The 113,751-nt window shown below is 40.1% G+C and overlaps 11 protein-coding genes across 19 annotated transcripts; 8 read left to right on the top strand and 3 right to left on the bottom strand.

Annotated features, from left to right (window-relative positions):
* Positions 1–7,403: 7,403 nt before the first annotated feature.
* On the bottom strand, positions 7,404–11,341 carry LOC105389853 (cytochrome P450 302a1, mitochondrial). The gene is made up of 8 exons (XM_048629247.1): positions 11,097–11,341; positions 10,447–10,684; positions 10,044–10,228; positions 9,507–9,708; positions 9,063–9,225; positions 8,474–8,722; positions 7,957–8,163; positions 7,404–7,731 (listed from the first exon to the last, which is right to left on the bottom strand). The coding sequence occupies exons 1-8, from the start codon at positions 11,290–11,292 to the stop codon at positions 7,621–7,623; spliced, it is 1,551 nt and encodes a 516-aa protein (XP_048485204.1). The 5' UTR covers positions 11,293–11,341; the 3' UTR covers positions 7,404–7,620.
* Positions 11,342–12,958: 1,617 nt separating this feature from the next.
* On the top strand, positions 12,959–14,317 carry LOC105398800 (tRNA N6-adenosine threonylcarbamoyltransferase, mitochondrial). The gene has a single exon (XM_038105696.2). It carries the CDS (start codon positions 13,068–13,070, stop codon positions 14,304–14,306), a length of 1,239 nt encoding a protein of 412 aa, XP_037961624.2. The 5' UTR covers positions 12,959–13,067; the 3' UTR covers positions 14,307–14,317.
* A 6,165-nt stretch (positions 14,318–20,482) lies between these two features.
* LOC105398761 lies at positions 20,483–21,739 on the top strand. The gene is made up of 2 exons (XM_011570983.3): positions 20,483–20,898; positions 20,988–21,739. Exons 1-2 carry the CDS (start codon positions 20,675–20,677, stop codon positions 21,349–21,351), a joined length of 588 nt encoding a protein of 195 aa, XP_011569285.3. The 5' UTR covers positions 20,483–20,674; the 3' UTR covers positions 21,352–21,739.
* Positions 21,740–22,506: 767 nt separating this feature from the next.
* LOC105398760 lies at positions 22,507–24,014 on the top strand. The gene is made up of 2 exons (XM_011570982.3): positions 22,507–22,748; positions 23,505–24,014. Exons 1-2 carry the CDS (start codon positions 22,574–22,576, stop codon positions 24,005–24,007), a joined length of 678 nt encoding a protein of 225 aa, XP_011569284.3. The 5' UTR covers positions 22,507–22,573; the 3' UTR covers positions 24,008–24,014.
* Positions 24,015–25,365: 1,351 nt separating this feature from the next.
* Positions 25,366–29,951, top strand: LOC125490279. Its single transcript, XM_048629075.1, has 3 exons — positions 25,366–27,325; positions 27,429–29,829; positions 29,942–29,951. The coding sequence occupies exons 1-3, from the start codon at positions 25,366–25,368 to the stop codon at positions 29,949–29,951; spliced, it is 4,371 nt and encodes a 1,456-aa protein (XP_048485032.1).
* Positions 29,952–31,213: 1,262 nt separating this feature from the next.
* On the bottom strand, positions 31,214–34,031 carry LOC105398758 (eukaryotic translation initiation factor 3 subunit G). 2 transcript variants are annotated; one of them, XM_011570981.3, is made up of 6 exons: positions 33,871–34,031; positions 33,430–33,618; positions 32,942–33,106; positions 32,233–32,356; positions 31,662–31,882; positions 31,214–31,421 (listed from the first exon to the last, which is right to left on the bottom strand). In XM_011570981.3, the coding sequence occupies exons 2-6, from the start codon at positions 33,616–33,618 to the stop codon at positions 31,281–31,283; spliced, it is 840 nt and encodes a 279-aa protein (XP_011569283.1). In that variant the 5' UTR covers positions 33,871–34,031; the 3' UTR covers positions 31,214–31,280. The 2 variants fall into 2 exon arrangements, with proteins under 2 accessions (XP_011569283.1, XP_037961601.1); XM_038105673.2 differs by having other exon boundaries at positions 33,430–33,638; positions 33,871–33,973.
* A 258-nt stretch (positions 34,032–34,289) lies between these two features.
* LOC105389850 (band 4.1-like protein 5) lies at positions 34,290–38,973 on the top strand. The gene is made up of 2 exons (XM_011561046.3): positions 34,290–34,437; positions 34,731–38,973. Exon 2 carries the CDS (start codon positions 34,751–34,753, stop codon positions 36,737–36,739), a length of 1,989 nt encoding a protein of 662 aa, XP_011559348.3. The 5' UTR covers positions 34,290–34,437; positions 34,731–34,750; the 3' UTR covers positions 36,740–38,973.
* A 555-nt stretch (positions 38,974–39,528) lies between these two features.
* On the top strand, positions 39,529–49,973 carry LOC105389849 (adenylate kinase 7). Its single transcript, XM_048629074.1, has 16 exons — positions 39,529–39,786; positions 40,785–40,940; positions 41,368–41,516; positions 41,777–41,904; positions 42,099–42,251; positions 44,000–44,081; positions 44,236–44,322; positions 44,608–44,760; positions 45,469–45,664; positions 47,633–47,828; positions 48,124–48,215; positions 48,394–48,504; positions 48,590–48,871; positions 49,001–49,128; positions 49,394–49,552; positions 49,756–49,973. The coding sequence occupies exons 1-16, from the start codon at positions 39,564–39,566 to the stop codon at positions 49,942–49,944; spliced, it is 2,484 nt and encodes an 827-aa protein (XP_048485031.1). The 5' UTR covers positions 39,529–39,563; the 3' UTR covers positions 49,945–49,973.
* A 2,130-nt stretch (positions 49,974–52,103) lies between these two features.
* On the top strand, positions 52,104–61,872 carry LOC105389864 (sodium channel protein Nach). Its single transcript, XM_038105523.2, has 11 exons — positions 52,104–52,615; positions 52,697–52,794; positions 52,881–52,983; positions 54,360–54,522; positions 55,902–56,047; positions 56,683–56,788; positions 57,917–58,193; positions 58,666–58,804; positions 60,039–60,142; positions 61,146–61,329; positions 61,634–61,872. The coding sequence occupies exons 1-11, from the start codon at positions 52,431–52,433 to the stop codon at positions 61,767–61,769; spliced, it is 1,641 nt and encodes a 546-aa protein (XP_037961451.2). The 5' UTR covers positions 52,104–52,430; the 3' UTR covers positions 61,770–61,872.
* A 186-nt stretch (positions 61,873–62,058) lies between these two features.
* On the bottom strand, positions 62,059–90,908 carry LOC105389847 (polyamine-transporting ATPase 13A3). Of its 8 annotated transcripts, none has more exons than XM_048628847.1 (21): positions 90,692–90,908; positions 88,790–89,059; positions 88,402–88,630; positions 87,996–88,200; positions 87,546–87,759; positions 86,924–87,054; positions 85,040–85,222; positions 84,246–84,434; positions 83,097–83,315; positions 78,349–78,480; positions 75,729–75,842; positions 75,138–75,411; positions 74,656–74,783; positions 73,537–73,660; positions 73,011–73,172; positions 72,614–72,768; positions 72,014–72,237; positions 71,318–71,463; positions 70,824–70,942; positions 68,851–68,919; positions 62,059–65,300 (listed from the first exon to the last, which is right to left on the bottom strand). In XM_048628847.1, the coding sequence occupies exons 1-21, from the start codon at positions 90,723–90,725 to the stop codon at positions 65,163–65,165; spliced, it is 3,459 nt and encodes a 1,152-aa protein (XP_048484804.1). In that variant the 5' UTR covers positions 90,726–90,908; the 3' UTR covers positions 62,059–65,162. The 8 variants fall into 8 exon arrangements, with proteins under 8 accessions (XP_048484804.1, XP_048484805.1, XP_048484801.1 ...); XM_048628848.1 differs by having other exon boundaries at positions 68,851–68,949; positions 70,854–70,942; XM_048628844.1 differs by lacking the exon at positions 68,851–68,919 and adding an exon at positions 80,829–80,987 and having other exon boundaries at positions 70,755–70,942; positions 83,256–83,315.
* A 448-nt stretch (positions 90,909–91,356) lies between these two features.
* On the top strand, positions 91,357–102,928 carry LOC105389848 (popeye domain-containing protein 3). The gene is made up of 9 exons (XM_038105681.2): positions 91,357–91,749; positions 91,844–91,902; positions 92,114–92,198; positions 92,800–92,981; positions 94,627–94,758; positions 95,668–95,775; positions 99,587–99,774; positions 100,906–101,018; positions 102,619–102,928. The coding sequence occupies exons 1-9, from the start codon at positions 91,620–91,622 to the stop codon at positions 102,834–102,836; spliced, it is 1,215 nt and encodes a 404-aa protein (XP_037961609.1). The 5' UTR covers positions 91,357–91,619; the 3' UTR covers positions 102,837–102,928.
* The last annotated feature ends 10,823 nt before the right edge of the window (positions 102,929–113,751 follow it).

Below are 113,751 nucleotides of genomic sequence, written 5' to 3'. Positions count from 1 at the left end.
AGTGATACGAAGCACGTAGATACCTACAATAATGACCAAATAGTGCAGTGCCTAACCACTGCACTATTTGGTTTACGTTCCACTTGGTACGTGGTTCGATTCCAGGCCGGTGTGACCGATTCCGACTTAACTGCGTCGGTCTTAGGCCCAGTTTTTTGATCCGTGGTCATCTTATAACCATTAGTCAAGTCACGTGTCAAGCATGACATCTGCATACGAATTTCGTTGGTTTTTAACTAATGGTCGCCATTTTTGACCAATGGTTGAGTTAACTAGGGATCAAAAAACTGGCCCTTAGACGCATCATTGGCGGTGATGACGTTAAAACTGTGAATTTGTTTAACACCTCTCGTTTGTGATTTAAAAGGGGGCCCTTATGCCTGTCCGTAAGTATTGTATTTGTATTTTATTTATTAATCATAAAAAATAAACTTAAAATTTAAACATTCAGGCACCAATAAACCCAAAGTGGGTTTGTCTAGGAGCCTTTGTTGCAACTTTTATGTTAAATACCTTTAGGTACATAAATTTTACAGACAGTATAACATAAATAATTATACATGTATAAACTTACATTTTGATAAATTACAGCAAAGGTAGTTAACTAGATAACACTATTTAGAGAAAACAACAGAATATTTTAGGTATCTATAAAAAAAGTAACAATGATTATCAGACTTGAACGTAAAAGTTATTAAAACTATACAGAATGCATCTTAATCGGTTATTGTAAGTAGGTAACTTACAAAATATGTTGAATGAATGAGATGTTGTACTTAACTTATGTAGCATAGGTAAATACCTATCCGAGAAAATGTACTAGTTTAGCGTATAATACAATGTTTTATTCGCAAATACATATAACGCATGTACAAAATATATACATGATATATACTTACGCATTTTTTTATACCTATTGGTGTTGTTAGGTCCTCTGAGAAAAGTTTATTCTAAAATTCCCATTCCTGAAAACATTGTGCAATTGGGCTATATGGACTGTTGTGAGTTGTGATACGACTAAGTTTTTCATTACAATTAACTTTTTCATTACAAGTAACAAAAAGCTGATTGAAAAGCTTCAGAGTTCATACTTATTTTAGCGTATCGGTGATAAACACTACATCTAGACGTGCCTTTTTTCTGTGATGAAAGGATTTGCCAGTAATATTTTCATTTTATTATGTGAGCTTAGTACATACGTTTCCATTGATATTGTCTCTAGAAATGGCTGCTTTCATGCAGTTAGCGAGCTGCTGTGGTTATGACAAACTTGGTCTCAATTAGCTTAAGAAAAAATGCAACAATTACCTAATTAGGCAATTAAACCTCATTATGTATAAACAAATACTTTTTAATGTTTGATTAAAACATGAACTAGTTCAAAACAACAATTGATTAACCGGATCATCGTTAATCGCAAATGATTTTGGGTAACTCTTTAGTATAAATTGAAAACCAAAAATTGGTAAGGCATCATTCGGCTCCCAAGTGTCTACAAATCAAAACATTATGGTAAGTAAATACAATTCATCAAAATATTAAAGTTTCAACTGCTAAACTTTGTAAAAATACGATATCAACAATGTCCATCTGAGCAATCTCAGAATTTGAACCTATTGAACTTTTAAATGTATTTTCGTTATATCTTCGTGAAATTAACTAAATAAACAATGTTTTATAAATTTTTTATCAACAGATTTCCACCGGAGTACTGCTGTTTCTGTTCAGCACAGCCATCGTATCGGGAAGTGTCATCAGGTCCTTCCCCCACGCCTCATATGGGATCTCCAACATCCGCGCAGACATTCCTGAACATGGTCCCTTTGTGCCCTTCGGAGCCAACTACGCGCCGCCAGCCATCGTACAATACATCATCAATGGAAACAGAGCCGACTGTGACGACAAGAATGGAATAATTATTCCTGAGGTACCATTGTACGACGTAGCACACCAGCCCGCTGCCATAGTGCTGCAAGACAAGCCCTACTTGTCACCAGCAATCGTGCCAGTTGCAGTCCCGGAGCCACCGAGGTTCGTCGAAGAAATCAAACCCGTGGTCATCCCTGAGGCCCCCGTCCTGCCACCGTTCTCTCAGCCCGAGCTCCCCGCGCTCACTGTAGTGGAGCCTGCGCCGGAGCCGTGCGTCCACGACGTGGTGCTCACTCCAGAAGTAGCGCCGGTCTACGTGCCCGAAGCCCCTGTCCTCCCCGCATTCGTCCAGCCGGAACTGCCCGTGTTCATACCGGTCGAGCAGCCCGCACCCGTCCCTGCCCCAGCTCCAGTCATCATTCCTGAGGCACCTGTCTTACCTCCTTTTGTTCAGCCTGAATTACCCACAGTATTCTATGAGGAGCCCGCCCCCGCAGCTGTCATCATTCCTGAGGCACCCCAGCTGCCCGCTGAACCTTGCTATGACACTGTAGTTATTCCTGAAGCCCCTGTGCTGCCTCCTTTCGTGCAACCGGAGTTGCCAGTTATTGTCCCGGTTGAGCAGCCCACCCCTGTTTACGTCCCGGCCCCGGTTCCCTCTCCAGTCATCATTCCTGAAGCACCCGTTTTACCTCCTTTCGTTCAACCTGAACTGCCTACGGTATTCTTCGAAGAAGTCGCTCCCGCTCCAGTCCTGATTCCTGAAGCCCCCGTGCTGGCGGCTGAGCCTTGCCTAGATTCTGTGATTATCCCGGAAGCGCCCGTGCTACCTCCTTTCGTCCAGCGGGAGTTGCCAGTGATCGTGGAGCAGCCCGCTCCCGCGTTCGTCCCGGCGCCGGCGCCCGCTCCCGTCATCATCCCCGAGGCCCCGGTGCTGCCTCCCTTCGTCCAGCCCGAGCTGCCGACCGTGTTCTACGAGGAGCCCGCCCCCGCTGCGGTGATCGTCCCGGAAGCCCCCGTGCTGGCCGCTGAGCCGTGTCTGGATGCTGTGGTAATCCCCGCAGCACCACAGCTTGTTGTAGAAGAGCGTCTTCCGGAGCCAGTCAAACCGGTGCCTGCACCTGTGTTCACCGCTCCAGCTTACGATATTGGATACTTCCAAGGAGCATCTCCAATTGTAATTGGGGCACCTCTTCAAATTGTGTTGAAGAATTCGCCTGTTCCAGAGCGAGCTGCCTTCGCTAAGGATTGTCTTGATGAGATAGTGGAGAAGCGAGTGATCTCTGACGTCCTCCCCACAGTCTACAACTACGTGCCAAGTGGACCGCCTGCATTCATATCCACATATCCAGTACATAAGTGAAAGAGATACATTAAGTGGATAATACCTATATTAAATAAACCAAAGTGATAGACCTATTTTAAAGTTATTTTCTTTATTTCGTCCCTCTTTAAATATTTTAGATTTGAGATCAACCAACCACTACATTACAAATGTTCCTTATAAAAAATAATAGCAGTAAGCATACGAACTATAAGTAGACTGGCACAATTTTTATGTTTAAAAGTTATCTGGGGAATAATTCTAATGCCGTCGCGTCTGTATTTGGCAGTAGACAATGATAGCAACAATTATATTCATCCGATATTTGTATGACTATTTCAAAAACCTTCCTACTTTGGTTTAGTTCGAAAACAGAGAGGCTTATCTTGAATAAGTCTACATTTCGTAGCAGGCAGCATGAACATTTCTGCTGAAATTAATTCTGCACAAAACCTCTATTCGAGTAAATTAAGGTGCAGACACCTATTACTGAAGCACCCAGCCCATAGAGAATATAACAAAACTATAAAAGGGAAATGTTTGCTTTCGTCCAATTTCTGGTCTCAAATTAAAGGTATAATAATAGGTATAAGTACATACTTTGTAAAATGGGCCTCTTCGAGTTACGTAAGTATCACCTCTATTCCTTATATACGTCTGGATTATACTTATATGGAATATCTTTATATAGACAGACGCTAATCTAACTTTTCAATCTTTTCACCATAGTAACAACCCCCAATTTATAGCTCAATCGTTTATCAACTCGCTAAAAAGTACTGTAGACTAGTTATTATGTATTAGACATTGCCGAATTGCTCGTTCAAAAGCTTCAGTAATAGGCACTATGCCATAAGCCAATCAAAAGGGCATAAGTATAAGATCAGCTTGAAGGCTTCTATTACATTTATTTTTAAATACTTAATGAAAAAATAACTTAAAAACGAGTAGTAACTTTAGTTCCATATAAAAGAGTTCAACGCGCAAATATCTGAACTTTAAAAATATTAAAAGACCTCATTTTTTTATTTTGTAACTTGGGCTGTTTCTGGTTGCATAAGGATTTGTTTACATAGTTTTTTTTCAAAAATACACATCTTACTCAATACTTACACAGAAATATTAGGCATTTTTTGCAAATTAGTTACATATTATACGTATGATATAATTCCTTAGTATTATTTATTTAGCAAAAACTAAAAAGCTGCTGGTTTACAATCACACTGCCAACCTATTAGGTACAGGTACGGTGGTCTGCAAATAAACCTGACCATTCTCAATAGTAGTAGTCAGTAGGGGTCAGGTTTTTGTGCAAGCTACTGTACACCATATACATCCATCTTAGACATTCGGGTTAAAAATACACATGCATGTAAAATGTAAGTCAGAGAACTAAGGCTATTAACAGAGCTCGAATAATCTGCAAGCTAAACCGATAACCGAGACTACGTAATCATCATCATCATCATCATCAGCCTATAGCAGTCCACTGCTGGACGTAGGCCTTACCCAAAGCGCGCCACTGGATGCGATCTTTAGCTTTCCGTATCCAATCATATCCAGCCACCTTTCACAAGTCGTCACCCCATCTTCTGCTGGATCAACCACAACGAGGCGATGACAACGTGTTGTAACGACATTCCTCATGAGGCTAAGGCCTATGTCCACAAGAGGATGATGATTAGCTGCATGATCATTATGTCATACCAATACGTTATTTTATGTAAGTACGCATGGTACATTTACATGAAATAAATAAATAGATAAAGAAACATCAGGATTCACCTATCTCCCGAATAAAAGATATATCTCTTAGCCTATATCTACCAAGGCATTGCACAAATACCACATGCTACCAGATAAAATATTCGTTTTAAATTATTAGGTCTGTACGTCTGACTAACACATAGATACGTAGGGCAACAACAGCAATAAGCAATAATCCTGTCAAACTAACTAGCGCCAAAATTCTTACTTACTAATTGCGTGAATACTTATCTAGTTCCGGCTAAGAAAAATCAACAGGTTTTATACTAATTATCTAGATTAATCAGTGACCACAAGATCAATTGACAAGATGTTGAAGTAAGTATATAAAATCAATCCATTATTATCTTAGATCATTCAGTGGTATCCTATCAAACACAAGACAATACAATGGTAAGTAACAACTTTAATTCAATAAAATAATAATTAGAATCTAAATTCATTTTTCAAATTAAAGATCATCTCATTATAATATGTAAGTACATAAACCATCCAATAATCTCCCATAAATAATAAGTATTTGTTATTTTCAGGGTGTCCAAAGAACGTTTTTGTTCCTTTTCGGAACAGTTATCGCATCATGCAGCGCGGGAGTCATATCTGGGCCACAGTCAAGATCGTCGATCTTCCCAACTGGGTTCCCTTTCTTCCCGCAGCCCTACCCGATATATGTGCAAAGCAGCGATTGCAATCATGGGACACAAGGAACATCCTATACATCTACAATTACGTCAGGAAACAACCCCATGATATTTTCAGGGCCTTTACCTTCTTTTCCTATGCCTGAATTGGGTAGTTATACAAAGCCACAGAAACTACCAATTTCAATTACAATCGTTGGAGCACCTATGGTGCCTCCTATGCCTGTATCTGAGCCAGAAAACGTTGAGCCACTGATCGCACCGGTTGAGGAGCAGTACCTCGCAGCACCCGCTGAGCCCACCACCTTACCTGAAGAACTGAAAGCACCTGTCATTATCCCTGAAGCGCCTATCCTACCTTCATTCACCATGCCTGAACTACCGTCATTCCCTGAGCTCTCACAACCATTAGTGGTTCCTGATGTACCAGAAACCATTCCTGCCGAACCGACACCGCAAGCACCGGAAATGCCAAAACCCGCTCCTATCATACCCGAAGCACCTATGTTACCAGCGTTTACCATGCCTGAACTTCCAACATTCCCTGAACGGTCACTATTCTCAGAGCCGATTTATGTGCCTGAGGTTCTTGCAGCACCAGAACCACTGCCGGAAAAGAAGTCGGATGTAATAATTCCTGAAGCACCCATGCTGCCTCCATTCACCATGCCCGCATTGCCTACATTCGCTGAACCCATAGCGGATAACCTTGTAATTCCTGAGGCTCCAGAATATATTCCTACTAAGCCAGCCCCACTTCCGGAAATGCCACAGCCTGCTGTCATCATTCCTGAAGCACCGATGCTGCCACCATTCACCATGCCTGAGCTGCCTACTTTCTCTGAGCCTATTGTTCAGAATTATGTGATTCCTGAGGCACCAGAATCGATACCTGACAAACCAGCCCCTATTCCCGAGCAGCCAAAACCCGCCACCATTATCCCTGAAGCCCCCATGCTGCCTCCATTCACTATGCCAGAATTACCAACTTTCCCCGCTGTGCCAGTAGTTCCCGAGTATGCACCTGAAACTGAAGCTCGTTTTGTAGAAATAGCGCCTGCACCCTGTGCCCAAAACATACCCACAATACCCGAGAAGGCTAAAATGGTAGAAAACCTAATAATCCCCGAGGCTCCTATTTTACCGCCATTCCAAATGCCGACAATGCCTGAGGTTTTCGTTTCTGAATATTCACCAGCTCCCATTGTCCCAAGCGCTGACGAGGAAGTTCAACCGCAGCCGAAAATAGAAGAGAAACCGGCAATGGTCATCCCTGAAGCGCCAATGTTACCGCCGTTTCAAATGCCTGAGATGCCTGTCATGGCCGCCGCGCCACCAGCACCGGAATACGAGGAGCCTAAAATTGCCGCAAGAACTGACTTCGTGATCCCTGAAGCTCCAGTGCTGCCTCCTCTTTCTTTACCGGAAAAGCCAGAGGCCATCCCTGAGTACCGTGATGAGTATAAGCCTATGTCTCCGCTGTTTACGTCATCACCGGCGGCTCCAACATTGTTGGCCCCCGGTGCTCCTGCGCCTATTTATGTGCAGGCCCCCATGCAGATCATCATACCTCAATCTGAAATCGGCAGGATATCCGGAGATGGTGATTGTTTGTACAAATATTTAACTGACCGCATTGTGTCTAGTATTGTAAATTAAATTAAGGATATAGACATAGAGGTATTTACTAACCTACGAATAATATTTAAATCTTAGAAAAAATATGACCAACGGCAAGCCAACGGCTAATACTTGTAAGACTTTCCAGTTTCAGGATGATTTTTTGAAATAAACATCTCTGATTTGTATACAATGTTTTTTATTTATACATAGGTAGGTAACATTATTAAATGATAAGCATTAGATACATATTAAATTATTACGATAATAATTAAAAATATACTTTGTCCCATTTTACAACTAAAATAGGGAAAGTAATGGACAATACGCGATTGATTTCGAAATAAATAAAAATCTATGGATTTACAAGTAACATAATTATGTATGATACATAATGCACTAAAGTCTTGGCTCGAGTGATAACCGCACTGGTTGATCAGGTTTATTGATGAGGTGAGTCTTGATCCCCATTTCTCCACCGCTCCAGCTTAATTTGAACTCGCGAACAATCTAAATAGAAAAAACAAACTTATTTATATTGTTTTAGGAAAACTTACAGCACACAAACAAGCTTATTATCCATCTATCATGAAAAAAAACTGCTTGACTATAAACCATTGGTTTATAAAACACCACGGAAACGAGAATAGATAACTATAACTTAAATTTATTGTCTTCGTATTTTGGCAGGATTAATTAAATTCAGTTAGATAAGGTAGTTATTTCAAAACTCACACGAATCAGTGCTATCGCCATAGTCTGTTCAGCCAGTCTCCTAGCAATGCAGGAGCGAGGTCCGAAGCCAAATGGCAGACTGAGAAAAGGATGCAGAGCCTCATGATGCTCTGAGTTCTTCATCCATCGCTCCGGCTTGAAGCGCAGGGGATCCTTCACGAATTGCGGGAGGCGACATGCCAGCATGTTTTGAGTTACTATGACGGTCTGGAATATATAATAATATATCAACATTAAATTACCTAGTTATTAAGACTGCAGACATAATATTTACATAGGTACCTGATTAGTTGACTTAGGTACAGTTGCCTGCACAGAAACCTGAAGCCTTTTAGAGTGATATGGCTACTAATAGGGCGTCAGGTTTCTTTGCAGCCCACTGTAAATTGGGGTATAATAATATCCTGTCTGGAGTTAGATGAGATTCCATACCTACTTAGAATTGGCTCAGATAACTAAAATCCTTATTATTATGTTGTTAAAACTACACAGCTTACCAAGTAAACTTCTAACTTACCCCTTTAGGCACCAAATATCCTCTCAACGCGATATCCTTTTGCAGCACCCTTCCGACTCCGATAGACACTGGGTTGAGCCTCAAAGCCTCTTTGATACAGCTCCTAGCATACACCGCCTGCGTCAGAACCTCGTTTGTGATTACAGACTCTTTGCTGGGAAGGAGGTTGCTGACCTCCTTGTATAGTGTTTCTTGACAGCCAGGATTGCGTGCCATGTGGTAGAGGATGAAGCTGGTTGAATAGGCGGTCTGAGAAAAAATATTACGATTCCTATATGTATATTTTATGTATACCTACTTATCTCGAAGCAGTGAAATAATTCCACATTAGGTTAACCTGGTTTTGAGTGAATTTATCAATTGTGTTATGTAGAAATCTGGAAATATTCAATAACTAACTAGGAGTGAAGTTGTTTCCAATAATTCCAACTAAGTACCTAGGTGCGTGATTACAATTTAATTAGGTAGGTCATTAAAATTTGGTCACTGCTATTTCTTACTTATATAATACTATTATGGAATAATTAGGTACTTACAAAATATTATATGAAAATATACATGTTACTAATCAACTATATAAATAACAAACCGTATCAATGGAAGCCATGAGGATGTCCACCATCATCCCGGTGATGTCTTTCAGGTCCACACTCGGCAGTCGCAGGAACGATTGCAGCAGTGACACGTTGGATGCATCGGTAGACTCCTTTTCGAAGAACGTTACATTTTTCAACAATATTTTTTCTGCTATTCTGAAACAGTGTAATGTAAGGCATGTAAGGTAATGTTAGGTAGGTAGGTACAAAGAATTACATACGATTAAGATACTTACCTACCTATTTCGATATCGATTTTATGTTTTACTATAGTGACTTGTTATTATTCTGTGACTAGGCTAGCAGAGCGCGCCGGACATACATAGTTAAGAAGCTGATGATACGTCACGCGAGGTAGCCCATTATTAGGGCTCCACTACCCACGTAGCTCAACATAAATAAGGTAAAAGTAATAAGTATTGTACATTATAACGTACTTTTCCAAACACTCCTGAGAGGACATAAGTCGAGCGTACAGCGGTGTTTTGACCAGCTTCCACAGAAAGCCCTTGTCAAGTTTGACGATGCCACTGTTGGAGCCGAAGGCCGCAGCTATGATCCTGCTGCTGCAGGAAGCCTCCAACTGCTCCTCAGCAGAGAAACAGTTGAACCGCTCGTTGAACGCTACTACTCCGATCACTGTGAAATTAAATATTTCCTATGTTATTGTTATTAGTTACCTACTGTTGTATACAAAAATGGACTGGACACCCATGCTTAACGTATTTACCATTCAACAGGGACTATGCTATGGTACTCTCGATACATTGTTCATAAAATTTATCGATGTTAAAATGGTTAAGATTTAATGGAAGCGTAGATATATAGGTACCTACTTACATAGAATTAGGTAGGTAGGTAAGTGTTAGAGTTAATTAAAACGGATCAATACAAATACGCTGCTTAATTTTAAAATGACGTTCTGATTTTAACAGTATCGTAATGACAAGCTATATAAGTTACTACTAACATACCTTCTAAGTTGAACCTGTTCAAAAATGGCAAGAAATCTGGTGATGGGTTTGTATTGTGGCATCTTATCCATTTGACGAATTGTCGTGCGATCTCGTCTGTGGTGCTGATGTGAGATTTAACACTCTTGGGGCTCGTGAAGTTCTTTTGAAACGTGCTTCGTAGTCTCCACCACTCGGTGCCATTGCTGCAATATAACATTTAAATATTGTGTTAAAAAAATAAATGGATGTAGATAGAGGTACACTCTAGGGCATAGGACAACAAAGACTGACAGTGCCACCTGGCAGGGGTATCCTGAAAAGGCATAGAGCATCAGCATTATATTACTGCCCCCACTTTTCACAGTTCCGAGGGTCTTACGAGTATTTAGCCATCAACACGTCAAAGCAAAAACCAACTCACGTAGAAAGCAACCCGCCAGTATTATAGACCGCTGGCTTGCTGAGCCTGTAATGCTTCATGGCCACATGACTGCGTCTCTCAGGCAGCTTGTCTTCGAGCCGGAACACAGTCTCGATGTCCTGGGGGTCCACCACATGCAGCAGATGCAGGTCTGGTTGGAGACTCTCCCGGGTGAGGGGGCCGTAGCGCCGCCAGTTCAACCACGCATTCTTGTCGAGCGCTTCTGCACTGTAGTCCCCTGAAATAATGTTAATCATGGGTTCTCACTTATAATTTAAATTATGGTTTAAACCGCTGATTTTGCTTGCATGACAAATTAATGGTTTCTGAGTGGTTTAACTATCCTATAAATTATATGGAAATGTATGTATATTATATTAACTCCCTTATTCATAGAAAAGTTACAGAACGTTTTAGCTATTGAACTGTTTTGTCCCTCTCTGTCAAAGAACAAATTGTTTATTCACAAAAGTAACTTTTCTATGAATAAGGGGGGTATTTTATTATGAATGGAACTTACTTACATAACAATAACACTTAGAGGAGGATTTAAATACCTATGTTTTGTATCTAGGGAAAGGTAAACATTAACCGAAGGTAGGTACAAGATAATTAGCTAATTACAACACCGCAGACATAATGACACTTACCGATGACAGGTAAATATTTGTGTAAACTACCCACAAAACGATAGCTTTTGGGTCCGGGTATTTCATTGAAACTCATACACGTCGTATTTAGCTTCGGGTCCAACCCACCACCAACACGGGAAGAATTCTCATTACGTTTTTGAAGATTTATAGAAACTAACTGTCGTTTTCTTATTTTAAACACTGACTTATGCATTTTGTTAGAATAGCGCTCAACTGTGGTGATAGTGTGAGCCCGACTGAGGGCACATTATTACCTGTATAAACATATATACAGCTGCTTTGGTATGTATGAGGCTGGCCAGTGACTTGAAACGAGATGCGCATAATGGAGCAAAAAAAAACACCTTGGTGAATTTTTATCTACAATAACTATAACATGCATATAATATCCCCATGGTAGACGACGACGACCAGTTGCTATGTCTGTGTGCCATTATAGGTAAGTACCTACTTATTTAGAGGAAGCAGGATTGGAATTCCCGATTGTTTTTTTCTCTTCGCTCCCGACTAGTTTACCCAATCACCTATCCACTGTGCTATTATAGGTGTGTAGAGTAACATATCCCACTTTAGGTAGGCATAGGCATACCTATTAATAATTAACTAGGTAAGGTAACTGTTTAGTATAAGTACTTAAGTATTTTAAAATACCTAGTAGGTACCTACCTAGAATCTAGAAGTTAGGGCCTAACTATTCAGCCAGTTATTATGTAAGTAGGTAGGTACAGTTACCTATAACTTCAGAAAGTGGTTTGCGCGCCGTCAGTGGATTAATAACTTCCGTTTGAATGTGTTTTTTCAGAAACTGTCAAGGCCATCCCCCTCGTCATCCTAATTCCAATTTTTAGAACCTATAACCTACCTACTAATCCCTTTTGCTTGGAATCTAGAAGTAAATTTAAAAATCGCTAACGACGGCCATTCCTGGCGGTATCTTCGGCCAGTCTGGCGAAAGACAGTCTGGAAAAAATGAAGTATGGAACGCGTACGAAAAATAATGGCGAGCACCGCTCACAGAGTACTATGTACGCTATCATAGACATCTTTGGCTTTTGTCATCTGTCAGTGTCAGTCAGTCAATCGTTTAGATTGAAAATGTTGTTTGCAGATGTAAACAATGGGTTAGGATGACCGGTAAGGAGGATCTGGTTTATGTGCCTATTGAAAAGCTACATCAACTTAAACGAATTTGTGGCAATCATTTTCTACCACAACATTTTAAAAACACAATTGAAAAAAAAAACAATTCTATGTGTGGGACTTACTGCACACACTTTATTTTATAATAAATTAATATAATGATATTTTTTCACTTTTATTTTATTTCAACATTATATCATTATGTCAACGGAAAATCTCGAGTTTATTTTATGGATTACTAGCTGTTCCCGCGCGCTTCGCTTCGCCTTAAAAAGTTTTCTCGTGAGAATTCCGGGATAAAAAGTAGCCTATGTTCTTTCCCAGGGTCTAGACCGTATGCATACCAAATTTCATTCAAATCCGTTCAGTCGTTTTGGCGTGAAAGAGTAACAGACAGACAGACAGACAGACAGACACAGTTACTTTCGCATTTATAATATTAGTTAGGATATATTTGTGTTCAAATAGGAACATAAAATAACGATGAACCGAGACTTAACGTTGGTGTAAGACTAAAATTAAAGTAATACATACACTCGCACTTTTTTTTACTAGGTATCGATAAAAAAATCCATAAGAATCACATCACTATTTCAGCGGGGCTATGTTGGCAGTTTTGTACAGGTAATAAGTTATTATTCTGAGATCTAATGTTAGCACATTATTTTATGCCAACATGAACTTAGCAGCTCCTGCGATTCAGCTGTCAGTGTCAATCTGTCACTGTCAAAATCAGATGTTTTCGATCGCGCGTGTGATGGTGATGTGATTATTTTCTAATTTAATATTTTTCAATAATACCAGAGTTTATCAATACAACCTAACACAATGAACCTAAATAAGTTTCCCCGTTTTTGTTACCGACGACTTTTAAGCAACAGAAGTTCAAACTTCTTTAGATTTAATACATACAGTCAAAGTTCTAATTGCGCTATTCTAGGCATAGAAACATCTTGTGATGATACGGGTTGTGCCATTATAAACCAAGATGGTAAAGTTTTAAGTGATGTTGTCCATTCGCAGAATCTTATACACCTGAGGAATGGTGGTATAATCCCAGACATTGCCCAAGATTTACACAGAGCAAACATAGAACCAGCTATATCAGGAATACTGCAAGAAGCTAACATGACAATGGCAGATATTTCTGCTATTGCTGTCACACTAGAACCAGGACTACCATTGAGTTTAGTTGTGGGAATGAAGTATGCAAAACACTTGGCACGGCGGCACAACAAACCTATCATACCCATCCACCACATGGAAGCACACGCATTGATTACCAGAAAAGACCAAGAAATTCCATTCCCGTTTCTAGTTCTCCTAATATCGGGAGGGCATTGCTTGCTAGCAGTTGCACAAGATGTTGATAAGTTCCTATTACTTGGAGAAAGTATTGATTGTGCTCCTGGCGAAATATTTGACAAAGTGGCAAGGAGAATGAAACTGAAGAATATTCCAGAGTACTCTAAAATGTGTGGAGGACAAGCCATTGAGATGGCTGCACTGAAAGCAACTAATCCTCAGATGTTTAAGTTTCCATTACCCCTTGCAGACTATAAAGATTGTAATTTTAGCTTCAATGGTTTGAAAACATCAGTTTTACTTCAGGTTCATAGAAAAGAAAGAGATCATGAGATTAAAGCTAACAATGTTATACCCGAATTGAATGACCTGTGTGCCGCAATGTTGGCAGCAACATCCAGGCATCTAGTGCATCGGTTGCAGAGAGCTATAGAATTCTGTCACGATAACAATCTTATTCCAGAAACCAATAAAAAGTTAGTTGTCTCTGGTGGAGTAGCTTGTAATAACTATATATTTAATGCTTTAACCATGCTGTGCAGTGAAGCCAATTATAAAATATATAGACCAGAAGCTAAGCTTTGTACAGATAATGGGGTTATGATTGCATGGAACGGCTTAGAAAAGTGGCAAAGGGGTATAGACATAGTGAATGACTTTAAAACATTAGATATAAAGGCTAACAGTAAATTAGGAGTTAGCCTAATAGATAAGGTTAAGGAATCAAAAATACAAACTAAATTGATGAAATTAAATTTATAAATCAAAATCAACTTTTGTTTGTTTTTTTAAGCTCATACCTTTTTAATTAAGTGGACCTTTATAGTATTTTTACAAGTCTTAAATCATAAGTTGTTTTCTTTGAATAAATATTTATTCTATTCTATTCTATTTAGTCCATTGAAATAGGACCTAATTACTTACTTTTTGCCTTGCACCAAAATGAGGAAAGAAGGAAGGAAAACTTGTCTCCGATTTTAAAAAAAGTTAAGGTCAACCGGGGCCAAGTCGCCTACGGGGCTAATGCCTCGAATCCATTTATCTTCCGAACCTCATACTTGAGAACTACTAGAGTCATCTGCTATCTATCTTTGGAACTCAAACTTTTACCACTGACCAATAGATGTCGTATCCGAAGCAATTTTCTTAAGTAATTTGCCATTTTAATTTTTTCACCTCTTTTGGCCACCTCCGGTTTCCTGACACGTTTTTTTGAATCGTTCCAAATGTGTGTTTGTTTAAAAGAATCTATGTTTCCTAACTGTAAATACTGTTAATGTTTTGTTGCTTTACATATTGTTTTGATTATTTTATTGAAATAACGTAAGATTCGGACACAATATGCAATTAAAAATGTATAGGTTTAGCTTATTTTTTGGGGTAAATGCCTCTGGGCTGATGGGGTTATTGCCTCTATTGCGGCGCAATAGCCCCATTTCCAGAGGTTCTAAACATTTTATGTTATGATAAATGTATTTTATACACTCACGAGCAATGAAAAAGTTCCAGAGACATTAGCACCAAATTACTCCTAAACGAAAAATACTAGGATAATGACGCCTTCTGCAATATTGAAGAACATTTAACAGCGTATCAGAATTAACATTCTTAGATTGGTAATCCAACTAAAACGTAAATAATTTGAATATGAATTAAACTAAATGTTTTAAAAAAATTGCGTCATTTGGTGTCGACATTATAAGGTTGTTAACATGGTATATGGAAAATAATCATATAATAGATAATAAATAAAAAATAGTCATATTAACTGAATGATCCCACTTGTTTTTAAAACTTTAAATAGTTTTGTAATGATTTAAATTCAGTCTCTAGAAATGGTATACTCTAAAAATGGTATACTTACTAATTTAAAGTTGTGGTTTGATTGCAAATTATAAAAAATATGCCCTTGTATGCTTTTATACTTTATTTGTATTTGTCATGTAAGTATTTATACTTTTTGAAGTCCAATAAAGTATTCATAAATAAAATGTTGAGCACCCCTGGAATCTTGGATGGGGTAAATGCCACTACAAGAAATTAGGGTGTGTAGGCGCCATAGCCCCGAAAATTTTTGATCAACTAATTCTCCTTAACTAAGCGCAGTATTTAGTTTAAAAGCTAATAATTAGCTACGTTAATAGTAAATCTATACATATATCTACTTAAACTTGTAAAACGCTCTTCCAAGCACACAAAACTAGTGAAAGAGGCATTAGCCCCACTAGGGGTTATTGCGCCTAAAAATCCCATTTTTTGTAGAAACGTCGTTTAAACATAGAAGATATTTAAAATTCTACAAAATTGCATCAACATAATGAAACTAGATCAAAATTTCCTAATATGTATCACAAGTTATAGCTTAATAGGGCGTATAGTAGCGATGTGCCGAGTACAGCTAGACTCGAGTCAGACTCGATGCCTGCCTTGGACTCGTCTACTCGAATACCAAATTATTTTGATTCGAGTACATTAGAATCGAGTCAGGGAGAATCGAGTCCAACTGACTCGAGTCTAGTATTCGAGTTAGATTGACTCGCTCATACTCGATCTCTGTTTACTTAAGCCATGAAGTGACGGTTAATAAGACAAGTTTGAACTTGCAAATTTTTGTTTTGATTACTTTGTTTTTTGTCAGTTAGCTGTTACAGTGAGAAAATTTAATTGTTTAATTATTATTAGTGGTAAAGTGATTAACTTTAGAACAATATGGCGCCGAAAAAAGCGTCAGGTGTATGGAAGTGTTTTGATAAAGTGGACGGCGATAAAATAAAGTGCAAAAACTGTGAGTCCGTATTTAAAGACTTTAAAAATACAACAAATTTGTTAAAGCACCTTAAAAAAACTCATCCTATCATTTACTCCACTCACATTGACAATTCATCCCCCGCTCAGAGTGGTTCCGATTTATTAAGTGAAGTTTCTGGTTCTGGAGGTGCAACGCCACTCAACGCAGACAAGAACCCCAATCTACCCCAGTCGATTGCAGATGGCGAAACACCACCACCTCGAAAACGGCAACTTCAGATGACCTTTCCGTCTAAGCAAGCTATGAAAATGAATAGTAAAAATGTGGATAAAGCGTTAATGAGAATGGTGTGCGTTGATTTTCAACCGCTTCAAGTCGTTGAAAATACAGGTTTCCAAGAGTATACTCGTGCACTTAACCCCAATTACGAGCTACCTTCGCGGAAGATTCTTTCGGAAAAAATTATTCCGGAGCAATATTGTATGGCAAGAAGGGCTACGCAAGAGATGCTTAAAGCAATAGATTACATTTCTTTGACAACAGATTTGTGGACCTCCGATAGCAGCAAAAGTTACATGACCCTAACGATACACTTTGTTCATGACAACAAATTTAAAACTTTAACTTTATCCACCAGAGAAGTTAAAGATGCACATACGTCGGAAAATTTAGCTCGAGAAATGAAAGATATATTGGAAACCGAATGGAATATTCTGGACAAAATAATATGTGTTACAACTGACAACGCGGCTAACATTAAAAAAGCAGTTATTGACATTCTTCAAAAACGTCACCACAGTTGTGCAGCTCATACATTGAACTTGGTGGTTCAAGATACTCTTAAGGACAATGAACTATTAATTCGTATGACGGAAAAGTGCCGAGAAATAGTAACCTATTTCAAAAGAAGCAATAATGCGGCATATAAATTAAAAGAGGTTCAAGAACAAATGCAGCTGGAACCCTTAAAACTAAAACAAGATGTCCAGACGAGATGGAATTCAGTATATTATATGCTCGAACGTCTCGATAAGGTCAAGATACCTCTTTCTGCTGCAATAACTTCATTACCTGGCTGTCCGGATAATCTTAATGCTGAGGAATGGATCGAGGTGCACGAGTGCCTTTCCATTTTAAAACCTGTGGAACAAATGACAAGCATTATATCTGGCGAGCAATATCCAACGTTATCCTGCATCATACCTCTGATTCGCGGCGTACAAGCAGCACTAAGAAATTGCTGTACTAATTCTGAAGTTGCTACCAGGTTGAAGATGAAACTAATGGAGACTTTTGATAGAAGATTTGGCGGCCATGAGATTAACAAAACTGCTGCTAAAGCAACATTCATTGATCCGAGATTTAAGAAAGCAGGTTTTGGCGTCGAGAGAAATGCAGATAATGCACAAAAATTTGTTGTTGACGAATTGATGATGTTGGAACAAACATTGGAATCTCAAGCTCAATTCCAAGTGCCAAGTAGATCTTCACAGCCATCTACTTCACGTCTTGAAGCAGCTTCAACTTCATCGTCAGAATCTCAGCAGAATACTTCAGAGGTGATTGGCCAGAATTTATGGGAGCATCTAGATAAAAGGGTATTGGAATTTTCTAGCATGGAAAACCCCTCAACATCAGCAATTATCAAAGTGAAACAGTATGTAGAGCTACCATATTTGGATAGAAAAGCCGATCCACTAAAATTTTGGGAACTTCGCAAAGTCACCAACAACGGCCTTTATAAAATAGCCTTAAAGTATTTATGCATCCCAGCCACTTCTGTACCATCGGAACGAGTTTTCTCTAAGGCTGGACTTTTATGCAACCAACGCCGTAATAGACTAGAATCTAAAAAGGTTGACCAAATACTTTTTTTGAACAGTTACTTCAAGTAACTTTTATTTTATTGTCTCTGTTTTATTTTGTCTGATAACTACTAATATCTTCCTTAATTAGAATTGTTTTAATATAAATTCATTTAGTAAGGTAGATTACTTAGCCAGATACCTATCTAGGTATAAAAGTGTATGTAGGTATAATTAATAAGTTGATTATTTTCTTAATAAGTAAAATTACTTGCAAACTACACATCTTATAAATTAAGTTTTTTAAAAATATGTTGATCTCAACTCAATTTCTAGTTCCTACTTCCTAATTCCTAAATACCTGCTTAGTAGGTATGTTATGTGTTTTTGTAATGTTTAAAATTTTAATTAAAATAAAAGTTTGATTTGTTATCTATTGTTGTTTCACTATGCTATACATACATGCGGTTTGAAATTTACACCATTTCTAATTTACCTTTTTGTTCTAAAATCTGACTCGAGTATGGGACTAGAGATATGGACTTGAATTTGTAGGCTCGAAGTCCTGGAATCGAGTCCTAGACTCGAGTCAACATTCGAATACCAAACATAGAACTCGAGTACTGGGATCGAATAGCAGAATCGAGTCATGATTCGAATACCGTACAAACCGACTCGAATCAACTCGATCCACCAAAACCGCGACTCGGCACATCACTAGCGTATAGTCTGTTTGTTATGTTCAAATGAATATGAAAGTCAAAGTATTGTGGCGCAATGGCCCCGGTTGACCTTATTAGTGATTTGCTAGTAAATCATAGATGACGTTGTTTACCAGTGTCGTGAGCATAGGATTCGATACTATTTTCGAATCTACACGAAGGGTCAGTTTTACCAAACGCTAAACGTATTTAAATCAAATTTTAAATACATTTTGTACTAACTGACAGATGTATGACAAGCTACTAAATACGTTTTGCGTTTGGAGAAATTCCACCTAACATATGGAAAAAATAAATGTCACTTTTGGAACTAACTTTGCCTTACATTTTGACAGTGACAGTTGACGATACGCAACGTTAACGGAGGATCGAAACTTGTGCTCACGACTCTGGTGTTACAGGCGCGAGCATAGGATTCGATACTATTTTCGAATCTACACGAAGGGTCGCTTTTACAAAACGCGAATCGTATTTAAATCAAATTTTAAATACATTTTGTACCAACTGATAGACGTATGACAGGCTACTAAATACGTTTAGCCAATGATTTCAAAAGGAAGGATACGCCCTTCAGAACATTTTGCTCAAACCTTCTTCATACAAGCAAAATAACTGCCATCTGTCATAATTTGTTGGAACTATGTCAGAGCCGAGCTACTTATCCTGACGACACAACCTTGTACGTGCGTTCATATTTTACCGTCACCGGACAGTAGGTACATAATAATATGAGTGAGTTGCATGCGGACGTCGATACAAGGTTACATCGTGCGGCCATTGTAGACTTTGGTAGTAAAATAATTATCGCTTTAAAATGTGTTTATTTATTAATTAAGGATGATACGATATTCCATATTCCCTTTTGACCTTCGTATCATAGTTTTTGTAGCCTTTCACAACAAAATAGGCATATTTATCACAAGAAACAAAGACTCTTCTCTCCGTCACAGACAACTGTCGACTGAGGACCGTTGGCCCTAAAATGTTTATTTTAGGGCCAACGCGCGGGTGCCATTTTCTTGAGTGGTTTGGCCTGTCCTTACGCAGTAATATATATGTCAATGCGTTTAGCGTTTGGTGAAATTCCACCTAACATGGAAAAAACAAATGCCACTTTTGGAACTGCAAATTTGCCTTACATTTTGACAGTGACATTTGACGATACGCAACGAAAACGGAGGTTTCGAATCCTGTGCTCGGGCAAAAGAGAGCGTTTCATAAAATTAACACGGCAACTTACAGCTGCGTACAAATAGGCCCAACGATGGATATTTATCATCCTAATCCTAACTAATATTATAAATGCGAAAGTAACTGTGTCTGTCTGTCTGTTACTCTTTCACGCCAAAACTACTGAACGGATTTGAATGAAATTTGGTATACATATAGTATAGACCCTGGGAAAGAACATAGGCTACTTTTTATCCCGGAATTCCCACGGGAATTTTTTTAAGGCGAAGCGAAGCTCGCGGGAACAGCTAGTACATAATACAGGGCAGATTGCAGCAACGAAGGTCAACGAAACCCGTTCGTTTGGCCGGTCTGTATGCAGCATGGAAGTAATAAGTACGATTGAATAGCCGAGTTCATGTAGACCATTTCTTTATTGCTCTGTACACAATAAACTGACATATGGGTGACAGATTACAGTCATCACAGACTATTTGTATCAAAAAAAAATGTTAATGCGTTCGTGATTCGTGATCAATTTCTATTAGAAAAACATAAAAATAACATCTCGCACCTATTGCACTTGCCAAATAATGTGCAAGGACGTAACATTATTGCAGTTTGAACTTGTGTGAAGCTGAACACTGAGGCTTGTCTCTATAAAATAATATCATAAACCTTAAAATGGAAATTTTGGAAAGAATCTACCTCAACTTGAAAAGGCAGGTCTCTCCGTACTTGCCGGCATCTGTACAACACTCAGTTGACTTGGTACACAAATCTGTTGGAAATATAAGACTGCCTCCACTGAACAAGGAAAATGTTCTATATTTTTATATGCCAGTGCAAGGTTTGGTCAGTTACACAACCCTGTCTATCACTGTTATGAACCCGCATTTGATGGTGAGGTATGTACCGAGTAACCTATGTGAATGATACTGTATGGAATATAAACCTATTTGCTTGTAGTTCATTTATAAATGTTTTAAATTTTCAGGTTATTTCCTAGAAGAGATATCACAGATGTGTTGTTCCTGTCGGCGGGCGGCGGCGCGGGGCTGTGGCTGTGGGCGCGGCCGCACATGGCCGCCGCGGCGCCCGCCAGACGCTTCTCCTGGGCCTTCCTCGGCGGCACCCTGTGGCCCCTCGGCTCCATCTTCCTATGGGCCATCCTTAGAAGCTCAGTCGGACAAAAACCACTAATCGGCACAGTTCTTGGCATCACCACTGGAGCTATGCTTACCAACATAGCTATGGACTATTTCCGTTATGTGGAACTCATGTTCTGTGGAGAGATTCACCTACCTGACGAGCCCTACAGCCCTAACAGTGATGATGAAAAATATGATATTGATGTTTAGATTTCAGTATACATGCATTGTATTACTCACAATAAGCTTTTGCTATATAAATGTAAATATTGGATGTCTGAGGATTATAAAAGACAAATAAATTGATTTGTTATGGTTAAGGATAAGGTACTTATGTATTGATAACTATTGTGTGAATTCTGAGCTCTGGGTTGTGCTTATCAGTTCATCTGTTCACCATAATTTTGATGAGTTAACATTGAAATATTTTTTGTGGTTGGTTGACCAAGACATTGCTTGGTAAATGAAGATGAACTGATAAATATTGCCCATAATGCAATTTATGATATTATAGGTGTATTAATAGACACTTCTTGTATAAATTTACATGTCTAGTCCTTTCACTGCAGTGCTTGAATAAATATACACTGGTGTTAAATCAATATCTTTTTACTTACAAGTCCAGTCATAGTTGTAGAACCTATGACTCTTAAGGGCTCCCGCACACGGGCCACGGGCCACAACCACAAAACGCCGCCACTGGCATATATCCTGTAATTTTCATACATTTTATATGGACTTTCCGCACACGGTTGGCGCCGGTGGCGGCCACACGCTACAAATAGTCGCAGCTTGCTTCTTTGTACCGGCCACTACAGTCGTCGAAATATAATAGGCCCGTTTGGACAGCTCGAAAATGTATGGGATGACAGCTGCTGGTGTCAAATCTAAATCATAAAAAATCTAAACAATACTTAGGTAGGTACCTAAGTATAGTGCCACAAACTTATCTGTTCCGGTGAGAGCTCACGTAAATGTCTAATATTTCTTGATTCTATAAGATTTTAAGTTAGCCTGTAGTGGTAATTCACCCTTTCGGTTTTAATAAATCCATCTAATCTATATCAATATATAATTCATAGGTAAGTTATGAGATATGGATCAATTTAGTTCGCTCTCACCGGAACAGATAAGTTTGTGGCACTGTACTTAACTTTTGGTGCTTCAAAAGTTCTTCTTTCTTTCAGATGTTAAAATATAAAACAGATTATGTGTCTTTTTATGAATTTCATCAAGTAAATCAAGAGTAAATAGCAAATTTGTGTAGCTGTCCAAACGGGCCTATTATATTTCGACGACTGTAAACACAGACACAAAAAGCCGCCACACGCCACTCGCGCCGATTCCGCGCCCCCCTCTCCCTTGCTTCAGTTAACCTGAAGTCAACGGGACGCACGCACGTAGTCTGTGGTTCATATACCTACCTAGATAGATGAATATGGATATAGAATTATTTATATCAGAGATACAATCCCGTCCTGCGATTTGGGATTCAAAAAGTGATAGTTATAGTAATAGAGGAGAGAAAGTTAAGGCCTGGGAAGAAATCTGCGAATTGTTTGTAGGAGATTTTTCGAATAAAACTGCCAAAGAAAAGAACATTGCAGGTAAGTTTAATAAAATAATATAAAATCATATATTTATATTCTATTTTCTTGCCACGGTATTGCTCCTTCATTCATAAAATAATCTTTTAAAATAAAATATCTTTGCAGTAGACGCTCGTGTTCGTGTAGGGCGTGCAAAACCGGTTAACCGGTTTTGAGAGCTCATAACAAAAAAAAACAGTGTGCTATCCGATTTACAAATTGTTTTATTTTTAGAGTTTATGGGTTCAACTTTTAATGTATGTAAAAATATCTAAAAATACCCTGTAGTCCCGCTGTCCCCGTAATTCTTGTCCCCAATAAACGGGGACAACAGTACTTTCAGAAAATAAATAAAATCAGGCCCGTTGTCCCCGTTGGACGTGAGCTCCTGAAACGTGAGCACTTAATGAAAAAATAAAAAATCATCCGTGAATCCGTGAAAAAAATAAAAAATCAACGAGCATCCAGTTTCTAGATACCTGAAATATAACTAAGTATATTTAAAAAAAATATATATTAAAAATTAAAATTACTTATAGTGCCACAAACTTATCTGTTCCGGTGACAGCTCACGTAAATGTGTAATATTTCTTCATTCTATAAGATTTTAAGTTTGCCAGTAGTGGTAATTCGCTCTTGTGGTTTTAATTAACCCATCTAATCTATATTAATATATAATTCATTAGTAAATAATGAGATATGGATCAATTTAGTTTGCTCTCACCGGAACAGATAAGTTTGTGGCACTGTAACTATGTATTTTTGTTGTTACAGTAACTAAATTACAGAGGAAGTGGAAGAGTCTTCGTGACAGTTTTAATAGAGAAAATGCAAAAAACAAGAACGTTGCGAGTGGTTCGGCAGCAACAAGCAGTAAACAGTACATTTATTTCAATCATCTATCTTTCTTGAATACCTTAAAAGAAGTGAGACCGCCTACCGATGTTACTAATGCAACTAATGCTGCGGAAACATCTCGCCCGAAAATAAACAGAAACTATAATATAAAAAGGGCCGACAAATCAGAAGATGAAATACTCAGAACACTTTCGGAAAATTTAAAACGCAAACATGATCAAATAAGCGACCAAGATGACCCCGATAAGCAATTTCTGATGTCGCTGCTTCCACATGTAAAAAAAATTGACGAAAATTGTAAACTAGACTTTCAATCCGAAATATTACAGTTAATTAGAAAGTACACACATAATCAAAATTATGACGTATTTTTATCAAAAGTAGCGCAATTAAACCTTCTTCGTCAGAGTCCATTATGATACTAAACGCAAGTAGGAGTACGCAAGGGTTAAAAAAAGGAGCAGCCACCGACCACAAGTGTCGACCACCGGCCAAGTAGCTGTCGCGCGCTTCAGCTACCTTTGTAGCCGCTTCTAGCTTCTCGTGGCGGCGTTTGTGGCTGTGGCGAGCGGCTCGTCTGCGGCGACCCTAAGTCAAGATCTGATGCTTAGTCAACCCTCTACATATCATTTGAGGTTTAACAATATATTTTTATTGTGGTTTTCCACAAGTAAGTATATTATTATGAAACAGGAGTTAGTGTTTACCACATAATAATATTCATCATCTTCACGGTAAGAACCAACACTTCAGCGTGAAATTTTAGTCTGGTCAACGCTTTTCACATAATAGAGAAAGAGCCAATGAAGTAAGAGATGTGTCTTAGAACCAGCTAATGAGTAGTCATAAACTATGACGAAACTCATTTGCAGCTGCCGCTTCACGGGCTCGTTATCGACGTAGATAAAAACGTCACCATATCGCAATTCGCCATAAAAACGGCGTTGTGATAGGAGGAACGGCGGAGAGTTACCGACGTCGATAACAGACCCGTGCCGCGGCCGCTGGTTGCGTATTGTTGGGGCCATAGGCATCAAGGGTCAAGGAACTCTGAGGGTACACTTGCAAACAGCTGACAGACAGGTACACAGATGATTGTAACTCCCTCCCACCTTCCCTATCCTAAAAGGAAACTGCAGGTAGATGAACACTAGCTGTCATCTGCCACCTCAACGACTGACCCTCGTCCACTTCTACCACCGCCGCGATTAGAGTCGGTCGACGCACCTTACGCTCCCGTCACTCAATCCGCGATAGAAGCACAATCCGCCGCGTACTACAACACACGTAGCTCTACGCCGCGCACCGGTACACCAGCACATCAACCTGGAGAAGAACGGGTGGAAAATCGAAGAGGTCAAACGCATTTGATCAGCCGGACAACCGTTCCTGCCAGGTCAGTTTCTTTCCTTTGAACTTCCCCCTTGCTCCTCCATTTCATGGTCCTTCGAGCCGGATTCCCTATTTTCAGTCCATCCCGGTTTATTTACAACCATCTGTCTAAACTTCACAACTGAAACTGAAGTCTTCAGTCAGCTGTTTGTGCGTGTCATCGTTACGTCACGTTGTTCTGTTCTCTTGGTGTCTATGGTCAATCGGCATAAATCGGTTAGTCGAGTTCCCATCACTAGTACCCAACCGTATTCTGAGAATTAGGTTCACAGACCAACTTTCGTTTTACTTTTGACACGTAACTTTTAAATATCTTTTATCTGGGACTGTTTTTAGGTTATTTTATTAGACGAAAATAACAATAATGAGCAAATCAGAAGGCGAAATGGTTAAGGGTTCCTCAGCGGACCCCACCAAAGTGTGTATGGCCCAGCTGGAGGCTGCAGAGCAGTACCTAGCTGGGATCTACAAGCTAGCTTGTAGTTTGCAGGGAAAATCGGACCCAGCTAGCGTTGCAATGTTCAGAGTCCGTTTTGAGGACTTAAAAGAGATGCGTGACCTATATCGGGACGCCTACACGAGCCTGAGGGGTCTGTCGGATGAGGAGTCCGCGCTGGAACAGGCTGACCATAATTATATAAAATTCTGCGAGATGGTCTATTCCGTGAAAGTGATAGCAGAGGGATTTTTATCGACTAGCAGCGGTACTCGGGTGGAGCCGAGATCAACTCAATTTCAACTACCCAAAATAAATCTACCGAGTTTCTCAGGTGTCTACACCGAGTGGCCCAACTTCGTAGGGTTGTTCGATAGCCTCATCCACAACAATGAGGGTCTGTCCAATGTACAGAAAATGCATTACTTGGTCGGCGCATTGGATAGGGAACCTCTCGCCTTAGTTAAGCACCTGCAGCTATCGGATAGTAATTATGCTATTGCCTATCAGCTTCTCAAGGAGCGCTATGAAAATAAGAGACTTATAGCTGATAAGCATCTAGAAGCCATACTGTCTACATCATTGGGACAGGGTTCAGCAGTCAACCTCCGTAAATTTGTTAACGTCATAAAGGAGAACAGTATGGCTCTGGGTGCTTTAGGCTTTGATGTGAAGTCCTGGAGCTTCTTATTACTCCACATCATCCTTAGGAAACTTACCCAAGACCTTAGGAGTAGGTTTGAGCTTAGCCTCGATGGTTCTTCTAGCACCATACCCACATTCTCCTGCTTGCTTGCCTTCTTGGAGAACCAGCTTAGGGTGTTGGAGGCTGTTGGTGGCTCCAGGGGTTCAGGCAACCAGGGGACTCCGGGGACTTCACAAACTAGGACAAGTCTTGCTGCAATGGACATTTCATGTGTGCTCTGCAGGGGTAGCCATAGCATTTATAACTGCGACACATTCAACGCCATGACACCTAGCCAACGTAAGGAGGTAGTCACACAGCAGCGCCTATGTTACAATTGTCTGCGCTCTCACTCTGCAAATAGATGCACATCAAAAAGTAGGTGCTCAGTGTGCAATGGTCGCCACCATACCAAATTGCATCTTGCACCATCATCTTCATCTTCAACGTCTCCATCACAGTCATCATCATCATCGCCTCCGATAGCTTCCACATCATCATCATCTATGGTAGTGCCCTCTGAAAGTCTACCCGCAGTGTCTGGGCACTCGGCTGCATCCCTCAACTCGACGGTCTCTGACGGTAGGGTGCAGAGCACCATGCTGCTGGGAACAGCGATGGTCGGAGTACTTGACTGTAATGGTCACGTACATATAGTGAGAGCCTTGTTGGACAGTGGGTCTCAGGTATCGATTGTTACGGAGAATTTGGCCCAGAAGCTGCGGCTTCCCCGTAGTTCATCTGGCAGTTTGTATGGTTTGGGAGGTTCATCTGCTCAGCGGACCAATGGCAGCATTGAGATCCGAGTGACATCCCGTCATGATCGGTCAGCTCCTGGGTTGGTAACCTCAGCTGTAGTTTTAAAGCGCATCACGGGTAATCTCCCTACTGCTTCTGTGTCTCCACGTGTCATGGAGCGGTGCCAACATCTTACACTTGCAGATGACAGGCTGTCCACCCCGGGTCCCATCGATGTCCTCATAGGCGTGGACCTGTATAGTCAGGTGTTCAAGGGTGGTTCTTACCAGTTGGGTGAAGGGTTTCCCACAGCGCATGAATCTGTGTTTGGGTGGATTTTGATGGGGCAAGCGCCCGTCAACTCTCAAGTGTGTAGTCTCATGTCTCTGTCTTGCACGACCGACGAGCTGAACTCTACCTTGTCCAAGTTCTGGGAGGTAGAGGAGGTTCCAGCCACCGCCGTGCAAGATCCAGAGAACATTCTTTGTGAAAGGCATTTTGTGGAGACACACACTCGGGACGAGACGGGACGGTTTATTGTGCGACTTCCCTTCAAATCCACCCACATGCCTCTGGGCGATACCCGTAGGTACATACGCCTTGAAAAGGTTCTTCAACTTAGAGCGCAAGCTACAGAGAGACGCCAGGCTTCACCAGCTCTACAGCGCATTCATGGCCGACTACCTTGAAACTGGCCGTATGCGGCCTGTGTCCACGCCTAGCTGTAACGAAAGGTACTACATACCTCATCACGGGGTACTAAAGGAGAGCAGCAGCACCACCAAACTTAGGGCGGTCTTCGATGCGTCTCATCCCAGCTCCACCGGTGTCTCGCTGAATCAAGTTTTGATGCCTGGTCTCAAGCTGCAACAGCACATTTCGGACGTCATATTGCGCTTTCGCACATACGCAGTCGTGTTCACTTGCGACATAAAGCAGATGTACCGGAATGTGCGCATGCACGACGACGATTGTCGGTACCAGACCATCTTTTGGCGCGAGTCACCGGACCAGCCCCTTCGGGAGTTTGAGCTGACAACCGTCACCTATGGCGTATCCAGCTCGGCTTATCAAGCGATCCGCGTCTTGCACGAGTTAGCCAACATCAACGAGGTCAAGTGTCCAGAGGTTGCCCGTATCCTTCGGGAAGACACCTTCGTTGATGATGTGGTCAGTGGTTGCGGATCCATTGAGGAAGCGAAGCTGTTGCAACAGCAGGTGGTCGATGTGTTGTCACAAGGGGGTTTCACTGTTCGGAAGTGGGCCAGCAACCGTGATGAGGTCCTCAATGGCTATCCTAGCGATCATTTGGAGTGTCCCTTTCGATTCGAGGAATCAGGGGACAACATCTTCAAGATCTTGGGGATCGAATGGAATTCGGACTCGGACAGCTTCGTCTACCATGTTTCACCCTTCGGGAGATGCAGAAGTAAGCGGGAGATTATGTCGAATGTTGCTCGTATCTACGATCCCTGTGGTTACTTAACTCCTGTGACCTTCAAGGCCAAGGCCTTCTTACAAGGTCTTTGGTCACACAATTTAGGTTGGGATGAACCTCTGCCCGAAGAACTCACTACTGAGTGGGCTTCCTTCGCAGAGGGCTTCGTCAATTTACGGCTGCCCCGGATTACAAGATTTGTATCGTCTGATCAACCTCAAACCCGTGAGTTGATGGGTTTCAGCGATGCCTCGGAATCTGGGTACTCAGCCGTACTCTATTTACGCGTGCTAGACGCGTCAGGTGAGGCGACGGTGCATCTTCTCATGGGCAAGTCCCGTGTGGCACCCATCAAGCAGAAGATGACCATACCGCGCCTCGAGTTATCAGGAGCCTTCCTATTGGCTCGCATGATGCATCATGTTTTAACGGTGTTGCAGAGTAAGATGATCGTCGACCACTCAATTGCGTGGTGTGACTCCAGCATCGCTTTGGCCTGGATTCACACTCCACCGCATAAGTTAGGGGTCTTTGAAGGAAATCGGGTCTCCCAGATTCAGGGTCTCGTTCCTTCAACTGAGTGGCGACACGTTCCATCAGCGCTCAACCCTGCTGATTGCGCCAGTAGAGGTCTTCGACCCGACGAAATTGTCGGGCATGATTTATGGTGGTCCCCGTCTTGGTTACGGGACGACCCTTCCACTTGGCCGGAGAACATTGCGGTGAACTCGTCCAGTGCCCAAGTGCATACTGGAACCATTGCGAGCGAGGAAGAGGTAGTAGCTGTAGACCCTTCTTTCATTGTCGGTCGCTACAGCTCTCTATCAAGAACCAAGCGAACAATGGCTTGGGTTTTGCGATTCATCCGCAATGTTCGAAGTCGCAATCATCCGACCAAACATGACCCGTTGGTCGTACCGGAACCATTGACGGTTTCGGAGCTTGATGGTGCCTTGCTGAGAATGATTAGGTTGGTGCAGATGACTTCCTTCTCTGAGGAGATCACAGCCCTGCGCGAAAAGAAACCCCTCAAGAGACTGACTCAGCTCAGTCCATTTTTGGATTCAGAGGGTCTTCTTCGTGTAGGTGGACGTCTTCGGCACTCCGGCTTGCCATTCTCTGCAAAGCATCCCATCCTTTTGCCTTCGAAGCATTGTCTGACCGATCTGATCGTCGACTACCACCACGTCACTCACATGCACGCCGGACCTGCATGCTTGATTTCGGTGCTGAGCCAAAGGTTCTGGATCCCTTCAGCGCGTCGTGTGGTTCGACACCGAATACATATGTGTCACCGGTGTCACCGCCTGAAGGCTAGACCTTTGCAGCCGCTCATGGGTGACTTACCTCCCAACCGTGTAGGCCAAATTCGTCCCTTCCTGAAGGTCGGCATTGATTTCGCGGGGCCTTTCCTAGTAAAGGCCTCCACTTTGCGAAATGCGAAGTCCCACAAGGCATATCTGTGTGTCTTCGTTTGCTTCGCCACTAAGGCGATGCATTTAGAGGTCACCACAGATCTCACTACCGAAGCGTTCTTGGCAGCATTCCATCGGTTTGTGTCGCGAAGGGGAATGGCGTCGGATGTCCATTCCGATTGTGGGAAGAACTTTCAGGGGGCTAGGCGTCATCTATCGGAGGTAGAAACCTTCTTGCGGAGCAAGCAGAGTGACATAGACGCTGCTCTGGTTGGTCAGGGTGTCAGGTGGCACATGAATCCACCGTATAGTCCGCACATGGGGGGGTTATGGGAGTCCGCAGTGAAGTCCGCGAAGCAGCTGCTGAAACGAACCATCGGGGATAGGATTCTCACTTTGGAGGAGCTGATGACCGTGTTCTGTCGGGTAGAGGCGGTGCTTAACTCGAGGCCGTTGTGTGCTCTGTCGAATGACCCAAATGATTTGGAGGCGCTCACCCCCGGGCACTTTTTGATCGGTCAACCGTTGGTGGCGCCACCCGAGCCCTGCTTCGAGGATATCCCAATGCCACGCTTGAAGCGTTGGCAGCTCGTGCAGCAGATTGCTCAGCACGTGTGGCGCAGGTGGCAGCTGGAGTACTTGCACACTCTGCAGCAGCGTGGCAAGTGGACCAAAGATCTCCCCAACCTTCAGTTGGGAGACTTGGTTTTGATTAAGGAGGACCACTTGCCACCTCTACAATGGCGCAAGGGGCGAGTGCTCGAGCTGCATCCTGGACCCGACGGGGTCGTGCGGGTTGTCAAACTCAAGACGGGCTCTGGCACATGCCTGCGTTCGATGGCTAAGCTGTGTCGACTTCCCACTTTGCAGGATTAGGCTGGCTTGTGGGTCCTACCCCAGCCGCACTATTAGGTTTACTTTAGTTTTATACATTTTTAGTTCAGGTATTAGTTTATTTATCTTTTCTATCACGCGGAAAATCATCTTGGAAAATCATCTTATTTATTATTTTTTAAAATTTTACTTTTGCATTAAAGAGCCTAGACGCTCTTTGGGGGGCGGTTTATGTTGGGGCCATAGGCATCAAGGGTCAAGGAACTCTGAGGGTACACTTGCAAACAGCTGACAGACAGGTACACAGATGATTGTAACTCCCTCCCACCTTCCCTATCCTAAAAGGAAACTGCAGGTAGATGAACACTAGCTGTCATCTGCCACCTCAACGACTGACCCTCGTCCACTTCTACCACCGCCGCGATTAGAGTCGGTCGACGCACCTTACGCTCCCGTCACTCAATCCGCGATAGAAGCACAATCCGCCGCGTACTACAACACACGTAGCTCTACGCCGCGCACCGGTACACCAGCACATCAACCTGGAGAAGAACGGGTGGAAAATCGAAGAGGTCAAACGCATTTGATCAGCCGGACAACCGTTCCTGCCAGGTCAGTTTCTTTCCTTTGAACTTCCCCCTTGCTCCTCCACGTATTAATGTGCTTGTGTAGGCCACTAAAAAAATATTATTTAAACATATATTTTATTCAAAACTGTATAATAGGTACAAGATGGAAATGTTAATTTGTAGATTTAGTTCTGTGGCGGCTTGGACCATTCAACGTTCAGGATCAGGTGGTCGTAACCATAACCGTTGAGGGTCTGGATGGCCTTCGCAGCATCCGGCTTGAACTTGAAGTGCACATACGCAAATCCTTTGCATTGTCCAGTGCTCTGAAACGTAAATAGAATAGAATATCAGTTCAGTTTATCAAACTTATTTGTTGTTTGTTATTTGAAATTGTCTCTCTAAATATAGCATTTTGCTTATTTCAGGTTGAAAAGAAGTATGTTTTTTTTGCGTCGAGATTGTTATTAGACTGAAAGGAGTTTTTTTTAATATCGGAATTCTCAAAGATAGTCCAGAGTTCCAGAGAAAATTTTAGCTTGATTACAAGTTTTTTTTTAAATTACCTTCTCCTTAGCCAGATACAGCTTCTGCAGTGGCCCGAAGCCCTTGACGAGGTCCTCTAGGTCAGCCTCGATGGCGAAGTTGCTCAAGTTGGAGATGCGGATGGCGGCGATGTCATCGCGGCGAGCGCCCGGCGGCTCGCGTCCCATCCCGCGCCCCGCGCCGCCGTCGCGCATGAACGGCGCCACGTACTTGTTCGTTGATGATGCACCGCCTTTAGCATCTGAAAGAAAAAATCATTTATTTGACACACTGAAACAGAACAAGAAAAACAAAAATCTGTTGGTGTAGAGAACGGTTGAAGATATAACTTAGTGCTGATAGTAGACACTTTATTGGAAATAGATAAAATATCCATCTATGTTTTGAGCCAGCAGATATCTTGCTAGATGTTAAATTATGTATTAAAATCGTCCCATACACTTTAAAAACATTCATTGCCTTGAATTATTCATTAATTCAAAGCAAGTCTGCCTTGTTCAGATATGACTGAATTTTTAAATCTTTATAAGAAGTACCAGGGAACTTTGTCTTCAATAACTTCTTACTGATAAATATTGTACAAAATCATACCTGCGGTCTTGGCAGCCTCGCTGGCCTTGGCTTGTGCCAGCTGCGTGTTCTTGAAGGGACAGCTGAGGGTCCAGTGCTCCCCCTGGCAGGTTCTGCACTTGAAGATCACGCTGCTAGCTTGAGGCTGAAAACAGATAACATAATCTATTAGTTTTTATTAGCATAAGAAATTTGCACATAGTTCTGGTTAGATAGATTGAATGGTCTGCATTGCCATGGAAAATAAAAATTAAAAAGTTTTGTTGCAACTCCCATAAAATGGTAAGCAATTTGAAAGTAAATAAAAACTTGCCATTTAAATGTTGATACAAATACTGGCAATTCAGTGTGGCTTAATAGCAGCATGTTTAAATCAAAGATAAAAGATAACATACATAAGCAATCTTAGTAAATGGAATTATGAATACTTAAGTACATAAATGTTTAAAAACATGAACTGCTGACTCTATTTCATATGCAAATTTAAAAGCTACTAACAATGTTTGAACTGATTTTCTAGTAGTGTAGATATACAGCATGACCCATAAGATAACATAATCCTGTTACGAGGTGATTCTGTCTAAAACACTCCCAACTGTAATGCCTGGAGAGGTAGTCATTAGCAAACAAAGCCACATATATTTCAATGCATAATGTCATGATCCAGTTCAGCTGGTGGGGCATAATCTGTTTTGCCAATTTACCAAAAACTAAGAACTATTGGACAAACCTTAAGTCCATCAAGCTCTCCGTCATCGGGCCTGGTGCTCTCCTCCTTGCTGGTGATGAACTGCATGAAGACGTCTTCAGACACCATGGTGGTGGCCGGGTTGGGGCCGGGCTTGTCCGAGGCAGAGTCGCCGAATTTGCTCCATGTCTTTCTCTTTGCAATGCTCTGAAAAATGCAGAAAAATAAAATTATTCCCAGAATACATTGGTATGTAGGTGAATAGAGAAAAATTAAAATGGTTAGGCCTTTCTCTAGCCCTGGGATTACAAAAGTTAATCAATATCATAAGCTACTAAAAATATAAAAAAACTGACATCTCAGTTGGTATTCATAGTCTCCACTTGAGAACTTATTGTGTACCCAATGGTCATCTATTCTTCTGCACATATGGCCTAACCACTGCCCTTACAGCAAATTATTAAGTATAATAGAATAACAATCCATTAATCATACTGTAAATGTAATAAAGTAATACTTGTATTACAAACCTTGGACACTACTCGCTTTTCAATTTTGTATGTGCGAACAATTTTCACTTTCTTGTTGTCATTATCATACTTGTATTCTGTGACAATTTTGAGTCCGTTCTCGACGACCTCTGACGGGGGTGGCAGCGCTCCCTGGTCGATCTCTACTTCGTCAGCCCATGAGGACTGGATCTCGTCAGCAACAGGCATCTGTTATAAGATTGCAAAAACTTCATTAAAGTTATTTTTGGGTAAACAGTATGCAAAGAGGGTAATGCTTCTAGCATGAGCGATATAGATATAGGTACAATTAGTAATTGTAAAAAGGCAGTTAACTATTGCATGAAAGAGAAATTGAAATGTCACCACGGGCATCATTTTTTGGTTATAAAACTGAAAGTACAAATGTGAAGAAGGATTATACGAACGTAAATTGACGTAATATAATTAGATGAAACTTACGTTGTAACACAATAACTTTTAGCGATAGGTTTATAATTTAAAATGTATTTTTGTGGTTTTTGCTTGACAAATAACCAACACGACCCCACCACAGACAATACAGAGGCAAAATAACTTTTTAAATTTATGCTCATTCTCTTTTGTCTTTGAACTGACTCTCTATAGTCTATGACTGAAACCATACCATGAGAAATTATTTACTTGTGTGATGGGATGGTTGAAAAGTTTTATTTAGCTCTTCTTTTCACACACCCAGCCTACTATATTATACGTTTTGCTTGTGCTGATAAGTGAATAACTACGTCACACCGACGCACACCACGCCCTCACCTCGTAATATTTCACACGACACACTCACGAGTCGCACGACCAATTTCCCCGTGTAGGCAAGGCCATTATTATTTTGAGGTATTGACAGTATGAAAGATAGAAGTGAAACAAAAACTGTAGTCTATGGTCAGTTACTTGATGATGTTGATGGTGTCGGGCTGCTGATGTTTTCGTTCGCAAAAATTTAGTTATTTATTTACTGGATTTTACAGTGATACGGAGCAATCTTCTGTTAACGTAAGTATAATGTTATTGTAGTTAATTGTCAACAGCAGTATACTGCATAATTTTGAAGTTGTTGCAAATAAACAAGTTCTATGAGTTTTGGTAGAGCTTGATTTTGCATAAAGATACAGCTGCCCACGGTGTCCTACCTCTGTTTTATCAACAACTCATGTACAAAAGTAACTATTTCTAAACAAAAATTCCATTTCATGTAATCATCCGAGAACTTAATAAACTTTTAACCACTCCAAAACAGGTATTTCAAAGCTCTACCAGTAGGTCACTGACGTATGTACTGGTTGTAGGTTTCTAGAAGTTGGCCACGATGCTGCGGTTCCTGAGCCGTCGCGGCCGCTCCAGTCAGAATCGCAACAAACAAGGACACAAAGCTCCCAGCAACAAGAACCTGATCCAGTGCCGAGTGCTGCTACTGGATGATACAGACCTCTCCATCAACCTCAGCAAGAAAGCCAGCGCGCTCGACCTCTACGAACAGGTATTCTACTCCTTGGACCTTATAGAGAAGGACTACTTTGGTCTGCAATTCACCGACACCAACAATGTCAAACACTGGCTGGACGCAACAAAAACCATTAAAAAACAAGTCAAAATCGGCCCACCATACACTCTGCGGCTTAAAGTTAAGTTTTACTCATCAGAACCTAATAACCTTAGAGAGGAACTGACAAGATATCAGTTCTTTTTGCAACTCAAGAAAGATATTCTGGAGAGCAAGCTAGAGTGCCCACACTCTACTGCGGTAGAGCTGGCTGCTCTAGCACTGCAGTCGGAGCTGGGAGACTTTGATGACAACATACACACTCCAGCTACCGTGTCCGAGTTCAGGTTTGTACCAAATCAAACAGAGGAGATGGAGATAGAGATATTAGAAGAGTATAAAAAGTGCCAGGGACTCACCCCAGCCCAAGCTGAAGTGAACTACTTGAACAAAGCCAAATGGCTAGAAATGTATGGTGTTGACATGCACATTGTATTAGGTAAAGATGGATGTGAGTATCACCTTGGATTAACACCCACAGGGATCCTTGTCTTTGAAGGCCCACAAAAAATTGGTTTGTTCTTCTGGCCTAAAATTAGCAAATTAGACTTCAAGAAGAAGAAACTCACTTTAGTAGTGGTTGAAGATGATGATCAAGGTCGTGAACAGGAACACACATTTGTCTTTCGATTGCACAATGAGAAAGCCTGTAAACATCTGTGGAAGTGTGCTGTGGAACACCACACATTCTTCCGTTTGAGAGCTCCAGTGAAGGGTCCTTCAGCCAGACAGAACTTCTTCAGAATGGGCTCTCGGTTCCAGTATTCTGGTAAGACTGAGTATCAGACAACTCAAATGAACAAAGCTCGTAGAACTGTTCAATTTGAGCGCAGACCCAGTCAAAGGTTTGCACGGAGACAAAGCCATGTCCTGAGAGAAAGAGAGAAACAGAACACTGTGAAACCTGAGGTTGCCGGCACTTCAGACTCAGCCAGCACCTCAGCTGAGGCTGCATCCCTTATGCCAGAGCCAGTGTTTGACAATTTATCCAGAAAGAGCAGTGCCAAGTCACAGAAATCATCCATCTTAGACTCGGACAATAGAGAAACTGACACGGGAGAGTCTTCAAGCAAAAGTATGATGGAGGAGGAGCAGCCGCACGACATGATGTTCAGGGAGGACGCCAGCAGCAACAAGGTGCTGTTCAATCAGGAGACGCCACTGCTCGAGGAGAAGAAGAGTAATCTAGCCCAGATAGTGCCGAACAAGACTCCGTGCAGCTGCTCGCCGGTGGCGGAGTCTAACCCGCTCAACGACCTCCTCATGAGCCTCGTGAAGGAGAAGCTCAACAACGACGACAAGAACGAGGCGCGGCGCGACCAGCTGGACGCGGCCGGCGACAAGGACGTGCCCAACAACCAGACCAAGTGCTACCTCAGCTCCACCAAGGCGCTGCCGCCCGGCCAGCTCAAGTGCAACAACATACTGAAGGCTCGAGAGAACGAGGTGAAGATTATAAACGAGACGACGAACATAAACGTGTCGATGCCGTCGGCGCCGTCGCCGAAGATTCTGAACGAGCCGCTGCAGAACAACTCGCAGTACGTGTCCATAGTGGTAGTGGAGCCGCCGCTGAGCCAGGCGCCGGCGTCCCCGCGCCCCGCCCCCGCCCCCGCGCGCGTGCCGGACAAGCCGCACCCCATCTCCGCGCTGTCCCCGTGGCTCGTCACCTCCGAGCCCTCCTCACCCTCCGGCCTGGGTGATAAAGAGATCACCATCATCCACCGCAAGTCGGTTATTACAACGCAATTGTAACTATCACATATTTTATTATCTAACACGTACTTATTTATCTACTGGTTAATCGCTAGGATAGTGTTACCGCGTCTGGTATGTTTTAATTCATGACATATTAAGTTTTACTACTACGATTAGTGCCTTATTAATTATAGAATATGTTACTCCACTTTTACATTTTTACGAACGAAATTCGAAATCGATGCTTAAATATTAATATGTGCCTTAGTTCATAGTTAAATTATCTATTAATATTGATGATATCCATGAATGAAGCTTGAATTCAAGTCATTATAAAATTATATCATAATCGAAGCTGTTGGTCTTGAAAGTACTTAAACATAAAGTGATAATTTTACACACGATAAACTTAATTTAACCTGAAATTTAAGACATATGTGACAATTACATTAATTTTATCTCATTATTTTTTAGGTAACTAAAGAGTACAATAATTTAATGAATACATTCATTCCAACTGAATTTTACATTCCACTATTTCGAAAGAGAGAAGATACCTACTACGTATTTCAAAAAGACTGTAATTGTGATTTTATTAAGCCGTCCTTATATAATTAGTCAAATATAAACAAACAAATAATCTACAAGAGATGCGATATATGAATCTAGTACAATAGTTGTCGTCAGTATTATGAAACGATGTAATGTAATCAGCTAATCATAATCAGACAATGCGGTGCCATAGACAGTAATGCTGTAATATCAACAAAGTATTACTAGTTATTTACAATTATCTTTCGTGGGAAATTGTAACAAAAAGACAGTATCGAATCGAGTGATCGAGCAATATGGTATGTGACATTGTTCCTCGTGTTTATTTCCCACTGCTCTGTATTCATTCTGTTGTTGAGCGTTTCCATAGTGATAGCGATTTTACAATCACTTTAGAAACGCTTCGCGAACCACAGTAGGAGGCCTGCCCGCATGTATTGCGGGAATTGTAAGGCCTCCCCAGAAATAGATTGTTGTAAGCAATAATAAGCGTTTGCAGGCAGCTATATATTACGACGACAGTGAAACTGATCATGTAAAAAATATTAGATTTGTCCCTGAACTAACAGCTTTGTTTTTAAACTGTTATAAATTCCAATCAAATAAGTCCATAATGTGTTTGATAATTTATAAATGACTCAGTATGATAATATATGAGTTATGAATTTAATTGTTTAACAAATAGTGAATTAGGCCTGGCTCTATGGTAACCGTTCGATAAAGCTGCTCTATGATTGGATACAGGTTCCGTAACCAATAGGCACGCCGAATAAGAGGCGTTAATGACCAATCACAGCACAGGGAAGATTATCAAGATGTGACCATGCAGCCCGTGCAGATGTTCTCTGAACTCGATCAGTATTTGAAAACAACGTATGTTTAAATTTACCTACATGTATACTTATACCTACGATAGAGTCAGTAAATATGGCTTGGTATTATGGGATGAGACGTATGACCTGTTTCAAGATGTCTAAACGAGTGTCAGTTTCAGAATAGGTCGATATCACAATACTGAATGCAAGAATATGACTGTACGAAGTTTTATCTCGAGGATATTTTATATGACGCATAGGCTACCTGGGGTCATGGCACCTAGGTATGTGGTTAAAAATGTACTTACTTATTGTACTTAATTTTATATTATTGGCACTCGCGTATTATTATGTGCCAATTTCGAATAATAACAAATTTTATTTAGCTAGTAAGGTGTAAAGTTACATGTTATTTTTGATTTCACTTTGAAAGCTGTTGGGGACTTCGGTAATTCATGGGAAATGTGACTTAGACATAAGCTCCCATAAGTCATACACATAACCATTTCTTTAAAATACATTTATGTCTACAAGATATCCCTTTTGTTGATGTTTCAAAGTCCATAATTAAGAGTTAGGATGTCTTCAACGATTAAATTCAAAGTAATCAAAAAGGTGCTGGGGAAATACAATATATTGTGAAATTATTATACTGATAGTATAGAAGATAATCATTTTATTAAGTATTGAGTCAAAATCTGTTGTAGCGACATCACTTAAAAATGTTAATTTCAGTCGGTCATTTTCATGACATTCCTAAGACTATTTTGGCGGTCCACAGGTCGTCATAATACGGTTTTGACTAGATATGTATAATCTAATTTGATCATTAATAATATTGTCTGGTAACATTTTTATGCAATAAATTTATAACATTACCTACTAGTTAAGAGATTATGAGAATATATTATTATTTTAACCTTACATTGTGTTTCAGTTCATATTCGTAATACCTACATTCATTTATCCTACATGCATACATTTCTAAATTGAACTCGGGTTTAATCAAGATTTTACTCTGCTTCCCAAAAAACAATGTGATAATCATGGAAGTTTCTACATGGCATGAAAGTGATGTAGTAGTACGGTAAGCCATCATCACGACCCATCAGGTCTCAATCATCAGGTTTTAAGCCTAGTCCACCACGCTGGCCTAGTACGGTACTTATTACTTACTGACACAGTCATGGTAAAGAGAAATACAGAGAAGATATTTCAAGGCTCCTACCCTACACACAGTGCCGGTGGCAGTGCTGGTAGACTGCATTGTACGCCGCTCGGCATGAAACCGGGGCGGCGTTGCCACCGGCATGTGACGGAAGCCAGAATAATAACGAGTTACCGAGCGAAAAAGAGTTCATTTCAATTTTAAAAAGTCTATGAAATTGTACCTAGGTGTCTATGGCCCTCATTACCTACTCTGTGATGGCCCTAACACAACCTGCGCAAAAAACTTGAAAAAATTAAAAAACTATCACGATCATAGAAGTGGAATAGGAGGAATAGAGATAAAAATGTCGGAACTGGATGTGTCCGAAAATGTATTCTCCGAGAAGAGATACTTCCTGAACCATTTAGATTCGTACCATGGCGAGTACTTGCTGAAGGCAGTGGCGAAGGCGGCGGCGGCGGCGGCGCTTCGCGACAAGGAGGCTGCGGGGGCGGGGGCCGAGGCGCTGGGGCCGGAAGATGAGCCATTTGAGCCCCCGCCGCCGGACCAACCGACTGAAATTATTGGTAAGTAGAATACCTAAGTCTGGGTAATATTTCTGCCAGTGCTTAGGTACTTATAATTTAACCTATTTTTAAGAACTGAAAGCCAGTCACTTTCAGTATTAGGTAATAGCGCCGTCTATCTGTCGCAGGCAACTGGTTTAATCTCCTGTTTGATTGAACCACTAGCCCGTTCATTGGATGGCGCTGTTCAGTTGTATGACTAGGCCGAACGTTGATTGTACAAGCGTCACAAAACGTCCAACTAGTTAGCTGACTTAAAATCAGTCAGGTGGTGAATAAAACAAATATGGCGTCTAACAGCTAACAGCTGACACAAAAAACACCTATATTGTTAGTTTTTTGCAAATAAATTAGCTTTAAAGTGCGTTATTTGTGTTAAAATAGTGTGACAACATGGATTTACCTATTATTACGCCGCGGGCGGATAGTTTCAAAGAAAAAAAGTGGAGAAACTGGATAATTATGAACAACAATATGAAGGTACGGTTATTGTTATTGTTTAGTTAATTTGTGAGATAAGAGCTTTGTAACATAGTCTTTTTGTTGAATCTTGTCTGGTGATGTTCACCCTAACCGGACATTACGAGTACAAAGTTGCTATACTATATCCCATTCAACGACTTCGCTGAATGACGTTCAGTCAAGACGTCGAACGTTACAATCAACGACTTGACGAGTTGTCCTTTAGTCATACAACTGAATAGCGCCATCCAATGAACGGGCTAGTGGTTCAATCAAACAGGAGATTAAACCAGTTGCCTGCGACATATCCACCACGTCGTGAATATCTGTGTAAAAGAAAATTTAGTCTAGTTACGATGGTAGACAGTGATAGGTTGAAATTGATTTTTTTCTAATTTCCGAGGTCTGATTACGCTAATTAGGTACATACGGAATGCCTATTGCCTATATTTGTTGCTTGGGAGAAGCCTATATCCAGCAGTGGCCGACTACGAGCTGATGATGGTTCCTGTAATATTTAATCTCATCCCGTTCAGGCACTGTATCGGACCAAGCTATCGAAGTGCTCCCCGGCGTAACAAGGATCATACCGCGAGACGTGGCCCTGAGGAGGATGCTCACGTGTGGACACGTCGTCATAGACATCAGCCTGGACCGCGGCGAACTCAAGCTCGCCATGGATTACATGGCTCGTAAGTACCTACTCAAATAATATTGTTGGGTTCCATCATCATTCATGGGACTTTAAGAGCTCTGGCATAACTACACGGTTTGACGAGACTGACCTCAGTCAAACAGTACTTATCTTGGGTTAGCAAACAAGCTAAAATAATCACACTACAATAAAATACGCCTACGCCACGCTGAAAAGAAGCGCTATATACCATAGCATAAATCTGAGCAAGAATCTAGAACCTGTTTCAGCACCGAGAAGCAACACACTTGCTTCGTAATAACCATCTTTTGGCCCTGGTATGACATTTTGATACTTATTATAAATATGCACGCTAGTTACATAATCGGAGTCCATATAGGCCGTAATCAATAGGTGATTCGACGAATAGGTACTATTGGTAAATCTTATAGCACTCACATAGTGAGTATTTACAACTCCTTCAGTTCTAAAGACGTTGTTGGAGAAGCAAGCAGCTGCGATTGAAGACGTGCCATCAGACGCGGGCGACACGACCGCACCTCCGGCTGAGAGGAGGTACCTCATCCTCGTGTCTACAGTCATGACTTGGGCCTCTACTAAGCCTCTAGATCCCGTAAGTGACGCATGCTTTTTACACTTTTATCCTACTCCCTCATTGTATAATTCACTGAGAAAACCACCTTTGCTATGTCTATCTTTTTAATCGGTTAGTAGTTATTGGACACGTGTGGCGATTGTTTTTGACGAATAGTCGTCCTGTAAAACTATGTAAGACCATTTATTTGATTGGATCTAGAATAAAGGGGATTTCTTTATATAATGCCGGTTAAGGTGAACCTCGTAAAGGACATTTTAAGGCTTCATAGTTTTCAGGACTCTCCGGACTTGCCTTTCGTAGAGACGGACTTCCGCAAAAGGAAACCGCATCCGAACTACAAAATGCACTACGACACTGAAAATGCTGTAATAGAGTTGGCAAGGCAGCATAAGAAGCAAATCGGGTAAGTCATACTTGATTAAGATAGACCACTTAATGGACCTCTTTACTTCAACGGGTGTCCTCCTCCCTAACCCTAGGTGATGATTTTTCTTAGGTTTCAGTTCGGACCATCCTATGGTTTGTGCTGTGTTGTGTTGATTTATTAGTCATTCGGTATTCCTTTGTCAGATTCTTAACTATTTTTCCTATGTGAAGGGCTATAGTTCTAACCGCGGGAATGACCTACGGAGGCAAGGAAGACGCTCTGTTCTACTGGTTCCAGAAGGCGTGGGAGTGTGAACCGGTCCTACCGATCCTGGGACGAGGGAACAACGTTATTCCCATTATCAACATTCAGGAATTGGCACAGTAAGTTAGTTACCTTTGTATGCCCCTCAAATTCATAGAACTTATTGTAAATTTACAACAAGGTTAAAATTGACTTTGAAACACACGAGTTTCGACTCTTTACGTCAATGAAAAGGTTGAAATTCGTATAACACAACGTCAATTTTAAACCTATTGTAAAGTGCCAAAAAGCTCTATGAATTTGTTGTTGTAGTAAGTAGTTGATTTCTAACAGGTAATTCTTAGTCGTTTCATATAATACTGCCTAAAATAGGGCTCTACCAAAGGCGCTCCTTGAACTACACTACATTTGGGGGCACGGCAGTGCCCCCACCAAGTCGAGCAAAAAAGCGGCACGGCCGTACCATCCTTTTCTCGAAGCAATTCAGGCCATTTTCGACCCCCTGTAACTTCGTTGTGGATAAAACTAGAAGACTGAATTTTCAATAACCATGCAGGCATTGTAAAGACACGGTATATTTCAAATTTCATTCAATTTGAACCAGTAGTTTAAGAATTATAACGGGTCAAAGTTTCTTAATTTTGTCACTGACTGACTCACTCACTCACCGATCATAAAAATTCTAAGGCACTTCTAGCAGACCTAGAAACTTCAAATTTGGAATATAAGTAGTGTTTGGTGTATGAACCAAGGAAAAACATAAAATATTTGGGGGCACGGTAGTGCCCCCACCAAGACGAGTGAATTAACTGCTTAAATAATTTCATAATCACATATCTGGGGGCACGGCAGTGCCCCCACCAAGTAAATATAGGCGCACGGTAGTGCCCCTGCCAAATCGAGCAAAAGATTCGCGTCATGCAAATTAAATCCGCAAAAGATGGATTACCTACCTACGGACAAATTACATCAGGCTACCAGTGCTACCACTTATAGTCAAACTAGCTGTTCCCGCGCGCTTCGCTTCGTCTTAAAAAGTTTTCACGTGGGAATTCCGGGATAAAAAGTAGCCTATGTTCTTTCCCAGAGTCTAGACCGTATGTATACCAAATTTCATTCAAATCCGTTCAGTAGTTTTGGCGTGAAAGAGTAACAGACAGACAGACAGACAGACACAGTTACTTTCACATTTATAATATTAAGGATTAAGGATATTAAGGATTTTCTTAATGTACAATGAACTTTGTGTATTGGAAATAAAGATTCTTGATTTGTGTATTGGAAACTAAGGTTTAAATTAAATTAGGGAAATTTGATGCAGTATGAAGTATCAAAGTTACGTTTATTCATTACGTAGCCAAAAATAAAGATTCTTGATTCTTACTTTAAGTTTGCGATTTATGTAGGTAGGCAACCTACCAAACTAAGTTAACGCACCTAACAACTGAGTTACGAGACTTGGTTTTTTTTTTTAAAGTATTGTTTTTGATGGGATTTTTATTACCCTTACTCATGGAACCACTGCCGCCTATCCGCGTTCAGCAAGCTCCGATAGGCGTCCCACGCTTTGTTTACTTGTTAATCGTCTCTACACATTTCAAGTTTTGTTTACGTTTATCATTTAAAGGTAGATAGTTACAACTTTGTCGAACATTGGCTAATCCCATAAGATTGTTGTAACACTCTAATAACTCCGTGCATCATGGGCTTACAAACCATTGTTGTGAAATCATAATGCACATAGAGATTATATCTTATTTAGCTGGCAATCTTCTTATCATAACCGTTATCGCTGGTATGATCTAAGCAAGTATTGGAATAAATATACCCGGTAATGAAGTACCTAAATGCTTTGTTTATTCAACAGAATAATAAACCATTTGCTGACCGACTTCCCAAAGAAGCTCTACATATTGGCAGTTGAACAAAACGAGACGCGGCAAAAGGAGGTCGTTAAATTCAATTGTCTATGCTAATACGACCATTATTGCTATTATGTTAAAATGTATCCGTAGTAGGTAGTTAGTACTTTGTACGTATTTAGAATTTTATTTACCTTTCGGTGATATTATACTTATTTTACGTCAAAATAATATTCTGCAGATAGTAAAGAGTTTGGCAAAATCGCTTGGTACGGGATTGTTTAAATGCATTCCTCCGGAAGATGATTTCCTGATACCGGAAATTGATGTGAGTTTTTTTTATTATATTGTGTTGGTCGACTGTACCTGTATATACTTACTATAATCTCTCTTATACTGTCTTATTTTAGACCACTTGTTTTATGTTTGTTTCTGTAACTGACCATTCTTTGCATCCGAATGCAAAAGCTGTACAGAGATACCCACTTACTCCTCACTCCTCTTATCAAACTCACTAAACACCCATTCGTTCATTGCAATATTGACGGCCTGATACTTTGACAAGGTACGTACGTGCATCGTACAAAGTGTACTTACCCTTTAAACTTTTCAGCAAAGAATCTACGATCTTATTACGTTGAATCTTCTTATGGAGCCGGTGTTTATTGCGGAGACTGTGGGCATCTCATCTGATGCAACATTCGCCGAGAATCTCCCTGCTCTTATAAAGGAATTCAAGAAACTACGTGGACTGAAGCCATTTAAAGTAGGTCCTACATTTTTCTCTTATTGAGTAAATTTAGTAGTTATCTACAGTGTGCGTTACTCAATTCAATATACAGTTTGATTTTGTGAGACTCCTTACAGTATCGTTGGCTTCCTTATGATTTATTCAGTCATTTTATACTTAGGTAGTACAAAAACTATTGTTTGCAATGGCACCGTCTGTTTCCGGCTTTGAAAGCAAAGGAAGTATCTTTATGGGCTTTAACAATGGGCACGTGAGTTTTGTCCCGAATCCCGACGCGGTGGCTGCTCCTTATTTAGAATTGCGTATTTTAACTTTTTTTCTTTCTGCACACTATTTTATGAATCTTCATTAGGTACATTGAAAAAATCTTAGATACTTACTTTACCACCTACGAACACTTTGTCCTAAGGTAATAATAAAAAATAAAAAAATAATAATATAATAATAGCTTGCCGCTGTTAGAATGTTTTTACCTCGACTGTCCTCTGAACATGATAATCAATCTTGTTCTGTACTATAATATATTTATGCTGCGTTTCCAGTAGGTAAACTGTTCATTTGCGTTAATAGGCGCGTAGGGCTGTAAATTTTAAAGGGGCGGCAAAACTACAGTACGTTTAAGAAAACTGGCCATAGATTTTCGGCATCAGCCGTTGGCTGCGCGAGACACTTTTATATAGCTACTATACTACTAGCCACTATGGTATACACCTATGGTTGCAGGTGGTAATCCACGGCCCGCCACTGGTGGGCAAGACCACACTGGCCAGGAGGGTCTGTGAGTCGTACGGCCTGGTCTACGTGTCTCCGGAGACGGTGGTGCAAGACTTGATTGACGATTTGGTCGGTGTTCCTTTCATTACTTACTTAGTTTTGGATTATTTCTCGCAATTAAGACTTGACCAGAGTTCTCCGTCCCGCTCGCCCTAAAGGCTGCGCGATGTGAGTGAGCGCGAAGAAATTTTTGTCACGTCTTAAATGCGCCCCGTGCTAGCCCTTCAGGGGTAGTTATAAATAACTTGGAGTGCAAAACTAGGTAGTTCGGTAGCGATGATTTGATAATGACAAATCATGTATTTATTCAGGTATCTCGTGATTTGCATAGTAAAGCACATGCAGTAGGGCGTGCAAAACCGGTTAACCGGTTAACCGGAAAACCGGTTAACCGGACAATATATCACGGTTTTTCATAACCGGTTTTGAGAGTTCAAAACCGGAAACCGAAAACCGGGTTTTCACCGATTTTGATCGTATTTTTATATACTTTTTTACATACATTAGAAGTTGAATCCATAAACTCTAAAAATAAAAGAATTTGTGTATCGGTTGGCACACTGATGGACACTAGATTAATGGTGAAACTCATAAAAAAGCACTAAAATATTTTATGGAAATTGAGTGACGATTTTCTGGTGCACATGCCGGCACTCTGCCTAGGCGCAGTAAAGCAAACACGACGTCAGTGACTGATGTGTGCGTGTGAGTTCACATTTTTTGCTGTATGAAAACTTATTGCTGTGTGAAAAAAAGGTACTCTGGGTGCACATAATCATAACGTTGAAATCTGGCCCAATAAAGCACAAGGTGGTCTTCATACAAACTCTAGGTAAAACAGGACTGCATTGACCATTGTTGAAAATATAATTAGGCCAAGTGCGGGGACTGCATTCGACGTTATGGACTTTTTTCATGAAGTGTTGAGGACGTCAAATCAAATGCAGTCGTGTCCATCAATGAGTTAGGCTTTTTTTCGTTGCGTTGATATGAACAAATCTGCAATACATCAAAAAAACATTCATCATCTTACTGCTACTATAGAGTGGTCGTAAGAATCAGACGATATATGTTATTTTTTCAAAATCTGCCTGTATGTTTAAAATATACAATTATTGATGATAACAGAACGATATAAAAACACCATTAAGGTGCCACACACTTTTTTTAGATGTGATAACAGTAAGTACTATGATAATTCTTATTTAACTTTTTTTCCTGTTCACTAAATTATTAATTTGTCATATGGTTGATTAAAAATAGGTAACTATATCATAAAAAATGTTTTATTCGTATGTTTTGTGGATATCTCTATCTAAGAATATGGGTTCCTTGTTTAATTAGTACTGTATGACAAAAAATATTTAAGTAATATCAAAACCGGTGAAAAACCGGTTACCCGGTTTTGAGGCTGAAAACCGAAAAATCAAAACCGGTTTTGAAAACCTTCCGGTTTTGCACGCCCTAACATGCAGTGTCGTTAATCTGGTGAAAGATATATTTTTTTCTCCAGACCCAAAGCCATCAAAGTATAGAGACTAGAAGTTACTACGATAAGCACGATAAGCAAAAAAAGGAATGTGGGCAACAGAATGTAACGGCGCACTTTATCAGCTGCGGCAGTGAAGCGAATTTCATAACGGCTAGCGATGACTTGGAAAAATACGAAACAGCCCCTATAGCTTCTATTTGATCATTTGAAACTAAGTTTAGTCCGTAATGCACTGCCTTTATAAGTAACTATTTATTAAATTAGTAACTAAGTAAGTAGGGTTTTTAAACAATAGTAGGAAATATTTGTCTTTTAAATTATTATTATTATTGTTATTATAAATGGCAAAGGCAATAAATAATATGAATATTCATGATCATAATCCGCTATCCAGTGATGAGCGGTCGGAAGATATAACGCTCGCAGGTAAAGAAACGGATTAATTATGAAAACGGCTGCTGTATTGGTGGTGATACGGTAGCTGTTCCATAAGTGGGAGTAGGTATTGAGAAGGCGAGCCCATCCGCCATTTTCACTTTGCCTCTTTTTTTCATTGTATATTTTGTGATCCAAAAATAGATATAAGTAGGTATACCTACTTACTTACTCATACCTAACTAGATAGCACCCCTGCACAGACTTTCCGCGTGGCCCACTGGGAGCGCGCGGAGACGGACGCGGCGGCGGCGGCGGGCGAGGATGACGTTGATGACTCCGCAGATGACATCGAGGACGAGGATGAGCGGGCGGAGGCGCGGCGCACGCTGCAAGTGCTGGAGGCCACGAAGGATATGCTCGATGAGGACGCCATTCTTGAGTATGTAGTTGGTCTGATGATTGTATGTAGGTACATAAAGTAGGTAAGTAGGTAGTAGTAGTAGGTAGGTAGGTATTTAAAAAGACCAATACCTACTTAGATGGTCTTTGATGGATGGGCAGGCCGAGGGCACAGTTTTGGGGGCTTCTGGAAAGAGGTAGTTAACTATATTTATTTATATATACATATAATAGTATTATATTATTGGTGCATGATAATAACATGTTCATCATTACGTATTATCTTCGAGCTTTTAATCCTAGAAATAAAATAACCTACTTATTTTTACTTACAGATATTTACGTCAAATGTTACTGAGTAGAGATGCTCAGAACAGGGGATGGGTGCTGGATGGCTTCCCCAATAATTTGGAACAGTGCGCAATCTGTAAGTGTAAATTAACTTTAAATCGACCAGCAATCCAATATACTTACCTAATTAGGTACTTACTCCGCTGACTCAGCGTTCCGAAGTGGATCTTGGCCTCAGACACCAGAAGTCGCCACTGGTCATTATTCAGGCATAACTACTGATACTAAAGTAACTTACCTACTTATCTATGCAGTGTTTGAAAAGGGCGATGACGAAGATGATGATAATGAAGAAGAACAGAAAGAAGATGAGTTTGAGGAAGACTTAAATTTGTATGACAATGTGCTGAAAAGACTTCTACCAGGTAAGTGGCTTAATATTTTCCAAATAATTTGCAACAGGTCCCAAAAACAACATAAAAACCAATGACGTCATTTCCAAAATTCCAGATATTGTAGTAACGTTAGAAGCGACTGATCAATTCATTTACGATAAAGCAATGAAGCAGCCTGAGGGCGACCCCCGTTTTGAAGAAGAAACGGTTGTACTGAGAGTGAAAGAATATAGAGCGGGGGAAACTACTGAAGCTACCCCCTTAAACTTCTTTGATGAGCTGGACATTCATCCTTTAGTTGTGAAGGTTGATAATTGTGCAGATTATGGTATGGAGAATGCGTATAAAGAAGTGGCATTAAGGATGGGCAGCCCGTGTCGGTATAAGAAACTTTTGGGTGAGTTAAAATAGCTATAATTTTAACCTATTGATGGACATTATACCTACTATACTGTCCTTCAATAAACAAATCCGATGCTTTTGATACACAGACAGTTGTATAAAATGAATAATAAATTTATTTTAGATCTAATAGAAGCTGCTGAAAATAAAGCTAACTATGAGTTTGAAATGGATAGATTGTACAACGATAAACTTAAAAACGAATTGGAAATGAAACTACAAATTGAACGTCAAGAGAAAATGGAATACTGGGTATGATAAATTAATTTGAATTTGCATTTTGCACACATAATGATTTAGACCTATATCTCCCTTATGTTGTTGCCTAGATTGGTCGATAACTGACCCGTGCTGCTAGGCCAATTTGTCCTGTACGTATATAATAATATATATTAGTTGCCATAGGTATCAACTTCTGGTAGCTGAATAAGACCAGGCGTTTCCAGCATTCCATAATAAGCTTCATATAAAACTGAAAATACCGATTACGTATGTATAAAAAATTTCACGTGAACAGACGGAACTGTATGCGACCCTCAGAGATGAGGAAGAGGCGGCGACGGCGGCGGCGGGAGAGCCGATGCGGAACTATCTGATGAGCTACATCTTCCCGGTCCTGACGCCAGCGCTACTGGAAGTGGCCAAGGTGCGACCGACCGACCCGGTGGACTTCTTGGTAAGTTCGTCTTAGTACATCATCGTCAGCCTGTGTCCACCAACTGCTGGGCGTAGGCATCCAGGGTCTTCCCGCCGGCCTAACTATGTTGTTGACCCATCTTGGTGCCTTAGTACAACGACTGGTATAGTGCCCCGCGTTCAATCTTCATTTTTGAAATAACGCATTCAAAGCCAGAATTCATCCCCGGCATGTTTTTCCAGGCTGAATATCTGTTCAAATTGAATCCATCTGGCAAAATGCTGGAACCAGGTTTCAACTTCCAAGCCGAGATGCTGATGGGAAAGATCAAACTTCTGGACGACACTCTCCAGAATTTGCAGATTAAGATCGATCCATTCTTGCCAGAAGAAGTGCAATATAGGCCTTCTTCTTCTGGAGACAAGAAATAGTTTTATTTCATTAAAATATTCAAAATTAAGTATAAGGGTTTTTTTCAATGGTCATAAACTAGAATTAAGCTAGGATTTAAGAGGTATGTATTAGGTATAGTTTATACAGGGTGTTGCAAAAAGCATTGCCCCAACAAACATTGTACCCTCAGTTACAGCTATTATTATAACTTTAACCTGTACAACTGTGTTATAATTATCTCAGTTCTAACAGAAAGCGATAAAGATGAGTTAAAAAATGAAATTAGTGTTAACAGCAGGTTTAAGAGTTAAAATGGTATTCGTCAAAGCAATTATAATTAAGATGTTATAGGTTCAAACTGTTTCTAGAACCTGAAGCTATACAAGAGTGCTCACTGACACCTGTTAATAGTTATGGTTGTTAAGTGGTTTCCTTTAATACTCATATAAATCTTTAGGTGTCATATTGAATTTAGACTGCAGGAATTGGTTGTAAAAGAGATTTTGTCAAGAGTGCAGTAAGACGAGATTCTAACAGTGTTTTTTTTTTTTTTTTTTTTTAAAGATTTTATTATCACTTCACAGACTTTATGTCCGTGCCTTTTTGAGAGATCAATATATTGTGAGAGTTTGGTTGTTTTTTGTCTTCATCTTTTAACTACTCACTACTCAATGTGGAAGCTTATAATATATATATTTTATCTTTTATATATATATACCTATATATTATTAATAATTTTTTTGCACTCCTGGAGGAAAATCTACACAGACACCTGGGAAGGGGACCCAGGTAGTGTCGGCCTTTAACCGACTAAAAACCCCCAGTTGTGCATTACTTGTTTTTTTTTTTTTTTTTTTTTCTTTTTTTTTTTTCTTTGTTTCACACAGTCACACTTACAATTATAATGGCAACAAACATTTGAAGGGTAGGGCCAGTGTCAGCTGTCTTCAGAGAACTTAACAGACGCCTGTCAGTGGCCACACACTCCTTTTGGCATCGCTGTTGTTTTGCCAAACAGTGTTTTCTAACAGTGTTGGAAAACTCAACAATGCAGTTTTAATCTTTAAGGTTAACTTCACATACGCTTATTGCGTTAGGCAAGTAGACTGTGAAAGTAACGGTGTTAAGCAAGACTGTGCGGATCGGCTAAGACTGCATAATACCCTTGGCTAAGGGTGTTCTATTTCAAAAAGTGTAATAGATGACTTAGGTGAGTCTATATGTCTTAAATGTAAGTTCGCCATTTGCATTGGCAACCTAACCTATAAATTGCTGGGATAAACAATATTTTGCTTTAAAATACTTACTTATTTACGTGAATTTTGTCATTCCAGTCATGCCAATCGATTTATTAAACTAATGGACATACAGCAAAGATAGAAAAAAATATAAAATTGAGTCGCCTTTTTTATATTTACTTATGTTTCCTTTGAAATTCTTAATAAATTCGGAGCGCATTAAAATTGAGGTGGGAAATATGGTATACATTACAGTAAAATTACAATGGCATATTATTTTCAGTTCACAAAACATACATTCAAGTTATTATATTATATTTACTGTAATTTAGTATTAATCAATACTGTCACTTTAATAATGTCGCGTATGATTGCTGTTGACACTATTATTTTCAAAGACATACAACTTGTATGGTAAAAGTGTATTCAAAAAACGGTAACATGCTCACTTAACCCTTTTTTATCAAACAAATAAGAGTCAGGGTGTCAAATAACCATTCTACAACTACAACTATACCGGTAAAAGTTCTAGCTGAGAGTGATTAAACGCTCTTCTATAGTAACTTTAGCACTTCAATGAAACCGTACTACAGGCTTTCTATAACTTAAACACTTAAATGACACCGTTTTACAGACTTTCTAAAGCCTTTACTCTCAAAATCGTGGGCCTCTTTCGTGGTTATAAGTGAGTTAGAGCACTCTCCTACACTCTTATACAGCTATGTCTTAACACTTTAATTTTCGAATGGAACCATTATACAAATGATATGAGAGTTTTTTTAACGCTACGGTGCTAGTTGGGACATGTGCAGCATGGTATATCTGCTAAGCCCGAAAATAAAATCAGAATTTCAAAATTCGCGAAAAATGCGAACGAATGCTGCACATGTAGGTTTCGGCTTAGTATACCCTTTTTGCAAAACCCTGTATACCTAGACTATTTACATTGAAATCAATTTGAAACCATGAATCTCAGAAATTTTAATGACAATCAAAATAATTATGTATAATATGTCGTGTAATTTTTATCAGTGAAAACAACAAAAGGGGTTTTCATTATTGAATTCAGACATTAACGGCAATCAAATCACATCAGGGAAATCGATACGGCAGTTGATAGCATCGGTCGCGTGACGGTCGACTAATATCATGACATCACGTATAATACCTATACATGATTGAGGAGCTTTGTAGGGCATTATTTAGTACTTTGTATATAAATTTTACAGTATTTGTCCTATTGAAAATGTAGTCGGTCGTGTGTTAAGCCCTTTGAGCCCTTGATCATGAAGGTGCATCCAGAAATTGTGAACAGCAAATTGCCGAAGAGGAAAGTCTCTGATAAGACGCAAGCTGGAGGGTTGTCCCTTCTAGCTGACAGTTTGAGGCACCAGACCACAGAGTTCTTCAACAACTCCACGCTCCATGGAGTCCGCTATATTGCTGAGAAGGATCGACCTTTTTGTGAAAAGTGAGAATCTTTTACCATCGTTGAAGTCTTTTACCATCAGTACCCTGGTCAGAAGGATTCTCATTGGATTTGGTTTTTCAGGTTCATGTGGTTTAGTTTCACTGCGGTCGGTGCTGTAACTACGTGCATTATTATAGTTAGCTTGTGGGAGAAGTTTCAGACCAATCCTACAATTACTGGTAAGTTTCAAGAGCACACTGAGGACATCATTATTATGCGCTAATAGTTTCAAAAGCTCTTCAGAAGCACTTCTCTTTATTTTCAGGATTGGACACGGATTTCCATAACTGGGACGTTCCATTTCCAGCTGTAACTATTTGTCACACGAATCCTGTCGATGAGGAATTACTGGAAGAGTACATGAATGTGTAATATTGTATTTTCATTTGCTAATCGATAGCTTTTGTTAACCATTTATTTATTGAATGATAAGCGAGACAGATGCCGTGTACATTTTATGGTAGTCCCCAAATAGTCCAGTCAAAGAATGAGGTGTAGAGTGCGTGAGCAGGTAACTAAGCGATACCTTCAGAAACTTGTTCAGGGGGTTTAGGTTGTTAACATACCAAAAGTCCTGACTACTAGGTGATGAGCGGGGGGAAGGAAGGGGGGATAAAGGTACGAATTTTTGGTTTTTAGCTTATATCTCGAAAACGGTGCATCGGAGAGAAATATTTTCAAGTAATGAAATGGAGCTCTTAAAATTATCTAAATTTTTTATATCATATGTTTTTTTCTAATTCCTAACCGTTTTCGAGCTATTGTCCTCGGAAAAAGTTGAAATTTACAAGAAAAATTCATTCATGTCAAAACATTCATAAACATTGCATCATATTGTCTAAACCTATTCATAAACGAATAAAATGAAGAGGAAAAAAGTTGTAGATTTTTTATTTCCCTTTTAGATATGCATATGCTGGTCAATGTCCAACCCGCCTAAAGTTACAGCTATTTTAAACTTGCATTTTGGTAAATTCACTGACATAACTCACCGAGTTAGTAAGCTTAAAGTGTAAGTAAAATAGCTGTAACTTTAGGTGGGTTGGACATTAACCAGCATATCTACATATATTCTCAAAGGAAATTTAAAAACCTACAACTTATTTTCTATTCATTTTTTTCATTTATGAATAGGTTTAGACAATATGAAGCAATGTTTATGAATGTTTTGACATGAATAAATTTTTCTTGTAAATTTCAACTTTTTCCGAGGGTATAGCTCGAAAACGGTTAGGAATTAGAAAAAAACATATGATATAAAAGTTTTAGATAATTTTAAGAGCTCCATTTCATTAGCTGTAAATATTTCTCTCCGATGCACCGTTTTTGAGATATAAGCTAAAAACCAAAAATTCGTACCTTTATCCCCCCCTCCTTCCCTCCGCTCATCACCTAGGAGTCAGGACTTTTGGTATGTTAACAACCTAAGCCCCCTGATCAAGTTTCTGAAGGAATCGCTTAGTTACCTGCTCACGCACTCTACACCTCAGTTTGAGTCATTTATTGACTGGACTAAAAAGTAACCAAACTACTTAAATCTATTCAAAATTCTCTCAGCACATCTAGCTAAATACACCTTCAGCACTATAAAGTTGAATTCCCTTTCACATTTGAGGAGTGATTTTTCAAAAGGCCTTAAGTATATTTAATTCCACTTTTTTTTTGTACATAAACAAAAAAAATAGAAATAGGTACTTAAGCGCTTTTGAAAAATCCCTCCTCATTTATTGCATATATCCCGCAGCACACTAGGGCCGACCACTCCTCTGAACACCAAGGAGATGCTGGTGTGGCTGGCGGCGCTCAGCTACAAGAGCATTGAGGAGCACGTGGCCACGTTCGCCAACGACCCCGACCTGGCCGACTTGTTCAAGGATGGCCAGGAAGTCAGGGATGCCGTGTTGGAAGTATGTACGCTTTAGTAAATTATTATGAAATGAATAATGAAATGAATGAATAAATATATTTATTTCACAAATAAGCTTAACCTAATACATCCCACAAAACCAAGTACATATTGGTTTGTCTGTGGGGAGGGAGTCGCACTTCTTTTTCTATTTATTACTTATACTTAAAAAGTTTTAACTTAACATTTTCTTAACTTTACAAAAGATAGACATACCTAACGTTACATACATAGAAAAAAAAAAAAAAAAAAACACGCTCTCACGCCTTGTACTAATGTACTCCCTTGCGGGGTAGGCAGAGGTGCATTGCTGCACCCACTTTTCGCCAGTGTGTTTTGTTAGTCCCAATGTAATAGGGGGCGGGCCTATTGCCATTTTACGGGCACATCCAAGACCCGAGAACAAATATCTGTGTTTAAACAAATATCTGCCCCAGCCGGGAATCGAACCCGGGACCATCGGCTCAGTAGTCAAGTCACTAACCACTACGCCATTCGGTCGTCATAGACATATTGTTGATTATTAATGTTATAATAGGGTAGGTTTTTAATTAGCAATAATTACATAGCTATATTTTGTAGAAGGAAAGTTTTATATAATCTTGAAAATGAAATAGTCGTATCATATTTCAAATTTGTTAAACTTAGTTTATAATTTCGCCATGTTTATTTGTGATGCGTCACATTACTCTACCTCTACATTCTAACAGCATGAAAATATCCAAAAGACCTAAAACAATAGTGGTCAGTGGGTATTTATTGATCAGATGCGTTACTTCTGGATTAGAATGAATTTTTCACTTCAAATGTAGGTAACTAGGTATATGTATAATATGTTACTGTTTAAAGCATAATTATCTGGTTAATCTATTTTGGGTTCTAATTCTAATGGAAACAGTTAAGTAGATAAGTCATGTGATCGTTATAAGGTTTCACTAATGAATACTGAGTTAATTACGCATTACTCCCTACTTCGTTGGTATCGTGTCTTCTAAGCACGTAGCCCTTATCTCTATTTTACATACCGTAGTATTTTAACTTAAGTTGAAACCGCCGTTTTTTACATTAGCTTCTATATAGAAGAAGAAGAAAGAAAGAAAGAAAGAAAGAAAACGTTTATTCAGTGCACTGCACACATATATACATTCTAGGTTACTGAGTATTGGGAGGTAGGTTCTAAAATTTTAATTAGGAGGGCGTGAAACATGGCACGTTGGTGACACCTTGGTGTGGCGGTTCTCCATATCTTCATTGGGAGAGACCCATGCAACAGTGGCGATTTCATGATAATGAGGCTCTATAGTTAGCTTAAATTTTAATTAAACAAACTTTAAGTAGCAAGCAAGTAAATGGCAGTACAGCCGGAACTGTTGTTTCCAGATCGTGCACCACTGCGACACGTTGTTCTACGAGTGCGAGTGGAAGGGCGACTCGGAGGAGTGCTGCGACCTGCTGTTTCCTGTCTTCACCGAGATGGGCTTCTGCTACGCGTTCAACTCGCGACACGCCGAGCGGACGTGGCCTTGGTACGGGGTTGCTCTTCTATCTAATGCTGGTACCACACCTGGCATTTCGTATGTGCTATTGGATGTTGCTGTATTTGCCAAATGCCTAAAATCTTTACAAATTGGCAATAATTTTGGTGAATAGGTAATTAGGTATGGTATTGGTATACCACACATGGCAGTTTTGGCAAACACGCAAATACGAATAGCCAAGTGGGGTGGTAGCATAACGTCGTGCGTCACTAAAAAGGCTTCCACTGAAATAGCAGTGTCCTTTGAGCTGATTTAACGTTTTGACAATGCCACCTTGGTTTTACATATTAAGTGGCTAGATCATCTTTCTGGTAATACACGCTAGACTGTTTTTAAACAATATCCTGTGCGTAATTTCGTCTTGCGTGCGTGTGTGTTTGTAGTAAACACGCCGCTAAGTTTCCAAATGTACTAAACTTTGAGGTAGGCCACCTGATAACAGGGTAGATAGATAGATACCTACTTATAATAATTTATTGAACACAAACAGAAATTACAAAAGAAAATCCATAACATAGACTGTACAATTGGTTATTAATAAGAGTAATTTCTTCCAAATTACCTCGGAGGGGATGACGTACTTACCTACTTATGAGATGTTGAACATAATTCTTCCGTGGCAGGCAAACGCAGCCGCAGCCGGAGCAGTTTCTCGAGGCATTCATCCACGAGACCGACACCAAGTGGTCCTTCCTCTTCAACGCCTACCAGAACACCACCATCATCGACGTAAGCAACTACCGTATCTTATTTCGCAGTTAATATTGAAATCAAACAGGTTGTGTTAGTCGTGAGACTTCGGTTGGTTATTTTTTATTTTAATTTCAATCAGAATATCTGCTCATTTGTATAAGGTGACATCCGGCGCAACTTTATACGACTGGCTTACCCTTTCACTACGTTGTCACCTTATCCACAAATAAGAAAAAACTCATTTTGGACTGGAAATGTTAGCAACATTAGGGTGGCTTCTACTGTACTTGACCCTTCAAGCCGTGTTAACGTTCGGCGCGCCCCAGCAAAATGCCAAACATCTCAATCCGTTTAACATTTCATAAAGTTTACGTCCGCGACACCGGCGATGGTTATTGTCGCATTGTCGCCTTGCACTATCACGACCGCCGCAGCGAGACGCCTCGGTGAAAGGATTTGCATCACACCGGTAATCGCTGATGCCCCCATTAGTCATAGCACCACAGCATAAACAATCGCGTCAACTTACTTGCTAACGTTTTTGTATTCAAACTTTAGTGACGTTTGTCTTGTTATTGTTACGTGTGAACGAATGGGGGCGTTTTTTCGCGTGTTACGTGTCGCGTAGGTCGTTTAGTGTGATATGATCGTAATTGTGTTATCTGTTGTGCTGTTTGCATTAGATTTGTTACAATGTCGGTTTTTTTAATTCAATTCCCGCACGGAATATCTAATAATTACTTATTGAATGATAACTATATCATATTGATTTATTAAGATACGTGATTGGACTTAAAAGTATCCATTTGATAGACACATATTATGTAAATATGTATAGCAGCGGTGGTATTGAGATTGATCATGTCATTTAAAAACGGATACAAATCTAGAAAGAGTTAGGAAATGCTATGAATGAATACCGCCCACCTATAGATTACCTAGTCATAGTCATCATCATAAGATTTTAATCAATTAACGCCACAAAGCTCGGTCCTCGACATTTCCTCCTCCAGCCTCTACCTCATCATCATCATCATCACAACCCATCTCTTCCACACTGCGGGGGCACAGGTCTTCAGGAAGGGTTCAGGCCTAGTGAACTATCTGACACCTCTCTAAATAAAAAAATATGTTCCCCAACCCACTCTACCACCCTCCTTGCAGATGTTCATCCACTCGTCGGTAGAGATGGCCGGGCTGGACCTGAGCGCCCAACTCTCGTGGGACCGGCGCGTCGAGATCATGTCCTTCTCCGTCAAGCACACGTACACGACTGAAGACGCACGGCAGCTGTCCATCAAGCAACGGAGATGTGTGTTCGCTGATGAACTGAAGCTCGAGACGTCGAGTGTGTATACGTACTCGGCTTGTATGCGGCAGTGTCGGATGAAGCTGTGCATGGCGTTTTGTAAGTGTGTGCCGCACTTCTATCCGTTGATTGGTGAGTACCTAACTATGGTTGTCTATGTAAAATTCATTGCTGACCATAGGTATTAGAAGCTTTTGCTATTCCCACCTTGCAGTTTTGCAATTTGTCTTAGCTTAACGCGTCCATTAACAATCCTTCGCCATGTTGTAAACACATGCTGAGTCTTTATCTTTTTTAAATCTATTTTTGTATGAATATTTTTGTTAGTATATTATAGGTACCTACAGGGTGTTGCAAAGAGGGTTTATTAAACCAAAAGGGCGTAAATTATGGAGTTAATTTGTTTCTCCATCAAAATAATTGGCACTGTACTTGTTATGAAAAGCAGATTTTATCCTCGCTAATTTCGATAAGTCGTGAAACTAAAGTTTTTCAGGACTACCCCCTCAGTCACTCTTTTCGACTTTCTATACCACTATTGCCACCCCTGTGTTCTACAGCTTTCTTACTGGCCTCATAGCCTAAAGCGTCCTTTACCCCACAGCCGGGTACCGCTACTGCTCGGTGGCGGAGCTGGTGTGCGTGGCCGCGCACGCGGACAGCATCACGGACGCGGCGCGCTGCGCGTGCGAGCTCGGCTGCGAGCACACCGTGTACGAGGTGGAGAAACTCACCGAGATCGAGTGAGTTTATGTCTTGTTGATGTGACAATACCAACAACTTACAATGCTTTATATAGATAGAGCTGTGCAGATTTGAAGGGTTTTTTGTGAGCCCAAACGAGACTCTGAGCGGATGTCCGTTAAATTGGGGACTTCCGCAACGGAGTACCTACCCACAGCGTCAAATAATACTCCGTCGCGTGGACAAATGACTTCGCCGCGGGGGCTCTGCAATGCTGAAACACAATAGAAAACAGTCGGTCTCGCGGAACTCCATGCTTGGAACATCACACTAAACTTTAACAAACTTTATTAACATACCTAAACATCTAATTAAAATCTGTCTACTATTAAACTATCTACATAGGCCAACTAAAGGCTAGGCTGTAGGTACTAACTCTGTGTGGGAGCGAATATGGTTCTGAAGTCCACGACTAGTATTTCTCACCGACAACAGGCTAAAATGAAGCCAAACTACTAAGTAATCGACTGTTTTGTCTAAGCTGATGTTGCATTGACGTAGGTTATGAATGAAGTATTACATAGTAGGATTTAGTATTGTGGGTTGTCGTTAGTAGGGCAGGAAAGATCATCAATCTTGATCAGCTCCCATTGTTTGTTGCTAAACGCTTTGCAACACAAGTTATTATGAATCTTTATGAATAGGGCCTGAAATTCTGTTAAGTATTTCTTAATTCTCGTCTTCTCTATCACGTTATACGATCAACTACTTATATGTTATTTATGAGATGATAATAATGATGGCAAAAATAAGCTTTTAAAGCCACAGATAACAAAAGAAAGGCACGCGTTAAACTGAACGATTTATAGACTTTCTACCAGTTGCAAGCCATTAAGCGAATCCAATCGATGAGAACTATTGTTGATCCACTTTCGACCATCCCACGTAACTGCTACTAATGTAGAACTTCCTTGTATGGTACGTATTTATATCTAACTGAAGTTAGAGGCAATGATTGGTCGGCTATAATATATCCATCCATTAAAAGTACTTACCTATTACCTATAGGTTTACCTATTACCAATAGGTTAGTAGACATGGGAAAGGCAACACCCTCTTATGACCTAAACTCTAAATAGAATTAGAATTAAACACCAAAAGCTTTACAAAAAACAGACCTAGATACGAGTAAAACACAGAAGGCTCAAGAATCTAACCTACTGTTCCGCCCCTATGTCATAGGTACACAACACACACGGCTGATTCTAAGTGTTTATTGTCACTTGTTTCCAGCTCGGGCAAAGGCCAGGTGTCAAGTTCACTGGAGACGGAGTTTGTGTCATGGCCGATGGTGCGATACAAGCGAGAGGTGCTCTTCGGTTGGGTGGATTTGCTCGGTAAGTCAGGTACTTTGGTACTTACCGGTTGTTGCCAACTAAGATGTTCCGAAGTGAAAGTCGTGCTACAGTTGCATTGATGGGATATTGAGCTCAGCAAAGCTCGGGTTTATCAACCAACTTGATAAAAATCCAAATGGGTAAGTAACTATACCTACTTCCTACAGTTTAAAATCAATTGAAATGGCGTGGTTTGATAACGCCTTAGGTCATTAGACTCATTAGGTAGTTATAGTTATACTTTATGTTTATGAATAGGGAAGAATTCTAGCTTTAGCATAATGTGCATATTAACTTAAAAAAATCCAAGTCTTTTCATACGTAATCTCGTGTCACAATAGGCAATAGTTTCCACGGTTAAACCACAAGAGGTGATTAGTTAACCGGATTGTACAAGGCTGACAGTCATTCAGTCGCGACCGGCTACTTTGTCATATTAGAAGCGCTACACTAACCTACCCCGTGTATGTAACTTACTACTTCACGCGGTATGGCTTCTAATGCCATTGGTTATGAATGTTATTGATATGAATGACTAGTGTAGTGCCTGCTTGTGCTTACTGATAATGCGCGTAGGTATTCATGTTGCACGCCTCCCCTTTTTACAGTCGATTATCATGTCAACTAGGAGTATCAAGGCATATTTTTATCACCTAAGTTAGTTAACTAGGTATGTAGTTAACTACCTTACCTACCTATATAGGTACTTTATAAACCGACCCGCTTTCCAAACTTAGGCAGAAGATATCCTTGGTATAACACACTTAACTACCGCGCGTTAATAAAAACCCTAAGATGCGCGCTAAGCTAACAATTAAGCCGCGCGACAAGATAGGATAGCGATGGATCGTCTTCTGTGGATCCAGCTAGGTAATAACCTTGTACCTACCTATACATACTTAATAAGTACATACTAAGGCGGCTGCGTGCGAGGCAATAATCGGTTGATGTCTTTATCATCATCATAAATTATGCCTTAAGTATCTACCATAAACTCCCCCAGTATCATTCGGCGGCATAGCGGGGCTGTTCCTGGGCTTCTCGCTGCTGTCGGGCGTGGAGGTGCTGTACTACTTCACGCTGCGCGCGTGCTGCTCCATGGCGCGCGACCGCCACGCGCTGCGGCGGGAGAGAGAGGAGAGACTGGCTAAGCCGAGACCGCCGTATGATCTTAGTTTGGTGCCTTGGTATGTTGTTATTATTGTTTTATTATGGACATAAGTGTGCACCAGTAGCATGGCAAACGCAAAGGTTTAGGTCGCAGTCAATAATGAGCTTTGGAACTTTTTTCAGTCTTGTGTTAAGCTACTTTGGTGCTCTTAAAACCAAATTTCATTATCCACTAAATTATGCTTTCGCCATGGACGAAACCCGAATTTCGATGCTCATAATAATGTCACTGATGGGCATGTGTCACCTAAGCATAACCACAACAACCTATGACCCTTTCCACACCCATCCACTACCTACCTAAAACCTGCATAATTTCAGGTGGAAACAACCTCCGCAAAAGCGCGCGCCGTCGCCCGCGCCCGGCCCTCTGTTGGTGAAAGAGCGAACTAGGACCCAGCATAGTCAGCCTCCGCAGTACTCGCCGCCACCGGGGTATACCACCTTCTTGCCGTGAGAATAAGGGTAGTTTTGTAATCACAGTAAATATCTACCAATGGCAGCACGTATTTTGTTTGGTGCCGTTTTTGTTTCACGTAAACGTGTAAGTAAGTATAGATTTCGTGCGTACGAATAAATCGATTAATAAATATAGCAATACCTACATATCATGTTTATTACACTTATTAGATACCTATCGATTTTATTGTAAAATTAAACCTGTTTTCCTTAATAAGTTGAGTTGTTTAAATTAATAGTATTTTGAGGAAATGCGCAGTACTTTCATACTAATATTAATACAAAAGTTCAATTTCTAGAGTTTATTTTGACTGTTTGGTCACATTTTCAACGAGGTTCTGTCGCCATAAGTACATTGAGTTGTTACACGGTGATAATGATCTAGCCATTCGAAAACAACAAACATTACATGGTACAAAACTATATTAATAAAAGAGTTTTCCATGTTTTTTGTAGGATCGTACGTTTCTATAGCATAAATCTGGTAAAAGTATACAAATTCACAGCACCAAAAAGGTAAATTGATGAAACACCAAAAGATAAGAAAGTATAGTCTTTTTACAACAATATAAATCTACGATTGACGATTGTGAAAATAAGTACGTACCTACTTAACTACTGAACACTTTAAACAGAGATAAATTAAGTACTTATTATTAAGCACGTATATAATTCCAAATGCCAGTTAGTAAGTTAAATCAATCACTAGAGTCATATTTTATTCTTTAGTAAGAATAATATCCATTTTTAATACATACAACTAAGTACTTATAGCTTAATATCGAATTATTGTTGGAAACATGTAACATCGTATTGTATATCGTCTTGGCACATTGCATTTCATGAATCATTGCCATATTTATACATTTACTGTATTCTAGCCTTCACATATTTTTTGTACGAAAATAAATGAGTAGGTAAGTTTAAAGTACAACAGACAATTTTATATATCAATGGATTGCAAAAAATGGAATTGTAATCGGAAAGAGAATAATAATTTTATAAATTACGAGTTTCCGAAGCATTCGCATAAATATTTAATTTATGAGGACTTAAGTTAGACTACCGGACTACTCAACTATTTATTTAATTTAATACATATAAACAGTGTGGCTGATATAAGATATAAGTACAAATATTGAGTTCTCTTTACAGATTTTACATAGATGTGAAATTATAGTTAAGTTTTTCGGTAAGTAAGGTTTTAATGTTAGACAATGAGGTTCATTTTTGTAGTTAAAGTTCGAGCTGAAATTAGCAAAAACCAATATCTTTACCAGTGATTCATCGAAATCTAACATCGCATTTGGATCGTAGTTATGTTTTATAAAGCACATTACTGTTAATTCATCCTTTATCCGATTCATAAGGTTTAATTATGGATACACACACTGCATAAGGATTTTCTAAACTTATGGTTATCGTGATAACACGTTAGTTATATGCCTTTTTTCATAAAAGTAATGAATATAAAAGCAATAATATTTATTTATTTAGAAAAGTAATCGAATTTCATTTAAGCTGCGGCACTGTACCGCTAATATCTAGGAACATTTCATGCACATACTAATTTGGGTAACAAAAATTGTGTGAAAATCACAGGGAAATTATAAATATTTAACAATAAAGCAAATTATCCACATACTTAGGAAAGCGTGCACATAGTCTATGGATTAAGGCAAAAGTGATTTGCTGTTATCATCGCAATTCCGATCTATAAATCTCAAGTGCTAAAAGAAGTATAATGAATAGAGATACGTTTGAAAAAATAACTTTAGGTATTCGAATTGAACTTGATTGCACCTACGTACGATGTTGTATAGACCAATTTACATACGTACTAACAGGTTAAAAACTTAATCAAACTTCATTGTTCTATTTACATCTATTTTATTACCTAAATAGGATAAATCACTTACAAACCCTAATTACTATACGTTCAAATAAAAGAATGATTGTCTAATAAAAATAAATTACATGATGCCATAAATACAACCAAATTTGGTTTTAGTATAACGTTTAAGAACATTGTGCGGCCTTACAAAATGTATAAAAACATTTATAAATTATATAATTGGAAGAGGCGGACAATATTGTTATAATATGCGTAGAAAATATCGTACGTACATGCTGTATTCATAAAGAATCAGCCAATCGTTATGAATATTAGCTTAAACGATACTTTCACAATGGTACAGTCATCTTCATAAGCAGGTACATTTTTGTCCCTTGTCAAACTCACAATCTGTCTATCCATTCATTCAGACACCGCGCACCGACTCTTTAGTTTGACAAGGTACAAAACTGTATAGCTCCTTAGGAAGCTGCCCGTACTAGTCCACCCAGAGAAATACTTGTTATCGTTGGTTTCCGCGCGCGAACGTTAGCAGACGTGGTCTACGTAAATATATCACAGAGTCGTCACGCGGCAGAACATTATGACGCAACGACACCAATTTCATTATATTATTTTCAATCTATGTATTTAACTTTTAACTTCAATTTTTAAGTCCTAAAAGTTCATAAATGAACAACGCCAGTTGCACAGAACTAAACTGCAGAGCCTACACTGGCTTTGACTTATTGCGTTCCAAACGTAACCTCTAAAAGTATAAATAATGGAGCCTCAAACTTACACAACGTTAGTGCAACCGGCGAACTTTGACTTGCGCTATAACGAACTATAGGTGAAACATGAGTACCTTCTATGAAGAAATGTCTCATGTATGGTGATATAACAATGTTTCTCGCACTAATTAAAAATAATATGGTGTGTAAACGGCCTTTTTAAAGCCAGTAAACGCCAGTATGACGGTCACCCATTACAATAAACTTGAACCAAATGTTGACAACAAGATTGTCTTTGGCTTTAAAATTCGGTCCATAAGTACATAAATTCATACTGTCTGAAACGACAGTAGCAAGGTTTTACCGTTGTAAGTAACATTTTCATATTATAATAACTAAAACCAACACATAAACTCACTCAATCACTACCTCAAAAAGTCTTCACTAGGCTACAAATCTCGACCTTTTGACACTACATTGGCTCTGTCTCATACACACAAAAACGTATCGTGCCACCGAATACCACAATCTTGTCTGAGGCGGAGAATTACGCTTTCTTTGACTTTAGTCAAAAAAGCATCTGTCACCGGGTCAGACATGGCAATACGAATCGGCAGGCACAAAAACTTACACGGCAGTTTTTTTGTCAAACCGATACACGCGCGATCCATTTGCAAATAACGTGCACGGATATGTTAAAACTGCCGGTAGATGGCAGTGTAAGGAGTTTCCCTTTGTCACCGGTAGATGGCATTGCATAGAGTTTCCCCCTGTGGCCGCTAGATGGCATTGCATGGAGTTTCCCCACCAGGGTGTAGGGGTGTCAGCAAATGTGAGCGCCGGGACGCAGGGCGGGCGGCCAAGCGGCGGGCGCGGGCGGCTCCTCGGCTCGCTTCTCGGAGCAGCTGCGCCGGGCGAAGTCGAGTAGGGGGCGGAACTTCGCCATGTCAGAGAACATCGCCTGTGGGAGAAATGGTTTGGTTAAAATGGACCGTATTGGTGATAGAATAAAGCTTAAATTGAGTTTCTTAAATGATGATTAACATACAAATAAATAATAATAAATCTTTATTTCAATAACCATACTTAATCTAGGTGTACAGTTCCCCAAAATTGATAATGCACATAGAAATCTTCGTCATTGTTCGGCAACGGTCGTATTCCCGAGCGTTAGAAAACTATTATGTATTTAGAGTGGTTAAGTGCATTTTCTTCAAGAAATTTTCGTAGAATTATGTAATTGGTGCTAAAAGAGATAATTGATTTATCAGTAAACAGTAACGAAATTTGATTCGATAATTCATAATATTCCATAATATTAAAATTTACTTCGAAAATATTACAGTAGGTACTTTTCAAGTGTCTTACTGAAGCTGATGTAAAGATGGATGAAAGAAGGTTTGAATAACACAAGGTTTATATTATAAGGAGAAATGGATTTCAAACACAGGTTTACATTAAAATTTTTAAATCTCAGTTCAAAGGTATTTACAGCACTGATTATTTCACATTAATAAAAATGTTTACATTAAAATCTCAGTTCAAAAGTATTTACAGCGCTGATTATTCACAATACTACACTGCCGGGCAATGAAATAGTTCCACCCGCAAAATGCCGACAAACACCTTAATATCTCCTAAGATATAGAACCTAGCTTCATGAATTAAAAAGTTTAATGAAATATAAATTATTATGCAAACATTTTTAAATGCAAACTCTTTTTAATAGTGTTATTTTCGAAGCCATGGACAAAAAAAGATAAGAAGCTAAATTTTCGGGTTTGAAAGTTTAGGAAAACATTTGCTTCGTTTTTAGTTTTGCTTTTCATTTCATTCTTTTTTTTGTCGTTGTGCAATAATTATGAAATTGTAAAGTCTTGCGGCTCTCGTACCCATAAATCATGCCAGTATCACCAGAGGATTGTGCGAGAATCATCACCATGGTGGACATGGGAACCAGCCAAGAAATGCGGCCAGAATAATTGGCGTGACTCATACTACTGTACGACGAGTGATCTAAAGGTTTAGGGAGACTGGATTAAACCTGAGAAGACCAGGTACTGGCAAGCCAAGGTGCACAACAGTCCGAAAAGATCGATTCATTGCGGAAATCATGTTAAGAAATCGACATCAGACGGGAGTAGCCGTTCAACAACAACTTCTACAAGCTCGAAGGGAGCCAATAAGCGAGTGGACAGTCAGGAGACGTCTTGCCAAAAGAAGATTAAAGCATAACAAGCCAGCAATTGGCCCAAAACTGGAACGGCATCATAAAGTTGCCCGATTGCGATATGCCCGTGATCATACAGAATGGGGTGAGGACGAATGGGGCAGAGTGATGTTCTCAGATGAGTCATAATTCATGCTGTACCATCGTGATGGGAGGAAAAGAGTCTACAGACAACCAGGAGAACATTTTTCACAAGTATGTTTTGAAGAAAAAGTGGCACACGTCGGAGGCAGCTTTCGCGTGCGGGCGGGTAACTCTGCAGAGGGTCGAACAGCGTTAATTCCGATCGAGAACGGGAACCTTACTGCTGTGAGATACATCAATGAGGTCCTCAATGAACATGCTGGTCCGTTTTTGGCCAATATGGGCGAGAATGCAATGTTCATGCACGATAATACACGGGCGCACACTGCTAAAGTTGTAAATGAGTATCTTCATGACGTAGGAATCCACAAAATGGAGTGGCCTGCAAGGAGCCCCGGTTTGAATCCCATTGAGCATGCTTGGGACGAGCTCGACAGACCTGTGAGAGACCGAGTTCCACCTCCAATCACACTTCGTGGCTTGAAAGACGCGCTCATCAAAGAATAAGAGAACATTCCTCAGCATATGCTAAGGAATCTGGTATTCAGCATGCCCAATCGTGTAGAAGCTGTATTGAGAGCACATGGAGGAAACACCAAGTACTGAGTTATCAAAATACCACGTTTACACTAATAAACGCATAGTTAGAGATTTTGTTTTATTTGCCAAATGCCCCATTTTTGAAAAACATTTAATTTAAATTTTTATTACAATATTTAAGTTTTTACATGGGAATATTCTGATGCGCAATTAAATATTCTTCAATATTGCAGAAGGCGTCATTAAGCTAGCATTTTCCGTTTAAGAGTAATTTGATGTTATATCAGTGGAACTATTTCATTGCCCGGCAGTGTATTACAATTACAAACTGGAACTTTTGGGTGTGGCTTTATTGGCAAAGTGAAGTCTATCAACCGTGACCTATATTTTATTCTTAAATGTGCCTCATAATATGGCGTCGTCAAAAATAATTAAAGTTGAAATTAAATTCAAATTTGAAAAAAATAATAAGAACGATGTGTATTTGCAGCTCTTTATAATTCCACAAAAGTAATACTGATCTTGACCTTGAGACCTTTGACTGATCGGTGACAGCCACCGGCCGCCCAAATTGTTTTCGATTATGTGTCACATGATATTGACTACTATTTCTTTCGAACAAGGATCAAAATGCAAGTGCTTTGTTACGATTCAATGATTCGGGTGTTTCCGGGAATACGACAGTTTGCGAAGATTTGCATGCGCATTATTAATATGGGAGAACTGTACATGACTGGAGCAATCCTTTTAAGTATTTTTTAAATGCGATCATTGATCGACACCTTTGCAATTTAAGCAGCGTTCACGCTATACTATGTCCATCTTATTAAAGGTTTTTTTGACATTCGAAATTCCATGCATATTTGATGACTGCAAACAAAAACCAACTTTACTCACCAGACAAACAGACGCAAACGTCAAAAAACTATTAATAAGATGTACAGAGTATAGTAATACCTGCGTCATCAATAAAATTGTACAATGAGGCTCACACACCTTTTACTCCTTTCACGCGATCCGGACATTTATCTATAAGGTTCACTCGACACACCAATTAACCTAAAAAACACCAACACCACCAAACAACCCCCTCACCTCAATCCCAATAGCGAGCACGAGGTGCAGCGCGGGTACGAGCAGCAGGTACACGCGGAACATGGTTATCTCGCGGTCGCGCGGCTCCAGCGGCTGCACCTCCATGAAGTCTGCGAGCCACTGCCACGGACCACGCGCCACTAGAGCCGTTGCTGGAACGCGATCCAATGCTCGGTTTGTAAAGTACCCACGGTGATGACCATACAAACCGAGTATTGGATCGCGTTCTATCTAGCAAACCCGAGGCATGCCTCGCCGAGACGTGCGACAGGTGGATACGCGGCTTATGAATCCATACCCAAGTCCGCATCTAGCAAGCTAGTGGAGGGCTCGAGATCTTCCGGATCTCGTAGTACCCTGGTCCAAACAGCCGGACTCTGTGGCAGCACCAGCGAGTGTGCCTTTCAGGTTCTGACTGGATTGTAAGGAGAAAAGGCGACTGAACTAACCAATTAGAATTGGGGAATTAGGCACAGTCGCCGATCTGTAGCTTTTAGTTTTTCTCCCCATTGACACTCCTAACCTAAAAACACCATCATCATCATCAAACAAGCACACTCACCTCAATCCCAATAGCCAGCACGAGGTGAAGCGCGGGTATGAGCAGCAGGTACACGCGGAACATGGTCATCTCGCGGTCGCGCGGCTCCAGCGGCTGCACCTCCATGAAGTCTGCGAGCCACTGCCACGGACCGCGCGCCACTATGTATATGTCGCAGGCAACTGGTTTAATCTCCTGTTTGATTGAACCACTAGCCCGTTCATTGGATGGCGCTATTCAGTTGTATGACTAAAGGACAACTCGTCAAGTCGTTGATTGTAACGTTCGACGTCTTGACTGAACGTCATTCAGCGAAGTCGTTGAATGGGATATAGTATAGCAACTTTGTAATGTCTGGTTAGGGTGAACATCACCAGACAAGAGTCAACAAAAAGACTATGTTACAAAGCTCTTATCTCACAAATTAACTAAACAATAACAATAAACGTACCTTCATATTGTTGTTCATAATTATCCAGTTTCGCCTCAATTTTTTCTTTGAAACTATCCGCCCGCGGCGTAATAATAGGTAAATCCATGTTGTCACACAATTTTAACACAAATAACGCACTTTAAAGCTAATTTATTTGCAAAAAAAAACAATATGGGTGCTTTTTGTGTCAGCTGTTAGCTGTTAGACGCCATATTTGTTTTATTCACCACCTGACTGATTTTAAGTCAGCTAACTAGTTGGACGTTTTGTGACGCTTGTACAATCAACGTTCGGCCTAGTCATACAACTGAACAGCGCCATCCAATGAACGGGCTAGTGGTTCAATCAAACAGGAGATTAAACCAGTTGCCTGCGACATATACATACCCAATTCTATTCTATTCTATTCTGAGAGGGTGCGAAGCTCCTGTACGTGATTTTTCTCGAGTGGAACCTTTGAATATATCCCCTCATACATACCCAAGTCCAGATTTACTAGCAAGCTAGTGGAGAGCTCGAGATCCGGACGTCCGTTGTACTCGTAATTCCGGCTACGCAACCCCGCACACCTCGGGTCCTGAAGGGCTAGTACGGGGCGCATTTAAGAGCTGAAAAAACGTTTGCATCGCGTTCACTCACATCGCGCATCCTCAAGAGCGAGCGCGACGGACAACTTTTGTCACGTCTTAATAGCGCCCCGTACGACAGGGCCTGGTGGCGGGTACAGTCGACCCACCTATTAATCCTAACTAATATTATAAATGCGAAAGTAACTGTGTCTGTCTGTCTGTCTGTCTGTTACTCTTTCACGCCAAAACTACTGAACGGATTTGAATGAAATTTGGTACACATACGGTCTAGACCCTGGGAAAGAACATAGGCTACTTTTTATCCCGGAATTCCCACGGGAAAACTTTTTAAGGCGAAGCGAAGCGCGCGGGAACAGCTAGTCTAAAATAAAGCACACTCACCTCAATCCCAATAGCCAGCACGAGGTGTAGCGCGGGTATGAGCAGCAGGTACACGCGGAACATGGTCATCTCGCGGTCGCGCGGCTCCAGCCGTTGCACCTCCATGAAGTCCGAGCCACTGCCACGGACCGCGCGCCACTATCAATCCGTAACCAATTCTATTCTATTCTATTCTGAGAGGGGGCAAAGCTCCTGTACGTGATGTTTCTCGAGTGGAACCTTTGAATATATCCCCTCATACATACCCATGTCCGGATCTTCTAGCAAGCTAGTGGAGGGATCGAGATCCGGACGTCCGTAGTACTCTAGACTCGTAGTTCCGGCTTCGCAACCCCGCACACCTCGGGTCCTGAAGGGCTAGTACGAAGCGCATTTAAGGCGTGGCAAAAGTTTTGCATCTCGCAGCCTCAAGAGCGAGCGCGACGGAGAACTTTAGTCACGTCTTAAAAGCGCCCCGTGCTACAGGGCCTAGTGGCGGGTACAGTCGACCCACCTATTAACCTAAAATAAAGCACACTCACCTCAATCCCAATAGCCAGCACGAGGTGAAGCGCGGGTATGAGCAGCAGGTACACGCGGAACATGGTCATCTCGCGGTCGCGCGGCTCCAGCGGCTGCACCTCCATGAAGTCTGCCAGCCACTGCCACGGACACAGGAGAAGGAGGACTATGAAGGCCGCTTGGGATAGGAGCACGCCTACCATGTAGTCTGGAAGGGAGAATAAGGGTTTTAGTTTGACTAGTACTGTGTTACTATCAAAAAAATAGAACAATGTGTGATCGATGTTTAAATACAAGAAATACACTTTTTAAGACGTTTGACAGCCAACTGACAGCGTTTAGGATAACTGTGTATAAAGCCGTAGAGCCGTATAATCCTCTCGGGATAATCTTTCGAACTCGGATAATCAACAATAGTTTAGCAGGTTAGACTAACACGTACGCACATATACCCGTAACGTAAAGGGATCGCCTCTTTTTTCTACTGTCAACCAGTAGAACGGAAAACGATGCGATCCCTTTACATTACGCGTACATGTGCGGTGACCATAATTCGATGTATCTTTAACATCTCAGCACTCACAGTTGGTACAGAAGGGCTGCCTGTGCGGCTGTCCCTTGCCGTACACGCAGGCCAGCACCAGGTACTGGAACGAGCTCACGAGGAACACCACCGTGTTCTCCCAGCAGAGAACCTGCTCCGCGTCCGGGTCGCCTTCGGGCGTGAACCTGGAATAGATGGGGGTGAATTATAGTTATTGGTAGCTATTCTGATGGCAGAAATTCTAATTTTAGAGCTGTCAAAACCTGAATTTCTTAAATAAAAAATCGACTATGAATGTTCCTGTAAAAGTATTTCTTTGCTAGCAAAATTTATAGTTAGACAGCGTTAACATTTATTTTGATAAGCGAGAAGATTGCTACGAAGGGTTTAGCATTAATTCGGCCGGCGGGACATTGCGTTTTTGTCATTTGATATTTTGATATATGATAATCCACAGGAAAACCAACTTTACTTACCAGACATAAACGAACGTCAAAAACGCATTCTGTCGCCGGCTACTGTTTAGGTTAACTAAGAAATTGTTTATTACGTTAGGCCAACTGTCCACCGCAGCGACATTACCATTGTCGCTGCGATAGCGAAGCATATAAGGAAGGGGTGTCCCACGCTCCGCCAGCTCCGCTCTACACTACAAGTAGCGCGGTGGGCGCGGCCTGCAGCGTGAGCGGCACGGTGGTGGAGGGACCATGTGTCTCTACACTACAAGTACACTACCTCTGTCTACTGGGCAGCAGCGCGGTGGGCGCGGCCTGCAGCAGCGCCAGCAGCGCCACCTGCAGCGTGAGCGGCACGGTGGTGGAGGGCGCCACCAGCGACACGGGCGGCCACGTGCGCGTCAGCACGGGCCCGGGCCGCGCGCGCCCGAGGGATAAAGCGAGGAGGGTCGTGAGGACCAGGTCGATGTACAGGAACTGGTTGTTGCCGAGGATTGAGTAGTGCTGGAATAGAGAGTAGATTATAGTGAGTACAGTAAAATGGTAAAGTTTTTGTGGTAAGTAAAACCACTATTCCGGTGTGAAATGGGATCTTATCATCATACAAATAAGAATTACGTACGGGAATTCCAGGATAAAAAGTAGCCTACACTCAGAAATAGTGTAGAATGATAATGATGAAAGATGTATACATTTATATCATCGTACAGTCTATTCAAACAAATAAACAATCCATTCTTCACTCTTTATAACATCAGTGTAAAAAATGCAATCATGAATTCAGATTTTACACACAACACAATCATCCTTCTAGCTCTACAATTGAACCAAAGCATTCTCACAAATCAACCACAGCAGTATAAGTAATACACATACTCACATTGTAAAGTATGAGTATAGACACGAACTGTATGAGCGAGTACAGCGCCATGTACTTGAAGATGGCGAATGAGGTGCTGAGAGCGCACCGTCCTTCTAGCGCTAACAGCTTCACGCAACGGATGTTCTGTTCGTGCGACGTGAACGGGGCTGCCACTGGAATGAGATAGTAATTATGTTAGTGTTGTAGTTAAAGAAAGAAAGAAAACATTCATCGATAAAGATAAATCTCTGATCAAGGAATATTTTGAGCTTTTTTGGATTAGATAAAAAAAGCTCCTCAGATCTCATTATACAGCTAATAGCAATCATGGAGATCATGGTTGGCTTGCTTTGTAGTTTTTACGTGAAAGAGTAACAAACTTTCGTTCATAATACTAGTAGAAATATCAACTTACCAGACGCATCAGCTTCCGACAGCGATATCCCGATATGAGCGGCCTTCAGCGCCCCACAATCGTTGGCGCCGTCGCCGCACATGCCCACTATGAGCCCGGTCGCCTGCAACGCCGTGATCAACTGGGTCTTCTGGTCGGGACCGAAGCGACCGAATATTGTGCCTGCGGGTGGGAGGTTTAGTTTAGGAGGAGTGTTCGTTTCTGCGCCTTAGAATACTGGTAAGTGTCTTCGTATGGTTTTATTAATGCATAATTTTACATCGTACTAAGTTCGGATTGGTTCAATCAATCAAATCATAATAATCAAACGCACGTAACTAAAGAAACTAAATTTATTAAATTTAATATCTCTTTCTATCTCACTGTTTCTTCTGGAACAATGGATACCTGGGTCTTGCTAACAATCATCATCAACGTCTACAAAGATGGAAGTTTGGAAGACCTGATCTCACCTATCACCTGACAAATCTTGTGTTTTCTTTCTTCCTTTGCTTTCATAAATTAGTCTCTATTCAGACAAGCATACCTTTGCTGAGCACGGTGGGCATGAGTTCCGGGTAGTGGTGCTTGAGCACGGCCCACGTCTTGCCCTCCACCGCGAGGCAGTACGCGTCGCCCGGCAGCTTGGGCGACCCGCTCTCGCCTATCACCTGGGGATAAAGATGTTCGAGTCAGTAACTAACTCTGGGTATGTAGGTACTATTAGCTAAACTATGACACTTTTTGCCAGGGTAACGCTGACGTTATGGTAAAAATCCTCAATCATGTATTTCGCTGATCGTGTTTGATGTTTTCAAGTGTTTTCATATTTTATATTGTCTTTGTTTTCAATGTGTCAATAAATAGGTTCTATTGAAGACGGGCTCGAGTGGAATGGATTAAAACGCAAACGACGATCGCTATTAATCTATTACGGCATTGACGTGATATGACTATATTGTTGTTGTTGTTCCTATGGCACCCCAGAGGTGCAGAGGGTCTCCACTAACGTCCGCCACTTCCGCCTAACTTCGGCTGTACTTTTGGCCTCGCTCCAGCTTAGACTGCTATGACTATGTCTACTTTCTAATCATACGTTTAAAGAAGGCACTTTACCCTTTAGTGCGGCGCGGATGCAATGCTTCAAACCACGTGTCTAAATCGCGCAACGCTATTGGTGCGTGCTATACCGCTTGATCGCTATTGGTCTATTACCTCGACACAGAGTGGCGGGCGCGGGTCAGTATGCTGGTGCTGCGCCAGGGAGATCAGCACCATCTTCAGTTGCGGCTGAACCATGCCGCACAAGCGCGCAACGCTATTGGTGCTAAACATGCCGCTCGGTCGCTATTGGTCCATCATGAACCTACCTCGACACAGAGCGGCGGGCGTGGGTCATTTGCGTCGAAACCGCGCAACGCTATTGATGCTCGCTATTCGTCTATCATTATCCTACCTCGACAACGCTATTGGTGCTCGCCATGCTGCTCGATCGCTATTGGTCTGTTACCTCGACACACAGCGGAGGGCGCGGGTCTGTATGCTGGTGCTGCGCCAGCGAGATCAGCACCATCTTCTGATGCGGCTGCACCATGCCGCACAAGCGCGCAACGCTATTGGTTGCTTGCCATGCCGCTCGGTCGCTATTGGTCCATCATCAACCTACCTCGACACACAGTGGCGGGCGCGGGTCGGTATGCTGGTGCTGAGCCAATGAGATGAGCACCATCTTCTGGTGCGGCTGCACCATGCCGCACACGCGCCCCACTGACATCGCCGTCATTATGTTGTCACCTGCAGAAGTATAAGAATATGGTATAAGTAGTATTTCGATTTAATTGACAGTAAAGTATTCACGGAATGATGAAGAATTTGTCTGGGGGACCAAATACATAGATAGATTTTTCCGGAATGACCCCAGTAAGTCTAAGTAATTATTAGAGTGCATAAAAGGGGTACACTGTTAATAATTTTATGTAGATCACATTCTATAATACCCATATTGTAATTTTATTTATTTATCTTCCCCTAAATCTAACAAGATCTTGAAGGTTTGCAATGTATTCAAACTGATGAAGAATTTTCATTATTATGGGGCATTTACATTACATATCAAGGAAAACTAAAATAAATAAAACAACAACTCACCAGTAACCATAACCTGTCTCATGTTAGCGTCGTGCAAGTCTCTAATAACTTCGATAGTCTCTGGCTTTAGGCTGTTTTGCATGACTAGAAGGCCTAAGAACACCATATCGCACTCCAGTTGTTCTCTCTTAATCCTTTGAGCGTCGACCCATTTCATCTTCCTGTCGAGTTTCTTGCAAGCGAAGCCGATGACTCGAAAGCCGTTGGATGTGTAGTCGTTGAGGACCACGTTGAAATTCCCTGGCAGTGTCTCGGGCTTGCACATACCTGCAACCTTAACATATTATTGAACTTACATTTTTTAGATGTACTTGTTTGTTGTTTACTAAGCGTGGTAGATTTTCTAGGGAAATCCAGTTGGGTGTAAGAATAGTCCAGTTTATAATTAGTAAATTTTTATATCTAATATCAATATCTTATTGTCTTGTCCTTCAAAAAGTGGCCATATCCTATCATATGACATTTTTTTTTTACCAAATGAATAACTAAATGCACCATCATCTTGGTTGCCAATCAAAGAAGATCACAAGAGTATCAGTTGTCTATGCATAAACACAATAATGCAACGTTATTCTTATATAATGTATTTACCTTTTCCGGAGCCCCTTTAACGAAGTACACCATCTGCGCCTGCCCCAGCACGCGCGTGATGACGCCCATCGACTGCTGAGAGGACGAGAAGTGGAACCGGCGGAGCAGACCGATCTGGAAATATCAACAATCATGAAATGAAATATTTATTTAAGTATACAGGACAAGTTATTCAAAAAATATCACTAGCCCCACACTAGGATACCCTGTGTTGTGGGTACTAGTCTCTTCCGATATTGTGCAATGTAACTACTTATAACTAAATCCAACAATCATTATAAATCGTGAATTTCTAATTAACTCAGCAAATAGGAAGTACCGATCATGAATAGGTGTAAATCATAATCATAAACATAAAGAAAAAAGAAGTAGGATAATCCTCTTTTATGGTATCAGAATCAACCAACTATCGTCTACTGATAGAAATATGCTTCTTCCTAGGAGCATCAAAGCAGTCTGTCCACGGTCATTATTAAGAATTCACTTCCTACCTACCTAAGGCTGTCCAGCTAGCCTGTTATAGGGTATTTGACTTTTTACACGTGAAGTACACTACCTACTACACTCACTCCTTTAAATGATAATGTTTGTCTTATATTTCAGACATCCGCTATTCAATACCACAAGTTGTGCAATTTTATGTATCACTACATAATTAATTATTCATAGCTTATTTCAGTATGTGTGATCTATTGATTGTCAAGATAATAATAGATACATGCAACAAGTAGGTAACATCTATGGGTTTTTCCTACGAAAATGTTGTATAACTGAAATTAGTCAACTATACTACAAGTAGTCATACTATAAATTGGGTCCTAAATACAAGTTCATAACATAACGCTATAATTATAAATAACCGGCCGCTTGCCAAGTCCAGAAATAACTTCGGAGATGCGTATCCCGAGTAGTTTTTCATGCGGAAAAATAATTACTCTAGAGACGTGACGACATCTTTGACGTCATTCGGCTAAATTGATTCATTGATAAAGTTTCTTACTATTTTTGTGTCGTCTACCGACGTAATCACGTCATTGGACTTTCAACTGCCAACATATGGACAGTCTACAACTGAAAATATGCCTAAAGGGTACGCAGAAATACTCATCCATCTACGAGTCATCCATCTCGTACTATCAGCCACCAATCTGCCACCTTTGTTAAGTCTGGACAGCTTAAGAAATGAGCTTAGACAGAACCATACTGATTGGGTGCATAACTATAGTTATATTATGCATAGCTATTAGCTATGCTTCGTACTATGTAACGGTTGATTACTTTTCCATCTTATCTAAACATGTAACGTAAATGATCTGTCATATCTACTCTATTGTTGTTCAAACATGACATGCCATAAATGATATCGTCACACTGAAATGCATCACTGAGTCACTCGCTATGACTCAATATAAATTCCATGAATTAGCTAGGTATTCGCCAATGGTAGTGTTTATTAATAAATCGGGTTCCGCTCATCTCGCATAATCTTTATTGACCAAAACTCATTTCGCATAACTCGTATGGTCTAAACTTTTTAGGCCGAACCATCACTTTGCCAATACTTATATGGCATAAGGCTCGTTTCGTCTAAAACTCTTTAGGCACAATCTTTAAACACCTAAGTTTCGTTTGCTTAAATTTATGTTCGTATAATATACCTATGTATAATCTGGTTTCTCCTAATGTTATCTTAATAAATAATATTTAAGTATGTAGTAAATGTACAAGTTGTGGTATTTTTCTCCTACATCCCGAAAATCACGATTTTGATGATCAAAAAATCGAAAGTTAACGACCAATATAATTATTACAAACCCCATGAGATCGAAACCTAAAAATAGGTGCGACGACGAGCAAAGCGAGGAGGAGCGTGTTAGGTGCACATGTTCATCAAAACCAAAGCGGAGCGCAGCGAAGCGGAGCGGAGCGGTTTCCAAACCTCGGAAACAATACAAGGCACCAGTTTGCGCTATGTAGGGAGACGCTCCGTCAAAGTTAAAGCCAAACGAATATTATTACTTTGTATAAACCTACTAAACCTATGCCATAGCATTATTAGGCTATTCAAGATTTGGCCATACCATTATTAGGCTAAACAATGTTATGCGAAATAACTTTTTACTAAACGAGATTTATGCCATACGATTTTCGGCGTAACGAGACTTTGACCAAACGTTACTATGCAATACGATATTAGGCAAATAAATCTTATGCCAAAAAAGGTAGAACCTAATAAATCACTTACATTTTACTCAAATCCTATTAACTGTACCTTTACAAAGTTCTTCAGTATTGATATACAACAAAACATAAAACTACTGGAAATGTATTTCTACCTATGTTATAAAGTGTGGGACATAGAATCTGCTTCTATAACGTAGTAGTAGTCGGGTTCCACCAAAACTCCTCAACGATTACCTCGGTTCTATTCTAATCTGGGAGGGGGTAAAGTGGAAGCCTTTCGTAACAGCATTTGGAAACATGTGCACCGTAAATAAAGGTGGATTAAATTAATATCAAGGCGTTTCATTAAGTAAATTTTAATACCTTTGTACATGCCCCTAGTTTGAAGTTCAGCCAGCCTAGCTCCCGTACCTTGAACCAAGAACACAAGACTCACCTCATAAGGTATCTCCATATTGTCCAGGTCCTCAAAGTCCTGTAGAGCAGACTCGTTGGTGGACGCGGGCTTCACCACGGCCGGCGCCAGGTTGTCGTAGCGGGTGTTCTCGGGACCCGGCTCTTCTAGCACCTGAGGGTAGTATACAGGGTGTTGGGTATAGTTAGTCGAAATAGGGTAAACAGAGGCCATTACAAACAAAATTGTTTTTTATTCCTCATAGAAATTTTACGTGACTTTTTATGGGAAGTTGATTTTTATAAGCTCACGCAATGGTAGGGACTATTATAGCTAGCTATGTATTTACAAACATGTTACATTACGGGCCTACCACAATGTTAATTTAATTGTTACCTAAAATCGATACAATGCAGCGATTAGATAAGCACAGAGACATGGTCATCTTATTGGCAGATATCCATATTTCACCGAGTGATCGGGATCATGAAATGCATTAATTTTTAATTTGATGAAGTTGTACCATACAGGGAACATAACCCAATTTTTAATGCCACACGCAAACTACATGGCAATGCAAAAAATATCTTTTGATATCTTGGACTGTCACAAAAGTTTAGATAAAAGAGAGACCCACTAAGATAAATTTGATAGTAAACTGTGACATAACAATTTTATGGGCAAGTAGCTTGAATAAATACACGATGATGATCTCACCACCTGATTCTTAGAATATAAATTAGATGGAAAATATACTGTATTTAACCATGTGCTATAACTCGATCCACCAAAAATTACCTAAGCTATAGTAGAGGCAGTTGATACATAATAATTTACGAATGCAGAAAATCCCCATCGGTACTACATATTATTGTTCCGAATAGTTTATAAATATCTCTATCTGGTAGAGCTAGGCCTAGAGATTAGTTTTAACTACACATTTCACTCATTCAAACATTACAGCTTACCCCGGGTCACTTCCACTAGCTGCTATCTACAGAACCAAGCACGTACCAGGCATAAGGCTTTTACTAGTGAGCTAGTGGCAGGACGCCAGGGCCTGGATCAGCGGGCAGGTGAGCGGTAGGGCTGTCACGTCGACAACCGTGCGACCGAACGCCTCGCCCGCTTCCATCTAGCTAGCTAGACATAGCCTATATAGGCTATGGGTATACTACTAACCACGTAATTGTATCTGTTTATGATGTACCTATACATTGATTGATAAGAGAGGATTCGGAGGGCATCCATGCTGCCATAGACGAATAGCGAACTTAATAGCATAGCGTAGCTTAATGGCATAGCGCGCAACAATGGCATCGCGCGTTTTGACACTTTCCATCATTTGGTCTGTTCGTCGGCTCAACTTACCCACTTAGTGAACTCAAACATCTTCAAGTCCAGCGGGTCTCCAGTCAGCTTCCCCTCGATACTAGTGAGCGAGTGGCAGGACGCCAGCGCCTGGATCAGCGGGCAGGTGAGCGGTAGGGCGGTCACGTCCACGACCGTGCGGCCGAACGCCTCGCCCGCCTCCATCTAGCTAGCTAGATCTAGCCTTAGGTATAATACTAGTAACCACGCTACTTCACCAAAATTACTGCTATCTGCATCTATACCTATCGATTGATTAGAGTGGGTTTCGAGGGCATCCTTGCTGCCATAGACGAATAGCGACATAACGCGCTCTAATGGTGGTCGATCGCCTCGCCCATTTCCATATAACTAGCTAAATATACTAGAAACCGCGTTACCTGAAGAGGGGATTCGGAGGGATTCCAGCATAGTGTATAGCGCGCCGCGTACCAATGGCGTAGCGCACTCCATCAATATGTCTGAACTCAAACATCTTCAAGTCCAGCGGGTCTCCGGTCAACTTCCCCTCAATACTAGTGAGCGAGTGGCAGGACGCCAGGGCCTGGATCAGCGGGCAGGTGAGCGGCAGGGCTGTCACGTCGACGACCGTGCGACCGAACGCCTCGCCCGCCTCCATCTAGCTAGCTATATCTAGCCTTAGGTATAATACTAGTAACAACGCTATTTCACCAAAATTACTGCTATCTGCATCTATACCTATCGATTGATTAGAGTGGGTTCCGAGGGCATCCTTGCTGCCATAGACGAATAGCGACATAACGCGCTCTAATGGTGGTTGATCGCCTCGCCCGCTTCTATATAGCTAGCTAAATATACTAGAAACCACGTTAACTGACGAGGGGATTCGGAGGGATTCCAGCATAGATGAATAGCGAGCCGCGTTCCAATGGCGTGACGGACTCCACCAGTTTGTCTATTCGTGGTCTCAACTTACCCACTTAGTGAACTCAAGGCATAGGTATACTACTAACCACGTAATTGTATCTGTGTATGATGTACCTATACACTGATTGCTGATTGATAAGAGAGGATTCGGAGGGCATCCATGCTGCCATAGACGAATAGCGAACTTAAGGAATAGCACGCAACAATGGCATCGCGCGTTTTGACACTTTCCATCATTTGGTCTGTTCGTGGTCTCAACTCACCCACTTAGTGAACTCAAACATCTTCAAGTCCAGCGGGTCTCCAGTGAGCTTCCCCTCAATACTGGTCAGCGAGTGGCAGGACGCCAGCGCCTGGATCAGCGGGCAGGTGAGCGGTAGCGCCGTCACGTCGACAACAGTGCGACCGAACGCCTCGCCCGCCTCCATCTAGCTAACTAGATCTAGCTTTAAATACTCTAGCAACCAAGTAACTTGAGAAAAATGGTAGCTATGTGTGCATGTTATACCTATAAACGCCTGTATAGTTAGATATCTAGCTACCTTACGGCGTCGCCGTTTTTGACACAGTATATCAGTTTATCTGTTCGTAGCCTCAAAATCTCAACTTACCCACTTAGTGAACTCAAACATCTTCAAGTCCAGCGGGTCGCCAGTCAACTTCCCCTCGATACTAGGGAGCGAGTGGCAGGACGCCAGGGCCTGGATCAGCGGGCAGGTGAGCGGTAGCGCCGTCACGTCGACGACCGTGCGCCCGAACGCCTCGCCCTCTTCCTTATAGCTAGCTATATCGAGACTTAAATACTGTAGTAACCTAGTAACTTGACCAAAATGACTAACTATATTGCACAGACCTATAAACGATTGATAAAAGAGGATTTGGAGGGTATCCTTCTTGCTGCCATAGATGAATAGCGACACAACGCACTCTAATGGTGGTCAAACGGCTCTATATAGCTAGAACCTAAATACACTAGAAACAATGATTTCAAAAGGAAGGATAGGCCCTTCAGAACATTTTACTCAAACCTTCTTCATACAAGCAAAATAACTGTTATCTGTCATAATTTGTTTGAAGTCAGTGCCTAGCAACTATCTGGACGACTTAACCTTGTACGTGCGTTAATAATTTACCATCCCGGACATTGTTTTATTATTTGCAGGCGCCATATCAATCATTTAAGACAAATCCAACTACTAAAATTAAAACTGTTTTGGGCTGTAGACCTGTAGATAGAGCGTCCCGTACAAATGGACTAAAAATCACGCTCCAAAACGTAAGTGTGTGCAACAAGAAAATGTTCTCGGAGGATAGTCAACAAAAAATGACGTGCGCACAAGGTTACAGCGCGCGGCCATTGTAGACTTTGGTAGTAAAATAATTATCACTTTATAATGTGTTTATTACTTAATTTAATGGTAATTACCGATGATACGATATTCGATGTTTCTTTTTGACCTTCATATAATGGTTTTTGCAGCCTTTCACAACACAACTACATATTTATCACAAGATTCACAAGACCATCTCTCGGCCACAGACAACTGTCGACTGAGGAGCGTTGGCCCTAAAATTACGATTTTAGGGCCAACGCGCGGGTGCCATTTTTTTGAGTGGGAGGCCCTGTCCTTACGCTAGTAATATATATGTCAATGACTAGAAACCACGTTACCTGTCGAGGGGATTCAGAGGGATTCCAGCATAGATGTATAGCGCGCCGCATTCCATTGGCATGGCGCACTCCATCAGTATGTCTATCGTCGTCTTAACTCACCCACTTAGTGAACTCGAACATCTTCAAGTCCAGCGGGTCTCCAGTCAGCTTCCCCTCGATACTGGTCAGCGAGTGGCAGGACGCCAGGGCCTGGATCAGCGGGCAGGTGAGCGGTAGAGCTGACACGTCGACGACCGTGCGACCGAACGCCTCGCTCTCTTCCTTATAGCTAGCTAGATCTAGCCTTAGGTATACTACTAACCACGTATTTGGACCAAAATGGCAGCCATCTGCATGTTGCACTTATACCTAAACGATTGATAAGAATGGATTCAGGATGAATCCTTGTTGCCTTGCCATAGACGAATAGCGAACTTAAGGCATAGCGAGCAACAATGGCATCGCGCGTTTTGACACTTTCCATCATTTGGTCTGTTCGTGATCTCAACTTACCCACTTAGTGAACTCAAACATCTTCAAGTCCAGCGGGTCTCCGGTCAGCTTCCCCTCAATACTAGTGAGCGAGTGGCAGGACGCCAGGGCCTGGATCAGCGGGCAGGTGAGCGGTAGCGCCGTCACGTCGACGACCGTGCGACCGAACGCCTCGCCCGCTTTTATATAGCTAGCTAGATCTAGCCTTAGACATACTACTAACCACGGATTTGGACCAAAATGGCAGACATCTGTGTACGTTGTACCTATAAACGTGTGATAAGAGTGGACACGGAGGGCTTCCTTGCCACTATAGATAGATAAGTAGCGATCTTACAGCATCGCGCGTTTTGAATCATTCCATCAGCTCGTCGTCTCAACTCACCCACTTAGTGAACTCAAACATCTTCAAGTCCAGCGGGTCGCCAGTCAGCTTCCCCTCGATACTGGTCAGCGAGTGGCAGGACGCCAGCGCCTGGATCAGCGGGCAGGTGAGCGGCAGGGCCGTCACGTCGACAACAGTTCGACCGAATGCTTCGCCTGCTTCCATCTGATGCGGGACCACTGCGTAGAGGTCCAGCCCGTCTTCGGTTAAAGTACCTGTCTGTGGTAGGGTTTGGTTAGTGGTGTTGTTGGTGAACTCTGATAGGCTAGGTACAAAACTGCAATTGTGGAAAATGAGCTTGAGCACGCACGATCCGATTTTGAAGAAACAGAAAAATGCAATGCTTTTAATAAAATAACTAGACATATTTTTGTTTAGTTATTTTATTTAAAAAATCGCATTACTAAACATCTTATTTTACTTTAGGTATAATATTTTCGCATAATATATAACAGATATGGACACATTCTTAAAATGTATAGGTTCGATATTCATGCAGAAATGGCAAAAAGACAGTTGTCATCTAAAACTATTTCAGTTATTCTCAGTATTACCGCTATTCTTGGCATATATTTCCAAGGTTGTTTCTGCTCCAATACGCGTATTTCCGCATTCATATCAAGGACGTGACGTGAGCAAGTAACGAGATATGACCACCCACTGAGATAACAGACCCATATCAAGATAACACAGTGAACTACTGCAGGTAAGATGTTGGGAAGGTAATCTTGATATTACTATTTGTCCACATAAAAAGGTACCTAATTGCGCATTGTAAACGGTTCAGCGGTTTCAGAGCTAAATTCAATAATTATAATTATGATTTTTTATGAAAACAGATTGATATTTAAGTATTTTGTCCTATTTACCTAGGATTAAACTCACATATTTTCCTCTTATATTGCCAATACATCATCGCACAGACGAAAGCATAATTCACATCAATTTATCACCTAAAACATTATGTAATGGAGTCGCAATTATAGCGCTCTCAGATAATTAAATAATATGTAAATGACAGCTGATACATAAAGGACTAGGAGCAAAATTATTGATAGCCGTATCGAGTGAGAAAGCGCGAGACAGTTTAAGTCCATCCGTCAGTGTCGTATAATATCTTTATCTTGGAGCGTTATACTCGTACCATACCTTGTCAAAACAGATGACTTGCAGTTTCCCGCACACATTGATCCTTGGTGGGGACAAGCAGTAGATCTTATTCTTGCGCAGTCGCTGTTGGCTGTTGACAGTGCCGGCTGTCATGGCGGCGGGCAACGCCGGTGGTACGACTATGGTGATGATGTCCAGGGTTCGAAGCAGAATCGTGCTCCAGACACTCTGAAAAGAGATTACGCTGTTATAATTGGTAAAATATAGCATAAACCCTATGATGTTTGATTGACAGATCCTTATGCCTGGTAAATAAAGTTGTTTTCCCTTGAAAACGGAATATAGTAGGTAATATTTTAACGATTGCTGTAAATTTTAAAAGAGTAATAGATAATTACAATTACAAAGTTAATATTTTTCGTTTGCGTTCATAAGTAGCTATTGGTTTTACCGACTAGCCCATTATTCTAGTGATGAAGTGTGAAATTCTATTGACGTTAACTTTTGCTTTTACAATATTTGTATAGATTGTTATGATGAGATGATTGAGATGTGTAACTGTTGTGCGACTAATTATATTTATAAGAATATTTAGAAGTAAATTCTATGTAAATATAATTTATGTTCTATTGAAAACCGAAGCAAGTGAGAAATTATGCTTTTGCTTATCATATTCATAAGTAAGACGTGATCATACATTCTAACAGTGCTAAGCAATCCAAAGCGGTGTTTACACCTTGTTTTCTTTACACCATTCCTCAAGTTGATTCTTTTAATGCGAGTGTAATGTAAATCCTGCATTAGGGCAAAGTCTCATATCTATTACAACTTACACCTCTCTCCACGTAAAGCCAGATGGAGTATGCCATGCCGATAGCGGCGATGCAGAACAGGAATATGACGAATTTGACGGCATCCTTGTAGAACTGGAACCCGAATGGCTTCGGGAACAAAATGCTCCTGATGAGCTCGCCCTTAGCTGTGTAGAAACCCGTTCGCACCACTTTTGCTAGCACCTGAAAGGTATAGTTCTTATTAGTATACATAAAAGTATGGGACTGGATACCGAATAAACATTTATCTTTGTTTTGCAGCATAAAAAATATTATAGAACCTTATATTTCTAGAATGAGATCGCTATTAAATTAACTAAGCACGTCGTTTCTCTGTATTAAAAAATGTTCTTTGAGTTTGATTCCAATATATTCAAACAGATTAAATTTATTCTGGGAATCCGTCTATAAGATAACATTTGCCAGAAAAAAGTCCTAGTTTTAGCTGTAAAGCAGGCCCATTCCACATTAATCTTTAACTCACTACACAAGTAATTGATTGAACCTTGACTCGATCGATTTATTACTTGTGTCAAATCAATATCCTCGTTGTAAGTAGAGCAAAGTCATCTATTTAGATTTTCAACGTCGTATTTGAAGAGAGTTTAGCTCTGTTTAGTCGGTAAGCACTTAATTATGTACGATGGGCAATCACTAACTAAACGTCTCAAGGGGTTGGCTATAGCTTGACCAAAAACGAACGAACCAGAAAGATGTCATACAATCGGTACATTTAATACAGTGAAATTAAGTCGTCCCAAAATTCCTTCTTCGTAAGCTGTAAAAATGACCTCCAGTTTGAACTTCGATCATTTTTAACTCGCGCGTGGTAAGAGCTAAATTAGACTGCAACTAATCCAGTGGCGGCTGCACCTCAAGTGCGCCCGTGCAACGCACTACCATTTAAAAACCTTCTAAATATGTACCTTCCTTCTTCCTATACCATACTAGTAGGTACGTGTAAAAAAAACTCCACAACAAAAACCAATACCTACACCCTAAACAGAAATTACATAAATCTGATTATCGTTACGAGTTAAATGAAATCGAGCTGGCCTATTTTGATTGCTACTGCGAAAGAATTAGATCTTATTTTTGCTTGAACAAAAACGGCCTCGTGCGCTCGGATTGTCGCACGGGGCGAGCTCCTACATACAGTATGAAACAGGATGGAAATCGCCCGGCGCGTGAGACGGAAGATGCTCAGTACAAACTGTATGCAGTTCTAGGATAAATTCGTGCGCCGCACGCGACCGGAAATTGCCGAAATAATACGAATGACGCCACGGGAGGCGCGGGCGGTGGCCTTGACCGGTGGCGTGACCTACGAACGATGCACTTGTCATGTCATTGTCACATTGTCAGTTTCACCTTTCGCGCGCGAATACGAAATTAATTTGCTAATTACTTATTAACTAAGAAAGTAGTAAAGATTTCGTGAGTGTTTGTGTGTGTGTGAGTGAAAATGAGTGCAAAATACAATATTGACTTCATAAAAAGCAATAGGACATTGCAAAATAGACTGGACATTAAATCTGCTGGGCCGCCTCGGCCTTTAGTGTAAAACAAAAAATGAAACTTATATGTAAGTACCTACCTGAATTTTCAAAAGTGAAATGTTCAATAAAAAGAAATGGTTATGTGGATGTGAGAGACTAAATGCTTTATTTTGCTTTCCGTGTGTTGTTTTCGTTTCGGCGGAGAAGCTATTTCGCGTCAATAAATAAGGTAAAATATACTTATAATATTTTTACTTCTAATTGTAATAGTTAATCTATTTTTCTCCAAAAAATTACTAAACCCATAAAGTGCACCACCGGGTATCTGAGGCACCAGCCGCCACTGGTCACATTCCACATGTCTTATAGTGTACCTACTACTGACCTGGTTATTCCCGTAGAATCTGGTCTGTATGACGTGTGTCCCGGCGAACAGGGTGTGTCGCTTGTGGTTCTCAGTGGAGTAAACTTCTGCGGATGCGTTCGGTGGTCCCTTCATTACTGGGACGCTCTCACCTAGAAGAAACATAAATGAATCAGCATAAAGACTTGTGACAAAGACCTACAGTATCGTAGAATTGTTGTTTCAGAATCATATGCAATATTTGTGCAAAAAACGTATCCCTATAAAACAGTGGTGGTCATACAGTGGACATATATCGTTTACTTCACTACAAATGTTTAGACTACAATTACTGTCATTTGACACGCTTTCCGCAATCAAGCGTTTACACCACAGATCATTACTCGGCTCTGCGGTTTATAAAGATTATGTGCGGGGTATCAAGTTATTGGAGGACTATAAAGACTTTTTTTTCTATACCTAAGTAATACTTAAAATTTTCTACAGTAGAAATGCTAAGGTCTTCAAACAACCTGAGTAGACCGGCAATCCTCAGAAGATGATAAACTCGAGGATAATTTCAACTTAAAGCAAAGTTGTTCGAGTTTTATTTTGAGAACTTATTCTACCCCAGACTACTTTAGTCCAAAGACACATCACTCACCAGTGAGCATGCTCTCATTGACAATACAAGTGCCGGTGAGTAACATCGCGTCGCACGGCATGACGCAGCCGGCGGGCGGCAGTATCAACACGTCACCGGGCACTAGTCTGTTCGCTGCGACTACACACTCCTCCTTGCCTCCTCGGGAGGGTCGTAGGACGCTGACCGTGTGCTTGACGGTGGAGCCGGCCATGTCGTGGAGGCGGATGCTCATCTGTTGGAGTTAGGTGGGTTGGTTATGTGGTCGTGGTTAGGGTTTAAGTAGACAGATGATTTGGGGAATGGTAGTATGTTTCTTGAGGATAGTGAATGTTGAGTCTGCGTTGTTCTATGGATGCAGCTAAGCTCTTGTTGTAAGAGGCTTAGAATAAAGTTTCATTTTTTTTTTAACATAAACGATAGACAACACAAATTATAACACATAATTTTATATCAACAGCATCGAATTACCTTCTTAGTCTGATACAAAGACGCCATGCAAGACCCGGCAGACAGTATGAAGACACAGGTGGCATACTGATAGTACTCGTCTAGTGACCAGAGGATGATAGAGAACACTTGGAACAGGTAGAATGGGTTGAACACTTCGTCCACAAACAGCTTCCAGTAACTCTTCACTTCTACCTCCACTGAGTTCGGGCCGTAGAGTTTTATGCTGTAAGGAAAAAAGGTGTAAGTTTTTGTTATTCTGTGTAGAGAGCCATATGATTTATAATTATATAGATTAGGAGATCGTGTCGTTGACTTCGACGTTAAATAATGAATGTTGTGGCGCGCCGGCAGCAAAAAATAATGAGCAACATGGATTAAATCTTGCTCTTACAAGCAATAGGTACTGTTACGTGGCTATACTTACAGTTCATTTTGCTGCCGCTTGTTGATTCCTGCCATATTCTCCATGAGTAAGCTGAGAGTGAGTTTTTCATTGAGTGACTGGACATTGGCGTAAATTCCTTGGTCTTTGAGCCAGATGTAGCGGTTGTGTTGGTACTCGAAGTAACGGACTTTGTTGTCTCTGTGGTTCGAAAGGTTCAGGTCGATTTCTAGGATTTTTTCCAGCTTGAAAGTTCCTTCATTATCCGTTACTGAAAGAGAAGTTTTTGGTAAACATATGAACGTAAATTAGACATTTGCGAAAACTCTAATATCTACATGAGATCCTGGCTTCGGACCACTGAATAATTGCAGTTTTAAGATCCCAAATGTAAGATTTGTAAATCTGTAAGATATGTAAGGTTACTTACCACATATGACGTCAGCCGTTTTCAAACTGCATTTTATGAATTTCAGGGTATTGTAAGTGGGGTAGGAGGCCAAAACAAAGTACGGTAGTCCACATAGTGCTATGCAAAAGATGTGGAACAATATGGTGCGCCATTTTGAATATTGGTACCCATAGATCTTGATGATGAGATCTTCAGCACCCGTCTCCAGAACTTGCCAGTGTGCTTCACCGATAACTTCATAATCGTCTGCGAATTCAACAAACGGTCTGCATTCCTGGTCGGGGATATCTGTTGGACGCAGTTGAGAACAGAGTGTTTGCATACGAGGATTGTACTTTGGACATAACAGCTAAATATGGATGGTGTAATACTACTTCTGAAACAAAAGCCTACCATACATCTATTAAGCTGTGTTTTTTTTTTTAGTAGCTACTAACAGAAAAGAAATGTGCCAATGCTTATCTACGAGTAATATAACAATAAGTTTAAAATATATTCATAAAGTAAGAGATGATTTTAAGTCTTTTGAGATGTCTACAAATTAAGCTGCTCAGTCTAAATAAATAGAAATGATTGCACTCAATTTAAGTACATTATGAGTATGAGTGAGCATAAGCAATTGAAGGGCACTACAATTTAAATTTATTGGTACAATGGAGTGACCAAACAATCAGTTGTATTTGATGTTAAGATTATTTTTTATGAATTAGTGTGTAAATGTTTTTGTTCAAAACCAATATAATGTATTCAGCCATAATTAGTACAATTAAAATGTTAGGTCTGGAAAAACTTAAAAATATATACTTTCTGGAATCTGGAATCACAATGTCATGTTCATGAACAAATAAATAGATAATGATAGTGATGCAAGCATTTAAATATCATTGAAGCTAAAGTACTTTATACAATGTAAAAATGATGTATATTACAATTATGAATGATGATTTCTTGTCTAAAAGTATCTTAAAAAACTACTAAATTGCCTACTACTAGCTTGTTCAAAGACAAAATCATTCTGATTTTTCCATAACCTAGTATGTACTATGTACTTAGCAAAAAAATAATATAACATAAATGGAACCATGGCACATGTTAAAATGGAAGTAAAAATACCTTATATTTGTATAGAGGATGGGTGCACATATTAATAAGTGTAATGATTTGTTAAATAGTAGCTATTGCAAACACAGTGTCATCAACACACACAGTAAAGATAAACACAATAACACAATTATTTATTTATGTTTGTAACTGATAACTAAGAACATGAACAATCAGATTCTTCATTCACTCAGTTTATTATTAATCAAGAAATAGTTAAACTTGGTAAGAATTATTTATAAACAAACAAACCTTTATTCATAATTCCAGGAATAATAATTATTTTATGTTAATATTCTGTTGCATAATAGTTTACTGTGTTTATCTTTACCCCAACAGTATCCCCGACATATCATGTTAATTTTGACAAACAAAAGCGTACCAATGTGTGATTATGTATTGATATGATAAATTAGTGAGAAGTAGTGCATGAAACATGACGGCAAGAGGCTGAAAATTTAAGTGCAGTGATTTAAATTCATGTTAAATGTTGAGCTTCAAGAATTCACATTAAGTACTTATATAAAAAAATAATAATTGTAACTTAAGATATAAGATAAAAGACATAACTATACTTATAGTATATGCCTCGTGTAATATAGTAATAGTGTGAATACACGTTTTGTAAAGTCGATCGAGTGGTTAAAGTGACGTAGATTTCAGCAGTGCCACATAAGTTTTTTAAATGAAATTCTCTTAACTATATAGTTAAGAAGTCCAAAACTATGTATCTAGTTTTGGGCATTTTCACAATTAGCAATATTATATGTATGTGAGTCATTAAATACACGAGCAAGGGCAGTTTTTAGCTGGACTTACCATTGTCGACGGTGACACTGTACATGTTCGGCATTCCCACAAGATATTTTACTACTATAACATAAGAAATTTAAGGCATAGTACCGAGATGTTGATGAATTATTTATTAATTAGCCGATGCTACCGCATTGCAATTATAATTATTTGAAGACTACGAGAGTTGTAAAACCTCGCTTCCAACCCGATCACATCACAAAAATGACACTTTTGACAATTTGACAACCAGCCAGCCAGAGACAAGACAAACGAAACAAAATGTCAAAATATAATGCGTTCCGAAATTCTCAAAATAATATACACCATTTACACATTGACTGAGGATAAGTTAATCTTAGAGAAGTATTATGTTATGTTCCTTGGGATAATCCGCAAGTCCTCACTCGCGTCGTGTATGCAATTTATGGAGATTAACCAAAGTCAGCTCACATAATTCATTGGAGGTACGTTAAACTAACCTTCGCCAGCATGTAAATGAGGCGTTTTATTCTGAGCAGCATTCAGCCAAGCAATGTTTCATACATTTATATGGTCTTGCTGTTTCCATGATCTGATTGATACAAACATTTTATTATCATAATAATATGTATATACCTACTTATGAGGGTATGATTATAAAAATATTGAATACACAAAAATTACTTATTCTGAGATCAGGCCCCATAGACAACCTAGACAGGGCGGAAGTAGAGTTGGTGTGACCAGCTTACGCAGAGGTACCAACACAACAGTGAAAATATTATTGATTTGGCGCGAAAAAGATAGAGCTATATAGAGGTTGAGCAATGTCCAACAACAATTTTCACGATTTTCAGGAGAGAAGATAAAAGGGAGAAAACAGAAATTTTACATGTTTCAAGTTCATTCAAAGTACCTATACTGGTTGTAAGAACGTAGTATCTAGCAAAATCTAGATTTTCTATTTGCTGAAATGAGTCAAGGTGGTCTGTCCGGGGTACAAGCGGAGAATCATGTAGAGGTCGGCGATTATAATTACTCGTGGCCGGGCGAAAACGGAACCTTTCAAGACATGGGATCGGTGAACTACTCCATGCCATTGGGTAAATAAATTATATTTTATTACAATCACTTATTTTTCCGACATACATATTTTGGGTTTATGTTTTGAGAAGCTAATAAAAAATAATTTTCTAGGTCCCTGGTTTTGGCCTTGGTGCCCTATGTGGAGAATTTCACAGCATCCTTTATTTCAGGTAAGTGTCTTATTTATTACTTAAGTAAATAATTATTGTAAATTACCATGATAGTTAGCAGTAAGAAATTTGGTAACTGCCTATGTAATATTTATGTAGTACTTAATGCTTTGGCATGAAATATGAATTAACCTTAATTTATGGTATTTACCAAAATAAACATTAGTAGGTACCTTTTAAGTACCATTACGTATTTAAAACTTTGTTTCAGTTATCAAACATGTTATTCGTAGCTTCATACTGTGCTCCAAGTACTAAGAAAGGACAACTCTGGATGCATACTATCCTTATTTTTGGTAAGTACTTTAATATTAATTAAAAATACTGACTCTAGGTATGCCTAGATACAGAAGGTTAAAATTCAAACATAAACCGTTATATTATGTAAAATTTATTACTGTTATGTCTGTTGTGATAACTGCTGGATAAATAAATAAACCTAGGAAATACATTCAAAGATGACGTGTTGTTGAAAATATATTTAAAATACGAAAATAAAATACTTTTAAAGTCTTATTAACTATAGATGGTGTTAAATCATAATTAAGCATGCTTAGAGCATTCTATCGGAAACACCATAACAGTTTTTACTGATCATCCGCCGCTGGTGGGTGGTCACCTCCCACCAGTAACATCGCCATGTTCAACGCACATTCCCATATATTTATGTTTATCTACATTGACCAACCTCTTCACTGAGCAAATTTTTCCCCCCTCCATGCAGCCTTCATGCTGTGCCTTCACTGATCTCATTTTCCTCCCCTCCAGCCTTCACGTTGTACTCAATCTGACCTCATATTCCCCTCTCCAGCCTTCATGCTGTACCTTCACTGACCACATCTTCCCTCCTCCAGCCTTCATGCTGTACTCGATCTGACCACATCTTCCCCTCTCCAGCCTTCATGCTGTACTCGATCTGGTCGTGGCACGTGATCTGCGCGCCGGACGCGTTCTCGTGGAACTTCGCGTTTGTGTTCCTGAACCTGGGCCAGGTGGTGTACCTGGTGTACGAGATGAGGCCCGTCAAGTTCGACCCGGAGCTCGAGGAGGTGTATCATACGCTGTTTGAGCCGTTTAAGGTGGGTTATTTTTACCACAGCTTTAAAATTTCACATAAAGAAGGGCTAGCACGGGAAATTAAGACGTGACAAAAGTTTTGCATCGGGCTCACTCACATCGCGCAGCCACAAGAGCGAGCGCGACGGAGAACTTTTATCACGTCTTAATTGCGCCCCGTGCTAGCCCTTCTGAGCAGGTAATAGTAATACACACACGACTCTTACGAGCAATAAAAAAGATCCAGTGACGATAGCACCAAATTAGGTACTCCTGGCATATCATCATGATGATGATGATGAAGCGAAAAAGACTAGCTTTATGACGCCCACGCCGTTTGCAATATTGAAGTACATTTAACAGTGCATCAGAATCTCTCTCTCTCTCTCTCTCAGCCTTCTGTAGTCCACTGTTGGACATAGGCCTCTCCTAACGATCGCCACCCCAAACGGTCACCCGCCATCTGCATCCAGCGGCTTCCCGCTACCTTCCGCAGATCATCAGACCAACGGGTTGGGGGGGCGACCGACACGCCGTTTGCCGACACGGGGTCTCCACTCCAGAACCTTTCTACTCCAGCGGTCGTCGGCTCTGCGGGCTACGTGGCCAGCCCATTGCCACTTCAGCGTGCTAATCCTTTTGGCTATGTCGGTAACTTTAGTTCTCCTGCGGATTTCTTCATTACGAATCCTATCTCGCAGGGACACGCCTAACATAGCCCTTTCCATAGCACGTTGAGCAACTCTGAGCTTGTGGATAAGCCCTTTGGTGAAGCACCACGTCTCGGCTCCGTAAGTCATCACTGGCAACACGCACTGATTGAAAACGTTTGTTTTCAGACACTGAGGTATGTTTTCAGTGAAGATGTGTCGTAATTGCAGAATATTTCCAATTAACTCAAAATATCTCCGAAACTCAAACGACTTCTGGGTTAGTATTAGTACCTACATCTTCTAATATGTACCTACTATTTTCGTAACGTAACTTTGGTATGTCTACATCTATAACCTATAACTTTTACTTACAATGAAGGTAGGTAATTAGGTACCTATAGTAATTTCCTCATGAATTATAAAAATGCTTTCTCACCATAAATGAAAACATTGCGTGCTCCAACACAATACACACGGCGACCCTTTGTTCCGGGGCGGCATGCCCAATATGGACCTATTTTGTAACCTTTTCCTGCCTACAGAATACCTATTACCTACCTAATAATAAATAAATAATGTCCTCCTAGCCGAATTTCGACTACGGCGGCCAATCTCATTTGAGATCAGCCATCTACGCAGGAGTAGATTATAGTGCCCAAGTGTGTGCGCAGTACACAGGAGCACTCTCTGTTCCATCACTCTCATAACCCAATGGGACGGATTGACCGACACGACTGGAGAGAGCTAGGCGCAGGACCGACTGCTTTACATGCCCATCCGACAGCATGGATCGTTTCACTGTTTCGGACATCAGGTGATCAGCCTATGTCCATGTCCTAACCAAACTTGGAACCACAATTTAGAAACACAAATTGATGGTCCCACCCGGGAATCGAACCCGGGACCTCTGGGCCATGAAGCGAAGCTTCTACCACTAGACCACAGAGGCAGTTCAATTACCTACCTACCTAGCCATTCATCACATTGTCAAGTGATATTAGATCTTATTGTGCAGGTGTCAAGGTTGCAATTCAAAAGGATGGTGTCGCCCGACTTTGCTCATGTGATGTCCTTACACGCAGGCGAGGCCTACGCTATGCAGAATTTGACCAAGACTGATCGCCTTGGATTACTTCTGTCGGGAAAGGTAAGCTGATTTGAACCATAAAAAATGGTATTAAGGACTGTGTACCTTAACCCTATAGAAGAAAATTTATAGTTTGCGAATTGTAAACTTGTTAAACGTTAATAAAATGTACAGTGTGATATGTTTGCTACGCCGTAGCATCGTAGCAAAGGACCTCATTGAAAGTTCAGGTAAGTATTGTGACCCTGCGGTACCGGTCTGTTATCGACATCTTTAAACTCATTTAATAATACCTACTCACCTACATTGTAAGGCAGATAAAATAAAATACGTGTTACACCAATTACGGCGCAGTAGGTATTTATGGTAAATCGCGATATAGTGACGTTTACCTACGTCGATAACGCCGAAACGATGCACACGTCTTTACTTATCTTAAAATTATGGAACCCGCTGATATATCTCCCAATATTTTGTAGCTGGTATAAAACAATTTAACGTGACAGTTCTAATAGGCACGTAAATGGCCCATTATTAGTCGTACCTTCAACCCTGAAAGGGTTTTTTTAACGACAGAAACGTGATCGCTAAAGTGAAGAATGCCGCCATTTCCGAAGCATGTCTTTAATATTTAGATTGCGTATTATACTCGTAGCTTATTGAAGATAGGGGAGGGTTTGACTACATCATAATAATTTAAATAAGCACTGTATTTATTAAAGAAAATTGGAGCATCATTTTACCAATGTACCATAGGGGTACACGGGGGGTTACCTATTCTTTCAATAATATACTTAACCTAGTACTTATTTAAAAAAGGAAGATGGTAACTTAAGTATTACGGCCCACTCGGTTTACAATGGGCCGTAACATTTAAGTTACCAACTTCCTTTTTTGAGGTCAGAGCGTTGTGACGCTTCTTGACGAACTGATGATGATGAAGGCCCTGAAACAATAATACATTTTCAGGTGAATGTGCTGAGCGGGCACCAGTTCCTGCATCCGATTCTTCCGTGCGAGTTCCTGGACTCACCGGAGTTTGAGTCCAGCCGAGCCACTATTGATGAGAAATTCAAGGTAAGATTATAGTCAATGGTGTTACAAAGTTTATACATATGCCAGTGATTTTTTATTAAATAAAATTAAGTATAGAATAATCTGAACAATATAAGCACCTACGAACCGACTCCATCTTCAACTAATGAAGAGTCCGCAAAGTGCAAACATGGTGCAAACCAATTATTTTGTGTAGACTATGCTTAAAACTTATTATGCCTAAACAAGGCCTAAAACAATGAGCAAACGAGCAAACCAAATGAAATGCAAGGCAATCACAGAAGGCAATGAAAAATTTATTCTGAGGGCGTTATTTGACATTTTATTCATAGACTGAGCAATATTAATTTCATAGAGAAAAAATAAACAATTGTGAAAAGAGTGGCATCTCGAGGAGTTTTTTGTCATACTCTATACGTCATGCTGAGCCTACAACGCCATCTCTTTATATTGCTCAACCTCATTGTACATACATACAGGGTGCCCTATTGGGACACCCTGTATATATAGATATTGTTATCACAAGTTAATAGCCGGACCCCCACCAAACGATCCAACGCGATCCGATCGCCCGATCCAAGAAGTTTAGTATATAAGATTCCTTGGATCGCGCGATCGGACCGCGCCGGACCGTCCGGCGGGGACCCGGCCACCAACTTCAATCTATAAAGATATAAGACATATTTGCGTTAACGTAGTTACACCACACAACAGTTATTACATTTATCAGCTAAATTTAAGTTCAATCTATTTATGTACCTACCTACATGCAACAATAAATAAAAAACAAATTATTATATAATTCTTTATTACCTCGCATATAACAATGTTTCAGTTCAGTTTTGTTCATGTCACTTGTAAAATAATATGCGAGTGGGTGTGTGTATTCCTTTCACCATGAAAACCAATTCATGTTTTGCTAGTTTATGTTTCCCAAGAGAAGCAAATCTTGTCACTTGTGGTGATAAAGTCATTTCATCCAATAGTGCATCATTTATCCTCGCGAGGCAAATCTTTGACGACATTTATCAGTTTGGTACACATAGTATTTTAATCTTCAGCGGGTATGAAGATGTCGATCGCTCTTTGCCAGTGCCGCCATTTCAGCTCGGTTCCCGTGGAACCACATGGAACCTGGATCCATATGGAATCTGTCAGGTCACAAGAATTTCATAAAAACACTTTTTGCGGATAAAGATGCTTTTTCTTGACACACCATGTTTATTTTTATTTGTAGGTATATAAAATTTATAAATAACGATATACCGAGAGTATAGGCTTTTATTACAACAATGTTATTTGCGAGACATTGTAAGACAACTGAACTGACACTGACACGCAATTTCTTCATAAAAGCCATAGATCATGACAATGTTAACATTCAAATACTACTTATCTATGTGTCTTGTTATTGTTCTATGGTCTTGTTGATAACGCCATCTTACATCTTTTTTGGTAGTAAGAGTAATATAAAGAGATGGCACTACCTTCTACTAAAAGTTCAGCCATTAAGGCACTGACCCACCCCTGATTAATTTCCCAAAATTTAAAGTCTCAAAATGATTTCAAAATTATCATTATTATTGTTTACGATCACAATATCACACTTTTTTAAATGCAACGCTATGGTAATAGTCGATATTTCTAACAAAACCATTCCAAATGCATCCGCTAACGAACACACCACTGAAAATAAGCAGAACCAAGAACATACGGAACACCATTCAAGCAGCCAAGTGCATTTTGTCATCCCGATTTTAAACAAGGCTGAAATTAATGAAGGTTCTGATTCAGAAGAGCCAGCCTTTGAGCCAGTTTCAGATGTATCTATACCCAAGACCTCTAGGTTTATCAAACGCATTTACAACTCATACTTAACACCAACCACCACCACTAGAATGCAAAACAACTATCGACAAATCTTAGATGAGGTGTTCCGGAAGAGTCTTCTACAAGAACTGTATTACTCCTCAACTACAACTTTACCCCCGTACCAAGAGGTTCCTGTTATGGAAATGCCATTAAAGGATGTGCCTTTAACGGGATCAGAATCGGGGCGTCGAAGCAATTTGGGGTTTATTTTCGGGCACAGAAAGTCCTTCCCTGCTAAGTCGTGTAATAAGAAAAAGTTGGTGGTGCCGACTTCCATGTGGTTCACTCTCTTCATTATTGTTGTTACCATGTAATGGAGGAGGTCAGAGAGTCTGTACAAAGTTGTTAGTAATAAGGTTTTGGGGAAAATGTGGGAGTGTATTTGTGAAACCTTTTGTGAATGCCATTTAATTTACTTCTAGAATAATGCTGAAGGTGATTAAATTTTGGTTGTAACTTGTTATGCGTTTAATTCGATCGTGCTAGTTAAGGATTTTGGTCCCGTGAGGTTCCAGATTAGGTATTTGAAATGAAAAATTCCGAACCATCACTCATAAAACTCGAAGCTTGCAATATTTATTCACATACCCACTGTACTCTTTACTAGTTTACAGTGGGACCTGACCTAGATTTTGTTTATCCAAAGCATAGCCGAAAAGGCCAAACGTAGCTCAACCATGAAATGGGGCATCGGGTCTAATAGGCATCGAGTTAAATTTGAGCTTTTCTTTGTATGCTGAAAATTCGGTTATTTCATAGAAATAGCGAATGTGAACATAATTACAAAAACATGCAGATAAGCAGCTATCTAGGAACAATGGACTATGAATGCTTGCTGTGAAGAGGGAGAAGACTCAGAGGACTATTGGCATTCACGCCATTTGATTACCAAATCATATAAACGTAATCTGAGCTTTTTCATAAAGGATTGACTGGAGAATCCGGAGGCAGTAGGTACATATTACGTATTGTGTCAAATAAAGGTTTATCTTTCTTTCTTTCTTTCTATTAGGTATAAGGGTAATATGTGTGCAATTCATATTAAGCACGATATCAAGTCGTCACTACGAGTAGTTAAATGGAAATGGAATCAGCGGTAGGTACAGAATTGTATACATATTTAAGGATTCGATAGTGTGTACCTACGTGTACTAAAGCACGCATTCTCTATAGAGAGTGTCTTATTATAAAGCTTTCAATAATTACACTCAATCATGTATTGAACCCCAAAATATGAACAACAGCTCTAGACTCGATGCACGAATCTTCAACGCACGTAGTTGACACACATCTGTATAAAATAACAATAAAAATCCAGAACAGAACTAAATTACACAAAGCTTACCCCATGGCATTCCAAAACGCTATTTGATGACCTAATTGTTATCAGATACGTCCGGGCCGAACCAAAGTGGCTATAAACATAAGAAAGTGGGTTAAATATCGACGAGGATTAGTGGTACTAATGTCTAAGTCTAAGGTTCAACTGGGCACCTAAAGATTATTTGAAATTTCAACTGAGTAGAAATGTGTGGTTCTAAAATTTTGATCACTAACTGGGCACAAGTGTGTATTGTTTTTACCCATGCTACCCATTACAGGAGGGTAGTTATGGGCGAGACCAAAAATGAAATGGTATGGGTCGACACAATACACATCGCATAATTATACAAGAATTAGTTAAAATTACTACTACGTTGAACTCCCAGCGTGCATCTTCACTAACTTTATCCACTTCACCTGTCATTCAGCTCTAACAACATTTCATATCACAGAAGGCCACGCGATGTGGTCGAACGCTAGCCGTGAGAAGACCTGGGGGTCACTCTATATATGTATGTAGAATATGCTCGCAATAGTAGTCATAGCTTACGAATTACGATAAAGTTTTTGAGAGATGCTTGGCTAAGCACGACACTATCTAGTTAAAAACAAATGACACTTGCCTCCAATCCCGCAGGTATCAATAGTAGCAGCCTCATCATGCCGTTACGTGTACTGGCAGCGAGCCTCACTCGAGTACCTCTTCGTCAAAGAACAGTACCTGGCTTGTGTCGTCACCACGCTCATAGCAAGGGATATAACTACTAAGCTGTATGCGATGAATAACAAGATCGTCACGGAGAGGGGATCGCATTTGGATATCAGGTTTGTGGTTCATAGAGGCATAGGTCTTCTAACAAAATTCTAACAATGTTCAGTTAATTGAAAACCAATAAAAGTTTGGGTTTTCTTTTCTTTGCGTTAAGTTTAGATTTGTTTAGCTCTCTGATAAAACTACCTACATCTATAGAACTCCTATCTTAGAGCTTGTGAAGTAAACTGAAAGATTGCTCTTATTCCGTAATTCCCAACACGTATTTATTTAGAGGTATGATAATTCTTCTTCTTCAAACAATTATAATATACCGGGTGATTGGTAAGTCGATGTATTCTTTCAAATGGGTTATAGACGAAAGCATTTCCAGTCGATTGAACCCCATAATGCATTATCCAAAAGTCAACCATTTCTGAGTTATTTAAGTTTTAAGTTTTTTTAAATTTTTCCCAAAATTTATGTTCAAAAGCAAAATATTTAAAAATCTAACGGTTTTTTTAAATAGTTTTTTATTGTTTTGCATTATTGACACCTTAAAAAAGTAATTACAACCATTAAATGCGCAATATCCAACTTCATTTAGACACAGTGCTTCAAAATAGGTGAAACATTAAGAAAATTTTACCAAAGGTGAAAACAAAAATGCTAAATTAAAAAAGAATTTTATCTGAAAAATTTTCAGGCACAACAGCTTAAAAACATAGTCAATTAATAAGCTTTGAAATGACATATTCCAATCTAAAATCGATTAATGTATGACCAAGATATAGCCAAAACAATTACAGAAGCGGACCAATCTCAGTAGGGAAAATGATTATAATTAGTTGACTAAGGTGTCACTGATGCAAAACAACAAAAAAAGTATTTAAAAAATGGTTAGTTTTTTAAATATTTTGCTTTTAAACATAAATTTTGGGAAAAATCTAAAAAAACTTAAAACTTAAATAACTCAGAAATGGTTGACTATCGGATAATGCATTATGGGGTTCAATCGACTGGAAATGCCTTCGTCTATGACCCATTTAAAGGAATACATCGACTTTCCAATCACCCTGTATAGCGACCTCTCTCAAAGCTAGCCACTGGATGCAATCTATAGCTCTCCGCATCCAATCTTTACCAATCGTCACCCCATTTAGTCTATAAATGCCTTCAACTAATCGAAACGCTTGAAATGCCAGGTTGCCCAGCATATCCCACGCGCTGGCCAAGAGTCCCCGCAAGCTGCGGTCGACCGTGCCGCGCGCGCCGCCGCCCACCACCGTGCAGCCCGTGCCTCCTGAAAGGAGACCCAGTGAGTAGAGATGTAGGGGCTAGTTTACTAATGATGGACGGCATTTTGTGTTGGCCAAACTTTGGTATGTAGTGTCATGTGTTTCTGGTATAGTCAATGGCTCAATTACACATGTGATTCGCTACAAATAAGCCTTTTCCATGATTTTATGTACTTAACTACACGAGGGAACCCTAGAAATATCGCGGAGCCCCAACCAACTCTCTAAACAATCCAATCACCGCACAGTTCCAATTGTATATTGTTTTCTTTTCCAATTGTACGATAACTCGATTTCTCCAGCCACAACATTGCACTTCAAGCTAAGTTCATTATCACTTAGTAACAGTAAACACTAACCAGGTTTTATAAGATCCTTAAACCCGGCTTCAGAGGCGCAGTTGCAGCGAACGAGTGTAAAACTAGTTCCGTTTATCGCTGCACGGATTACATTTAGCGCTAAACTTAAGCGCTGCTTAAAACTAAGTGGAGTTCCCTGATTAGCACGGCGGGGAGCAAAGCTAGCGCTAAGCTGATTAATTGGTTGACAATGGCGTTCTTCCAAGTAGGTAGCTCGGATTTGTACACATACGGGGAAAATTGGAATCCGATTTGGGAAGTTTAGTGGTCTGATGTGTGTTTTTTTAGAAGGTTTGAGGTGTGTTGGGGTTGTGAAGTAAAAACAGAGATGTAAGGATAACTACCCATAAAAGTTTGTCTCCGTAGTTCCTGATAAACTCTGTTAGTATATTTCTAGAGTATATTTTCTGAAAGCACCAAAATTGGCTGATCAGAAATATATTCTATCGTAAATTCCTAGACTACGTTACACAAGGTATCACAAGGTGTGCATATACGCTGTTAAAACTTTAATACCCAATAAGTATTATTTATTGTACAGTCCCTATTTCAGTTAGCTTTGACCATAAAAATGTAGTTGGTCTTACAATGTTGTCCACTTGAGCTTAGCTAATATAGCCCCTATACACACACTGATTTATAAGCTTCAAGATTACAAACAACCGGGTGCAGAATCGTAAAAGAGACTTGATGAAATTAGGTTTTTAGTAGGAATAGTAGTACCTCTAACATATAATTATTATTATGTGACTTACTTGATGTGAAATACTTGCTTGCCTAAGCTTTAAACTAGATATACCCCATATAAAATATTATGTCTGGTGAACTTATGAGCTGTTAATAACATACTACCTTCTTATAAATGAGTCCTTATCTACCACGGCTGGGAGCCGCACCTTTTTACAAGCACTACATTAAATTTATTCATCCAAATCTACAAATCAGAAACAAAACCAAACCTAACCCCCCGCCCTCCTTCCAGCCTGGGTGCGCGGGCTCGAGCCGCACCAGCCCGCTGTAAAGCGCAACGGAGCCCCCGCGCACACTCTTATATGAATCATTTATAATCATTCAATTTCTGTACCTCAGAGGTAATCAGTAAATAAGTCCACTTTTTTGTCTCTTTTTTTTACATTTATGTTATAGAGCTCATTCACGCGATCTCAATAGAGTAAAAGTGGACTTATTACGGTTTACCTCTGAGGTACAGATTTATTCATCCACATCTACAAATCAAACCTAACAACCCAACTCCTTCCAGCCTGGGTCCGCGGGCTCGACCCGCCCCAGCCCGCTGTAAAGCGCAACGGAGCCCCCGCGCACTACAGCGCCGGCGAAGAGGAACTCATGCCTCTAGCTGAGCACGAGGCGCCGGCCGCGTCGTCCGACGACTTGTCTGTTGCTGACAGTTGTCCGGATACGTCAAGCAAGTACCACAGTTGTGAGGCTGTGGAGACTGACGATGAATTGAGGCATTAGTAACGATGATGTGTCTGTGGAGATTGAAGATGAACCAATGAAATATTACCAGATTGTTTTTCAGATATGTTTCGGTATTTGCTATTATTCTATGAAACTAAATCTGAAATTTATCCTGAATGTCTCAGTGCAATAGTAAAGTTTCCCAGATAGATGAAGATGAGTTGGAATGAAGGCTATATTCATAAAAATACTGAAAAATAGTTATTAATATATTTATAAGTGAGTATGTGATGATAATTATGATGAGCGCGAAGTGTGATTGAGTTTATTAGATAGAAAGGAATGAATTTGTTAAGTTTAAAACTTTCATAGTTATATAGCTTTATGTAAAACAATGCAATATAGCGAGTGACGCCACGTTTAACATTAATTGGTCATTAGTTCATTACCTTTGTTGATCTTGAAATAAATACATAATGTAAATACTGTTAACATGCATAACTACTTATTAAGTACATCATAATTCATAATAAACCACGTGAACAATAAACAATCTGACTATTCTTATTTAATATCCCAAGCTTAAGCAAGGTCAGCAAATAATATATTGTATCCTTTACTAGCAATAGAATTAAGCGATCCATCAGTGATATCGCTTCGTTGATAACCTTCATTGGTCAAGAAGGCTTTACAAGAGTAGGGACAGAAAACGAGGGATTAACATCGACAAACACAAGGGATCAATGCTCAGAGAGCGCAAAATCATGAAATGTGGTTCTTATTATTTTAATAAGATACACTGCCAGGGTTTACTTCTGGAGCGGAGTGGACTGTATGTGGTTGGTTTGTAGGCCCTGGGGGTGCTTGAAGCTCGTGGGAGTAATAATAAACGGGAATTGTGATTGATCCGTGTATTTTCGTGTGAAGAGCAGAAACGGAAGAGGAAGTTGAACATAGACAATGATATGAAATATAGAAAACATAGATAATAATCAACTTCTCTAACATTACTTATTAGTATTTGTGCTGTAAAAATATTATAATAATATTTTATTGTTATAGATGCATAATACTCAAATACAGAATGATATTACTGTACCTACAAAGGAATATTGGAAATAAAATGTCTTCCCTATTCTTAATTTTATCACAATTTGCCTACATACAAGAAGACCCCCCCGTATATAGCATATGTGCTACGAATTTGCTACGATCACATGTGCTACGAACACCGTAGTACACAATATAACTACGGCGGGCGGCGGCGTAGTCCATCACAAACTTTTCCAGCAAACACATTCGGAAGAGTCGATAGCCACGATGCCTACGGCCAGCACTACAAAAATACTACATTAAAGTAAGGGCTCCCTTTTCCGCTGTCGGTCAATTCAATCAATCAATCAATGGGTCGAGGCACGCATTCTGAACTTCGATTAAAACCCCTTATTGTTGCCGAAATAAGTTTTTTCTAGATAAGTGGAGTCTATCTTTTTTGGCCTTTGTTTTTGCACGATATATTTACGCCAAGTTACAGAAAGCTTTAAGTTTAACTTTCTTATTTTGTTACACTCTATCAAAATTAAGGTCATAAAATCTTGTTAACTGGGCCCCATCTGTACGTAACCGGTACGATCAGTGCCGCGCCGACCAATAATCCTTAATTATACTTCATTTGGCTTCAACATCACACATCTGGCTGCTGAGGTCAAACCACAAAACATACGTAGCTATAGAAGTTACCAGAGCAACTTTGGCACCTATTGAGTGGGGCTACGCTACTGGCACCTCCACCAGAAACGCCGGCCAAGAAGAGACGATATGTGAGTTTAATTCGACTAGGCTTGCAAATGCAGATTAGGAGTCTGCCAAACTTGGAATTGATGACTTGCTGCGCGGCGGACTGTCTCCCGCGCTATTCATGGACGCTTCTCTGTAATGTATGGATGTATTTAAGTATTTGTTTTGTGTATTAGAAGTAAGCACAGGTTTATGTATACATAGAGGTAGATTACGCAATTGCAATGTTCCTGGTAAAAAAAATCAAAATATAATGTGCGACTATTTCACTGAAAAACCTGCTTCTTTATTATTTCACAGCTTTCTAAGCTATAAAATAACCTAAATTAAGTGACGCTATAAATTACTGTACGAACTGTTATGAACATTTTTGCAGCAGCGCTGTGTAACGTTGCTTTTCCAGGTGTTTCTAATTGCAAACTCCAAGAATGGAACAATAACCACAAGGCGAGCAAAGTTTTATTAAAAGCGGGCTAATTTAAACAGATTGGATTAGTTTCCTAGTAAGTTTCGGCTTCGAATAAATCGATGAAGTTGTGGTTTTATTTCGATTTTGGAAATGTAAACCGTTGTATTTTAAAGTTTTCAGAATTTGTCTTACGATGTGTAATAATTACTAAGTATGTCAAGATGACCAGCAAACGAAAGCTTACTCTTAATACTCCCCCCTGCGAAATAGGTAAATATAATACCTACGTACCTACTAGCAACTCCAAAAACAATATTCCTACCTGCAATCTTGTTGCTAAACTTAAGATACACAATCAAATTATGATTATAAGTTTGTAGGTCTCGCATAACTTTGTGAAACTATGGCAGGCTCTGTTTGACAGGAAAGTTGCAAAGTGGATGTCGTAACGTAAGTAAACATGTTTTCGTCAACTCAAAGTCGTTTCTTTGTTTGTAGGCAAAGCGGTAATTTAATTGTTAGTAGTATTTTGTTCTAAATACGTAAGTAAGTATGTAATTTTTTTATGTACTTATGATATATCACTCTATCTATCCCACGACGATTCCACATGATGGAGAAGTACCTTAAACATTGAAGATATTAAAACATTGGAGGGCATTTTACTGACAGGATACTTTATTTTCTCCCACCTATTTTGCAAACGCATCGTCGGAGGTGAGTAGGTTAAGTGTTGAGGTATTTCAGTGCCTACTTATTGGGGTCAGAGTGGATCTAGGCGATAAAAGCAACTCGTTAAGGTGTGTGCCTCACGGAAAATCGATCTTGGTTTACTACGGCCAGGTCTTTACGGACGAGTACTTAAACGTGAATTTGTATGGTGCGGGAGAGTCACCATCACCACCTAGCAATAAGTAGTTGCACTAGATCCGCGCCATACAATTTTGCATTAGCTTAGGTTACATAAACGGTTTTCACTGCTCGATCGGTAATGAAAAACCTACACTAAGCCCGCTGAAGGTGGACCGGAGCTTGATCAGTCTGAGTGATTGGCTGCAAACTTGGATACTCTCAGTGAAATGTTTATGTACCTGCATGCGATGAATTTAGAAAGATTGTGATTCAGTTTACTAACGTGAACGTTGTTTAAATAAATATAATATAACTAGCTGTTCCCGCGAGCTTCGCTTCTCCTTGAAAAGTTTTCCCGTGTTAATTCCGGGGTAAAAAGTAGCTGCAGTAGTATGTTCTTTCTCAGGGTCTAGACCCTATGTATACCAAATTACATTCAAATCCGTTCAGTACTTTTGGCGTGAAAGAGTAACAGACAGACACAGTTACTTTATCATTTATAATATTAGTTAGGATTAGTTAGGATGTTTGGATGCCTGCAGTTAACCTTTTCCGTTTAGGAGTAATTTGGTTTCACTAATACATTTTCATTGCTTGTTTGTGCAAAATAGTAAATGTAGATCAGATCATATACTAAATTTAAATGATGATGCTAACTATTACCTTTTAATGCAAGACGTTGGTAGTATCTTTTGTTACTCAGGTAACTACGTAAGAAGAACCTATTTATTATTTAAATTTCCTTAGGGAACAACAAAAGCCATGACTGCAGTACGAGTAGAGCACTTTATAGTGATGTGTTCTGCAGCGCAGCCACAAAGCGCAAAGCCGTCACTTCCGGTGGATGAACAAAAGCTCAGTTTTCCCTCCAATATTTTAAAGCACGGAAAGCTTTACAAATAGAACGACATGTTGTTTGAGCTTTACTACAGGTATTTCATTCGGTAGCAGAATGTGCACATAAAAGAGCCGTGTGTGCTTTGTTATTTATATGGTTCGTTCTTTTTCTGTGCCCATAAAATATATTAGAAGTAGGTATATATGATTTAAATACATATTTTTTATCATAATTTAAATTGGGCTTGGGGAAAACAATAGACGCAAAGAGATCGTTAGAGTTGAGCTGAACAAAAAAGCTTGCTTTCAGGGAACCTACCCTAAAAACACTGAAGAGAGGGAATTTTCCTAAAACGATACTTTATTTTAACTTCAAAACAATGCAGTGAAAAAAGTTATTTAACTGTGCCTACCGATGGAAAGCCTCTAATACCTTATGGTTAAAACAATTAACCCGTGGATCGTTAGTTACATCATGCACAAAGTTGGCAACACCAATCTGTAAAGCTATTATTAAGTTATAGTATTTTGTAATCACTTTGTAGACACTCATGGCGGTTGCGTGACTCGGAACAGTGGGATTGTTTCAGACAAGTGTACAATTATTTTCAGCTTTCTAAAATTTCTTAAGCACCGGTCGTTTTTATTTTTACTTCGTAACTAATATTTATGTACTTATAATACATTATCGTACATTCCTTACGTAGTAACTATTCTACATCTAACTCGAACTCAAAAGTTATGATAATAATTTAGCTTTTATGAATAGAATACCAAATATTGTTGGGGGGCTCTTCGTTTTTCCTGAAAGAAAGAAAACTAAGCGACAGGTGCCGCGGCGATCCACGAGCTAAAAAAATTGGATTCAGAGAAATATTGGTGAATCTGAATAACTGGAGACCCTGTGTGAATCCGACAATTTGTATTCAGATACGAAGAAGATACAAAATAATATTCTATTAGGTAATATAAAACTTTATGCAGATGCCAATAAATAATCTGTTTCCGATAATGAACAAACTCAGTACCTTGTTATATGTAGGTATACGAAAAATATTATTTTTTATAGTCATGCATTAAAGCTACATCGGTAGGTAAACATTAGCACAACCAGCCTTCGAACGCTAGGTACAATCTAGTAGAATATCCCACGCAAGGACCTATCTTTATTTATATCAAGGAGGAGCCACACTTGTCGTTTCTGTGGCGAGTTACCTCGCTGCTAAGTGACTAGATGACCTTTCACCACAACAAAAGGTGCCCCACAAAGCACTATCGAGACTTTACTAAGTAAAGTAAAATCGGGTTTTATTCTAGAAACATGGTGGAAATAGAGGTTCTATATCTTTTCTATACTTATATATTTATGAAAATTTTGTGGCTAAGTGGCTAAAAACTCAGAATTAATTATCTACTTATATTGTTACTAATTATATAATTATCATTTTTCAATAACAATAGCTTACATCAAGAAGGTTATCAAACACGTATCTAATAAGACAAGAGATGTGTACACAACATATGATAAACTCACGACTACGAGCAATGAAAAAGTTCCACCTGCCATGGACGTTCCATTTGTAACGCTGCTACACACATACTGCTGATTGTGCCATTTTTAGGGTTCCGTAGCCAAAATGGCAAAAACGGAACCCTTATAGTTTCGTCATGTCCGTCTGTCCGTCTGTCCGTCTGTCCGTCTGTCCGTCTGTCCGTCTGTCACAGCCGATTTACTCGGAAACTATAAGTACTACAGTGATGAAATTTGATGGGAATATGTGTTGTATGAACCGCTACAAAAATATGACACTAAATAGTAAAAAAAAGAATTGGGGGTGGGGCCCCCCATACATGTAACTGAGGGATGAAATTTTTTTTTTCGATGTACATACCCGTGTGGGGTATCAATGGAAAGGTCTTTTAAAATGATATAAAGTTTTCTAAAAAACATTTTTCTTAAAGTGAACGGTTTTTGAGATATCAGCTCTCAAAGTCGTAAAAAGTATGTCCCCCCCCCTCTATTTTTATAACTACGGGGTATAAAATTCTAAAAAAAATAGAGGTGATGCATGCTAATTAACTCTTTCAACGATTTTTGGTTTGATCAAAGTATCTCTTATAGTTTTTGAGATAGGTTGATTTAACTGTAATTTTGGTTAAGTTATTGTTGCTACGGAACCCTTTGTGCGCGAGCCCGACTCGCACTTGGCCGGTTTTTTTTATTTTACAAATACACTTAATTATAGAATTAGTCCACAGAAGGGATGTGGCCGATGTGGCCAAGGCTGCGGCGCAATCGGTCACGCCGCCCATCCGCCGCTCCGCGCATTACGTGCGATTTACTATTCCACCGGCTATCAGATCGTAGCGCGGCTGATAAACTAGCCTTAAATAACGTAGAGTGAATACTACGAATCCACGAATAAAATGTGCTTTTTTAGTATTGGTTATTCGTCAGAGAATTAGAGTAGCGGAAAAACTTAAAATCTGCAGGCTGAGGCAGTGGTCCAATAATTCTCGAGGAGACAAACAAAAGAAAATTGAAGCATGGTATACTTTCAAACCTTCGAGACCAACAATCTAAGACAGTAGGCCAGATCTGAAACATCTCAATATTATTTACCTACCTATGTTAATGAGGTAAATTAATTAGTCATTCCTATTCAAAATATATAAAGATTCAGAGTATTACCATGGAATAGCTACATGGAGCATACAATATGAGTCAATATTACAAAGTGAAGAATGAAACCGACGCGTAAGTTTCATATCCGTGAATTTGGAGTAGCCACCCCGGTCTACGCTAAAGCAATCGTATATTCCTTGGTCTATACTCAAGTGTAAAATGCAGCTTGTTCGCGTGATGTCTGATTGGCGATTACACTGCGATATTTAAACTACTCATGTTATGCAAATATTTTGCGAGAAATCGCCCTCGCAGCTTTAAAATATGTTAGTAGGTAGGTATGTGAATTCATAATCTATGTTGTCCCAAAATAATTTATTGCACATATCGTCGGTCGATTAACTATACCTGCATTGTACATGTGCAACTTCTTTTCTGTTTCACAGACATGAATTTAAAATATCAATTACATACCTACAATAGATCCCATACCCTACCCATTATAATGTTATCCATTATAATAATATATCTTTGTTTGTAGAAACCGACGTAATTACATTATGTTTATTCATCAGCATCAGTTTTCTTTGCGTTTGCTTTTCCTAAGAGCCAATTTTCAATTAACAAGCGAATGTTTGCTTGAGCTGTGGAGGTACGAATAGGCCCCGTCGCAGTAATATGGCGCCATTGTCGATATAAGTCTAAAGCATTGTGGTTTTAGGAAGATTTCTAACATGTACATAATATGTATGTATCTACGTATGTAGATATGTATATCAGCCGTCCGATACCCATATTACAAGTTCTGCCTAGCTAGGGTCGGATAGCCGTGTGTGAGATGTTCCTACATATTATGATATTATTATGTAGTTATTATAATTTACCTAAAAAACACAATTTGGCAGATTTCTAGTCATTTCCTTACCGTATATCTTCACACGTAGATCGTAAAACGTGCGACTTAAATATTGGATGTTGGAGAAGTGTTTCTAGGCCGCTCTGGGAGGCAAATTAAAAACTTTCGAGGACGCAGCGACGATTTTGTCTCATATAAAAGTTGGTGAGTACGCAGTGCATACTAATGTTACATAGTCGTTTAATATAACTAGTATTATATTGAAGAATACCTAGGAAATAGGTCATGATTAAATGTATCTATGTTTTTTCAATTAGTTTGTAGTTTGTATAGTTTCGACAGAGTGCTATGGCACGTCAGTGACGTCAGTGTAGACGAAATATAATGATAATGATTTGCATATCTACCCTTCTAACTTATGTCGTAAATTATATTCACATAGAAAAAATATAGGTACATCCACAAAGAAAATATAAGAACAACTTTTGAAACACACAGAAAACTTTTCTCAAGTATCTACTTACGTATCTAACCCAAATATCATTAAAACATACAATATGTTCAGTTTCAGCGCATCACGCGCCGTCACGCCGGGAAGGCTTCTTGGCCACAAGCCGAGGCCTCGCTTGGTGCTGAAACACGAACAAAGAACAACGCGACCACTGGTTTATAGTCAACAAAAAAGATACGTATCCACCTACTGCTAAACTTACATTAATATATATATTTTTTTAAACTACTAATATATTCTAAACAATATGTACTTGACTGAACTTGGGTGTAACTATGGTATATATCTACATCGATATATCTGTCTATGCCTCCATGAAAAATTTACAATAACTATGAAATCGACTATCAAAACATAACATTACCAACGATAAAAGTAAAATATACTTAATTAGTTATAGTGTGTATATTTGCTATACAATTTTATGGTGCGTAAACCTACCTTCATATTATTTTTAAACATGTTTATTCAACATGAATTCATTTCCCATACTGTCAGATGAAAATCGTTTATATTTATTCTCATTATTGCACGGTACTCGTACGGAAAGCTTTACTTCGACGGGGATTTAATTAAAATATGAACGGTATCGATCAAGCGCCGGCTTATGTTCGACGAGGCCCGCTTCTTTAATAAAACACTATGTTCCCGTTTTATATTGACTCTGGTTTCCGATATTGGAAGTGGAATTTAAAGTTAAATATACTGGGAGCGGAACATGAATAAATTTAATGAAAATTTAAGGTGCTAAATGGCAGCAGTAGACATCAGTTGCAACAAACGGCGTGTCGCAACGTAACTTCCATACGCTCATAGAAATACCTAATGCTAAGGATGCATAAAGACGGCGTTTAGTCCGCGTTGTTCTATGTTGAGTAGTGTCGCAAAAAGTCTTGTGTCCGTTGTTGCAGTGTATCCTTAGCATACCTTACATAGAAAAATAGTGTGTGATGTGTGTGTGAAACGTTGATGCAACCTTATGTCATGGGCGGCCAATTAAGATCTTTAAACTCGCTGATAAATTCAAATAAAACGTACCACGCTTAGAAATACAATTCCTCTATTATGTATTTTTTGGACTGAAGCCAACCACTAATCGGCACGCAGCAACAACATAGAGCGGGGGGGCTCCCGCCTAACTATTTACTTATCTACTCCTTATTCTATCTCATTTCATCTGAGTATTCTCAACCATATTATCTGAGAAGGAGGTTATTTGTTGTTATTGTTAGGATTGAATTTCCCTGTGCTAGGGTCGAATGTTGGCAATCTGCTATTTAACAGATTTTAGCTAATGAATACCCTACGAGTTGCACAAAGAAAACTTTATAATAAAGTCGACTTCAAATCTATGTCTGTCAAACCAATACACAATCTCAGTTTAAAGTCCAATCGTGCCTTTCAGCGTACCTACATCAACATAGTGAAATGCCTCAATAGACCGACCAATATTTAAATTAAGTATTCTAAAACGCGTAGTATTTCCACAGCACGCTTCATTAATTCCCAAGTGTCAGTTAATCGGTACAGCATTATCGTGAATGGCTGGGAGGGTCCCCGCTCTCGCACTAACTACGTCATTTCACCCATGGGTAGAGGCGCTGTCGACAGCAACCTGTCTACGCAGATATCTATGAATATACGCGTAATGAGATGTAGCATATAATTTCAATCATTTGTGACGACATGACTGATATCTTTGTTAATAAGGAGGTATATTCCATCGAAGTAGGTTTTAAAGACTTCAATGAACATTTGCATATTTTAATGCTAAAATAGCTCTATAAGTTTCCCTTGTTGTAGAAATATAGCGCGCAATGGGGACTACCGTTTTTTTGCTCACCAGTTGGCGCCACTGTCGACTGAGGTCAAGAGGTCTAGCTGTCAAACTTATCAAAGGCGACTTTATCTATTACTTATACTTTTTATATTATAAAATCTTGAATCTCATAAGCTTAGAAGCGTCCTCGAGCTGGCTTCAGTGATCGTAGCTGATCACTGAGGTTAGGCAACAACTGGTACGGTATGCCGTTGGATGGGTGACCGATTTCAAGTGGCTCTTTTCTTGACGCTTCCGTGCCTCGGGCGGCACGTTAAGCCGTGGATCACGATTGCTGCTTCGGCAGCAGTCGTTAAGCCTTGTCAGAGGCCTTCATCATCATCATCATCAGCCAATAATCATCCACTGCTGGACATAGGCCTCTCCCAATAAGGAGTGCCACAACACTCGGTCCTCGGCCTTCCTCATCCAACTACTACCGGCTACCCGCCTAAGGTCGTCAGTCCAGCGGGCAGGAGGGCGTCCCACGCTGCGTTTGCCTGTTCGTGGTCTCCACTAGAGAACCCGAGGAAATAACGCGTTGAATGCTTCAAATGATAATATCTTTGAATAGAATTTCTGCTGCATTTTGCCAGCTGTATAAAATAAAGTCAGTTACTAATAAAAATATTCGTAGATAAATCTAGTAAATATTATATGCATAAACATACAGCATACAGCATCACAAACTATCCTTGTTACTTTTGAGTCCAATCCAATCTAGGACAATCCCTACCTTACCTATCCTCTATTCCATAATCTTCGAAGTTCATCATCAGAGCCACATTTAGTCGCTTGTTGTCACTCGACTGGCGTATTTGTGGAACACAATACCTCCTCCACGGTGTTCCACTTGTAAGCCTTTTGACGCGCCGCCCCTCCCCCCCCGGCCCTCAGGGCCCCCTCGAGTCATCTCAAGCCGATATTACTGTTTCAGTATTGAGACTCAATAAGGTATTTCATCTCATTTCTCGTTTTTTATGGGAAGAAGTTCCTCGGAATTTTATTAGTCTTAAAAGTAATGAGCCGTAAAAAGGTGATTGATTACAAAACATACCAACCTTATATTTGTTGTATGTTATTGCTGCAGGTATTGAGTATTAAAAAATTGGTAGAGTAAACGAGAGATGTAATACTAGGGGGTCATGGAGTGTGGCAGGTAGTTGTCCTGATGCTGCGAGCGCGTGGTGCTCTCGCTAGCGGAATATTCCTGGAGCCGCCGTCAATACTGCAGGCGCCACTCGTAACTCATGCCTGCACTAATT

Source organism: Plutella xylostella, chromosome 22 (assembly GCF_932276165.1).
Source record: "Plutella xylostella chromosome 22, ilPluXylo3.1, whole genome shotgun sequence".
Lineage (NCBI taxonomy): Eukaryota > Metazoa > Arthropoda > Insecta > Lepidoptera > Plutellidae > Plutella > Plutella xylostella.
This window is presented reverse-complemented; position numbering and strand designations above follow the sequence as displayed.

What these genes read in the sequence shown, in the direction of transcription:
- LOC125490279 (XM_048629075.1), top strand. Translation starts at nt 25,366, where the DNA reads ATGGTTAAGGGTTCCTCAGCGGACCCCACCAAAGTGTGTATGGCCCAG. An exon ending in AGATCCAGAGAACATTCTTT is followed by an intron (nt 27,326 to 27,428) that starts GTGAAAGGCATT and finishes CGATACCCGTAG; the next exon opens with GTACATACGCCTTGAAAAGG.
- LOC105398758 (XM_011570981.3), bottom strand. Translation starts at nt 33,618, where the DNA reads ATGCCTGTTGCTGACGAGATCCAGTCCTCATGGGCTGACGAAGTAGAG. An exon ending in CGAGGCTGCCAAGACCGCAG is followed by an intron (nt 31,883 to 32,232) that starts GTATGATTTTGT and finishes TTTTTCTTTCAG; the next exon opens with ATGCTAAAGGCGGTGCATCA. An exon ending in TGTATCTGGCTAAGGAGAAG is followed by an intron (nt 31,422 to 31,661) that starts GTAATTTAAAAA and finishes TTTACGTTTCAG; the next exon opens with AGCACTGGACAATGCAAAGG.
- LOC105398760 (XM_011570982.3), top strand. Translation starts at nt 22,574, where the DNA reads ATGAATATGGATATAGAATTATTTATATCAGAGATACAATCCCGTCCT. An exon ending in CAAAGAAAAGAACATTGCAG is followed by an intron (nt 22,749 to 23,504) that starts GTAAGTTTAATA and finishes TTGTTGTTACAG; the next exon opens with TAACTAAATTACAGAGGAAG.
- LOC105398761 (XM_011570983.3), top strand. Translation starts at nt 20,675, where the DNA reads ATGGAAATTTTGGAAAGAATCTACCTCAACTTGAAAAGGCAGGTCTCT. An exon ending in AACCCGCATTTGATGGTGAG is followed by an intron (nt 20,899 to 20,987) that starts GTATGTACCGAG and finishes TTAAATTTTCAG; the next exon opens with GTTATTTCCTAGAAGAGATA.
- LOC105389849 (XM_048629074.1), top strand. Translation starts at nt 39,564, where the DNA reads ATGTCGGAACTGGATGTGTCCGAAAATGTATTCTCCGAGAAGAGATAC. An exon ending in CAGCATAAGAAGCAAATCGG is followed by an intron (nt 41,905 to 42,098) that starts GTAAGTCATACT and finishes TCCTATGTGAAG; the next exon opens with GGCTATAGTTCTAACCGCGG. An exon ending in GTGGACTGAAGCCATTTAAA is followed by an intron (nt 44,761 to 45,468) that starts GTAGGTCCTACA and finishes CTATGGTTGCAG; the next exon opens with GTGGTAATCCACGGCCCGCC.
- LOC105398800 (XM_038105696.2), top strand. Translation starts at nt 13,068, where the DNA reads ATGAACCTAAATAAGTTTCCCCGTTTTTGTTACCGACGACTTTTAAGC.
- LOC105389847 (XM_048628843.1), bottom strand. Translation starts at nt 90,725, where the DNA reads ATGCCGAACATGTACAGTGTCACCGTCGACAATG. An exon ending in GATTCTACGGGAATAACCAG is followed by an intron (nt 85,223 to 86,923) that starts GTCAGTAGTAGG and finishes TATACCTTTCAG; the next exon opens with GTGCTAGCAAAAGTGGTGCG. An exon ending in ATATGGAGATACCTTATGAG is followed by an intron (nt 75,843 to 78,348) that starts GTGAGTCTTGTG and finishes TGATATTTCCAG; the next exon opens with ATCGGTCTGCTCCGCCGGTT.
- LOC105389864 (XM_038105523.2), top strand. Translation starts at nt 52,431, where the DNA reads ATGAAGGTGCATCCAGAAATTGTGAACAGCAAATTGCCGAAGAGGAAA. An exon ending in GCCGAGCGGACGTGGCCTTG is followed by an intron (nt 56,048 to 56,682) that starts GTACGGGGTTGC and finishes CTTCCGTGGCAG; the next exon opens with GCAAACGCAGCCGCAGCCGG. An exon ending in GATCTTAGTTTGGTGCCTTG is followed by an intron (nt 61,330 to 61,633) that starts GTATGTTGTTAT and finishes GCATAATTTCAG; the next exon opens with GTGGAAACAACCTCCGCAAA.
- LOC105389850 (XM_011561046.3), top strand. Translation starts at nt 34,751, where the DNA reads ATGCTGCGGTTCCTGAGCCGTCGCGGCCGCTCCAGTCAGAATCGCAAC.
- LOC105389848 (XM_038105681.2), top strand. Translation starts at nt 91,620, where the DNA reads ATGAGTCAAGGTGGTCTGTCCGGGGTACAAGCGGAGAATCATGTAGAG. An exon ending in GATTACTTCTGTCGGGAAAG is followed by an intron (nt 94,759 to 95,667) that starts GTAAGCTGATTT and finishes ATACATTTTCAG; the next exon opens with GTGAATGTGCTGAGCGGGCA. An exon ending in CTATTGATGAGAAATTCAAG is followed by an intron (nt 95,776 to 99,586) that starts GTAAGATTATAG and finishes CCAATCCCGCAG; the next exon opens with GTATCAATAGTAGCAGCCTC.
- LOC105389853 (XM_048629247.1), bottom strand. Translation starts at nt 11,292, where the DNA reads ATGCATAAGTCAGTGTTTAAAATAAGAAAACGACAGTTAGTTTCTATA. An exon ending in GAACAGGTTCAACTTAGAAG is followed by an intron (nt 9,709 to 10,043) that starts GTATGTTAGTAG and finishes TTAATTTCACAG; the next exon opens with TGATCGGAGTAGTAGCGTTC. An exon ending in TCATGGCTTCCATTGATACG is followed by an intron (nt 8,723 to 9,062) that starts GTTTGTTATTTA and finishes ATTTTTTCTCAG; the next exon opens with ACCGCCTATTCAACCAGCTT.